The 143,512-nt window shown below is 45.2% G+C and overlaps 2 protein-coding genes and 1 long non-coding RNA gene across 4 annotated transcripts in view; all 3 read right to left on the reverse strand.

Annotated features, from left to right (window-relative positions):
• Positions 1-9,490: 9,490 nt before the first annotated feature.
• Ryk (receptor like tyrosine kinase) lies at positions 9,491-78,781 on the reverse strand. The gene is made up of 15 exons (XM_070005443.1): positions 78,639-78,781; positions 54,751-54,872; positions 47,988-48,087; positions 43,727-43,861; positions 41,082-41,135; positions 37,860-38,004; positions 33,596-33,696; positions 32,467-32,592; positions 28,723-28,809; positions 24,964-25,033; positions 20,153-20,285; positions 18,944-19,053; positions 18,643-18,802; positions 11,668-11,804; positions 9,491-10,590 (listed from the first exon to the last, which is right to left on the reverse strand). The coding sequence occupies exons 3-15, from the start codon at positions 48,043-48,045 to the stop codon at positions 10,479-10,481; spliced, it is 1,428 nt and encodes a 475-aa protein (XP_069861544.1). The 5' UTR covers positions 48,046-48,087; positions 54,751-54,872; positions 78,639-78,781; the 3' UTR covers positions 9,491-10,478.
• A 46,413-nt stretch (positions 78,782-125,194) lies between these two features.
• On the reverse strand, positions 125,195-130,667 carry LOC138815897 (uncharacterized). Its single transcript, XR_011368521.1, has 3 exons — positions 130,504-130,667; positions 130,237-130,346; positions 125,195-125,454 (listed from the first exon to the last, which is right to left on the reverse strand). It is a non-coding gene; the product is annotated as an uncharacterized lncRNA (long non-coding RNA).
• Positions 130,668-134,761: 4,094 nt separating this feature from the next.
• Positions 134,762-143,512, reverse strand: part of Amotl2 (angiomotin like 2) — a 16,592-nt gene continuing 7,841 nt past the window's right edge. For both annotated transcript variants that reach the window (XM_070005444.1, XM_070005445.1), the window contains 7 exons: positions 143,441-143,512; positions 143,107-143,199; positions 140,580-140,875; positions 139,149-139,483; positions 138,676-138,893; positions 137,970-138,152; positions 134,762-136,828 (listed from right to left, as the gene is read on the reverse strand). The exon at positions 143,441-143,512 is cut by the window's right edge and continues 73 nt beyond it. In XM_070005444.1, coding sequence (XP_069861545.1) covers positions 136,770-136,828; positions 137,970-138,152; positions 138,676-138,893; positions 139,149-139,483; positions 140,580-140,875; positions 143,107-143,199; positions 143,441-143,512 — 1,256 coding nt within the window. In that variant the 3' untranslated portion in view covers positions 134,762-136,769. The remainder of the gene's footprint in view (positions 136,829-137,969; positions 138,153-138,675; positions 138,894-139,148; positions 139,484-140,579; positions 140,876-143,106; positions 143,200-143,440) is intronic.

The following is a 143,512-nucleotide window of genomic DNA, read 5'->3' on the forward strand; positions in this document are numbered from 1 at the left end:
AACATTTGAGAACATTTTGTTTCATGATCATACCTAAGTAGATTGTCTGCTTTTAATTTATTTTTTGAAAATTATTAGCATGACAGAGAGGGTAAAAATACTATGGCTGACAATCACATGAAAGGCATCAAATGTGAGCATGTGTGTTTTTTCTTGGTTATACTGGTACAGATATGGTATTGATGTCAGCTTTCCCAATCACCAGAGGATACATGAAGTTTTCTTTTTTTTTTTTTTTTGCCAGTCCTGGGGCTTGAACTCTGGGCCTGGGCGCTGTCCCTCAGCAATTCAGGTCAAGGAGCATGTTCTACCACTTGAGCCACAGTGCCACTTCTGACTTTTTCTGCTTATGTGGTACTGAGGAATCCAATTCAGGGCCTTGTGCATGCAAGGCAAGCACTCTACCACTGAGCCACCTTCCCAGACCTCCTTTTTTCTTTTACCTTCTAAGAATCTGTTCAAAAAATTTCATCTCTTCTCAAGAATTCCTCAACGTGTAAGATTCTGTCAAATTTACAGCACCCATGGATTTGTCAGTCTACTTTCAAGTGTTCACATACCACTTCACATATAGTGAGAACTTCATAATCATGTTTATCTTTCTTTTCCCTCCAGGCAACTGTTATTTATTATTTTTGCCAGTCCTGGGGCTTAAACTCAGGGCCTGGACATACTATACTGTCGCTGAATTTCTTTTTGCTCAAGGCTAGCACTCTACCACTTGAGCCACAGCACCACTTCTGGCTTTTTCTGTGTATGTAGGTATTGAGGAATTGAACCCAGGGCTTCATGTATGCTAGGCAAGCACTCTACCACTGAGCCACATTCCCAGCCCTGTGATTCTCTTGTTGTGCATTTTTCCATGCTATAAACTCCATGCCATATTGTATTATGTTCTAGAAATTTGCTTTTGAACATGAAAGTACAAGGAGGTATGAAGAGATGGAGGAAGAGACAAGTGAGGTAGGGTAAATATGATCAAAGTACATTATATACATGTATGAAATTTTAACAGTGTGATTATTATTTTTTGGCCAGGCATTGGGCTTGAACTCTGGGCCTGTATGCTGTCCCTCAGCTCTTCAACTCAAGGCTAGTGCTCTACTACTTGAACCACAGCGCCACTTCTGGCTTTTTTTTATGTGGTGCTGAGTAATCGAGCCCAGGGCCTCATGCATGCAAGCCAAACGGCTCTACTACTGAGCCACCTTCCCAGCCCCTGCAATCATTTTTGTACAATATTTTGTACAGTATTTGTCATCCTAGCTACTCAGGAGGCTGAGATCTGAGGACTGCAGTTCAAAGCCAGCACAGGCAAAAAAAGTCTGTGAAACTCTTCCTCTCCAACAAACTACTAAAAAAAAGCCAGAAGTGGCACTGTCGCTCAAGTGGTAGAGTGCTAGCCTTGAGCAAAAGCAGCTCAGGCATAGTACCTAGGCCCAGAGTTCAAATCCCAGATCTGGCAAAAACAAAACAAAAATGAACAAAAATATCTTTTAAAGAGATTAATGCAAAAAAATGGTATTTTAAAAGTTGACCATTATTCATGCTTCTTTTATGAAAATCCAGACTTCTAGTTGGAATTGTTCTGATTCTGCTGCAAAGGTTTCTTTCTCTTAGTCTTTCATATAGTATAATTCTATATTTGATGATGAACTTTTTTTTTTTTTCATTCCTGGGGCTTGAACTCTGGGCCTGGGCGCTGTCCCTCAGCTCTTCAGCTCAAGGCAAGTGCTCTACCACTTGAGCCACAGCGCCACTTCTGGTTTTCTGGTGGTTTTGTCAGAGATGCCTTTGACTCTTTTTGTCTCTACCCAGTCATGAAAGAGTTCCCAGGCTTTTTTTTTTTTTTTAATCATTTCAAAGGAAAAAAAAGAAAAGTTCCTCCTAGATCTCCTCATTTGTAACTTAACATTGAAACGAAGGCAAGAAAGAAGAGCTTATTTGCTTTTCCAGTTTACTTCCTGGTTTCAACTTGATTCTGGCTCTTTCAATATCTGTGAAAATGTAATTTCCTTGTATCTTCATTTATTCTATTTCATTTCTCCTCCTGAAGAGTGGTCCCATTGTATTGTAAAACAGACACAGAGGGTTGATGGTGCATCTTCTGTAACTGCTTCATGTTGACTCCTTCACTAGGTTAAGTCTTTAAAAAGAGCTGATTACTTCTGGCTTCTGTTGATTTCAACAAGAAATCTGTCATTTTCTCCAGTTCAGGGTTTCTCTTCATCTCTATCTATGAATGATAAATTATTAAGTACTTGGTATGCCGGGTGCCAGTGGCTCACACCTGTAATCCTAGCTACTCGAGGCTGAGATCTGAGGATCATGGTTCAAAATCCAGCCTGGAAAGTCCACGAGACTCTTATCTTCAATGAACCACCAGAAAATTGGAAGTGGTGCTGTGGCTCAAGTGGTAGAGTGCTCGCCTTGAGCTGAAGAGCTGAGGGACAGCACCCAGGCCCAGAGGTCAAGCCCTAAGACCAACCAAAAAAAAAAAAAAAAAAAAGTATTTGATATGGTTTTCCTCTGTTTCTTACACAGAGTTCACTGGGTTCCTTGGGTATCGGTGTTGACTTTTTCTAGGTTTAGAAATTGTAGATATTAGTCTATTAGAATTGTCTCTTCTTCGGGGACTCTTACATGGATACTGGGGGCAAGAAGTCGTCCACAACTCATTCTCTCCCTAACATTAGGTTTTGGAGTGTTTCCCCTTTTTGTGGTTCATTCTGAATAGCTTTTACCACTCTGTCATCAGATCCACTAATATTCTCTCCGCAATACAACCTGCCATTTCTAACATTGAATGTATCTCAGACATGGTTAAGTTTCATGTCTTTAAGTTCAATTTGGGTTTTTATAGATTTCCTTCTCTTAATCATCCTTCTGTCCTCCTCAAGATAAGGATTATTGTTCTGATAATGGTGTGAAGGTTCTGCCTTCTGTACTTTTTTTTTTGACAGTTGTGGAGCTTGAACTCTGGGCCTAGGCACTGTCCCTCAGCTCTTCAGCTCAAGGTAAGTGCTCTACCACTTGAGCCACAGTGCCACTTCTGGATTTCTGGTCATTTATTGGAGATGAGAGGCTCATGGTCTTTCCTGCCAAGCTGGCTTTGAGCCAGATCCTCAGATCTCAGCCTCACGAGTAGCTAGGATTACAAGTGTAATCCTAGCTGGCACCCAGCAGATTCTATCAGAAGGCTCTGGGCCATCAGTTCCTATGGATTTTTCCCTTCATTATGGATTTCTTTCTCCTGCTCTTCTCACATAATCATCTTTTTTTAAAAAAAATTTTATTGTAAAGATACTATACAAAGGGTTACAGTTACATGAGTAAGGTAATGAGTACACTTCCTATTGAGCATTGTTACCCCCTCCATTGTTTTCCCTCTACCATCCCTTCCCTCCCTCCCTTCCCTGAGGTTTTTTTTTTTTTTAATTGTGATTGATTACATAATTTCCCTAATTTCACAGTGTTGTGGAATAATGATGCTCATTTAAAGTCACAAGTTCATTCTAACTTTCCTGGAGCAAATTGTCTATCACAGTCTATTTAACGGTGTACACATATACACCATACATCACATAATCATCTTTAAATTTAAATTTTACCTTGTTAGGTGGTAGTATTTTTGCATTCTTCTAAGTATTCATGAGCCTTCCTTGCAAGACATAATTAAGTTACATACAGCCACTTAATCTTTTAAGATTTGCTCCTAAGCTTTGTTATATGGAACCAGAGTAGCATTTAGTCTGGGAACAATTTTTCTCTGTGGTGGTGGCAAACACACCTGTATATTCCTGATAATGAAATTTTCCATTCAAGATGAAAAATTCTGGGGCTGGGAAGGTGGCTCAGTGGTAGAGTGCTTGCCTTGCATGCATGAAGCCCTGGGTTCGATTCCTCAGCACCACATAAGCAGAAAGAAGCCGGAAGTGGGGCTTAGGCTCAAGTGGTAGAGCGCTAGCCTTGAGCTGAAGAGCTGAGGGGCAGTGCCCAGGCCCAGAGTTCAGGCCCTACGACCTGGAAAATTCCATCCCTGTGGGCACTACAAGGATTTTCCCTCTGGCAATTTTGGTTGATACTTTCTCCTGCCTTTTGAAATTTTTTCTTACATGTGGATCAGTGCTCTCAGCTGGATGCTTGAGTGACCTTCAGCAAACTTCTGGAATTTTCTTTGTGCCACTTCTTTCTGATGTTTCTGGTGCAAACACAGACCTCTTTGGCATCCCAACTTCATCTTATTAATTCCGATTTTGTTGATGGTGGTGGTGGTGGTTTTTCTCTGTGGTGGTGGCAAACATGCCTGTATATTCCTACCTGATAATGAAATTTTCTATTCAAGATGAAAAATTCCGGGGCTGGGAAGGTGGCTCAGTGGTAGAGCGCCCAGAGTTCAGGCCCCAAGACCGGACCAAAAAAAAATTTTTTTTTTAAAAACTCCTCCGAACACATGCTAGGTTGGCAATCTATTTACTTTCAGTTTCAGGTATAAAGCTATTTACTGGGCTTAGTTCTTAAAATCTCCTAATTTGCTTTTTCATCCCCATCCCATGCCTATGTAGCTTGAACAAAAAGGCCAAATCTAAACATTTTTTGCCATGAGCCTTTATTCAGTTGATAAGTGTCCAGTCTTTGTTGCTGAAAAGCTTTTAAAGATTCTGTTGTTATCTAATTTAGTCCTTCAAAATACTTTTTTGTGCCAGTCCTGGGGCTTGAACTCAGAGCCTGGGCACCCTGAGTTTGCACTCCAGGCTAGCACTCTACCACGTGAGCCACAACTCTACTTTTGGCTTTCTTTTTTGATAGTTATCTGGAGGTAACTTTCCTGCCTGGGATGGCTTTGAACCAAGACCCTCAGATCTCAGCCTCCTAAGTAGCTAGGATGACAGGCGTGAGCCATTGGTGCCCAGCTCAAAACAATTTCCTGATTCTTCAAGGCCCCAAATATTTTGGAATGTCTCTAATTTCACTTCTACTTTTACACTGGATGGATCTCTCCAGAATGCTTATCATCCATGTAGTATCTTGCCAGCAGAGCCAACAATCAAGGGTTGGTGGTGCTGGCTGTGGTGTGTAGTGGTGGTGGTGATAAAGTCTTTATATCTGGTAAAGAGAATGCAACTGGGTCAATGCAGGCCACAAAAGCTGGGTCAGAGGGCTTGAGAGAACTAGAGCCAAGGGACTGAGAACAGAGTAATAAACTTCGTTCCCAGTAAAGGAGCAAGCTGTTCATTGCAAAGCTAAGGTCTTGGAAGAACATTAAAGTGGGATCCGATCTGCAATTATGTCAAAGTCACTAAGAAAACTCTCTAGGCAAGTGAGGATCCAAGGAAAGGTTTTTCCATGCTATCTTCTCCCCTCCTTCATCCAATCAACCCCACTGTCCTCCTGACACTCCTCCCCCCTCTGGCCGCTCTGCCTGGCTCCCTTCCTTGGCACCTATCTCTTAAGTTGCCTCTACCTGCTCGATCCATAGCTATCCAATCTGCAGGTCCTCAGGCCAGGAAGTCAACTATCTCAGCCAGGTGTGCACAAAATTCCAGAAGCCTTTGCACTGGGTTCTCAGGCACTTGCCTGGGGAAAGAAACAAGAATATCAGCTTCCTTTTAAGTGTCCCACTAAGAGGCACAGATTTCATAGCCCACAGGGATAGAGAAGCAGCCAGGGTCTTCCTGGGACAGCTGTGGTTGTAGGGAACAGCAGGGCTTTGGTCCCTGGGGATGAGGGGCTGGCAGTTCGATGACATTTTTATCAGGCTGCCCTGTGGGGGAGCCACTCTGCCCATGGACACTTTACCGGGGTACCGGCTTCACCTCTTAGGCAAGACCTACTTCTCACTCACACACCTCTTCTAGGTTGTAGCAGTGAAACAGTCAGGTAACATGCCTGTGGTTGTTTTATGGTTTACCAAGGCACCTCCCATCCCTCTGTTCCCCCGACTGGGCCAGGGACCTGCCCCCCAAGCAATGTCAGAGCGCTTATTTTGGCATTGGATTTGGTTCGGATTTTGGAGGCAGACTACATCAAGAAATACAAATTGTATTATGCTGGGTCAACTTTCTGGAGTCTAGATGAGTGAGGAAGGCCTTGGGAATGCTACCTTCGTGACTGGAGGCACTAGGCTCCTGGGTTACTTTCAGGGATCATCCTTGAATAACAGTGGTTATTGTTGACCTGTCAATCACTTCCAGCCTCAAGAATCTCATAATGAACCCTCCCTCCTTTGGACTGCACTGTGAGAAAGCAGCAAATATTCATTTAATCTACTCTTTGTCAGAGCTGATACCACTACAACCAATGTTGTGGAGAAAAACATAACCAACCAGGGCAGTACCTTGTGGCCAGCCACAGTCAGTTCTACTTTTCCTTATTCTGGTCAACCTCAAGTTTCCCTTGGTATAGGCTTCCAACTCTTTATAATGCTTATAAGCTCCTAATTAACCTCTCACTCCCACCCAAAAGTACCATCTCTTGCATCATCAGAGATACTTGAGAGTTGATTATTAAATAGAGTTGATCAAATAGAAGTGACTGAAATAACCTGGCCTGTTCTTGCAAGCCTTTCCTCTCATCCCAATGGTATAAGTAGGTATTCAGACCAGGGAATTATGATCACGCTTCCACTGTGTATTACTTGTGCATGCTCTCTAAACAGGATAGAAATGGGAAGCTAACTCCACAATAGTGTCACGATCACGTGAGATAGCTCACAGTATAGTGCCTGATGTCCTGTGAGCAACAGTAACTTACCATTATCATTACTGAAACATCCCCACCCAAAGGAAGCCTTTTACTTACCTCCACAATAGAGTCTAAACTTCTAAACATGGGGTCCTCATTGTTAGGTTTTTAAAAAGAGGTAGCCGAGTAAGAACTGCACCATGCACGCACGTGGTATTCAGGTAAGGGGTAGGTTTATTCAGTAGACCTGCTGGGACCAGGCAAGGTTGGCACTCCACGTGGCTGGGAAAGGCCTGGGAATGAGAGAGAGCTGGGAAGAGAGGAAAGAGAGAGAAAAGAGCCAGAAAAGAGCAGAGAGAGGGGTAAGAACAGTAGCACTCACGTGGTATTCAGGTAAGGGGTAGACCTGCTGGGACCAGGCAAGGTTGGCACTCCACGTGGCTGGGAAAGAGAGAGGGCAAGAAAAGAACAGAGAGAGAGCTAGAATAGAACAGAGAGAGCAAGAAAAAGCAGCCAGAGAGCGTCTGGGCCTGGGCTAGGCCTTATGTAGGGTATGGGCGGGGAAAGGTGTGGCCACATCAAATTCAGATGTGACCTCAGCAGATGCGGATATGACCTCTTCCAGGTGTCCCAGTTGCCTAGGTAACGCAGGTACTGGGCGAGGTCTGTTCGCCGTCCAGGAATGGACCTTACACTCATGACACATGTGCTGTCTGCCTCTGCAACCTTACCTCCTGCCACTGCCTAGAATACTATGCTCCAATAATAGTAAACTGTCGGGCTGGGAAGGTGGCTTAGTGGTAGAGTGCTTGCCTCACATGCATGAGGCCCTGGGTTCGATTCCTCAGCACCACATAAGGAGAAAAAAAGCCGGAAGTAGGGCTGAGGCTCAAGTGGTAGAGCGCTAGCCTTGAGCTGAAGAGCTGAGGGACAGCACCCAGGCCCAGAGTTCAGGCCCCACGACTGACAAAAAAAAAAAAAAAAGTAAGTAGGGGTCTTGACTACAGAAAAGTACCAGTTAATATCTGTAAAAAAGTTCTTCTAGCCCCAACTTGTATCTAGCCAAAACGGCTTTGATCTGACTATAATGTCATCTTCAGGACATACAACACTCGGTATGTTGTGTTTTGAGTTCTGTATTGGAATTTCTAGGCTGTGTTCCTCTGCCCCGTTCCTATCCCACAAGCCCCCAAGTGACTTCACTGAAAGGTGAGGTGCAGCTTTACTTCACTTGACAGGAACTCAGGGTCAGCCTGGCAGAAATGTCTTGTGGTAAATGTTCCCTATGGGCTTCTCACTGCTTCTGGGAAAGCAGGAAAAGGAAGAGAAGAGCCTGGTCTGCCAGACACCGTGGAAACCTGGATTGGCGTCACTCCAAGAGGCTTTCCCCACTCCACCTTTGCCGGCCACTTCAGACCTCTCTGAGTTCCTCAGCTTGCTTCGTTGCCAGCCCTGGCCTCCCGCCCGTGTGTCCTATTACCCTTTGGAAGGAACTTTAGCTCCTGTCCCATGGGATGTGACTCCGCCAGTGTATTTAAACAATGTTAAGATTCAGAAGCAGATATAAATATTAGTTTTTCCATAGCTCCCTTGCATAGCATTGTGTTTTAGAGATGAAGAGATTGCAACCTAACTCTCACAAGTTTAGGAAATGGGATTCAGTACCACTTCCCACACAAAGGGAAAATAAGGTCTTTCTCTAGTTTATTTTATTTTTTGGTCGGTTGTGGGGGCTGAACTCTGGGTCTGGGCACTGTCCCTCAGTTCTTCAGCTCAAGGCGAGTGTTCTACCACTTGAGCCACAGTGCTACTTCTGGCTTTTTCTGCTTATGTGGTGCTGAGGAATCGAACCCAGGGCCTCCCTCATGCACTGTACCACTAAGCTACCTTCTTAGACCCTTCCTTTTTTTGTTGTCGGTCATGGAGCTTGAACTCTGGGCCTGGGCGCTGTCCCTCAGCTCTTCAGCTCAAGGTGAGCACCCTACCACCTGAACCACAGCGTCACTTCTGGTTTTCTGGTGGTTTGTTGGAGATAGGAGTCTCACGGACTTTCTTGTCCCAGGCTGGCTTTGAACTGTGATCCTCAGCTCTTGGCCTCCCGAGCAGCTAGGATGACAGGTGTGAGCCGCCGCCACCTGGCTTCTACTTTCTTCATGAGCCCATCATGGTCTCTAGCACAGTATCTTGTTCTCAAGTTAATCAGTATTCTTTAGATGTATACTATGTAAATTTGTATCAGTACAAATGTTAACCTCCCATGAGTACAAATATTGTCTAAATGAAAACATGAAATAAAGTCTAATAACTTCATATGACATATTACTAAGTAAATGTTTAACTTTTTTTTTTTTTAAATAAAAACCTTTCCACGGCCCTGCTGATAAGACTGGTGTCCTGCTGGTGCAGGTACCTGGGCTCTCTGGATGGGCCTGTGCATAGCTTGTGTTCAGTGGCCCGTTGGGACTCCTCAGGCAAGCCTGCTTTCGGGTCGCCTAGATGCCCTCAGCACTTGGGACACTAAACGTCCACCACCCGCTCCCCAGCTCCGGCGACTCCGTGGCAGCTCCGGCCTGGTCAAACCAGTGACTTTCCTCAGGCACTGGTTCAACCACATCCGTTCAAATAGCCTGAATCCCTTCGGGTTTATGCTGTGTTGAGTGTCCTCCCTTACTCCTCGGGTGCCATTCAGAGATTCCTTATGTCCTGTAGTCACTCTTTTGCACTAAGCAGTAATTCTTTATTATAGAACGTCACCTGTTTAACCTACAAAGGAAAAAAAACACCAAAAATATTTTCAACACCGCCGTACTATAAAACAAATCCTTTAATTTTTAAAAATGTTTTATAAAACAATTTTACACTTAAGCCAGCCTTGAAGATAAGCACAAAATTTACCAGTTTACAAAATAAAAACAAAAAACAACCAAACAAAAACAAAAACCCACAACAAACTCAGGCACCCACACTGTGCATAGCACGATTCTAGGTGCAATAAATGGGAATCTTAGCCTTAGAAACGTGATTTCACTTTCTGGAACTGCACCGTCTCCTTTCCCAGAGAGTAAAAATAAATAAAGTCCCCGCTGCTTCCTCCTCATCTGACCCTCTTCTGGCTCACAGGAAAGCTAATTTCTAAGAACAATTTTAAGATGCGATGAACTCAGTACCTGCTCCTCTTAGAAAGCAGAACTCCATTTTCTCTAACACAAAAGAAATAATTTCCACATAAGGTTGGTCTGTTCCTCACAAGCATTTTTAAAAATGCCATTTCTCTCTAGATTTTCTTCCTGATAACTTTTTTTTTGCAAAAAGCAAATCAAATCATCACTTTAAGCTGGTTTTTTTTCTTTCCTGAGAAAAGTTCTGCATCTTTGAAGACAAACCATTCCCGAGAGTAGTGATAAAAATATTCAACTTTAAAGGTGAGTCACCTACGTTACCTCAATGAAGTAAAGACATACAAAGCGGTTGGCACTAAGATAGCTATTCCAAATATCTGTGTCTAAACAATTTAAAAAACTGTTTATTTTGTAAGAATGCACCTCTAGTCCAAAGTAATTATGCTTTAAAAAATTTTTGGCCAAAAAATTTACAAAACCCCTTTCAGTACAACCTAATAAAAGTGATATTTAGAAAATACCCCACATTATTAAGTTTCTCTTTAAAAAGTTCCGACTCTAGATTATCGGTAAGGCACGGTGTTCTGGAAGACAGACGTGCTTCTGCTGGCACTGCGTGACGTTCCAAGCCTCCACGGTGGCCATCTTCTTCTGATGAGATGGGACCCTGCAAAGTCAGACGTAGGCTCCCAGGGCGGCGTGGAACTCTGTGAGACACTGGACCAGCTGTTGAAACTTGGGCCTCTCCTCCGGATCTAAGGCCCAGCAACAGGCCATGACAGCAAATCTACAGTAACAACAATAGCAAAACCGGCTCATGATCACACGGCACTTCCTACCTTTCGGTTGATCTGATGTCAGTTATGCTCGATATCCACAGCAGATACGGAGAAGATAACGTTAAAAATAGATCAATTTGCTGGGCGCCGGTGGCTCACACCTGTAATCCTAGCTACTCAGGAGGCTGAGATCTGAGGATCTTGGTTCAAAGCCAGCAGGAAAAGACCGTGAGACTCCTATCTCCAATAAAAACCACTAGAAAGCTGGAAGTGGCGCTGTAGCTCAAGTGGTAGAGCGCTCGCCTTGAGCTGAGGGACAGCGCCCAGGCCCAGAGTTCAAGCCCCATGACAAAAAAAAAAAAAAAAGATCAATTTTACCACACGTTCACAGTTCAAGAGTGGAAAAAGAAGCTAAAAGGAATGATCTGGCTAATACATGTGGATTTCAATTCTTCACAGTATCATAACCAAAAGACTTCAGCAGACACATGTACACATGAACATATGAGACAGCTGAAGTAACAACTCGTGTTGTCCTGTAAGTTCTGAGAGGAAGAAGCTGGAAGTGCTATCCAGGAAGCCTGGATATAGCTGCTGCCCTGCTCTGCTCAGCCCCTGCCACCCATACCTATGATATGTGAGGTTAGTCATCTGATGAACACAGGAGGCTGAAGCAACTATGTCCTCACTAGCCCAGAGCATCGCCCCTAGGCGTCCACTGCCAGGTGTCAACGTGACAAGGCAGGGTGCCGATGAGAAAGGCTCTGACGGCACTCGTTCTTAAGTCTGTTAAGCAAGTCAGGATGAAACTCTTGTCATTTTTCTCTCCGTTACATTCCACTCTCAGACTGCTCTGTAGCACGCATATCACATGCCACAAATGCAACAGGTCAGGTCAGGTGCATGAAAAGAGTAAGAGAATGTGAGTGTGGATTGTACAAGTGCCTAATTCAAGTCTAAAGTGTCAATATTCTCAAAGGGTAGGCTTCCATATCCTGTACAAACATGGAAGCCTGCTCTTTTTCTTTTATGACAATGAAGTAGATGGAATAAAACTCAAGTCTTCGAGATCAAGAACAACTCACAGTTCGTCAGGACAGTTGATGGGCTGGGCTATCCGGTAGCCATCTTTCAAGTACGCGGCCATCTCAAAGGGGTCGATGTCCACGTAGGGGGTCTGGCCCAGGGTCATGAGCTCCCACAGTGTCACTCCGAAGGCCCACTGAAAAGAAGAGCAGTGGCACAAAGAAGTGACATATAAAACGGTTGCCTACAGACAGCTATAGGCCCCAAAGAGCAGTTCAACTTAACTCTCAAGAAAGCAGAATATTCGTGTTTATAAAAGTCTATAGCTGGGGCTGGGAAGGTGGCTCAGTGGTAGAGCGCTTGCTTTTCATATATGAGGCCCTGGGTTCGATTCCCCAGCACCACATAAGCAAAAAGAAAAAAAGCCAGAAGTGGCGCTGTGGCTCAAGAGGTAGAGTGCTAGCCTTGAGCTGAAGAGCTGAGGGACAGCGCCCAGGCCCAGAGTTCAGGCCCCACGACTGGACCAAAAAAAAAAAAAAAAAAAAAAAAAAAAAAAAAAAAAAAGTCTATAGCTGAGTGTGGTGGCGCAGACCATCACCGCAGATAGTTATGAAGTGGAAGCAGAAGCTGAAGTCTGGGGCCATGGCTAAGCTACCAAGACCATAACTAAAAAACAAAAGCAAATGAGTTGGGGTCATATAGCTCAAGTGGTGGAATGCTTCCCAGCAAGCAAGCAGTCTCAGGTCCAGCATCTCAGGACCTAGAATCGTTTTCGCTGACAGTCATTATCAGTAGAGCAATGCCCAGTTCATACTCTGGGAGGAAGGGGGAGAGAGGGAATAGTTAGATGGACATATAATTTTAACATCCCCAGTGACTTGGCACCTACTACAATTTCCTTTAAATTTACTGGGGTATTCTATTCCCTTTAAAACGCTAAGATGATTTCAAGCCTCATGCTTTGTTTTGACACCACCAACACAAAAGAATCAACACTATTTCAAATTAATAAAAGCTAAATGGCAGTGTGTACTTACATCCAATTATTTTCCTATTTTAAAATCTTACTCTGAAAGCCGGGCGCTGGTGGCTCACGCCTGTAATCCTAGCTACTCAGGAGGCTGAGATCCGAGGATCGCGGTTCAAAGCCAGCCCGGGCAGGAGAGATCGTGAGACTCCTATCTCCAATAAACCACCAGAAAACCGGAAGTGGCGCTGTAACTCAAGTGGTAGAGTGCTCGCCTTGAGCTGAAGAGCTGAGGGACAGCGCCCAGGCCTAGATTCAAGCCCCACGGCCGACCAAAAAAATTAAAAAAAAAAAAAAAATCTTACTCTGAGTTGGGCACTGGTGGCTCACGCCTGTCATCCTAAGCTACTCAGGAGGCTGAGATCTGAGGACAGTGGTTCAAAGCCAGCCTAGGCAGGAAAAGCTGTGAGATTCTTATCTCCAAATAACTACCCCCAAACTGGGAGTGGAGCTGTGGTTCAAAGTGGTAGAGCACTAGCCTTGAGCAAAAAAAAAAAAAAAAAAAAGAAAAGAAAAGAAAAGAAAAGAAAAGAAAAAAAAAAAAGAAAAAAGAAAACAAAACAAAAAATAACATCACAAAAATTTACTCTGTGATATCTTACAACTGATAGTGCACAGTAAGGATAAAACTTATCTTCTAAATAGTATCTAAGTTCTAGAGTGGATAATTCACTACACAGATAAACTGAGAAGGCTGACTGAAAAAAGATGTTTCCATTCCTTCTTCATGAGACAGGGTGGGCTGGTTCTTGTCCACTGACCATGGCAGAACTAAAGGAAGAAACAATTTATATTTTGGAGGAAGAAACAACGGGAAATGGTGACAAGGAAATACTGGTACTGGGAAATATTGGCAGTGGACAATGGAGATAGAGCATAACATCTTTTGACTAGGACGGACTCTGACAGTCCTGCTGGGTAATGCTGACCTGGAGCTATCCACAGGTAATATAACAATACAATGTGACAGGCTGACTAGTAACCTCACTTTTCTTGAGCTGTGACTATAGCATAGCATTTGCCCGGTATACTCAAAGCCTGGCACTTGGGGGGGGGGGGGAGAGATTACCTCTTTCACCATATTTGGATATTATTACTGCTAGTCCCCTAAGATTGTCTTGTACAGGCTGCAGCATTTAAAAATACTATGAAAAAGAGAACAATCAAGCTAAAAGCTACACTGCACGTTCATTCCTTTAAAAACCAACAAAAGTGATTCATTACATGATGTCTAATCAATCATTAAAAATGAAAACTCATGACCAATGAGACAAGGATGATTTGTGGAAAATTTGTTCTCTCAAGTCTTCTGATAACTAAACCATTTAAAATCTAGACAGACCTATTCTATAATTTCCTTCTGTTTGACGTAGTTAGAAAGTAAGCAGTAAGAAGGTCAAGCTAATTTTTCCCGAATTTTGTGAGAGATTTTGGCTATATCTATCGAGAGGGCATTTATAGACTAACAATGTTTTTGCTGTTGTTGTTTTTGGTGCCAGATCTAGGGCTTAAACTCAGGATCTGGGCACTGTCCCTGAGGTTTTTTTGCTCAAGGCTAGTGCTCTACCAGTTGAGCTACAGCTCCACTTTCAGTACTTTTGATGCTTAATTGGAGATAAAGAGTCTCACGGGCACTTTTCTGCCCAGGCTAGCTTCAAACCATGATCCTCCATATCAGCCTCCTCCTGAGTAGCTGGGATGACAGGTGTGAGTCACCAGCGCCTAGCTGGTATACTGACTAAAGTTGAGGTCACTGAATTAAGAGATTTCCAGTCAAATTAAAATGCCAGGCTGGCTTCAGTACATGATTCAGTCACACACACACAACCCTCCCCCAGCAATATCCAGTTCTGCTTTCCACCTCTTCAGTTACTCTCACTCAGCTATAGAAAAGTTAACTCTGCCCCGTCTGGAAGGGGCTCCCACCTCAAGGAACCTGCCTAACTGGCTGTGGTGCTGCCAGTGGCCGAGAAGGCAGAATACCCAACTAGAGAATTATTCTCGACTCTTCAAAGTTTAATGTCATTCGCTTCTTAGAGTTTGGACTTACAATCGTGTTTTCTTTTCTAGTTCTGCCTTTGGGGACAGATATGACTACCTAAATTTGTCCCTTCACTGTAATTCATAGCTTACCTAGTTGCCCAGGTTCAGAGCAAGAGAAGAATTTTGCTGGAGACAAACCATATCTTGAGGCTCACTAACACCAGACAGAAAACATTTAGATGAGCTTTTAGCTTTTACATTTTAGACTCAGAAGCTAGTGGTCGAATGAGTTCAGACTTTCAAGTCTAACAGTCGAAGGAACGAACATTGTACAGGTGAAGAGGATGTGAATTTGGCAGACCACCAGTGAAATGTTACAGACCAAATGCCTTTGAGGAATGATTAATTAATTAGGTCACAATGGTGGAGATCTTACTCAAGAGAGTAAGATTGGTGCCTTCATAAAAGACTCCAAAACTGGGCACCAGTGGCTCACGACTATAATTCTAGCCACTCAGGAGGTTGAGATCTGAGCATCGTGGTAGAAGCCAGCCCCAGCAGAAGTTTGTGAGACTCATCCCCAATTAACTAACAAAAAAGCCAGAAGTGAGGTTGTGGCTCAAGTGTTAAAAGGGCCAACCTTGAGCAAAAAAGCTACGGGATGGCATCTGGGCCCTAAGTTCAAAAACTACCCTAGAAAGCTCCCTTATTCTTTATGCCATGTAAAGACAAAAAGATGAATAAGACCAAGAATAACATCCTGAAGGTGAATGAGCTACAGAAAATATACTAAGGACAGCTATTTAATCAATGAACAACCGTTTGGCTCTGAAGACAGATTAACTATTCCTAACATAAACTATGGGAAGTGGCACTGTAGCTCAAGTGGTAGAGCGCTAGCCTTGAGCTGAAGAACTGAGGAACAGCGCTCAGGCCCCGAGTTCAAGCCCCACGACCGACCAAAAAAAAAAAAAACAAAAAACAAAAAACATAAAACTATGCTCTTCATTCCATGGAAGTATCAGGTCAATTAAAATGATAGCACTTAATAAAGCAAAATAGTATCTTGATATTATTAATATCATATCTTAAAATTTTTTGTGTCAGTCTGGGGTTTGAACTCAGGGCCCGGGTGCTGTCCCAGAGTTTTTTTTGTTGTTGTTCACTTGAGCCACAGTTCCTCTTCCATCTTTCTTGGTGCTTAAGTGGAGATAACAGTCTCACAGACTTAGCTGCCCTCAGCTGGCTTTGTACCACAATCCTCAGATCTCAGCCTCGTGATGGTGAGGGCTACAAGCGAGAGCCACCAGTGCTCCTTCTTATATTTTAAATACTAAGGCCTGAAAAGATCCTTTACCTCTAAATTTTTCTTAAAGTCTGTCATTTCCTCTTAATTTAGTACTTAAATAGGAATCTAAGATTTCTGATGTATAAATTCTTTCACCATGAAGGAAATAACTACTAGAAACCTAAGCATCGCTCTAAAAACAACAAGAAAAGTTTTCTGCACTTTGGTACCTCTAGCTTTCTCTGTGATACCACAGTAGTTCAACCACTACTCCTTGTGGTGTTTTATAAATCTGAAGGTTTCTTCAATTGTGCTAAGGAAATAGGGATGACCGTGGTACTGAGCAAATAAGAATAAGAAGTAATATTTGACAGACGCAAGCTTGGGATCCCTTCACAAATTCTCTTCCTTCTGGGTGGTCATTAACATCCACAAAAAAATAAAGGCTCAAAGGGACACATTTTTATATCCTAAAAATCATTCAAGGCTTTAAAGTATCTCTTCATTTCATTGCCATACGCCCATACCGATAAGAATTTGCAGGAAAGGTGTTTCTTTGACTTGTTTTTCCCAAGAAAAGCTTTATAATACTACATAATAAGATAAGAAAACCAACAACTGTGCTGTTCTGATTGCATTTAGTCTGTTAATAGGAGATAGATATCTTAATAGCAGTATTACACAAATTGGTATGATTAGCCAAAGGGTTCAAAGAAGACATAAATCAAATTCTCAAATAAGGGAAAAGAAAGTCACACACACATACAAAAAAAACAAAACAAAACAAAAGCCCAACGATTGTACCCGAATCTGTTGAAAACAATAAAAACAATCCAGACATCAAGAATGTCTTGATGAGGTCACATCTTAGAATAATATCAGAAAGACATTTATAACCAGTCAAATCAGTTATACATATATTTCCTAAACCCGAAAGTTAAAAGTCAATGTTCCCATTATGAGAATCTTGACATATTGAAATATTGAGATCTTTCAAGTAATAATTATTAAAGCAAAGCCTAGAGATGTAACGTATTATTTTTAAGACAGAGTACGTCAATCAACCTCTGTTCTTTTAATCCACTAAGGCTGTAGAAATCTGTTATAGCGGTCCATGGAAACTAATGTACGGGAAAGACCGCACACCAGTGAATATAACTAATGGAGTAGCAGAATTACTGTTTAGTATAACATACCATTAAAAGAGAAATCCTTAAAGTGCACAAACTTTCAGTATTAAATAATAAATAAAATACACTGAGACACCAGATACATTTTAAGCCTAAATTGGCATTTTGGACCAAATTATTCTAGAAGATTTTACATATGGAATTTTTTTAATTTTGTCAGTCATGGGGATTGAACCCTGGGCCTGGGCACTGTTCAGCTCAAGGCTAGCGCTCTACTACTTGAACCACAGCGCCACTTCCGGCTTTATCTGCTTATGTGGTGCTAAGGAATTGAACCCAGAGCCTCACACATGCAAGGCAAGCACTCTACTACTGAGCCACCTTCCCAGCCCTGTTAGAGGACTTTATAAGCAAACGTTTTACCTCATCTTTAAATATACAGATATACTGTACAGCAGCCATGAGAATGGAAAATCCGTCATTGTCCCCCAAGGATCAAACCCAAGGCCTCATGCTCACTGGCTGGACAAGCGGCTCAGTCGCTTGACCTCTGTCCCAGTCCTATTTTACTTTGTTTCTGAGATAAGGTCTCACTGATTGTCCAAGTTAGTTTCAATCTCGATATCCTCCTTTCTCTGCCTCTAGAGCCGCTGGGAAAACAGGCATGCCCAACCATGTTGCACAGCCCATTTAGAATAATCTTCTAAACTAGACTAAGAAGTAACAGTAATTAAAAAAATAAAATGAGGGCTGGGAAGGTGGCTCAGTGGTAGAGCGCTTGCCTTGCATGCATGAGGCCCTGGGTTCGATTCCTCAGCACTACATAAACAAAAAGAAAAAAGCCGGAAGTGGCGCTGTGGCAAGTGGTAGAGCGCTAGCCTTGAGCTGAAGAGCTGAGGGACAGTGCCCAGGCCCAGAGTTCAGGCCCCACGACCGGACCCAAAAAACATAAAAATAAATAAATAAATAAATAAATAAATAAATAAGAAGAAGAAAAAATAAAATAAAATGACTAAGTAAATGTGGCTTCTTAAACAATACAACACCAAGTATAAAGAATTTATATAGCCAAGCGATGGTTGCTCACACCTGTAATCCTATCTACTCATGAGGCTGAGCTCTGAGGATTGTGGTTCAAAGCCAGCCCAGTCAGGAAAAGTGTGAGACTTTATCTCCAATTAGCCACCAGAAAAAAATAAATAAATAAAAAGAAGTGGTGCGTGGCTCAAAGTGGTAGAGCATTAGCCTTGAGCAAAACAAAGGTTAGGGACAGTGCGCAGGCTGTGAGTCAAGCCCTACAACTGACCAAAAAAGAAAAAAAAAAAGGAGAAAATATCACTTACTGTATCCTGTCTAACCCTCCATAGCCTCACCTTTAAACTGGGAGGACAGTGCCTACCAAGGTTAGCAGCGCCCTCCCGTGGTAGATGAGAGGATAAAATGATATCGATCACATACTGCTGGGTCAACTTAGCAACTAATTACACTTGCTTCTCAATGAAAAATTTTAGGGAATTATTAGATTTCAACATAAAAGTACAACAACGGCAAAGCATTATAAAATAGGATATTCGTTCTGTTACTCTCTAGGGGTCCTCGCACTTACCACATCGCTAGCACTGGAGAACTCATTATTAACCAGACTTTCGAGAGCCATCCATCGAACTGGCCTGTTCTCATTGTCCCCCAGACAGTGGTAGTCCATGGGGAACAAGTCTCTGGAGAGGGCATTGTCTGTGATCTTAACTTGAAGGGTGTCATCAATGCTGAAAGGTAAAAAAATGACCATCAGAGGCAATCCAGCTATTGCGGTTAAGACTCGAACATAACCCGAGACCTACTGTGACCTCTGGACCTCAAAATCCAAGGAGGACTGCCCAAGATGATGACAAACTCATGGCACCTACACGCAGTTCCTGGCAGCCAGGTCCTTGTGGATCACTTCCCTTCTGGCCAGGTAACTCATTCCGCAAGCAATCTGAATAGCCATGTGTACCAGGTCTTGTTGAGAGATTGCCTGTGGTGAGAGAAAGATGACAAAGTCTGTAGATGGTACAAAGCTTGTGCTAGTGGCTACTGATTTTATTCCACAAGCCTATTCTACCCCAAAATACTTTTTTTTCTTTTTTTTGGTGGTCATGGGGCTTGAACTCTGGGCTTGGGCGCTGTCCCGGCACTCTTCAGCTCAAGGCAAGCGCTCTACCGCTTGAGCCACAGTACCACTTCCGGTTTTCTAGTGGTTTATTGGAGATAAGAATCTCATGGACTTTCCTGCCGGGCTGGCTTTGAATTGTGATCCACAGATCTCAGCCTCCTGAGTAGTCAGAATTACAGGCGTGAGCCACCAGTGCCCAGCTTCCAAAATACTTTTTATCTATACACTGAGTATTAATTAATTACTTTGGATTTTACATGTCAGTACTAGAGCTTGAACTCAGGGCCTGGGTGCTGTGTCCCTCAGCTTTTTCACTCAAGGGTGGTACTCTACCCCTTGAGCCATGGCTCTATTTCTGCTTGTTGATGGTTAACTGGAGATAAGAGGCTCACAGTCTTTCCTGCTCAGGCTGGCTTCCAACTGTGATCCTCAATCTTAGCCTCTTGAGTAACTAAGATTATGGGCATGAGGCATGAGCCACTAGAGCCTGACTGTGAGGCTTGAACAGCCTAGGCACTGTCCTTGATCTCCAGTCATCACAATATAAGCCAAATACCTCTGAAAAGTCTGTTCCCATACCTAGAAAGGAGGCCTAGGACAACAAGCGTCTTTGGAGAGTTCTCAGGAGAATGACTGGGATGGTGTTACAGTCTGAGGTGGCTATGAATAAACATACAGTGAAATTACAAGGAAAAAACCTTAGCATCAGCCTAGTGTAAGGTAAGAGGTCCTTAGCTGGTCGAATGGGGTTTAGAATTAGACCTGTAAAAATACGGAAGCATACACCATCTTCGTTTTCCTTTAAATCAGCAGGCTATAAACATCGTCTGGCTCCGTTTCAGTTTCTTTTTGAAGATCTTTAAGCAGTGTATATCTAAGACTGTTAATATCTGATTATACTTTCAAAAACTATTATCATAAATACTAGCAAATAATTAGTATTTGGGCAAATATGTCTCACCTGAGGATTGTTGGCCTCCACTAATTTGCACTGCCGTAAAAACAACTTAAGATTCCCCCAATTCATGTAAGGCAGTACCACCATGGGCTTTTCTCCTTCTTCTATACACACGTGAGTGATAGGAAGAAGGTTTCTGTAAAATAGTAAGAAATTGGGAGAAAGACAGATGAAATCTAAAATATTTATTAGGGGCTTATTTTAAATAAACAATTTAAAACAAACAAAATCCTGAACATACTCAACAACATATTCATGATGAAGAAGTTTTCATTATAAATGTTCTGGTTTGTTTACAGCTGATTTACAAGTGTGCCCATAAATGTGCTTTCTTGATAGGTAAATCTTTACCCCAAACTGTGTTTAACATGGGGGGGAGGGGGAGCCACTTCAGACACTTAGAAATGACTTGGCCCTAAGAATAATAACGCTATTACCACACTTTTTGTGTGTGAGTGTGTATACGTGTGTGTCAGTACTGAGACTTGAGCTCAGGGTCTCCTGTTCTTGCTTGGCCTGACACTCTGGGCTGGGCTCTCTTCCACTTGGGCCATATCACCAGTCAAGCATTTTGTTAGTTGGAGATGGAGTCTTGCAGACTTTCCTGACTGGACTTGTTTCAAACTGTGATTCTCCTAGTCTCAGCTTTCTGAGTAGCTAGGATTACAGAGGTGAGCTACTTAGCTATAATCAACTTTTTTAAAATGTCCACACCATGGACAATTTTTTAAAAAATGTCTTGAAAAATCCTTAGTCATACAAGATCTAGAATTAATGTACCTGAAAACTCTACCATTTAATATCTAGATGACTTAAGCTTAGCTTTCATACTTGTAACATGAGGATCACACCAACTGAAAGAGGTTGTTATCATGTGTGAAATAACACTAAGCATGTAGATGATCTTATTCCTATATTTTAATTTTTATGGAGCACATATAAACATTTCAACCTATTTCATAATAATATTCCTTCCACTAATGTCTGGAAATAACTGCTAATTTTTTCCAAAGTTCTGTAAGGTTTTTTTTTTTGGTCAGTTGTGGGTCTTGAACTCTGGGTTTGGGTGCTGTCCCTCAGCGCTTCAGCTCAAGGCCAGCGCTCTACCACTTGAACCACAGCACCACTTCTGGTTTTCTAGTGATTTATTGGAGATAAGAGTCTCATGGACTTTCCTGCCCAGGCTGGCTTTGAACCGCGATCCTCAGATCTCAGCCTCCTGAGTAGTTAGGAATACAAGAGTTAAGCCACTGGCGCCCAGCTTTTTATTTTGCCAGACCTGGGGCTTGAACTCTGGGCCTGGGTGCTGTCCTTGAGCTTCTTTTGCTCAAGGCAAGCCCTCTACCACTTTGGCCACAACGCCACTTCCAGCTTTTTTCTGTGTATGTGGTACTGAGGAATCAAACCCAGGGCTTCAAGAATGCTAGGCTAGCACTCTACCACTGAGCCACATTCCCAGCCCGGTTCTGTAACTTCGTCCTAGTTACTGTTTCTTTTTTCATTAAGCTAGTAAACAGAAACTAACATAGTTTCCAAATATTTATATTCAATACTTTCTATCTTTTGCCATGAAGATAAACATTTAATAAATATTTGGAACATATAATAAGTCTTTGAAACATTCATACTTGAGTAAATTCTAAAAATGTTTAACAAAGAAGTAATATCAAATGTAAAAAGCTACTTGAACAAGGCTACTGTAGTATTAGTAGTAAAATGCCAATGCCACAAGTGCCCAGGAGTAGTAAAAGAATGACAGCATATAACAATTCAGTGGTCACAAAGAGAAGTTTTTGAGTAAAACAAAAGGAAAGCAATATGGAAAATTCATGTTTACAGGACAACTTTAAGTACAGAAAGGAAAAAAACCTGCAGCAATATACCAAAAGTAAGTAAGGCATCAGTAGTTCACTACTAAGAAGGCTGAGATCTAAGGACTGCACTTCAAAGCCAGCCTGGACGGAAAAGCCCACGAGACTCATATCTCCAATGAATCACCAAAAAGCCAGAAGTAGGGCTGTGGCTCAAGTGGTAGAGCACTAGCCTTGAGCAAAAAAGCTCAGGGATAGTGCCTAGGCCCTGAGTTCAAGCCCATGGACCAGCACACACAAAAAAGTACCTATGTATATGTGTGTATGTATATAAAGAGAGGGTTGTTGTCTTTGACTTTATATATTGTCTTTCTGTATTTCCTAAAATTTCTCTCAGTTGAGTATATATTCCTTTTGTAAAACAGTCACTAAATTCTGGTGAGATGAACTGCAATGGTAAATGAGAAGCATGATATACTTTCTACATATTAATAATTCATTTTTTCAGATTAACTACACAAGGTATTACACATAGCCAAGATAAACAATTAACCATAACCAGCTACAACCTTTAGAAGACATATACTTTCCTCTGCCAGTGTTCATTATCAAATATTCCAATTCAGTACGTCACCCCACTTTGTTCCCTGAGGGTATCTTGGAACTGCCAGAAAGCCACACACCCTTAATCAGCCTAGAGGATGTTGCAAATGCTCACTTGAAACATTTTTCAGCCAAGGCACATTTAGGGCTACAAGTGAATATAAAATTGTTTCTTGGGAAAACCCTTGCTTTGTCTACATTTATCCCTGTCACGTACTTCTTGGCTGATGGAGTGCAGACTTTTCATCAGGGTAAGAATACTGGCTAGGTGCAAAAGTGCTGGGTAGGATATGCTAGTGTAAAAAACACTTCTGGCACTTTCCCCCACCATCAACATAACAGAACATCACGCACTCTCAACACTGCCAAAAAGGGCGCTTCCAACTGATCATTTCCCAGTTCTTGTCAAAAGCCAAGAGGAGATAAAATGTGTTTGTTAGAAAATACAGCCTAAGGGATGATATGTCCATCGACTCGTCTGCAAATGGTAACTTCTAGTCTTGGAATGTCAGTGGAAGGCCATGTTGTTGAGCCATATAACTAACTCTTCAAAGGAGCACCTCACTGTTCATCAATACTGGTAAAAACTTCTTTTTGAAGGCCCTTGGTTCCTTTTTTTTTTCAATGATATTAGGAAATATGAATGTTGGTTATATTCATCGTTGTCTGGAGTATATGATAAACCTGTTGAGACATCTGCTTTGGAATCTGAAACTAAAGGAACTTCCTCCCTCTTCCCCCATCCCACGTTTTGTTTTCTTCTGCAGCTGTGGTAGATCAACTGCTCATGTTTGCTGAAGCTGAGCTGTAAGGATTTTATATCCTATCAGAAACAGTTGCCTCCTAATTACCACAATGTCAAAAAATGGTTTCATTTTCAATGCCAGTTGATTGATTTCTTATTGTGCCATCTTTTTAGGCCTTCAAAAGCCAAAGAAAAATGCCGGGCACTGGTGGCTCACAGCTGTCATTCCTAGCAACTCAGAAAGCTGAGATCTGAGAATCATGGTTCACAATCAGCCCGGGCAGGATATACAGAGCTTTAAAAAGTCTGTGTTGACACTGACACTGCTACACATGCTGCATTTATGTCTCTCCTGCCTCAGAAGGTAAGACATTTTCACTACTTAGGCATAGAACCACTAGTATTTTTTTTTAATTCATACAATGACTAAATGACACATATCCATTCAGTAAACCATTATGTGTTTTTTTTCCATTATGTGTTTTTTAAATGGAGACAGATTTAGTTACTGACATGAAAAGCTAGGCAAATTATTTTATCAAGAAGCATGCTTGCTTTGTTAATAAATGAAACTAGGTGTTACTCAAGTGGTATAGCACCAATGGTGAATGAAAATGCTAAGAGAATAAGGCTCTGAGTGCAAGCCCCAGTACTGCTCACACATGTATGTGCGCACACATGCGCATGCACACAACTCACCTACACACACATAGAGCAAGCGAGGGAAAAGGGAAAAGATAATATTGTCATTAATGTAGGAAATGCTCATTTTTAAAAATGTATACTGAAAACATTGAGATGTCTAATTTACTAAAATATACAGACAGATTGACATCTAAACCTAGGTATCTTTTTTTTGAGGGGGGGGAAGGAAGGGGGGAGTCTGACACTGGACTGAACTTGGTACCGGATGATTCTGTTCATTGGCTAGTGCTCTACCAACTGAGCCATGCTTCAACCCCTAGACCTAGATTATAGACCTAGACAGACATTTATTTATTTCACATAAATGTGAAATAAATATGGCAAAAATGTTAACCATCACTGCATCTAGTGTTCATTTTGGTTTTCGTGCTCTAAAGTTTAGTAGCACATATCTTTTAACCATTCTACTTTTAACCCTACCATTCTACTCTGTAAAAAACAAATATGCCAGAAATATGTATCAGCTATCTCATTAAACCTTAGCTGGAATTATCGAAGTGGAGTGTTACATGCTACTTTTTATCCCTTCACTTGTAAACGGTACAATGAGAATGCATTTTAGGGCTGGGAAGGTGGCTCAGAGGTAGAGCACTTGCCTTGCATGCCTGAGGCCCTGGGTTCGATTCCTCAGCACCACATAAGCAAAAAGAAAAAAGCCAGAAGTGGCGCTGTGGCTCAAGTGGTAGAGCGCTAGCCTTGAGCTGAAGAGCTGAGGGACAGCGCCCAGGCCCAGAGTTCAGGTCCCACGACTGGACCCCCCCCCCAAAAAAAAAAAAGAGAATGCATTTTACATTTATGTTCAGAAAAACAATATTAAAAACTTAAAAAAAAGAAATGAGCCATCCTGAAAAGCTTCCATCTAGAACCTGTCACAGCACAGCGTTCTTTAAGGAAACAGCTCAGAGGAACGCGGCGCCCAGCATCCAGACGCCGGCGGCCTCTGCTCTCACCTGTGATGAAGACCTCGCAGCTTACAGCTCTCCGTGAGCATCATGGTCACCTGAATTTCAGAAGCCTGATCTACATAAAAAAGGAAATGGGTAGAGTGATAATACTATATACAAAGGACCATATTTTCTACTGTTAGGACATAATTATCTTGGACTGTAAGCTAAATTCCCATTGAACGTTACAAGTAAATCTACATAGATCCAGCCTAAAGCTGGAGTCTCATTGAAAATTAGAAATGGAGAAAGCTTCATAGGCAAAGGAGAAAAAAAGCAGTGATGGACCAGGAAATTATCTGTAACACTTAAACCATATAAAGGACTAATTTCCGTTTATCTCCTTGTTTAAAAAGAGCTAACACAAATCGGTATGGGGGGAAAAATGACATAGGTAGAGAGTGAAATCATATGGTTTACTGAGAAATGAAAATGCAAGAAACCAATACATTTGTAAAATCACTTCCAGCCTCACTCCTAAGTACAGGTATCCAAGTTACACCAGGAGGGCGCAAATTTAGCTGCCTGCCAGCCTGATTGAGAATGTGGAAATAGGCCCATCAGCGGCGGCATGTTGGGGAGGTGGAAGAAGCAACATGCAACTAAAGCACACTCACATTCCCACCGGAATACTCTTAAAAAAAAGTATCCAACAACGGAGAACTACACTGGTTTAGCACACACCTGCATTTCCGGCACTCTAGAGGCTGAGGCAAGAGGATGCTAGTCTGGACTACATTGTGAGACTCTGTCTGAGCTAAGAAATATCAAACTTCATTTGTTTCCGAGTCTCTCAGAATTTCTTTTGGTGCTTCATCCCCTCTCTTCCATTAATCATCAGTATCCTCTCCCCAAAACTTCTCTTAAAAAAATCTGTAGGAAAGCCGGGGCCCTGGTGGCTCACGCCTGTCATCCTAGTTACTCAGGAGGCTGAGATCTGAGGTTCGCAGTTCAAAGCCAGTCTGGGCAGGAGAGGCCGTTAAGACTTTTATCTCCAATAAACCACTAGAAAACCACTAGAAGTGGCGCTGTGGCTCAGGTGGTAGAGTGTTCACCTTGAGCTGAAGAGCTGAGGGACAGTGCCCAGGCACAGAGTTCAAGCCCCATGACCGGAAAAAAAAAAAACACAAAAAACAAACAAACAAAAAAACTTCCGCAGGAATGCAAAAAGCATGAGTAGAAAGCCAAAGATTTGATCTGCTTGCTACTTTTTAGGAAAAGGAGTGCTCCACAACATCTGCTAAAATAGTAAAAACTGCTTAAGATTTGGGATCTTTTAGTAAATGTCAGAATGCGCCTTTACTGCTCTTTGTATGATCTAAATAATTTTTAATGAAATTATGGCCACACTATTAGGGTTTGGGAGGATCTTCTGGAAGAATGAAAACTAGTTAATTGCTGGAGTTCCTTACCCAGTGACTGAGATCCTTACCTTCCTTTCAGCTGGTAAGGAGATCCAATACATGAGCAGGGATACCATTTTACATGTACTTTTCTTTGTGTTTTTTTAAAATCCTTAACTTTTCTAAGTACGGTCTATTAAAGAATGGACACTTGGCCAGCCACTGGTGGGCTCACGCCTGTAATCCTAGCTACTCAGGAGGCTGAGATCAGAGAATTATGATTCAAAGCCATCCTGGGCAGGAAAGCCTGTGAGACTCTTTATCTCCAATGAACCACCAAAAGGCTAGAAGAAGAGCTGTAGTTCAAGTGGCAGAATGCTAGCCTTGAGCAAAGAAGCTCAGGGACAGTGTCCAGGCCCTGAGTTCAAACCCCAGGACCTCCACAAAAAAAATCTTTTTTAAAAAAGGATCTTTGAATTAAAAATGACTTAAGAAAATTTTCAATGGGAGAAAAAAATAATTTTATTCATTTATTAAGAAAAAAAACTTCCTGGATTTTTTTCTCTCAGTTTACTCCTTTGCCTTTTCTTAAAGTCTACTTTCAAGATATACACAATTGGAAGGAGTAGTATAATTTACATTCTAAAAATTACAGCAAAATGATTTTTTAAATTTTTTCCAAAATTGTAAAGCTTTTGCAACTATTAAAGAAAATAAAAAATTAATGCCAGTAACTTTAAACTGATTCATTTATAATGGATATTTATAATGAATTTTCCATTATCTCCGCACAAAATCTTGACTTTTTTTAAAAAGCCAAACTTAATTTTCTGCATTTAAAAAGATTGATACTCTTCAAATTCTAATTGTGAGGCATGGGACAGAGCATATACAGAATAGTGAAGAAACTTTGTCCGCAATGTGTAGTTTCCATTTGAAAAATACATTCTGAAAGAATGAATCTCAAAGATATTCAATCATATGCAAGTATCTGATGATTCTGAGCCAAGTACCCTGGGTGCACTTCCTCTCTGTCCCATACAGAAACAATGACAATAACGTTGGCTAGGAACCCGCTGTGCTTTCATTTCCTCCCATTCTAATTTCAGTGGCCAGACAGAGAAACAACCAAAGGATTGTGACTCAAGTCTACATGGGAAGAGACATGGCATCTAGTAAAAGAGTCCCAGTATCCACATTGTGTGTTCATATCGCTATTATCTCCTTTTCTCCCCCTATCCAGACTTAACCTAATTCTTCTTTATGAAAATCACTTTGGTTAGTAAGTCAAGACTCACTGCAATTCATAGAATAGTTGCAAACACAGAAGACTTTGGAGAAATGTTTCCTTTAAAAAAAAAAAAGGTAAAACAAAAAAGTTGTTTTATATGTAAACTTATGGTTCAAAGTTTACATTTACAGAGTAATTATAAACTACTGTCCAGAAAACCTACTAGGATTTACCTTAAACATTTAAGAATGTTTTGGGAGCTGGAAAGAATGGGTTAACAAAACAAATACTATGAGCCACCAGTGCCCGGCTCTTTTTTAAGACACATAGTTCTTATAAAATTAATTTGGCATCTAAAATTTTGTCACCTCATAAAATGTAATTTGATCCTTCTCTCATGCTCTACATTTAAAGTGCTAAATTTATTTTTCAGAAATTAGTGTCTTCTTATTTAAATATATATCAGGAACTGACAAGACATTTAGCACCCTATATGTTACCACATTTTCTTATCAAACTAAGCAAAAAGCAAAAACAAAAAACCTAAAGATGCAACTCTGAAGAGAGCATTTGATTAATATGCATGAGGTCTGGAGATGGCTGAAATCCAAACCTGGCACCAATAAGACAGGAAGAAGAATACAAGGAAGGGGACAGGAGGGAAGAAGAGAAGGAGGATGAAGCTTTTATGAATGCCAGTTTTAAGTAACTAAAGTCCTAACATTTTTAAAAGTCTATTTTACCAGAATTAGGTAATAAGCTATACACAAATAATACTGCATAACTGACAGGAAATTGAGTTATTTATGTAAATTAATAAAAACTTAGGTGTCACATTCCAAAATATAATCCAAAAGGAGATTATGTGAAAAAGAATATTCTGCTCATGAAAATTAGATAGTGCTTAGAGAACAATTATACTTAGAGAGCAATATAGTAATATTTATCAAAGTTTCAGATGTACACATCCCTTGGACCAACAAGTTGGACTAATATTGAATAGATATTTAATGTCTTAATTTATAAACCTTCTATTTTCTAAGCCTAGCTTCTCAAAAGCTAGCCTCATGTGAGCTAAATTAGCATGGACTATAAAAGGTCTGGCACATACTAGGAAACTGGGACAGAATTTTGTTGGCATGAGTCAAATTTCAGGAAAGCATTAAATAGTATGGAGGGAAAAGTTCCTACCTTTAACTGTTTTTACAAATGTTTGTTTTTCTTTATTTGGATCTTTTTCATCTACTAAAATCCCATGGAAAATACGGCCAAAAGTACCTAAAAGGAAAGAAGTATTCTATGAGATTACATGAAATCTTCATAGTTATAACTTTCTGGTATAATTAACTTCAACACAGGGCAACACAAGGATATTTATTATCAACAATATTGTTCTAGCCCTAGAGTAAAATGACCCAGATCATTGTTACTAAATGACTGTAAGAGAGGTTCTTTGAAACTATAAAGTATCTTAACTTATTTTTTCACACACCATATCTAAAATAAGTATACGGGAGCACTGGAGCTTGGTGATGGGCTATCGATACGGGTTATTATTTATGAGTTTCTGAGATCAGCCTCAGAGCAACAATGAAAGGAGAAAAGCCAACTCTCTCTGTCGCTGCACAGATTTAAAAGGAGACTCGAAGGGGAGTATCAAAGGGCACAGATTTTTTTTTTCAAATGAATGATTGCTTATTGAGTGAATTCATGTGGTTATTTCTGGTTTATATTCATTTTAAGAAAGATAAATATATTAAAGAGTCATATGTATCTTACTATGTACTATAACATAGTTAAATATTTTGCTGTCATTGTAATAGAGTTCATAGCATAATTTTTTTTTGGGGGGGGTCGGTCGTGGGGCTTGAACTCTGGGTCTGGGTGCTGTCCCTCAGCTCTTCAACTCAAGGCAAGTGCTCTATCTCTTGAGCCACAGCGCCACTTCCAAAGGGCACAGATCTTAGACAAAGCTAATCTGGGCTCCATCCTTCAAACACTCACTATTTAGAAGGTCTTACATAAGTTGTTTAGATGCTCAAGTCATTGGTAAAATGTATTTTTAAAAACTAACAGTACGAAGAAACTTTTGGGATGGGAAGGGGGGTGGCTAAAATGAACTTTGAATGTAATAAGGACACTGTTAGCAAGAAGCATCCTAGCGATAGTTCTAGCACAGGATCACAATAGCTCAATAGCTATGTATATATGACCTTATAAAATGATGCTAACTGAGGGCTGGGAAGTTGGCTCAGTGGTAGAGCGCTTGCCTTGCATGCCTGAGGCCCTGGGTTCGATTCCTCAGCACCACATAAGCAAAAAGAAAAAAGCTGGAAGTGGCGCTGTGGCTCAAGTGGTAGAGCACTAGCCTTGAGCTGAAGAGCTGAGGGACAGTGCTCAGGCCCAGAGTTCAGGCCCCACAACCGGACCAAAAAAAAAAAAAAAAAGATGCTAACTGAAATGAACTACAAAATATGGAAACAAGTTTTGTTTCTTTTTCTTAGTGTACTGCATGCAGTTATTTTCTTTTGTTTTTCCCCTTTGGGCTTACTCCCTGATATCACTATTGTTGTTAATTTCAGTACCCGAATGGGAAGGGGAAATCACATAACTGGTGAAACAAAGGACAAAGGGTGAACCACTGCAACAGTGATACTCACAAAACACTGTGTTGGAAATGAACTTTACCATGTGCAGGACAGGGGAGTTGGGGGGGAGGGGTAACAGGAGAAAACGAGGGAGGGGGTAACAGTACAAGAATTGCACTCATTTCCTTACCTATGTAACTGTAACCCGTCTGTACATTACCTTTACCATAAAAAAGTTACACCTTGTAGAAAGTAATAAATAAAAAACACATTTTGCATTTAAAAAAAGAAAAAGCTAGCCGGGCGCTGGTGGCTCACGCCTGTAATCCTAGCTACTCAGGAGGCTGAGATCTGAGGATCGCGGTTCAAAGCCAGCCCGGGCAGGAGAGACCGTGAGACTCCTATCTCCAATAAAACCACCAGAAAACCGGAAGTGGCGCTGTAGCTCAAGTGGTAGAGCGCTCGCCTTGAGCTGAAGAGCTAAGGGACAACGCCCAGGCCCAGAGTTCAAGCCCCACGACCGACAAAAAAAAAAAAAAAAAAAAGAAAGAAAGAAAGAAAAAGCTAGTGAGAGCACAAGGCCCTTATTAGTTCAAGGCCCATTTAAAAAAAAAAAAAAAAAAAAAAGAAGCATCCTAGCCAAGTGCTGTGATCCACACTTGTGATCCTACATACTCAGGAGGCTGAGGAGTGAGGACTGAGGTTCAAAACCAGGCAGGAAAGGCTGTGAGACTCTATATTTCCAATTAACCACCTAAAAACTGGAAGTGAAGCTGTGGCTCAAAGGGGTAGAGCGCTCACCTTGAGCAAAAAAACAGGGACAGTACACAGGCCCTGAGTTCAAGCTCTGGGACCAAAAAAGAAGTTAATTAGTCATGTTGTCTTCTCTCAAGAGGTTTAAAACAAACTATGACACCTCTGAGACATGAAGGAAAACTCCACGTGATTTCCAACTTCCTCTTTTCCTTAAATGATACCACCACAACTGATTACTTATTCTATACTGTTTATAGAGACAAAGAGAAACTGCAAGCATGCATCATTGGGCTCTCAATCTTTTAACTCATTAGGAGATGTTAACACGTCTACTTACTCTCTTGAGGGCAGGTCTATAAACTAGTTGTTAATAAAGTTTTATGTTAATAAAGCCTATAAAATATAGTATTCATAGCTGAAAAACAAACAAGGAAAAAAATCTGCTTCCATTATTTACTACTTGCCATTGAGAGTAGTTTAATTTCCTTACTACCTGTGATTGACCTAACCAATAGATGAATACAGGAAAAATATGTATCTACAACATTCCAAAATAAAAAAGTGTAAAAAAGTTATTCTTGCCCAGCGCCAGTGGCGCACGCCTGTCATCCTAGCTACTCAGGAGGCTGAGATCAAAGCCAGCCCAGACAGAGTAGTCCATGAGACTCTTTTCTCCAATAAACCACTAGAAAACCAGAGGTGGAGCAGTGGCTCAAGTTGTAGAGTGCTAGGCTTGAGCTGAAGAGCACAGGGATAGCACCCAAGCCCAGAGTTCAAGCCCCATGACTGACAAAAAAAAAGTAATTCTCAAATCTCCCTCATCAATATCCTAAAACTGAAAAAAGAAGTGAGGACCAGCAAGAGGGAAAGGACAGGCTAGTGCTCTCTACCTGATACTATTAGCTGTTAATTCATGTCATGAACATCATTTCATCTAATCTTTTTTTTTTTTTTGGGGGGGGAGGTAGGGGGGTGTCCGGTTGTGGGGCCTGAACTCTGGGTCTGGGTGCTGTCCCTCAGCTCTTCAGCTCAAGGCTCGTGCTCTACCACTTGAGCCACAGCGCCACTTCCGGCTTTTTTCTTTTTGCTTATGTGGTGCTGAGGAATCGAACCCTGGGCCTCATGCATGCAATGCAAGCACTCTACCACTGAGCCACCTTCCCAGCCCCTTGTCTAATCTTTATAACTAGTCTTAAGAATCAAAAACACTACTACTTAACCACAACACTCTACATTTTCAGAACAGGAAACCGAAGCTCTTAGATGTCACATGATTTCTCAAAGGTCATACAGAGTAATAAGTCCTGGGAGTAGAATTTGAATCTTAACTTCATTCTACTCCATTTGCTGCAATCCATATTCTTTCAAAAAGAAAAGACTTGGAGTACAGTATTTCAAAGCGGCCTGCTAGGAAATGATGACTTTAGTTAGACTGAAACACAAAATCTACCTTAAAGTTAACAAACACTTACGGATTCTGTGTACACTTGAAAATTAAGAATTGCACCAAAGCTGTATAAAGCACATTAAAATCTAAAAAAGGGGAAACCAAAAGTAATTTTTTCAAAACCAACATTCAGACAATAAATACCTTCTTGGAGTACGTCTTTTAGAGTTATCCTCTCCCTAGATATTGCTATATCCTTCACCTTGGCTTTGGCCTCCAACAGAGTGACACTTCTCAAGTCGTTCTTCTCTATCCGCAAGGTAGGATAACCTGAGGAGCCAACAAAGCCAGACCAAGCAATATAAATACCCTTATTATGGTATTGGGGTCAAGTAGTTCAGTTATTTTCCTTCAAACATCTCATATTAAAGCATGTGAAAACACACATCAAAAATCTGTTCATAAAAAGGAAATTGAGCCAGGTACTGGTGGCTCACACCTATAAACCTAGCTATTCAGGAGGCTAAGATCTGAGATTGTGGCTAAAAGCCAGCCTGGGCAGAAAAGTCCCCGTGAGACTCATCTCCAATTAACCACTCAAAAACTGGAAGTGGTGCTATGGCTTGAAGTGGTAGAGTACTTGCCTTAAGCAAAAAGATCTCAGGGAAAGTGCCTAGGCCCTGATTTCAAGCCCTACAAGTTACAAAAAAAAGTAGGGGGGAGTGAGGAATAGTGGCTTGAGATATACTTGGTGGTAAAATGACTAACCAGCATGCCATGAGGTCCTGGGTTTGATCTCCAGTATTGCTGGGGAAAGGGGTAGAATTAGACCCCTAGCAAGCATTCTATTATAATTAGAAAACAGTTTAAAAGTCTGGGGGTATGGCTCATAGTACAGTGCATGCTTATCATATGTTCATATGACCATATGTTCAATCCCCAGCACCATACAAAAATGGTGTAAATAATGTATATAAAATCTTTACATACCCATAAGACCATCAAACAATTCATAAAAATTCAAACTGTTTTGGTAGCTCAAACGCATACTAAAAATCTTTAGCATACATCTCTAGAGAAGTGACTTAGTAGCTATTTAATATAATTAATTAATGAAATTGCCCCAAAGCAAAACTAGTTCTGGCAACTCATCTCAAATTTTACTTTCAAGACCCGAATTTCATTCAATGCTCTAGAAACAAAGGCCAAAGATCAGATCTCATTTGGCACAAATCATGTTAGTGGCATGGTGTACGTGTTTCACTAGTACAATAACCATAGGGGACCACCGACAGACCACGGAAAACGGCATTAGAATTAAATTAACTCTTACTGGTGATAGGAGTTGCGTTGTTGGGTGTGTCGGCCCTCAGATATTGAGTCGTCTGGGTGGAAGGCTGAGAAAGCCCTTGGGAACTACTGCTGGCACTGATGCTGAAAAAATTTTTAGGAGACAAATATGTGACAGGTGAGTTTCACAAGAAATTTCTTGTCCTAAAAACGCAAGTAGCTTTATAGCCTGCCTAAAACCCTAAAGGAGATCACAGTAATGCACAAAAATCACAGATTCCTTATTGAAAATTTCATTCACATTGTAAGATAGAGCTCTATTTCTACCTTTAAAAATCAACATGCATTCCCTTATTTGCAATAACTAGTATATGTCTGAGTCAAGCAGAAAAGGTCAGATAAGTTGATATTAGGGAAATGAACCCTAAGAGATGTATTCAAATGTTGATTGTTTCTAACACATTTATACATGCAGGTTCACCTGTGCAGTTATTCAGAAACGCAAGTACCAGTTCTCAGGCCTCACAATAAGGATATGCTATCCCTGAACCTCACATAGGGTATGTTGAATGAAGAAATATGGCCCACCATTCAAGGAAAGAGCCACTTAATTAGATTGTTTATGTTCATAAAAGGAGCAAAACGAAGGGCTTTTAATGATGGCTGTGACTCAAATGGCCTACAGATGAGAAAATAAACCAAATCAATGTGCCAACATGCTCAAAGCTTGGGAAGAAGTATCCTATCCAGTTCAAGCTTGTTTAATCACAATTCCCAATTCCCCAATGGCACTTTTTTAAAAGAATTACAGATGTTCCCAGAAGTCTCTGGTATGGAACAGTAAATAATGTTATATACTCTAAGCTAAGAGATCCAGAAAATGGGAGACACATGTAATTGTTAATCCTGTGTTTGAGTGTTACAAATGTTCCCAATCATTTCCCCCCACACACACACACAAACACATGCACACACATTGGGTAACAAACTTGACCTACAGAGATCACCCTTGGGCACATTCCAGTCTCATGTCTTAGCCCTTCCTATTTCGCAGAAGTACAGAAGTTAACCTTACGAGGTGAGCCTGAAGAGTGAGAACAGATGGCAGGATAGCCTTCCATGCCTTTTAGGTATACAATTAGTGAAGTCCAATCAGAGGGTCCAACTTTCCTAAGTATGCAGAATTGTTTAACCTACTTGTCTACACCTATCTCTGTATTTTCAAAGACTGGTGACTTTAAAACATATAATGACTATGTATTTTGCAACAATTCTCCACGAAGTTTTATTTTTTTTCATTTCAGAAGTCCATACATGTATTTAAAAATGTAAATAGGTAACATGAAGGCAATAAGCACTGTAAACCCCTATGTTTTTTTTGATCACTAATAAAAAAAACCTACTATTATTTGCTGTAACTAAAACACTTCTGAAAAGTTAAGGATGCCCACCAATAAAAACCGCTTTCCTACCTACTTTGCTAAAGATATTTTGCATCTCAAGGATTCAGCATGCCACCGTGTGGTCAGTCCTGGAAGAATTTTTAAGGGTGGAGGTTATTCAAGAACTGATCTACATGAGTCTACAGGTGTAGTTGGTATGATAAAGAGATAGCATAGGTGTTGAAATCATGAGCTAGGCAAAACTATTCAGTCCTTCTGGAGTCCCAAACTCCTCATAAATAAGATACTACTACCTCATGACCAAACTGCTAACAGGTATACAAGAAAGACGAATAAGTAAAGCATGCTCACACTGCCTGGCCCTCATACTACTAGTTGCTTTTATTATTATGAACATGATGCACCCTGATCCTTAGAATAAGGAACTACAGGGCTACAGAAAGTGCAGATCTGAGTACTACTCAAGCATCTGACTAGAAATTATTGACTTGCATCATAAAATGGGATTAAAAAAATCTACCTCACAACATTCTGTGAGGCTTAAATTTATAATGTATGCGAACGCACAACTTAGGTACTACTACCTGCAAACATCACCAATTGCTAAATAAACATGGACTCCCATTTCTCCCTTCAACTAAACAGCAGGTGGCACTCTTCAGAAGTTCTGAGAGGTTGTGGAACTGAAGTGTTACTGGCTATCTGTGTCAGTTGTTCACTTGCTTACCAGGTCACTGAGTGGAGGGAAAAGCTCGAAAGCAGTAAGTGAAGCAGGACGCTAGGTACAAAGAACCTGTGTTGACTATGACAGGCAGCAGGGGGAGATGGGGGACCTGCCTGATTTTCATAGCTGAGCCACTGTAGGATCAATGTATCTGCCAACTATGGTATGAAACCCTACATTTGTTTTTTGGCAGGAAGAAAAATTCATTATGTAGATATTAACTCTGCTGTAGAATGAAGTTACGGCTTTAGGACATTATAACCTTATATGCCTGCTAGGTATGCTTTGCAAATGAGAACTGAGACAAAGAAAGGCTACATAACTCACTCAAGGAGGTAACACAAAGAAGTTTTACAGACATACTTCAGAATGGCTTAGCTTCAGAGGCTTTCCTGTTAACTACTGGGCTGTGCTCTGAAAATATTGTTGCTCTTACTCAAATAACATCTAAAAAACATAGAGAGAAATGGAATACTGACTTAGGAGTGGGAACTATTTCACTGTATGCCCAAAAGGATCTAAAAGTATGGCACAAACCTGGTCTATGTGGGTTCACAGCCCTAACACACACACACACACACACACACACACACACAAACATTCAAGGAAAATATGACTCTGTATATCGAGACTTGAATGCTGGAAGTGGTGCTGTGGCTGTAAGTGGCAGAGTCCTAGCCTTGAACAAAAGAGCTCAGGGACAGCACCCATGACTGATCAAAACAAACAAACAAACAGACTTGAATGCCACATCCTTAGGTAACCCCCGTAGCACTACTTATAATCCTATACAAAGTATTATTTACTGCTTTTATTCTTTTGAATGCTTCCAAATGCCATTTCTTTCTCTGTAAAGTCTTACTCCAAGACTACCATGTACATAAATCAAATTCTGAATCTTATCGTCAATATGCTTCTAATCTTATTCACATCTTCTGTCTACTCAAGAAAAGGAAAGGAATATAATGGAGAAAGAAAATATTTAAAGGTAGGAACTGAGTCAGACTAACTCTGGCTTTTTGGGTTCCTGTTTATGTCCCCTATCCAAACTATCTCCACAGTGTATTAAGATTGGGAGATTTAGCCATGAATAATCCTGATTGTAAAAAAGTGCATTCTAGTGGAGGGTGGGTGAGGAGAAGGCACATAAGTACAATGAACAACTGTAGAAGGAAGAAGTAAAATAATCCCACTGAGATGGACATATAGACACAGAAAGAAGAGAAAGGGATAGTAGGGAGGCTTAGAAAAGACTTCATTAATAAGATAGCAATGGAGTTCAAGTATGAAGAACAGGCAGATTGGGGGGGGGGGGCGCGGGGATTTAGAGAGACAATAAGAAGGTGAGAAAAGGTTCAAAGGGTTAAAGCCAAATCATGAAGCTAGGAATATGTCAGTCAGAATATGTCTCAGTTGAGAATCACTGGGTGTCATTAGGAATGGGAAAGAGAACTGTGGGTTTGTGAAAAAAAAGTCTACAATTCCATCTTACATGCTGGTCTCCTCGTCAGCTCGGCCCTACCCAGGCTGGGTCAATCACCTTTTGTGTTCCCAGGCTACAGTACTACAATCATCAATTTTATATACTTTTATAATTATGAGCCAGTGTCAAAGATTAACTACTTGACACTGTTAACAGTATATCATTATCTTCTCAATCCAGCATAATATCTAACCCAGGGTTTCTCACACTGAAGGTACATCAGAACCATTCAGGAAGCTTTAAGAAAACCACTCAGATACAACCCTATACCAATGAACATCAGAATCTCTGGAAGGTGAAGCCTATGTACTGGTAAGTTTCAAAAGGTTCTCTCTGATATACACAGCAGACACTCAATCAAGTGTTTCATTTGTGGATGGGTGGATAGGAAATGATGGAAGGAGGAACTAGAAGGAAGAAACAGGGCAATTTTAAAGGCAATGGGAATCTGGAGAAGTCATGGCAATGGGGATAGAAAACCACTTGGATTTCTACGAGAATTGTTCTCAATAAGTAATAAGCTATAATTGACGACTACCCAAATTTTAAGAGGTGCAAGACAGTGATCAGGATAAATTATTTTTCTGTTAGCTAGGGCTAACAAACCCTTGTACCATTGTGACTGGATACATGTGGACCTTCACACATATGTATATATCTACTTTTATTTTTTTCCTTTCCAAAAAAGGTACAGTACCTGTCATCCAGTTCAATCCTTTTCATACTATGAAGGTGCAAAACGGCTAAAATTATTGCTACAAGAAATATTACTGCACAACAAACCCCTACACTAATGTAAAACACACGTGTAGAAGTGGTTGGAGCTGCATGTACAGGATCATCTGAAAAAAAAAAAGTAATTTAAGCTTTTTAAACAAAGGACTGTTTAGTGATCTAATATACACAGTGAGTAACATGTTCTTTGTAAAATTCCACTTCATGCATCCTTTCTTTGATTTCTATCAGTTACCGTTTGTGTGCTGGTATATGCTCACACATTTTTTGATGTTTTGTTATAGTCATAAAAAAGATTTTAAATGAAACTTCTGGTTAATAACAGATACACACAAGTGGTGTACCTAAAATATACCTGGGCATAAAACCATACTGCGGCACTGCTGTCTTAAGAGTTTTCTGAGTCCAAGGAATGTTCTACAGTGTACTGACTGTAGAACATGTGGCTTCTGGCCATGCTGGCAATATATAACTAAAATGTGAATCACCAGAAGGAGGATTTAATTTTATTTCACTTAAAAGTATAAAATCATATATGATTTATAGTCACCCTGCTAGTAAGCATGGCAATATTTTGCTGATCTATTTTTTTAAATACTGATTATCTTTATTTTTTTTATTGTAAAGATACTATACAGAGGGTTACAGTTACATGAGTGAGGTAATGAGTACACTTCCTCTTGAACATTGTTACCCCCTCCATTGTTGCTGATCTATTTTTAAAGACCTTACTGATTCAAAAAAATTATATTATTTTAAAAGAGACCAGGAAAATGATTACGTTTAAGGCCAGCCTGAGCTACACAGCAAGATACCGTCTCAAGAAACCCGAAAGGCAAACTGAAAACCAACACACGGAGACCAACAGACGGAGACCAAGCTACATTCTGACAAAGGAGTAAAGATGTGTGACAAAGCAGAACTAGAGTGACCAGAGAGATTTGTGTAAATTACATTAATGGATGCTCACATAATTCCACTGAATAAAACCTGAGGAATTTGGAGTCTATCCTAAGTGAGATGAGGAAGCACTGCAAAGTGTCAAGCAAAGGAATGACACATTGGTCACTTACAAAAGTGATACCTGCATGCTGGGTGAAGAATGCTGTATAGAGGAGCAAGAGAAGAAAACAGGGAAAAGTTAGCGGGCTACTAGGATAGCCCAAGAAAGGGACGGCAGTGGCTCAGCTGAGTGCACAGAAAATGAATGGGCTTGGAAGCAGAGTTGACAGACCTTGCTAGCAGACTTTACTGGTGGGAAAAAAGAGGCATCAAAGTTTTAGATTAGGAGCTGGGAAGGTGGCTCAGTGGTAGAGTGCTTGCCTTACATGCTTGAGGCCCTGGGTTCAATTCCTCAGCACCACATAAGCAGAAAACACTGGAAGTGGCACTATGGCTCAAGTGGTAGAGTACTAGCCTTAAGCAAAAAGGAGGTCAGGGACAATGTCCGGGCCCTGAGTTCAAGCCTCAGGAATGGGGGGGGGTGAGAAATGATATCCTACTAGCATTAAAAAAAAAAGTAAGAGCCGGGCGCTGGTGGCTCACGCCTGTAATCCTAGCTACTCAGGAGGCTGAGATCTGAGGATCGCGGTTCAAAGCCAGCCCAGGCAGGAGAGACCGTGAGACTCCTATCTCCAATAAAAACCACCAGAAAACCGGAAGTGGCGCTGTAGCTCAAGTGGTAGAGCGCTCGCCTTGAGCTGAAGAGCTGAGGGACAGCGCCCAGGCCCGGAGTTCAAGCCCCATGACCGACAAAAAAAAAAAAAAAAAAAAAAGTAAGACTGTCAGAATTTTAAAATGCTACTGGACATACTGACATTGTAAAGAAGTTTTCTCTTCCTTTTCAGAGATATTCTATACCAAGTTGTCGATTTCTCATATTATTTTACCTTCAACAAAGATCTACTTTGGGACATTCAGATGCTTTGTGCTCCTTGGGAGATAAAGGGATAAAACAGAAAGCACACAGCTGGGCGCTGGTGGCTCACGCCTGTAATCCTAGCTACTCAGGAGGCTGAGATCTGAGGATTGTGGTTCAAAGCCAGCCCGGGCAGGAGAGACCGTGAGACTCCTATCTCCAATAAACCACCAGAAAACCGGAAGTGGCGCTGTAGCTCAAGTGCTAGAGCGTTCGCCTTGAGCTGAAGAGCTGAGGGACAGCACCCAGGCCCAGAGTTCAAGCCCCACGACCGACCAAAAAAAAAAAAAAAAAACAGAAAGCACACAGAATCACCCAAGAATTATTCTTGCCAAAAGAGTTGGCCCTGAGTCTAATCAAATGCAAACTCTAAGATCAGTTACCAGAAAGAGAAAAGCAGGTTAAACAACCCTAGCAGGATGCAGAAGGTGGGAAATGACATAATTTTATCGATTATAAAGGGGAGAGGTTTTTTTTTAAAATCAATATACATCAAGCAAATACAGTGAGTACAGGCTTCCACTGGATCCCAACTTGTACAAGAAATTATAAAAAGATGTTTTCTACACAATCAGGTTATTATGAACATGAACAGCTATCAGATGATACTAAGGAATTACTGTTAATTCTGCTATCTGCGATAAATCAAAAATGAGTATATGTTGGATAACTGTAGGATGTGAGTGATTTCTTAAGGTACTTTAAAAGAGATTAACATTGAGCTGGGTGCCAGTGGCTCATACATACCTATAATAATCCTAGCTACTCAAGAAGCAGAGATCTGATGATCAAGGTTCAAAGCCAGTCAAGACAGGAAAGTCCACAAGACTCTTATCTCCTACTAACTACCCAACAAGCTGGGAGTGGAGTTGTGGCTCAAGTGGTAGAGTGCTAGACTTGAGCAAAAAAAACTTAGGAACGGTATCTAAGCCCTGAGTTCAAGCCCAAAGCCCAGCACACAAAGGAATAATAATAATAATAATAATAATAAACCTGTATGAAACTGGCTAAGGATTTAGGTCCAAAGCTTCTAAAAGGTTTCAGCTTATTATAAAACATATGAATTTACTTCTAAAAATATTCAAAACTCAAAATTTCACCTAACCTATACTAAATTGTAATATAGCAGTGAAATAAACAATAAGGTGCTATAATCATTTGACCAAGTAGAAAACCTAAGGCTTCCAAGCTCAATGTAATCATGCTCACAGGCAATCAACCATTTTTCACCCCTAATAATGGAGAAAGATAATACAGTAAACTTACAAATAGTTCTGCTAGTGTTTTTGTCCAATGCTGAAGTTTTTACTTCTTCAAGTTCTGTATTAAAAGGGGGAGGGAAAAAAAATTAGAAATTCTTTTGCATTGAAATCTTTAAGTACTATAATATTTTTTCAATTTTGTCTAACGTTGTTTTGAGTGCTATAAGAACACTTCCTGGGCTGGGAAGGTGGCTCAGTGGTAGAGCGCTTGCCTAGCATGCATGAGGCCCTGGGTTTGATTCCTCAGCACCACATAAGCAAAAAGAAAAAAGCCAGAAGTGGCGCTATGGCTCAAATGGTACAGCGCTAGCCTTGGGCTGAAGAGCTGAGGGACAGCGCCCAGGCCCAGGGTTCAGGCCCCACAACCGGACCAAAAAAAAAAAAAAAAAGATTGTAAAAAGAACACTTCCTGAACTAAGTAACAAGTTATTTGTTGCAGGACCATGAAAACTATTATTCTAATACTCATCAGTACAATCAATAAGCAGTCTAAACCAGTGTTAGACAAAGGGTGTTATTTAAATGCTCAATGAAAAGGGGTTTCTGTGGTGAAGAAGTATGGGAAAGTCCACACACTACGTTGTCTTTATAGAGGTTCACGAGGCACATTAGCAGAATGCAAGGTTCAACAGAGTCCTAGAGTAACAAAACTTGCCTAACCCACAATTCCCTCCCCATACAACAACAGCCTATAATGGCACAAATACGTTTCCTATTGCAGACAGCTCTTTAAATGTAGTAGGCCGTAGGGGAAAAACAAAGGAGTGGGTAACAATGCTCGACAGGAAATCGACTCAGTACCTTGCTCATGTAACTGTAACCCCTCTGTAGAATATCTTTACAATAAAAACATCTATGTTAAAAAATAAAAAAATAAAAATAGAAAAATGAATGTAGTAGGCTAGTAAAGAAATAGTTAGGATCACATATAACAAACTAGATGATTAGAGTAACCAATTACATGAGTACCCAAAGAGAGAGTTAATACTAATATTAAATTTAAATGAAGCCAGGAGCTGGTGGCTCATGCCTGTAATCCTAACTACTCAGAAGGCTGAGATCTAAGGATCATGGTTTAAAGTCAGCCAGGGAAGGAAAGTCTGGAAGACTCTCATCTCCAATTAACCACCAGAAAACTGGGTAGTGGTACTGTGGTTCAAAATAGTACAGAACTAGTCTTGAGTGAAAATGCTCAGGGACAATACCCAGGCCCTGAGCTCAAGCCCCACAATCAATATAACATAACAGAATAAAAACTTTAAATGAACTGGGTACTGGCAGCTCACATCTGTAATCCTAGCTACTCAGAAGGCTGAGATCTGAGGATGGTGGCTTGAAGCCAGCCTGGGCAGAAAAGTCCAAAAGCACCAGCCTTGAGCAAAGAGATAGCAGCCCAGGTCCTGAGTTCAACTCCCCCAATCGACAAAAAAAAAAAAAAAAGAAAAAGAAAAAAAGTAATATAAAAAATTATACCAGGGGCTGGGAAGGTGGCTCAGTGGTAGAGCACTTACCTTGCATGCATGAGGCCCTGGGTTCAATTCCTCAGCACCACATAAGCAGAAAAAGCCAGAAGTGGCATTGAGGCTCAAGTGGTAGAGCACTAGCCTTGAGCTGAAGAGTTGAGGGACAGCGTCCAGGCCCAGAGTTTGAGCCCCACAACCAACAAAAAATTAAAAATAATAATAACAGGGGCTGAGGAGGTGACTCAATGGTAGAGTGCTTGCTTGCATGCATGAGGCCCTGGGTTCAATTCCTCAGCACCACATAAGCAGAAAAAGCCAGAAGTGGCTCTATGGCTCAAGTGGTAGAGAGGGATAGAGCCCAAGCCCAGAGTTCAGGCTCCCCGACCAGACCCAAAAAAATAAATAAATAAATAAAAATTATACCAAAAAAAATTATACCAGCTGGGCGCTGGTGGCTCATGCCTGTAATCCTAGCTACTCAGGAGGCTGAGATCTTAGGATCACGGTTCAAAGCCAGCCCGGGCAAGTATGTACATGAGCCTTTTTTTTTTTTTTTTTTTTTTTGCAGGTCCTGGAGCCTGAACTCTGGGCCTGGGTGCTGTCCTTCAGCTCTTCAGTTCAAGGCTAGTACCCTACCACTTGAGCCACAGCACCACTTCTGGCTTTTTCTGCTTATGTGGTGCTGAGGAATTGAACCCAGGGCCTCATGCATGCAAGGCAAGCACTCTACCACCGAGCCACCTTCCTAGCCCCTGTCCGTGAGACTCTTATCTCCAATAAACCACTCAGAAAACCGGAAGTGGCACTGTGGCTCAAGTGGCACAGCACTAGCCTTGAGCTGAGGGAAAGCGCCAAGGGGAAAAAAAATACACACACACACACACACACCACATACACACACACACATGCACGCACGCACGCACGGGGGGGGGGGGGGGGGATACACACTCACACACCCAGAGATTTTTAATGTTAGTTTTCATGTACATATTGAAGCAAATTGAGAAGGTATGCATCATTCTACTTATCATCATGTTAACTTTAGCAGACAGCAGCAGTGGGAAATCCACAGAATATAGGCCACATTTTGGCCAGCACTCTGCTGTTAAGAGCAGCAGAACATCACAGTGTCATCTACTATCCACTCCCATCTACATAAAATATTTTGTTAAAACAGGTTCCTTACTTTTATAGCACATTTTCCTCCGTTTAAAGTTTAAGACTGTAAAATTTTTTGAAGAATTTACTGTCAAGTTGAGCTGCATTAGTATCATAACTTCAGAATCTACTTTGCCAGTACAGGAAAGCTCGACCCGAAACACTGTTTAAAAGAGAGAAAAAAATATTTTAATTTTCTAAAAATCAACATTAATGCTCCCAAATATCAATAAAAGACAGTTTAAAACTATTTCCAATAAGAAATACATTTAAATAAATTAAAAAGAAGCTATCAGAGAATATACTTTCAGACCACCATAGCTCTAAATGTTAAGTATTTTCGTCTTTTTTTTTTTTGTCAGTCGTGAAGCCTGAACTCTGGGCCTGGGCGCTGTCCCTCAGCTCTTCAGCTCAAGGCTAGCGCTCTATCACTTGGGCCATGGCGCCACTTCTGGCCTTTTCTGCTTATGTGGTGCCTCGTGCATGCAAGGCAAGCCTCCACTGAGCCACCTTCCCAGCCCAGTATTTTATTCTTTACAAAGCTGGGTACAGTGGCTCATGCCTGTAATTCTAACTACTCAAAGGTATAAATTGGGAGATTACACAAAACCTTGGTCTTAACCAATAAAAGCTGGGTGTGATGGCATACATGTCATTCCCCATGGGAAGCATAAATAAGAAGGATGATAGCCCAGCTGACTAGGGAATAGAATATGAGACCTTATCCCAAAAATAACCAATATATGGGGCTGGGAAAATGGCTTAGTGGTAGAATGCTTGTCTACCATGCATGAAGCTTCCTCAGTACCACATACACAGAAAAGGCCAGAAGTAGTGCTGTATGGAAGAGTGTTAGTCTTGAGCAAAAGAAGTTCAGGAACAGCCGGGCGCTGGTGGCTCACGCCTGTAATCCTAGCTACTCAGGAGGCTGAGATCTGAGGATCACGGTTCAAAGCCAGCCCGGGCAGGAGAGACCGTGAGACTCCTATCTCCAATAAAACCACCAGAAAACCGGAAGTGGCGCTGTAGCTCAAGTGGTAGAGTGCTCGCCTTGAGCTGAAGAGCTAAGGGACAGCGCCCAGGCCCAGAGTTCAAGCCCCACGACCGACAAAAAAAAAAAAAAAAGAAGTTCAGGAACAGTGTCCAGGCCCTGAGTTCAAGCCCCAGGACTGGCAAAAAAAAAAAAAAAAAAAAAAAGAGCTGGGGGTATGGCTCAAGTAGTTGAGTACCTGCCTAGCAAGTAAAAGGCACCCCCCCCAAAAAAAGTGAAAGAAACAAAAAATTCATTCATATAGGAACAAAAGAGCACTGAAGAACAGACATAAATGAACAATTATCTTCAACTTTTGCTCATGAGTTTTACTCTATCCCTTTTTCTTATAAATCCTGTTATTCCAATGTACTAAAGCTACAGAATAAGGCTGAACCTACTGACTTTACCAGCCACAATTTCAACAATAACAAAAATCACATGATATAAAAGGAAAGACAACTCAGTATCAAAAGGCAATTATTAATTGTTATTAAGTCTTCTAGTTAATTCATTTAAAAATGTAAATACTGAGCTGGGCCCTGGTGGCTCATACCTGCAATTCTAGCTACCCAAGAGGGCTAAAATATAAGGATCATGGTTTAAAGTTAGTCTTGGCAGCAAAGTCCATGAGACTTTTATCTCCAATTAACCACCAAAAAGTGAAGCTGTGGTCTAAGTGGTAAAGCATTAAACCCTTGAACAAAAAAGCTCAGGAGTAGTGCCCAGGCCCTGAGTTTAAGCCCCAGAACCAGCACATTTTAAAAAAAAATGTAAATGCTATAAAAAAAAAAGCATTAATAGCATCATTATCATGTACTGTGTTATGTGGGGTAAACGTGGGACATCAAGAACAAAATATACCACCATTCTTAAGTAGGGATACTCTTTCCAGGTCAAACTTGGCTTCAGAAAAGAAGAGAACTGGGCTGGGAAGGTAGCTCAGTGATAGAGCGCTTGCCTTGCATGCCTGAAGCCCTGGGTTCGATTCTTCAGCACCACATAAACAAAAAGAAAAAAGCCGGAAGTGGCACTGTGACTCAAGTGGTAAAGTGCTAGCCTTGAGCTGAAGAGCTGAGGGACAGCGCCCAGTCTCAGAGTTCAGGCCCCATGACCAGACTCCCCCCAAAAAAAAGAAAAGAAAAGAAAAGAAGAGAACTTAAGAAAATCAGAGAAATACTGAAACTGGAAAACATGGAGCTGCTGCTGTGAGGCTTAGACTATGACCTTCAAAGTTGGGCATATATGTAAGTTAAATATTAAACACAGCTTAAAAAAAAAAAAAGAAAACCACTTATATCCATGTTGGGAACAGTTTAGACTATGAACTTCAAAGTTGGACATATGTGTAAGTTAAATATTAAACACAGCTTAAAAAAAAAAAAAGAAAACCACTTATATCCATGTTGGGAACAGATAGTTATGTAATACGTTTGGAAGCACTATCCTGACAGAACAGGAAGCAAGACCCCATGTCAAAAATAGCCAGTGCAAAAAGTGCTGGAGGGACAGCTCAGATTTGGTGAAATTAAGGCAAGTGCTCTACCACTGAGCCACCTTCCCAGCCAAGATTTGGTGAAATTAAGAAAACCGTAATAATAGCTGGCTTTAGTGCATCTCATTTTTTCAATGTTTCAGTTCAGGATTCTTTTCACACAAGTGTATATTTTAAATACACACATATATATATACATATATATATACATTATTTCTATTTTATATTTAGAATATGCTTCTCCTCTCTTATATAGATCTATATACATATAATCAGAGATTTAGGCATTTCTGAATCTCTTTCACTGACTAGCTTTCTTGCACTGTTAAAGCTTAGACTAACACATGTCATAGTTTTGGGGATTTTTGGTCTTGAACTTGGTACCTGACACTTTCACTCACTGGGTAGCACTCTACCAACTGAGCTACACCTCCAACCCCACAAAGTCACAATTAACACTGTCAGAAAGTGGTTCCCACCACTGTGCCTTCCACTTTCAAGTTTTCCATTTTTCCATTTTTTTTAAGGTCTTACACATTCAGAAGCCATTCTAAAAAGTAAATTAAAGCCGGGCGCCGGTGGCTCACGCCTGTAATCCTAGCTACTCAGGAGGCTGAGATCTGAGGATCGCGGTTCAAAGCCAGCCCGGGCAGGAGAGACTGTGAGACTCCTATCTCCAATAAACCACCAGAAAAAAACCGGAAGTGGCGCTGTAGCTCAAGTGGTAGAGCGCTCGCCTTGAGCTGAAGAGCTGAGGGACAGCGTCCAGGCCCAGAGTTCAAGCCCCACGACCGCCAAAAAAAAAAAAAAAAAAAAAAAAAAAAAAAAGTAAATTAAAAAAATAGTTAAATTGGGGCTGGGAAGGTAGCTCAGTGGATAGAGCGCTTGCTTTGCATGCATGAGGCCCTGGGTTCGATTCCCCAGCACCACATAAGCAAAAAGAAAAAAGCCGGAAGTGGTGTTGTGGCTCAAGTGGTAGAGCGCTAGCCTTGAGCTGAAGAGCTGAGGGATAGCGCCCAGGTCCAGAGTTCAGGCCCCATGACCGGACAAAAAAAAAAAAAAAAGTTAAATTGGTATAAGATGTTTATTTCCTTTATTCATTTATTTGTCATTTAGGCTAGGGAAGTTCTAGATGATGTAATCAGTTCAAACTAGTTACAGGTATCTATGGGGCAAGAAGAACTATAGGGTTAAGAGAAAGGGAGGGACAGTACAGACTTTGAGGATGAACAGAGTCAGGAAACAGCAAAAGGAAAAGGTGGTTCCAATAGAGACCGGCATGTGCAGAGGCCTGAACATCAAAGCTGTGTGTTATCTTGAAGTGCTGGAATGATAGGGCAAGTACAGCAGGCAGGGGCAGAGAACACGGGACCCAATATATACGGCTGCAAGGCAGCTTGCTGGAGAGGGATGCTGATGAACTGAATGCCATGTGGTCAGATGTAAATGGGCAATACCCAGGCAGGCCACACTGGAAATTAACCCAAGTGAAGTAAAACCAGAGACAAACTCATGTGCAGGCCAGAGTCAGCAATGCAGGCAAGAATAAAAGGAAAAGCTGAGCACAAACAGTCCCAGAAAGACAGGAGCAGGGAACAGTTTAGGAACACAGTGCAAACAATTAGCATTTATAAAAACTGCTTTGCAAAGAATTTACATATCTTATACCCATCTAGTAAGAGACACTACACATCAATAAACTGTCCTTCTGGGGATATGGCCCAAGACCATATGCTACATCTGTCTGCAAGGACTCTCACTCACCTGATAAAGTGCGTGGAACTTCCCCCTGAACAGAAATGTTGACCTGGGGCATGTCCATAGCCACAAAATTGTCTACCTGGAATCCTAGTTTATATTCAACCTGTAAAATGAAGAGAAATAATACACATCAGATTTGTGATAACTGAAAGGACATTAGTAGCTTAACTTCATTAATTAGCCTACTAATCAGTATAAATAATGAACCTTTCATGAATACAAATAAACCAGCTATCAAATCTACATTGCTAGAAACAGTCCTAGAAATTTTCAATGCGATAGGTTCACAATCTGCCCTCTCTCTGGTATCTAGAATACTACCACCACTCTACCCTGAAGTCTACCTAGGAGGACTTAATAAATCCTTCTGAGGTCTACACAGCCACTGACAGAGAAGCCTGGGGAGTCAGATAAACAACTAGAGAGTTGAGATACATACTTTTCAGGGTGTAACTATTTATCAATGCATTCTCACACTGATTTAAGAAAAAAAAAAACAAAAAAAACAAGTTCTGGGGCTTGGAAGATGGCTCAGTGGTAGAATGCTTGCCTAGCATGCATGAAGCCCTGGGTTTGATTCTTCAGTACCACATACACAGAAAAGGCTGGAAGTGGTGCTGTGGCTCAAGTGGTAGAGTGTTAGCCTTGAGCAAAAGCAGCTCAGGGACAGTGCTCAGGCCATGAGTTCAAGTTCAAGCCCCAGGACCAGCCGGAGAGAAAAAAAAAAAGGAAAAGAAAAAAAGAAAGAAAACTGCTTGGCCGGGCGCCAGTGGCTCAGGCCTGTAATCCTAGCTATTCAGGTGGCTGAGATCTGAAGATCGAGGTTCAAAGCCAGCCTAGGCAGGGAAGTCCATGAGACTCTTATGTCCAATAAACCACCTGAAAACCGGAAGTGGCCCTGTGGCTCAAGCGGTAGAGCACTCGCCTTGAGCTGAAGAGCTGAGGGACAGCACCCAAGCCCAGAGTTCAAGCCCCATGACTGACAAAAAAAAAAAAAAAGTTCTGAGAGCATCTATGTGGCTAATAAAGATTCCAACATAAACCATATATTCTCCAGTCCAGCATTTATCCACTGCTATAGTTTGAATGTTGACTGTCACCTAAAGATTCAAGGGTTAAAGGTTTGGTCTCCATTGGAAGCCAGTGGAACCTTTGGGAGGTAGACCTTAGTAAGGGGGTCTTGGGCACTATCACTTTTTGTTTTTATAAACTGATTACCCTTTTTTTGTGTGTGAGTAACAAAGTTAATACAACTACTATGAAATTTCATGTTTGGGTTTCTAATCTCTGGATCTATTTCTCAAGTGCTTCAGAATCTAGAAGAAACCAGTAAGTTGTTCTATATTATCACCAATATTTCTTTGTCAACACCTCACCCTCTCAGTGTGGCATAATCAAACCAACTACCATTAACCATTATAAATAGCTCTATTGCTACAGAGAGTTCATGGGGAAGCTGCTCAAACTGCAAAGCAATAGCTGAAATTCAGTAGAGCTCCATCTTTAAGAGCTTCAATGAGGCCTTATATTTCATAAGACTCTTTGTCCTGCCCGTGAGATTAGCAAAAGAACCAAACCTGGGCTGGGAAGGTGGCTCAGTGGTAGAGTGCTTGCCTTGCATGCCTGAGGCCCTGGGTTCGATTCCTCAGCACCACATAAGCAAAAAGAAAAAAGCCGGAAGTGGCACTAGGGCTCAAGTGGTAGAGCGCTAGCCTTGAGCTGAAGAGCTGAGGGACAGTGCCAAGGCCCAGAGTTCAGGCCCCACAACCAGACCCAAAAAAAAAAAGAACCGAACCTTTCCCCATTCTGGGGTCACACAGGTGTCTTTGGTGAAGGGCTAGGATTGGCAGAACCATCAGGCAGTAAGATGGAAAGAAAGAGGAAGGAAAGAGGAGCAATCAGTCTTTAAGAATCGTAGAAACCAGGGCTGGGAAGGTGGCTCAGTAGTAGAGTGCTTGCCTTGCATGCCTGAGGCCCTGGGTTCAATTCCTCAGCACCACATAAGCAAAAAGAAAAAAGCCGGAAGTGGCGCTGTGGCTCAAGAGGTAGAGCACTAGCCTTGAGCTGAAGAGCTGAGGGACAGCGCCCAGGCCCAGAGTTCAGGCCCCATGACCGGACCCCCCCCCCCCCAAAAAAAAAAGAAACATAGAAACCAGCCGGGCGCCGGTGGCTCACGCCTGTAATCCTAGCTACTCAGGAGCTGAGATCTGAGAATCGCGGTTCAAAGCCAGCCCGGGCAGTAAAGTCCATGAGACTCTTATCTCCAAAAAACCACTAGAAAACCGGAAGTGGCACTGTGGCTCAAGTGGTAGAGTGCTTGCCTTGAGCTGAAGAGCGCAGGGACAGCGCCCAAGGCCAGAGTTCAAGCCTCACGACCGACAAAAAAAAAAAAAAAGAAACGTAGAAAGAGGCACCCACATATTCCCATATTAATTGAAGCACTATTCACAAAAGGCAAAAAATTAACAACTTGAATGTCCATCAAGTAATGAATGGAGTGTGGCATACACACACACAAATGGAATTCTATTTATCCATAAAAAGGATAAAATCTTCTCATTTGTGACAGCATGAATGAACTGGAAAACATTATATTAATTGAAATAAGGCAAGCACAGTATTACACGATCTCACATTCAGAATCTAAAAAAGCTGAAGCAGAGAGAAGAAAGGCAGTTGCCAGGGTCGGGGAAGGGGCTGAGGGGAGAGGACGTAGTAGCTGCTAAATTATAGCCAGACAGAAATTCTGGTGTGGTACTACACAGCAGTGTTATTATCAGTAACAATAATGTGATTGATATATTATTCAAAGTATTTTCTTCTAGCTTTCTGAGCTATATAATTTCAAATGTTTTCATCAGAAACAAGTGTTTGAGAAAATATTTACCCTTATTTAAATTTCACAATGTATACATACACTGAAACACATGGCAGCTCATAAATATATTATCTTATATACTTATGAATAAATTAACAATAAATGTAAAAAAAAATTTAAAAAGAAACTAGGAAGAATAGGATACAAGTGTGTGGGAGGGGGGCGACGGATAAAGCTTTCCTTCCTTGTTTTTTAATGGGAAATATTCAAGTATGTTTAAATGTTAGCATGAAAGGGAAAGATGTCTGGTGGTAGAGGTGAAGGGGAAGAGGGGAAAGGTATCACCCACACTGTAGGGAAGGGGCAGCCCCCGGCATCAGGTCAGGGAGTCGATGCTGTTACCCATGAAGAAGAAGGAAGGACTCACCCAGTTCAGTTTGGTTCTCCGTTGACACGCTACCTGAAAGTGTCTGAGCTAAACACTGCAGAGGTGTGTGAATACTAAACCTTTCTTCCCAGTTAAGATGGGTGCGTGAATATCATCTATCAGAAGCTGTACTTTGTGCCATATCCTGCTGCAGTACATGAATGGCTTGCTATTTCAGCAAGGAAACCTTACTAGCCTTAGCACATGGCAGTACCATGGCTACCACCAGGGGATGCTAGAGAGCTAGCTAAGCACCTAAGGGTTGGGAAAGCAGAGGCTATGCTCCTATACGGGGGGACATGGGGATCAATTAATCTACCTTTTCTAGAGCCCAGCCAGGACTACTCAGTTACATGTTCCCACAGCCTGTGCCCCAGAGGGGTATTACTGACAGAGACATACTGACACCTTCAGCTGGTTCTCTCCCATCTTCTACCGCCTTGGAAGATGGCCCTAGCAATCTCCCAGTCCCTTCCTCCACTCGAGCTGCTATCCAGCTGAGGGAATCACATCCTGAGGACAGGCACTTGTCCTGAGCTGTGATCAGCAGTCCTTCCTTCACTGACGCTTGTCCAGTTTCTTTTGGATTTCACAAACTGACCACCCGCTGTCCTTCTTGCTCCCCCCTCAACTATCACAGAGGAACCCACTTTCTGACCTCTCCCTAGCACCAGGCAGATCTGTGAGAACACCTCTTCTTTGAACTCCACTTCTAAGGAAAAGTCTAATCTCTTCAAATGATAAATCCTCCTTTAAGTATACTAGGTTCTGGCCATCTTGCCATTAATGAGTTCCAATACCATCAGCTTGTTTCTCTTGCTCTCCTTTATTATTATCAATCTCCCTTATATGCATCATCACCTTCTAGGCAGACCTATCTACCTAATGACCCTACAGCTTTCACATTTAACAGACTCAACTTGAACTCAATACATTTCTCCAAATTCATTCTGTCTCCTTTACTGTAGGTCCGGTGTTATAAGCAGAAGAACAGCTGAACCCCAAGAGAGCAGGGAGGGAGTAGAGCACAGGACTCAAGGGACCAGTCTAGCCCTAGTCTCTCAATGGAGCAGGGGGACAGGCAGGGAGAAGTAATGATGATGAGGTTGAGTGGAGCTGGGGAGAAGTGGTAAAATAGGGGAGAAGGGAGGCTTAGGAGAACATACAGTATGGAAGCGTGAAAACATAGGAGCCTGCCCTTTGTGAGGGACTATCTGAATGCACGAGTCCTTGGGACTTTTAAACTGCAATTTCTGGAAATCAAAGAAAATGCCCATTATTGAAATCCAGTTTTCTCCACATTCTCCACATGTACTGACCTCTAAAGAATTTTATTTGCTAATCACTCTATGAAGAAACCAATCTATTCAAAGGCTAAATGTATAATCTACTGAAACCAAGAAATTTGAACAGCAGTTATTAGGAGGAAAAAAAAAAAAGACTGTGCCAAAATATTTTAGTAACCAGAGAAAATATAAAAATTTGAATATGCTACAAGATAAACATTTTTGGTAAGTCATTCTTCACTTGAAACAAATACAAATGGCAATTGCAAACAGGCAGCTGATGAATAAATCCACCTGCTTCTGGAACACAGACAATACAAGTTTAAAGTGGATACATTTGCCTACACTGAACTTACCAGTGAACCTCACTGTGGAGGGGACACAGCGGGTTGATCCCAAGGGGCTGCTGGTAGAACACTATCAAGCATCTCTAGACTTTCCTGGACAATGATGAAGGAATCCAGAAAGCAGCTATAGAGAGAGGGGGTCGTGGGAGATCACGCTATATCTTAGTGTATTTTTGTAACTCTGGGCCAGTTAATGTATGCCACCTAAAGAGAGTATAACTGCATGTTTTTTCTTGGACACTGGAGGAATGTTCTGGAATACTGAAGAACCGAGGTGCCTGTTAAAACAACCCTGTAGTTTTCTCTCTTTATATATATCTCCCCATCCTTATGAGAGAATCTACTCCTATCTCAAAACATAATTAGCCCTCGCTGAGGCACATATTACATATATGTCAAGACAGACACAACAAAGGCCTCCGAGGGAACCACAATCTTTGGCAAGACAGAATAGTCACGTAAACACTAGAAAGCAACACTATTAGCAAAACTTTTGATATGTGAAAACTCATGTTAAAATATCTAGTATTGAAATAATATATTAGGGAGCCTGAAGATCTTTGAAGGTATTTAATTTTTTTCAAAAGCAAGCATTGAGCATCTCTGATAAAGTGTTAGAGCTTAGGAACCATTGCTGTCCTTCTGAAAGTCCATGACTTTTGTCTCAGAGCCAAATGACCAAGCTAAGAACCTGTCGCCCTATTTCCTTTGCCCTCTTGTGGTGTCTTACCCATTTCAGGTCATGTCCACATCTTGCTCTTACCCCCCTACTAGATTAGGTAAGACCCTTTCCAAATCTGGGTCTTTGTTTACTCTTTAAGACCTGATAAAAGCACAATTACATAGGAAATATGATATAGCTACTGAAGAAGGATGAAAGTGCAGCTCTATATGAAGGAGCAGAGACTGTTTCTGCTTAAGATTTACTTACACATACCTACACACACATGCTCAATACAGCCAATATCAAAACAGATAAACTCTCTGTAATAATTAAAAAATAGCTACAATAGGTATTCTTATTTTGAGTTGTGGAACTATTTTTTTTCCCCTCAAGTAAGATTCTACTTGAGGGGATAAAACTTGATAAAAGAATCCTGGATGGGGGAGGGTAGAAGCTCAACATACAGCCTCCCTGGGGGTGGAAAAACCGAGGAACCTGGGCAGTTAGAGGAGATCTGAAGAATTCAGCAACAAGTAAGGTTCTGGGCAAGTGGTTCTGAAGTGCAAGCTGGATACTGATGGGTCAGGAGTCTGAGATCTAAAGATCCAGGTTCAGAGCCAATTCAAGTACGTAAAAGCTTATCTCCAATTATGCAGCAAGAAGCCAGAAATGGAGGCATAGCTCAAGTGATAGAATGCTAACCATGAGTGCAGAGGAAGCCAAGCAAGAGCATGAGGCCCTGAGTTCAAGCCATGGTATGAGGAGGGGGAAAAAAAGTGTTAAGTTCTGGGAGTTAGACCCTTAGGTCTAACACAACACAACACATACACACACACACCTGTAGCACCCTGCTTTCACCTTGAATGTGACAACTGTAAAACATGTGTGGGAGATCTTACCGGTTACTCCAAATCCCCTCACAGGTGGGTTCACCAGAACAACAGGGTCATTACCAGGTCGACTCTCCTTTCCCCAGCCTAGACCCAAATTCCATTTGAAAACCCTCAAAGGATCAAGTGTCTGTATGTCCCAATCACCTATATGCTGGCCACTACCTCACTGCAAAGGACCTGAGAAACTTTAGAGGCTCCAAGATTGAAAGTATAAATCTGAAGACCCAGTACTGTTATGGCACACCACCCATGGACCCTTCTTTCAGATACAGCCCCTGCCTCTGGGGCCTGTGCAGCCCCGTCAGGGCAGCTGCCAACCACTCACTCTTACCTTGGACTTCGCATGCCAAGTGAAGTGCAGGAAATTTGTCTCACTGGGTACTAGCAGGTTAAAAGATAGAGCGTAGTGACTAATAAGGTCGTTTCTCACATAATAAAGTTCTGCATCAAGACCTAGAACAAAATAAGGAAAAATAATTAAGCACCTAAATATCTTCAAACTGAAGCTCATCAATATTTCAAAGCCAGTGACTACTGGTGTACCACATGTACATCACAAACAGCTCACCTATGTGCTGTGCTACCTTATAAAGCAGGACATTGTATTTTATTACTACCCACAAAGATGAAGAAACTGGGACTCAAAAAGGAGCTCTCCCTATAAGAACTGGTGTGCAGGACCAGAACTTGGATAGCCAGTTTGTCTTCTGAGGGACCATGACACTCTGTATTCTGGAAAGTGCTTGTGGTATCTACAGAGAAACACCCTTTCTCTCAAAGTTGATGCAGACTTTACATGAGAGATTCAAAATGGAAGGGAGACTGCTACCTGATTGAAGCTTAAGTGTGAGCAAGCCTTCAGCTTCCAGCATGGGGGGGAAAAAAAATCTCTGCCTCCTCCATAAAAACCTCAGACTAGAAGGTACAGAATGCCGTATTTCTTTTTTTTTTTTTTTTTGGTCCGGTTGTGGGGCCTGAACTCTGGGCCTGAGCACTGTCCCTCAGCTCTTCAGCTCAAGGCCAGTGCTCTACCACTTGAGCCACAGCGCCACTTCCGGCTTTTTTCTTTTTGCTTATGTGGTGCTGAGGAATCGAACCCAGGGCCTCAGGCATGCAAGGCAAGCGCTCTACCACTGAGCCAACTTCCCAGCCCCAGAATGCCGTATTTCTCATACACTCAGACATACTTCTTTTCACAAAGTACATATCAGGAGATGAGAGAAAGTAGGAAGAAACTTGAACAAGAAAACTGGATAAAAGGAAATACAAAATCCAATCACAGTAGCATATAGTTTAAACTTATTTTTTTTTAAAGTCAACGTGTATTCTATTGTAGAGTTACTGTCCACAAGAAACACATATCTGGGGCTGGGAAGGTGGCTCAGTGGTAGAGCGCTTGCCTTGCATGCATGAGGCCCTGGATTCGATTCCCCAGCACCACATAAGCAAAAAGACAAAAGCCAGAAGTGGCGCTATGGCTCAAGTGGTAGAGTGCTAGCCTTGAGCTGAGGGACAGAGCCCAGGCCCAGAGTTCAGGCCCCAAGACGGCAGCCAAAAAAAAAAAAAAAAAGAAACACACATCTAAAAGAAATAAATATATGGTAGGTAAATCGAAGAAAGTTAAGTGAAGATATTTCATACTAGAAAATTCATCAGTTAGTAAAAAACTTGTAAGCAGGATTTCATAATAGTAAGTACAAATAGTGCAACTAACAGAGATGCAAGATAGAAAGCATAAGTCAACAGGAAAAGCAGCAAGAAACAGGCAAACCCACAAGAATAGTTGCAAACTACCTCTGAAATCCGAAGATGAAAACAGATAAAGCAGGTGAACTCATATTTTCAACAACAAAATTATAGAATATCAAAGACAGAGATTAATCATGGGTTATATTATGCATATTTTTAAATTATTTTAAACCAAAAATCATACAGCTTACTTCCTCTGCTTAAATATAACCAAAAACTACAACCTAATGAAGCCAAGTTAATCTATTTGAAAAAAGATAACTATACTCTTTAAAGATTTAAAAAAATAAACCCCAAACACATACTTCCACTGTTAAAAATAGTGATAACATAACCACAAATCTTTTTAACAATATTAACAACTGTATTACAATAAATTTAACAACTTAAACAATCTTTGAACACCACTAACTAAAACACTGAAAAAAGAAATAAAAATTCTGACCAATTAAAAATCCATCATAGAGAAAGCTCCAAATGCAGATGGCTTTACCTGCTATTTCACTCGAACATTTAAGGAAGAAGAAATACCAATTTTATATAAATTCTATCAAGAAGTAATCTGTGGCTTAGTGGTACAGTGCTTGCCTAGCATGCATGGAGCCCTGGGTTTGATTCCTCAGTACCACATAAGCAGAAAAAGCTGGTAGTGGCACTATGGCACAAGTGGTAGAGTGCTAGTCTTCAGCCAAAAAAAGCACAGGGGCAGCCTGTGCCCAGACCAAGTTCAAGCTCCAGGACTGGAAAAAAAAAAAAAAAGTAAACCATAATTCACAGTAGAGACCGGCATCACAGTGATAATGTTAGCCAGATGGATGCTGTTGAGCAGGAAGGAAGAAATTACCTGCCCACATCTTGGCCCTACATCCTCCTTCCTGGGCCCACTCCCTTTCAAATCAGGGCAGCACAGGAGTCTACACAGGGTATAATGACCTCTATACAACCTTAAATCCAGAATGTCAAAGAGAAAGCCCTCACTTTCTCAAAAGCTCAGGTGTAGGACTTCCCAAATCCAAGCACCACCACCTGGGTAATAAAACCTCAGGCCCCCAGAACTTCAAGATGGTCAGAACTTATCCAAACTGTCCCCATCAGGAATGGCTCCTCACTACCTGACCTGCATTTTAGCTTTCCGAATAACTCAAGCCTTGCTACCTTGCTACCTTTGTATGTCTTTTGTTACACCTGGAGCAGTATCCCAATCTTACACATTGTAGCCAAAAGAAAAAAAAAACCTATAGAACATTTGGAACACTCATTCACAAATAACTATACTGACATCTAAATGAAACATGAAAACAGAAAATTATAACCAACATTCCTCATTAATGTAGACCCAAACATCTCCACAAAAAGACAAATTAAAGGGCTGGGAAGGTGGCTCAGTGGTAGAGCACTTGCCTTGCATGCCTCAGGCCCTGGGTTCCATTCCTCAGCACCACATAAGCAAAAAGAAAAAAGCCAGAAGCGGCACTATGGCTCAAGTGGTAGAGCACTAGCCTTGAACTGAAGAGCTGAGGGACAGCGCCCAGGCCGAGTTCAAGCCTCACGACCGGACCCAAAAAAAAAAAAAAAAAAAAAAAGGACACCCCTCCCAAAAAAAAGACAAATTAAATACAGTCGTGTGTGGGGTTTTTTGTTTGTTTTTTGTGGGAGGGGGGGCTTGAACTTTGGGCCTGGGTGCTGACTCTGAGCTCTTCAGCTCAAGGCTAATGCTCCACCACTTGAGCCACAGAGCCACTCCTAGTAGTATGGTAAAAGGAATAGCATATGATGGCCACATTGAAAGGTTAACCTTTCAAAAAAATTAATTTACCATGTTAACAAAAACTACATAATCTCAGGAGAGTTTAAATTCAAAGCCCATACAGAGAATAAAAAACTGTTGGTAAATAGGGAATAGACAGAAACATCCTGTCTCATAGAGCATTTACAAAATTCTACAGCAATCACCCTCAAAGAATGGGGAATTATTACTTATTCTCACAATACTGTAGTGGAGGTCCCTGTCAGTGACAAAATTTATGTATGTAGAATGTACTATGAAGTCTACTACACACTATTGTAACCAAGTAATGTAAGTTGCCTGGCACTTTTAAGGCTTGCTTGCACCTTTAAATGCATACTACAAGTTGTTCTTTTGTCTTAGATAAGATTCTCAAGAGAAAAAAAAAAGCCCACAGGAACTAGTTTAAACCAGCCAAAGCAGCCCTCTTCTCTATCCTAATTGTAGTATGATCATGTTAATATGTTAAATTTTCGACTTAGAGGCCATTCTTCAGGCTACTTTGCAACTTATTGGTTCAACTCTGAAAAGAGAAAAATCAATAAACCATCTTCACCACAACTTAAAACTTTCTGCTCCTCAAAAGACATTCTAGTCACACAGTCACACAGGAGGCTGAGGTCTAGGACCAAAATGTGGAGCCAGCCTGGGCAGCAAAGCGCATTCCAAAAAGCGGGAAGTGGAGCTGTGGCTCAAGTGGTAGAGTGCCAGCCTTGAGTGAAAATGCCAAGGGACAGTGCCCAGGCCCTGCACTCAAACCACAGTAGAACTAAGGGGGAGGGGGCCAGGATACTAAAAATAATCATCAAAGCAGGGGTCCCTCCATGGAAGATCACAGCTTGCCTTTACATGGTTCCTGGACCAGCAAGCAATACCTTCCTCCTACTCATCTTTACGGCAGTCCCACTAGCTCAAAGTTACTTTCATCTACTCAGTCTAAAACCATGCAGCCTGAGATTTCCACCCACTTACATTCTGACAGCTTTACCTCTCCTTGGAGGCAGCCTCAGCCATGCTAAGTGGTTTGTGCTACCCAAGTTATCTCATAAGGTACCAGTTATGTTTTTTGTTAGTACTCTGATTTGAAAATTGCAGGGGTCTTGAGTGGTTTGCCCTTAACCTTATTTTTTCCCATAAACCCTGTTATTTTTAGTGAATAAGCAAATTTTGAAAGTTTTTTTAGGTGAGCATTTGACATTAACAAAAATGCTTATGTTCTTTAAATGTGACACTGAATATGGGAGAGGGTGTAGCAAGCAATTTGTGACTATATATAAAGTTTCATAAATATTTGTACTCCTTGACATAGTAATTCCAATACTAAATATCTATCTTAGGAAAATCAAAGATTTATTTTTTTCTGCACAAAGACATTAACCAAAATAACTTAAACTGAAGAAAATAATACAAATTACCAGCAGTGATTAATAAACCATAATACAGCAATATTATTACTCTATAATTCAGTAAGTTTCAATATTCTCTTTCTTTGGAGAAGGTGGTATGAAGCAAATATACACCTTTTAATCATGACTTGTTCATGGAACCCCTTTTGAAGAGGGGTTTCAGTGACCAAAAAAAAAAAAAAGGGAGGGAGGGACTGAAAAACACTAGAGAAGACTATCAAAAGCTGAGCATCCACAAGAAGCGGCCCAGAGCTGCGCAGACAAGGCCAATGGCTGCAGTGGCTCACAGTCACCGTCCATCAGGGTCCCTGCCTTGTTAGCCTTCATCCTTGCTAGTTTATCTTGCCTCCCAACACCCCTGCTGATGAGTGTGGGGCCCCAAGAGCCCGCAGGTACCCAGCCTCAGCACTTAGCAACCATTGCCCGTAGCCACCTCCAGGAGGAGACCCCCAGGCAGCACATCTCCCTTCTTCCAGTAAACCTCACCCTAGGCTCCGGGGCCTGGTTACCATGACAGCAGTCAAGTGGTCCCTCCTGTGAGTGTTTCCCTTCTCCCAAACAGAAGACCCACAGAGCAGTCTTAAAGACCCATGGCTCCTTGTGCCTACTGCCCTACACCCTCACCCCTTGCTGAAGATGGATGGCCAAGGCTGTTCCCACCATCGCTGGCCATGACTTGTTGGCCTTCTCACACCCTAAAAGCTACCTCTGCTGCTCATCCTCTCCGTCCCTAGCTCTACAATGGCCTCCTGGCCACAGCCTATAGAGATGAAGAACTAGTGTTCCTTCCGGATGGCCTGCTCTACCTGTAGGAGTGGGGATGAGTCCTCTAGCTGACAGCCACCCTGAGGTTATAGGCCACAACCTGATCACAGGGCAATCAAAGGAGACAGGAAAAATGTATTATGTAGACAATGTATTATGTAGACAATCTGCCTCAAAGAATTACATACTCTTAATCCTCAAAGAAAAAAATGGCTACAGAGAAAACAAGAACATAGGGAAAACAAGACTCGAAAAACTACTCAAAAATTAGCAATGCATGATCAAGTAATCCGTGGTATTTTTGTCTGTGGTCGTATATTATTATTGAAATAGTCTATAATTGAGTGTTTTACCTTGGTAATTAGGAAATAAGATTAATAAAAAGAATCTTAAATTTATTTTCTGAAAAAGACATGATCTATAAAAATGGCATAATTTGTATTTCTGAGTTTAATCTTTTTCTCTACTTCCTCATCACTCAGAAACCTTTAAAAAGTAATACACAAATCCTAGGACTAAGAGGATAGATTGAGCCCAGGAATTCAAGGCTACACTGGAAAACAGTGAGATGGCCTGAAATTAACCACAAAGAGTAAGGGAATGAACCACAAAGAGTAAGGGAGCCTCATAAATGGCTTTCAGTGACTAGGAAGGATTCTAAAAAAACTATCTCAAGAGACTATCAGATTTCAATGAAACTAAAGAGATAAGAAAGCACTCTTGAAGCCGGGTGCCGGTGGCTCACGCCTGTAATCCTAGCTACTCAGGAGGCTGAGATCTGAGGATCGCGGTTCAAAGCCAGCCCGGGCAGGAGAGACCATGAGACTCCTATCTCCAATAAACCACCAGAAAACCGGAAGTGGCGCTGTAGCTCAAGTGGTAGAGCGCTCGCCTTGAGCTGAAGAGCTGAGGGACAGCACCCAGGCCCAGAGTTCAAGCCCCACAACCGCCAAAAAAAAAAAAAAGAAAGCACTTTTGAGTCAGGCATCGGTGGCTCATGCCTGTAATCCTAGCTACTCAGGAGGCCGAGATCTGAGGATCGCAGTTCAAAGCCAGCCGGGGCAGGAAAGTCCGTGAAACTCTTAGCTCCAATAAACTACCAGAAAAACAGAAGTGGAGCTGTAGCCCAAGTGGTAGAGCACTCACCTTGAGCTAAAGAGCTCATGGACAGCACCCAAGCCCAGAGTTCAAGCCCCATGACCGACCAAAAAAAAAAAAAAAAAAGCACTCTTAAGAGAGTCAAAGGAAAGCTCAAACAGAACTGAACTCCACAAGACAACAAAACAGCCAGGGAATGGAGGGTGGAGAGGGGTCTGCTGGAAGGCAAACAAGAAGGCAAGCAGACAAGTCCTGAGGAGGTGGTAGCATTTTGTCATTACAATGAATAGAATATTTTTTACTTTGATTGAAAAAAACCTCAGTTCAATTACATCAACCAGCTTCAAATATTTCAATGCCAAGTTGAAATGTTGCTCAAAAGCCTGACAATTTGTTCATAATTTTATTTTTAAACACCACAAATTTGATACTGAAAAACTAATTATTCCTGCAAACCTCTTAGGATCCATCAAGAAAAATCCTTTTTTCCTAGATAGACTTAAAGCCATATTTAACTCAAAGCTGGTGTTCTCTATCATCTAGTCTATTTATACCTCCGATTCTAGTAACTCCCTAGTTTGAAATTCTTTTTCCTAGAGACTTTACAAGTTAACTATTGGTTTGCCAATGCTGCAACTGTAGTCAATCAAACCATCAAACCATCTCCCTTTATAAAAAGAGTTAGCTTTACAGCATCTTACAAACATATTTCAAGGAGTTGTCCACCTGTCTTCCCACTGGTCTGCACACCTCACTCACAGGGCTAAGGCCTCAGTGTATTTCTAGCTACTCAAATTCATATATCAATCAGTAAAAACTGACTACATCAAAGATGGGGTTAAAGGAAAGGCTACGTTAAAAAAAAAAGTCAGGATGGGCTCGGAAGGTGGCTCAGTGGTAGAGCACTTGCCTTGCATGCCTGAGGCCCTGGGTTCCATTCCTCAGCACCACATAAGCAAAAAGAAAAAAAGCCAGAAGTGGCACTGTGGCTCAAGCGGTAGAGTGCTAGCCTTGAGCTGAAGAGCTGAGGGACAGTGCCCAGGCCCAGAGTTCAGGTCCCACGACTGGACAAAAAAAAAGTCAGGAATTGGTTAAGAAAACAAAAGTGAATAGTGCAGAGAGAGCACTAAAGCAAGAGTTCAAGGTTTTTGGCTTTGCTATTAAGTAGCTGAGTGACCTGTGACAATCAATTAGTTAACTGCCTTCTCTAGACATCAATTTTCTCAACTTTAAGGCAAAAGATTTAGGCCAGATGGTGTTAATGTCCCTCCTCAAGCGTAAAATTCCATTATTCTATGATATCATCCGTGGTTTGCAAATGTCAGCCAACATACAATTATTCTATGATATCATCCATAATTCCCATCTACCAGTCAAAACTAAAATTGCATTTAGTCAAGGCAATCATATGAGCCCTTAATCAGAAGAGGGGAAAAAAATCACTGAATATGCATTAAATCACTAAATATACTTCAATCAATGCTAAATAAAAATAAACAGATCATATCTCAAATATTTCTAATGCACAGAAAAAAGTAAGCTGAAACAAGATAGCTCATTAAAGTCCACTAAATCTAACTCTAATCAGATTATTCCTAGAAAGTTTGCTGATAGGCAAAGAATTATAAATGTTAAAACTACAGGAAAGCAATATCCTTTGTTCACAATCAAAAAAAATTACATGAGCTAGATGCTGGTGGCTCACACCTGTAATCCTAGGAGGCTGAGAACTGAGGATCATAGTTCAAGACCAGCCCAGGAGGAAAGTCTCTGAGACTCTTATCTCCAATTAACCACCAGAAGACTGTAAGTGGCGCTGTGGCTCAAGTGGTAGAGCCCTAGCCTTGAGCCTAAGAACTCAGGGACAGCAACCAGGTCCTGAGTTCAAGGCCCCACAACCAACAACAAAAATGTCATAAGTCCTCAAGCCATCAATGTTCAAGTAATAACACCAATTAAATAAGATTTTTCACAAAAAGTGAAGCAGCTGCCTGGCTTAGTTAAGGCTAGTCTGAGTCAAAAAGGAGGCTGCCAAAATATTCTGGATATTGGTTTTCAATCCAAAAACATGCATATGCCAACCAATGACTACAATATTTTGAAAAGTATGCAACATCTTCATTTACATCATAGTTTCTGTTGGACTGGTGAGCATCCCATTTCACTATTCTCCCATACAATATTATCTACTATATACCCACAAAGTGCATGCACATCCATACATAAACCTTAATTAAGCACTGCTTCTCTAAACTGGACTAAGTTCTCTCTTTAGCAAACAGTTTAAGGAATTAAAACAATTTAGGGAAGATGTATAAACAATATACACAGTTCTTGGCCATTCTGACTTCTGTACAAGACAGCCTAGTGACCAGATTAACCCTCTCATCTGAAATAACCAAAAAACAAAAATATATGAAACAATAGTTTTAAAAACCACTGAGTATTAGGTAACAGTGACTACTGAAAGTAGCTCTATGACTACAGTACAGAGAAGAAAACAAAGGTTGAGGGGCTGGGAATGTGGCTTAGTGGTAGAGTGCTTGCCTAGCATGCATGAAGCCTTGGGTTTGATTCCTCAGTACACACACACAGAAAAAGCCAGAAGTGGCACAGTGGCTCAAGTGGTAGAGCGCTTGCCTTGAGCACAGAGAGGCTCAAGGACAGTGCGCCCAAGCCTGGGTTCAAGCCCCAGGATGGTCCAAAACAAAAAGAAAAAAGGTTAAAATCCAGGAGGAGTATGCAGAATGAATTACCAGAAATGATAGTTTTATAGAGAGACATTCAAGAACTGCAGATGGCTGCCCTCCAGTATTCAGCTGAGGACTAATCAGAAATATAAGAAAATGACTCATGGACAGAGAAAAGATAAAAGCTCACAGGGCCTAGCATTTAGAACTTGGAGCAATTCCCAACAGCCAGACTTCACAGTTCATCTGGGAAAGTACACAAAAGAGTCTTGACTCAGTAATGGGGAATAATTAGCCCTACACTGAGCCCTGTTCCTGTCCCATCCAACAAGTCTCAAAATAAAGATCTCAGGGCTGGGAATATGGCTTAGTGGTACAGTGCTTGCCTAGCATGCCTGAAGCCCTAGGTTCGATTCCTCAGTACCACATAAACAGAAAAGCTGGAAGTGGTACTGTGGCTCAAGTGGTAGAGTGCTAGCCAAGTAGTAGAGTGCTAGCCTTGAGCAAAAAGCAGCTCAAGGGGAGTGTCCCAAGCCCCAGGAATGAGAAGAGAAAGAGAGAGAAAAAAAAAGCAAGACCTGAAATAATCAAATTGTTTTTGTTGTTATTACTGTTTTGTCAGTCGTGGGGCCTGAACTCTGGGCCTGGGCACTGTCCCTCAGCTCCTCAGCTCAAGGCCAGGGCTCTACCACTTGAGCCACAGCGCCACTTCCAGCTTTTTCTACTTATGTGGTGCTGAGGAATGGAACCCAGTGCCTCATGCATGCGAGGCAAGCACTCTACCACTGAGCCACCTTCCCAGCCCCAATCAAATTGTTTTTAAATTATTTAACTGCCTCTAAAGCAACAATTAAGAATATTTATAAGAATACAAAAATACTCAGCACCAGTAGAATGCTATTCATAATGCTGTCATCCAGACAAAAAGTTTTTTTTACCACTGGGTGCTAGTGATTTAAGCCTATAATCCTACCTACTCAGCAGCTGAGATTTAAAGATTTCAGTTCAAAGCCAGCTTGGGAAGAAAAATCCATGACACTCTATCTCCAATTAAGTAGCAAAACTGCTAGTCAAGAGCAAGGAAGCTGACTGCTACCTCAAAGCATTGAGTTAAAGGTCTGGAATTAGAAAAAAAATTTAATTTTTATTGTTATTATAAAGGTGATGTTGTACATAGTTATGTGAGTCAGATAAAGAGCACATTTCTTTTTAACAGTCACACCCCCCCTTCCCTAGCTCTCTCTCAAAAAAAAAAATTTTTTTTTGATTGGTTGTGGGGCCTGCACTCTGGGCCTGGGCGCTGTCCCTTGGCTCTTCAGCTCAAGCCAAGTGCTCTACCACTTGAGCCACAGTGCCACTTCCAGCTTTTTCTGCTTATGTGGTGCTGAGGAATCAAACCCGGGGGCCTCATGCATGCAAGGCAAGCCCTGTACCACTGAGCCAGCTTTCCAACCCTCAAAAAAATTCTTTTAACAAATGAACAAAGGATAACACTCAAAGAGATTAAGACTGAAACCAACCCACAGATGTTAGAATTAACAAGAACATTTTAAAACTAATGTAACTGTATTCCACATGGTCACCTAAGCAGGAACAACTACAATATAAGAAACAAAAAATATGTACTGTGGGCTGGGAAGTTGGCTCAGTGGTAGAAGCGCTTGCCTTGCAAGCCTGAAGCCCTGGGTTCCATTCCTCAGCACCACATAAGCAAAAGGAAAAAAGCCAGAAGTGGTGCTGTGGCTCAAGTGGTAGAGCACTAGCCTTGAGCTGAAGAGCTGAGGGACAGCGCCCAGGCCCAGAGTTCAGGCCCCACGACTGGACCCAAAAAAAAAAAAAAAAATATGTACTGTATAAGATTAACAGCAAGCTAGTCATTTCAGAAAAAAAAAAATTTTTCTTTCCCAGCTTTTAGTTAATTATTGGATAGGCTCATTCTAGAATCAAATCTGAATACTTCTCATTCTTTGGTGTCGTGTAGAACAGTCTACTAAGAGACTGCTGTGTCAAGCCATGAGGCAGCCTCGGTGTAGTAGGGGAAAGACAGATTTTTATGGATGCAATTCACACGATGCAGACTGACCTGTGGAAGATAACCTGGGATCCAGTTTACCCCCAAAAGGTAGAGGGTTACAAAAAAAACAGTGATTGGAGAAAATGAAGCAACTTCACAGAAAATAAGTTATCAGAACCTAATATTTGTAAACTGCTAAGCTATCAGAACCTAATTCATGTAAACTAAAGTGTTAAGTTCAGTCCCATTTCCCTTTTAGATAACTTAAAAAGCAAAGGGAAGCTGGGCACCAATGGCTTATGCCTGTTATCCTAGCTACTCAGGAGGCTGAGATCTGAGGATCATTGTTCTAAGCCAGCCCAGCAGAAAGTCTGTAAGATTGATATCCAATGAATCAGCAGAAAACCAGAAGTGTTGTTGTGGCTCAAGTGGTAGAGTACTCACCTTGAGCTGAAGAGCTGAGGGACAGCACCCAGGCCCAGAGAAAGAAAGAACGAACGAACAAAAGAAAGAAAGAGAGAGAAAGCAAAGGGAAATGATCAAGAATGTGAGCCCAATAAAAGGTACACCGTAGTGAATCAAAATAAAAAGTATCATTCATTCATGTATTAATTCTCTGAACTACTGAACAGCTATTTTATGCCAGGTACTGTTTTAAGTGGCTAAAGATACAGAGTGTAGCTGGGAAGGTGGCTCAGTGGTAGAGTGCTTGCTTTGCATGCATGAGGCTCTGGGTTCGATTCCTCAGCACCACATAAGCAGAAAAAGCCAGAGGTGTCGCTTAACTCAAGTGGTAGAGCACAAGCCTTGAGTTCAGGCCCCATGACTGGCAAAAAAAAAAAAGAATCTTGTGTAAAGATACAGAGTGCAGTAACATAGAGGGAAGACACCAACAACCAATAAAATGTTGGATGCTTAACAGTATGGTCACAGCGACAATAGAGTTAATCAAGACACAGATCTTTGAGAAGTCACATTTTAGGTTGAGATCTAAAGTGGGAAAAGTAAAAAAAAAAAATAAAGTGGGAAAAATATGTGAGGCAGAGGAGGGATCTCTCCTAGAATGAGAGTTTAGCACCAAACTAAACAGGCAGATCACTAAGAGGCAGGGATTAAAAAAGGGTCTAAGTGGCAAGTTAGAGTCTCCAAATACATACTTTTAAATTGGGATAATCTCAGTACCTTATATTTATGAAGTAATGCTCATTTTTAGGTATAACAGTTTTTATAATTTTCACAAATCTCTATATGCATACTACTTTTTATGAAATTACATGTGTGTGCTCTAAGTAATCTAAGCAAGAGATGGGAGAAGGGCAGAAAAGCACAGCAGGGTGAGGTAGTGCAGATAGAACAGACCGGCCTTGAGCTGGTAACTGTTAACACTGAATGATGGACACACAGGGATTCATTATAGTACTCTGTCTACTTGTCCATGTCTGAAATTTTTCTTTTCTTTTTTTTTTAATTTTAATTTTTATTTTTTGTGAACACACTGTACAGAGGGGTTACAATTACATGGGCAGGTTAATGCGTACATTTCTTAGCAAGCATTGCAGCCTCCTCCTTTGTTTACCATGTCTGAAATGTTTCATAAGAAATCTATTTTGCTGGGTGGCGGTGGCTCACGCCTATCATCCTAGCTACTCAGAAGGCTGAGATCTGAGGATCACGGTTCAAAGCCAGCCCACACAGCAAAGTCTGTGAGACTCATCTCCAAAGAGCCACCAGAAAAGTGGAAGTGGCGCTGTGGCTGAAGTGGTAAAGCACTAGCCTTGAGCTGAAGAGCTCAGGGACAGCACCCAGGCCCAGAGTTCAAGCCCCACGACCAAAAAAAAAATTTTTTTAATAAAAATGGAGCATTTATAAATATAATGTTCCCTTCACAGGACTCGTCAGAGATGTAAGAGGTCACAACACAAAATGTGACAGATTCCAGCCTCTGTGGAACTCAGTTACACACAGAAACTTTTTCACCAGGGGTCTTTGTAAAGCCTCCCAGGATAAGTCAGTGTACGAAACTTCATAGATGAAAAGTAAATCGCTATTGCTATTCTAATGACAATATTTCACGCATTGTACAAAAACATTACTATACAGCCATTATCACCAGAAATAATAAATACCACCAGTGAGTTTTACAAGTCTTAAACTCTCAAAGACAGCTGTGTGGTCACAGACAGATGGCAACATACAAAAAGATGGCAATTTATTTCTAAGCTTGTTTCAATGTTATATTTTGATGACACTCAATTTTTTCTAAAGTATATCATTTTTTGTGTGACAAAGGAAAAAGAACTGGTCAATTAATTGGTGAATCACCACTGACTGTAAGACTTCAGAGATGTTTAAAGTGGAAAAACTGTACATCTTATAATCAATTACACATGGCATTCGCTCATTCACTGAGCATCATTTCAGATCAATTAATTTCTCATGTACATCTAGGAACCTTGCTTCACTCATGCTCCTCAGATAATTTTGGTTAAATATTAAAAATTCTGCTAATTTTCAGAGACTGAATAATAAAGAGAGCAAGCACTATGGAAACACGGAGCCCAAAGAGACAAACAGAATCTAAGACCCCATCAAATTCTGTCATTTTTAATCTGTCATTTTTATCTTTTTTTTTTTTTAAATGTCAAGGGCTGGGAAGGTGGTTTAGTGGTAGAGTGCTTGCTTAGCACGCATGAAGCCCTGGGTTCGATTCCTCAGTATCATGTAAACAGAAAAAGCCAGAAGTGGTGCTGTGGCTCAGGTGGTAGAGTGCTAGCCCTGAGAAAAGAAAGTCAATGCCACCTAAAAAAAGTCACTCCCACAGTTGGTGAGAGAGAACACATAGAAATACCTGGAATATAGCAAGATATGTTAGTCGTTCTCTGTAAATTACAGATGATTCCTAATTAGACTTCTGTGCTATTTTTTCTTTTTTTTTAATTGGTAATCAGTCGTACAAAGGGGAACTTCATTATGGTTTTCCACACATGCATACAATGGATCTGGATCAAACTTACCCCTCTATCACACTTCCTTGATTTGTGTGCTTTCCATTCTAGCTTTAAACTTATATAAGCACTAGGGCAAATTTTATTTAGCATTGTCAATGGTGGGGACAGCAAACCTAATCACTCACCATTTAGTATGTTAGCAATACACAAGATATTTGTTTTGGCATATAACATTTTCAGAAGTCCTACACAAATGGAAGTTAATAACATACAAATGAAAGTTGCTTAATGACATTTTGATTAGAAGATATTACAAGCTGGGTGCTCATGGTTTATGCTACTCAGGATGGTGAGAGCTAAGAATTGAGGTTTGTTTTTCTTTTTTTCTTTTCTTTTTCTTTTCTTTCTTTTTTTTTTTTTTTTGTCAGTCATGGGGTCTGAACTCTAGGCCTGGGCGCTGTCCCTCAGCTTGTCAGCCCAAGGCTAGCGCTCTACCACTTGAGCCACAGCACCACTTCCGGCTTTTTCTGCTTATGTGGTGCTGAGGAATCAAACCTAGGGCTTTATGCATGCAAGGCAAGCACTCTACCACTGAGCCACCTTCCCATCCCTAAGAAGTATGAAGCTAGCCTGGACAGAAAAATTTGTAAGATTCTTCAATTAACTACCAGAAAACCAGAAGTAGAACTGTGGCTCAAAGCAAAGTGGGAGAAACTAGCCTTGAGCAGAAAAGCTCAGGGACAGTGCCTAGGCCCTGAGTTCAAGCACCATGACCAACCAAAAGAAGGAAGAGGAGGAGGAAGAAACAGCAGCAGCAGCTGCTACGTACAGCAAGAATAACACAAAAAGTATACTTCTAATATAATTTCAGAATGGCTAATGGCTTTGTTTCATGTACAACTTCTTGTTATGTTTTCAGATGCACAGCTTGTAAGTTTTCAGAATACTGACATAACTTCATCAAAACCCCAAAAGTAATGTTGTGAAACTTCTCAATTTAGAGTGCTTGAATAAATATACACATTTCATTTGTACTTAAAGTGATCCAAGCAGCATTTTAAGCAGCACCTCCAGAACTAACTGGTTAACTCAGGATATGACTCACAGGGGACAGGTTTAGCCATAATTGGATAGAACTTTCTCCCATATGTGTAGGAAAAAAAAAGAAAGAAAGCCTCAAACCCACAATTGCACAATGTCTCAGCTCTGCTCTCCCAATGAAGAACACATGGGACTCAAATTAATGCTGCGTGGATAGCACCAACCCAACCCAAGATGCCTAACGTAAAGGAGGGAAGCGGCTGCAGGGCCTAGCCCCCTTCCACCAACACCTTCCCGACTCTCAAACCCTACAGCCCAGGGTCTGGTCCCAGGGCAGGTTGTGTTTGTCCTATCAACAAAGGGAACACCTTCACCCCAGCCCATCCCCCACCCCTCCTCACCCAGCATTTGGCCTGAGACTTAAGAGGAAACAGAGGGGCTGAAAGGGGAGGAACACATGGCTCATCTCATTTTTCTTTCCCTCAAGCACTTCTTCTAAAAGAAAAAGGTCCTCTGAGCACAGAAGCCCCAATCTGAAATCTTGAATTTCCGGGACTCCTGCCCTCCGTTCTGTCCATTAAGTCTTCTCCAAATGCTGCAAATTCCTCAAAAATCCATCCCACTCCTTCAACTGCCCCAGTTGACCCCACATATCTATCATCTCAAGTCTGACTACCCCACTTCCCAGACCCGGCTTTTCTGTCTCCAAGATACCTTTTCACTGGGTCCAAAGTTATCTGTTCTCTACCCAGTCCTGACAGTGTGTGCTCTTGTTCTAAATTCTTCAACAGCCTTTCATGTCCTGTGAGATAAAGTTCAAACTCCTAATCCAATCTCAACCGACTTCCCAGCTTTCTATTTTAGCACTCCCTAGTTTTACTAATGTTCCCCAACTTGACCAGATTTTCTTCCTCCTCAGCTTTATGCACATCTGCTTCTATGCCTTTGTTCACGCCATTGTGCCTCAAGATGGGACGCAAATATTTTCCTTCCTAGGATCTATACCTTCCCTAAATTCACACTCCTTCAAAAATACTTCACAGCAAAAAACATCACTCCTATAATAACTTACTTCTACTGAGTATAATCAGAAGTAACCAATCCTACAATATAACTTATTTCAGTGTTACTACTGCAAATACAACAGACCCACCTCGAAATTCTCTTCCCCTCACAGAAAAGGGCCTTTTTGTTTTTCTGGTACCAGAGTTTGAACTCAGGACCTCACTCAGCCTCTATCACATTTTGAGGGCTTCTTTTTTTGGGGGTAGGAGAGGGTACCAGAGTCTGAACTCAGGTCCTCTTGCATCCTTGGCTGCACTCTATCATTTAAGCCACACCCCTTGTCCAGCTTTTTGTTGATCATTTTGGAGAGGAGTCTCTCTTGACTTTTCGGCCTGGAATAGCTTTGAACTCTGATTCTCCCTATCTCAGCCTTCTGAATAGCTAGGATGATAGCCAAGAGTCACTGGCACCCAGCTGGAATCTAATCATTTTTAATCACCATTTTCTATTATAATGTGTTACTTAGTTAAGACTGCAAATTATTTTTTCTTGACTGTTTGGGGGAGCAACAATGTAAACCAGTATGAACTGATTTTAAGTAAGATGTGAATAAGCGTAACTCTTCTGGAAGGTATTTCAATCGAAAGAAAATGCAAGTTATCCAAAGTGATTTTTAACAATTTTCCACTTTTAATATTTGGTTAAACAAAATACATCTTTTGTAAACAAACCCAGCACAAGGCCTACAGAAAAAAGGGGAGAAAAACAAAGACTAGAATGGTCCTTAGGAGCATCAGAGTCAAACCTACCCCATAAAGGAAATGAGGCCTCAGCATGGGTCCTTGCTCCTAAACTCCAGAACTGGAGATGCCCTGGAATGCTAAGGCATCTTGGCTTATCCTACTGGCTGATGGACTCCTCGGAAACGCCACTTGCACAGGCTCAAACGGATTTGAGGAGCAGAGCATCCTCCTCTTCCCAGGAGACAGCTTACTATCACTGGCAGTGCCAACGGACCCAGAGTACTGCTTGTGGAAATCAGCATGGCTGGCTGTAACTTCGGGGAACAGGTTGGAATGTCATTGTGTAGGGGTAGAGCTCCCTGAGTTGTCAAAACAGGGCTTGGGTAAAAACTGGTGCTGAAAGAGACCACGGCCAGCTGCTAAGAGAACATAAACGGCAACCACTGAGGGTCTCTTGTTATTCCCTATTAAAAAACAGCCTGAATGGATTGAAGATACATGTGCAGAAAAAGTGAACAGTAGGGAAAAGGCACATTTCTACCTCCTCCCCACCCCGCCCACACACACAAACTACACTGGCTCAGGATCAATGTGCACACTCAAGGCTGGCTCTGCTGCTGGAGAAATGTCTGGCTAATGGGACAGCTTCCACACCTGTCAAACCGGGAATGTGTAAGGGATGGCCAGCTCACCCCTGTTGTGTCCACCTGCCTTGAAGCAACCACAGACACTAGCATACTTATTTCCTCTCATTTTCCAAAGTTACAGCAGAGTGGCTTGCAACTTTTGAGAGGTAGGGTGTGGGGCCAACCATGAGTTGGCAAGCAAGGAAACTACATGACCAATCCAAGTCCTCCCATATGATGTGCATAACCTCCCAACCTAAGAGCTCCAATTCTTGTCAAAGAGTCAAGATCTCTGAGCCCAGGGCTTCCACCTATTCTAGCTGCTCTTAAACTTGGAAGTTTATTTATTTATTTATTTTTGGTTTGGTCGTGGAGCCTGAACTCTGGGCCTGGGCGCTGTCCCTCAGCTCTTCAGCTCAAGGCTAGCGCTCTACCACTTGAGCTACAACGCCACTTCCGGCTTTTTTTCTTTTTGCTTATGTGGTGCTGAGGAATCAAACCCAGGGCCTCAGGCATGCAAGGCAAGTGCTCTACCACTGAGTCACCTTCCCAGCCCCAAACTTGGAAGTTTAAGTTCATTCACATCACTTTCCTTACCTGACTCTGACCCATACAAGTAGACTTTTTCTGATTTTGCCAGAATGGGCCAACTGGAAACATGGCCCCCCTAGAGCCTTCCAATAAATGTAGTAAAATGGTAGGAACAAACTGGAGTGGGAAAAAAAAAGGACATAAAGAGGTAAAAGATGAGGGAGAACAATGGATGACACTGATCAAGATGCACTGTATTCATAAACTGACATGTTGAACTGAAACCCCTTTTTTTTTAGCCAGGCACCAGTGGCTTAACACCTATAATCCTAGCTACTGAGAAGGCTGAGATTTGAGGATCACAGTTTGACCAGCCTGGGCAGGAAAATCCGTGAGACTCTTATCTCTAATAAACTACTCAGAAAAAGTCAGAAATGGCACTGTGGTTCAAGTGGTAGAACTCTAGCTTTGAGCAAAAGAAGCTCAGGGACCGCACCTAGTCCCTGAGTTCAAGCCCCAGGACTAGCAATAATAATTTTTTAAGCAAAAAATAAATAAGCTAGGTTTTAAAAAGAGTAAAGTCAGACCTGGTGGCTCATGCCTATAATCCTAGCTACTTGGGAGGCTGAGATCTGAGGATCATAAGTTGAAGCCAGCCAGGGCTAATTTCTAAGAAACTACTCAGAAAAAGCCAAAACTGGCAATGTGGCTCAAGTGGTAGAGTGCTGGCCTTGAACAAAAGCAGCTCAGTGACAGTGCTCAGACCCTGAGTTCCAGCCCCAGGACAGGAAGGAAGGAAGAATGGAAGGAAGTAAGGGAATAATTGAGATAGCAGCAATCCCTGGAAAGCAGAGCCTGAAGGATGTAGAAGCCAAAGTTGTCTTAGAAATATAAAGTGATGGTTAATTTTTGTTCCAGCTTTCAGAAAGCATTTAACCTTAAGGAATAAAAAATACTGTGCAAGAGTATTATTTCAAGTAGTCTTAAACACTATAATAGCTCCCAAGGAAAAGCATATTATGAGAACTCAGGGAGACTCTCGAGTACTCAAGAAGCAATACATGGGCTGGGAATGTGGCTTAGTGGTAGAATGCTGGCCTAGCATGCATGAAGCCCTGGCTTCAATTCCTCAGTGCCACATACACAGAAAAAGCCAGAAGTGGTGCTGTGGCTCAAGTGGTAGAGTGCTAGCCTTGAGTGAAAAGCTCAGGGACAGTGCCCAGGCCCTGAGTTCAAGCCTCAGGACTAGCCCCCTCAAAAAAGAAAAAAAGAAGCACCACTTGCTTTTCCCCACCCAGTGGGATCCTGGAAGTCCTTTAAAGGTAGACTGAAGGAGAGAGAAGATGGTTAGAAAGAGAGGAACTGATCTGGCCGTGTGGAGACTCTAGATGCCCATGGTAACAGATGGCCTCAACTGTGTATTACAGAAAATACTTCTAGGATCCCTTATTCCAGCGGTGGTCGCAGGAGCTCAGGGAGGCAATTATCCCGCCTCCAGTCTCTGTATTTCTGGACAAACAGTGGATTTTCAGCAGTCAAGGAGCTTCCTCTGCTACGAACACTAGTAGACAATCAGTTGCTGGTTTACAAGGATCATTTTAAGTACTAATTAGAAATGATGCCTTCCCCACCATGCCATAATCAAACTTCTCTATGCACACTATCTTCATTGCATCAACAGCCTTATTAAACTCAGCGACCTTTGTCAACAGTTTCACACATACATGCATGTGTGCTTCATAGACAGATATAGATAGATAGATAGATAGATATAATGAACTATGTGACCTTGAACAAGTGAGAGCATCACTTCCCTTATCACTAAAATGAGAATGGACCTATCCTACTGGGTCACTAGAAAGCACAGGGGAGCAGATATTTACCAGAAGTCAGTCAATCAATGTCAGCCTCTAGATGTCTTCCGTTCTGCCCTTGGCTGAGGAAAAAAGCCTATGTAAACATCACAAATTATAGGACTTCTTTTCACCCAAAAATCTTGATAGCATGCATAATACATTGTTATTTCTAATTAACATGATATGATTTACACAGATGTTATTTTTCTTGAGTTTTTAGTCTTCTGTTCCAGAACTAACCCAATTTGCTAGATTAAATTCAGCTAATTCAGCTACACTAAAAAGAGGATTAAGAAGGGCAAATTACAAAAACACTTGAATTCTTTGGTTAAGAATTACAAACCCAGGGCTGGGAAAGTGGCTCAGTGGTAGAGCGCTTGCCTTGCATGCCTGAGGCCCTGGGTTCGATCCCTCAGCACCACATAAGCAAAAAGCCGGAAGTGGCGCTGTGGCTCAAGTGGTAGAGCACTAGCCTTGAGCTGAAGAGCTGAGGGACAGCGCCCAGGCCCAGAGTTCAGGCCCCATGACTGGACCAAAAAAAAAAAAGAATTACAAACCCATACGTATATATATATATATATATATATATATATAGGTCTAAACAGTCTCTAAAAGCAATTTCATTTCAACAGAGCTGATCTCAGACCTTAAAGAAAAAAGAGCTATAAAAGCATAACCCACAGGTAATGGAATGCTTAAGAGAATAACTTTTCCCCTCAAAACTCAAGTATTATACCCTTAGATGAGATGAAATGAAAGAACTGCCATAGCACACAAAAGAAATCAAATGTCCAGGTATGACATTCACCTGGGGGGGAGGGACGTGTCATGCCTTTCCCCAAGTCTATCATTTCTCAAATTATTTCCCCAAACAACAAAGGTAAAGAGAACCAACAACTCACCCAAAGCCAAGTTCTCCTTTCCCAAGCCAAGAAAAGTAGAATTAGTTCAAACTCCAAAGAATCCATGACAAATGCCAAAAAAAGATACTATAGATGAAAGACTTGCTACTTTGAGATTTGTTTGCTATTTAAAAATATTCTTATAGCTGGGCACCGGTGGCTCATGCCTGCAATCCTAGCTATTCAGGAGACTGAGATCTGAGGATCATGGTTCAAAGCCAGCCTGGGCAGTCCGTGAGATTTTTTTTTTTTATTGTGAACATACTGTACAGAGGGGTTACAATTACATGGGCAAGATAATGAGTACATTTCTTATAAGCACTGCAGCCTCCTCCTTTGTTTACCCTTCATATCCCTTCCCAGTCTCCCTTCCGCCCCCCCCCCCCATCCATGAGACTTTTATCTCCAATAAACTACTCAGAAAACCGGAAGTGGTGCTGTGGTTCAAGTGGTAGGGCACTAGTCTTGAGCTGAAGAGCTGAGAGACAGCACCCAGGCTCAGAGTTCAAGCCCTACAACTGACAAAATAAATATAAAAATATGCTTAAAAATTCAATGCACACCCTACAAAATTAAGGAAATTCAGGAAAGGGGTGGGGTTGGGGGAAATAGGGGAGAATGATGAAAGGGGTGACACTAATCAAGACACACTGTATTCATAAACTACTTTGTTCGATGTCAATTCCTTTGTACAACTACTTACTGATAATAAAAATATATGTTTAAAAAAACTAAGCTGGGGGCTGGGAATGTGGCTTAGTGGTGAAGTACTTGCCTAGCATGCATGAAGTCCTGGGTTCAATTCCTCAGTACCACATACAGAAGCAGAGCTGTACCTCAAGTGGTAGAGTGCTAGCCTTGAGCACAGAGAGGATCAGGTACAGTGCCCAGGCCCTGAGTTCAAGCCCCAGGACTGGCCAAAAAGAAAAAAAAACTAAGTTGGGCATCAGTGCCTCATGCCATAATTCTCACTACTAAGGAGGCTGAAATCTGGGGATTGAGGTTCAAAGCCAGTCCAGGCAAGGTAATCCAAGAGACTCTCATCTCCAGTTAACCACCAAAATGCTGGAAGTGAAGTTATGGCTTAAGTGGTAGAGCCAAAAAAAGCTAACAGACAGTGCCCAGTCCCCTGAGTTCAAGCCTCAAGACCAGCACAATAAATAAATAAATAATAAATATGCATATGAGTTCCAAGATATGGAGGCTACAATAACGTTTAATGCCCTTCCAACCTTTCTCCTTTGTTTTTATGAGTGTATGTAACCACACCCATCAACAAGATGCACGCCCACATAAAACTGACCTGTTGAACTGCAACCCTTTTGTACACCTATTTAAAAAACAATTAAAGTGAGCAAAAATAAATGTATAAAAGATGTAACACAGGCTGGGAAGGTGGCTCAGTGGTAGAGTGCTTGTCTAGCATGCATGAAGCCCTGGCTTCAATTCCTCAGTATACCACATAAACAGAAAAAGCTGGAAATGGTGCTGTGGCTCAAGTGGTAGAGCGCTAGCCTTGAGCACAGAGAGGCTCAGGGACAGTGCCTAGGCTCTGAGTTCAAGCCCCAGGGCTGGCAAAAAAAATAAAGCAAAATAAAATATGTAGCACTATTTAAAGATAATACCTTCATAGTTAAAATTTTTAAAGTACGTAAGCGGAGTCATCTTAGGAATGAGCACTTGAAGCATGGCTTCCTGGGGTTATCCAAAAAAACCCACAAAAACACAAAACAAACAAACAAACAACAAACCCACAGAATTAAGAGTTTGCCAAAATAAATCCAACGCACAAAACTTCTTTAAAAAGTTAATCCAAACTGACTGGGGGGGGGGGGCGAGAGAAAGTTCAGGAAGAAAAATTGGGACTCAGGGTGGGGGGTAGGAGGAGGAGAGAGGAGAAGGGGGAGAAAAAAAGAACACTACTTCGGAAGAAAAGTTGTCTGCGAGTTGGGATTCGAGGGAGGGGGAGAGGAGAAGGAGGAGAGGAGGAAGAAGCACTACTTTAGGAAGAAAAGTCTGTGTGTTGGGATTTGAGGGAGAGGAGGAGGAGAAAACAACTTAGGTAGAAAAGTTGTCTGCGAGTTGGGACTAGAGGCATGGGGGGGAGGTGGAGAAGGGAAGGAGGGAAGAGGAAGAGGAGGAGGAGAAGCAGAAACAGCAGCAGCACTACTTCAGAAATGTCTGCGAGTTGCGAGGCATGGGGGGGAGGAGGAGGAGGAGGAGGAGAAGGAGCAGAAGGAGAAGAAGCAGAAGCAGTAGCAGCAGCAGCACTACTTCAGGAAAAAATATCTGCGAGTTGGGACACGAGGCATGGGGGGGAGGAGGAGGAGGAGGAGGAGGAGGAGGAGGAGGAGGAGGAGGAGGAGGAGGAGGAGGAGGAGGAGGAGGAGGAGGAGGAGGAGGAGGAGGAGGGCTGATGTGGATGGAGCAGGGGAATGGAAGGAGGGGGGAGGAGGAGGGGAAGAAGTGGAAGAAGAAAGAAGGAGGAAGAAGAAGAAGAAGAGGAGGAGGAGGAGGAGGAGGAGGAGGAGGAGGAGGAGGAGGAGGAGGAGGAGGAGCAGCAGCAGCAGCAGCAGCAGCAGCAGCAGCAGCACTACTTCAGGAAGAAATGTCCCCAGAGTTGGGACCCGAGGCATGGGGGGGGAGGGGGGGAAGGAGGAGGAGGGCTGATGTGGATGGAGAGGGTGAATGGAAGGAGGGGGGTAGGAGGAGGGGAAGAAGTGGAAGAAGGAAGAAGAGGAGGAGGAGGAGGAGGAGGAGGAGGAGGAGCAGCAGCACTACTTCAGGAAGAAATGTCTGCGAGTTGGGACTCGAGGCATGGGGGGGAGGAGGAGAGGGAGCAGGGGGAGGGGGAGGAGGGCTGATGTGGATGGAGCAGGGGAAGGAGGAGGAGGAGGACGGAGGGTTCAAAGGGAGGTGGGGGGGCGGGCAAGCGGACGGAGGTCGAGGCCCGACGCGCCCTCCCCCCGGCCCTGAGAGGAGAAAGGTGTGCGGGCCGGGAGGCGGTGAGGTGGGATGGGGGGGCGGAAGTAGCGCGGCCCCGGCCCCGGCCCACTCACCGATGAGCCGGCGCACCTCGTCCTCGCTCAGGTAGAGGCTGACGCTGGGCCCCGCGGAGCCGGGCGGCGGCACCGGAGGCCGCGCAGCCTGGGCGGCGGCGGCGGCGGCGGCGGCGGGGAGCAGCGTGAGGAGCAGCAGCAGCAGCGGCGGCGGCGGCGAGGGCGGCGAGGGCGGCGGAGGCGGCGGCGGCGGCGGCCGCGGGGTCCTCAGGCCGCGGGCCCGCGGGAGGAGGCGACTCCGAGCCGGCCGCGGCTCCTCACGCATGGCGGCCGCCGCCGCCGCTGCCCTGACGAAAAGCCGCCGACCTCTTCCACTACCGTTGCCCACCCCCGGCTCCGAGACCCTCACAGCCCCGAGCCGGGGGCGGCCGCCCAACTCATCGCGCCGCCGGCCCGTGGCAGCCAACCACCCCGGCTACGGACCCCGTCAGAGCGCGCCGCCGCCGCCGCCGCCTCCGTCTCCTCCTCCTTCTCCTCCTCCCCTTCGGCGGCGGCATCGTCCACTGGGGGGCGCGCGCACGTGCGCGTGCCCGATGGCGCGCCTCCCCTACCTCCTGGAGGGTGACGGGAGGAGTTGGGGGAGGTCGAGGACGCGCACGCACGTACGTACGTGCGGGCCTTAGCCGCTCAGGAGCGCGCGCGCATGCGCCCCACACCCTTCAGCGCCCCCGCGCGCGCGCGCGCCGCGCGCATGCGCCACACACCTACACTTCAGAACGGGGCCGGGGGTTCTTGGTTGGCGTCCGAGCGCGACCGGCCGGCGGCGGCGGCGGCGGCGACCTGTGGGAGACGCTGTGGTGGCAGTTTTTCTTTCTAAAAAGGAAAAAAAGCAAAAATGAACCCAAAAAAAGGAGCGCTCTCTCTCCATCCCGGGTAGGCGCCGTGGTCTCGAACCGTGGTCTCTGTAAGCGGAACTTTTAAGTTTTTTCCTGTCAGGGAGGGCCGGGCCTGCGGGGCCTGCGGGGCGTGCGAGGCCCGTGAGGCCTGCGAGGCCATGGGGGGGGGGGGGCCCTCGAGGGTCAGGAAAAGGCCTGGCTGGCTGTACAGATAGATGCCCGGGATGGGAATGGGGTGGGGAGGGGGGACGAAAAATAAAACTTAAAAATGCTTTTCTTCATTATTGGTTTTGTTTTAATTTTTAATTGATTTTATTTTGATCTTTTTAATTGATTTTAATTTTTAATTGAATGAGGACATGAAGATAAAGTAGAAATGACCCTTTCTCTCACTGTGGTAGGGGGGAGGGGGTGCCCAGTGGCCGTATTTCTGTGTCCTCATAGGTTTCTACCATAGACACTTGTAATTTCCAGAAAGATCTTAGCAAACCTTAGTAAATCTTTCTTTTTTTTTTTTTTTTTTGGTCAGTCCTAGGACTTGAATTCGAGGCCTGGGTGCTGTCCCTGAGCTGCTTTTTTTTTTTTTAATTTTATTTTATTTGTGAACATACTGTACAGAGGAGTTACAATTACAGGGGCAGGATAATGCGTACATTTCTTACCAAGCATTGCAGCCTCCTGTGTTTACCCTTCACATCCCTTCCCAGCCTCCCCCCTCCCCCCCCACTGAGCTGCTTTTTGCTCAAGGCTAGCGCTCTACCACTTGAGCCACAGCGCCACTTCTGGCTTTTTCTGTGTAGGTGGTACTGAGGGAATCGGACCCAGGGCTTCATGCATACTAGGCGGGCAGTCTACCACGGAGTCACCTTCCCAGCCCCCCCAAAGGGGTTTTTATTGTACATTTTGTTCAATTTCAAACCCTCTCTTACTCTTTCTTGTCCCCTTTCTATCCCTCCTTTTTAACAAACTTTTATTGGATTTTACTCTTCTGTTTTCTTACAAATATTTAATGTATGCCAGGCACCAGTGATTCATGCCTGTAAATCTTAGCTACTCAAGAGGCTGAGATTTGAGTATGGCTGTTTGACACCATCCTGGGCAAGAGAAGTTGTGAAACTCTTATCTCCAATTAACCAGGGGGGAAAGAGCAAATAGAAGTGGGGGCGTAGCTCAAGTGGTAAAACACCAGCCTTGAGTGGATAAAAAGCGAAGGGTTAGCACTGAGGCTTTGAGTTCAAGCCCCACTTCTGGCACAACCCTTCCATTACCCTCTTTTTTCTTTCCCTACCCAGTCTCCAATTTTTTTCTGCATCACAGTACTCATCCTGAACCTGTTTTCTTAACCTGGGGTCCATGCCAAGAGTCGACAGGCCCCCAATAATATGAAATAGTCTTCAAAAGTGTGTGTGTGTGTCAGGGTATACTTGGGATCGTGTACATAATATGAAATAGTATTCAAAAGTGTGTTTGTGCCAGGTGCTGGTGGCTCACGCCTGTCATCCTAGCTTCTCAGGAGGCTGAGATCTGAGGATTGCAGTTCAAAGACAGCTTGGGTAGAAACGTCCATGAGACTGTTATCTCCAGTGAACCAGCAGAAAACCAGAAGTAGCACTGTAGCTCCAAGTTACCACTTGGTAGAGTGCTAGCCTTGAGCTGAAGAGCTCAGGGACAGCACCCAGGCCCAGACTCCACGTTCCACAAATGATTAAAAACAAACAAAAAGTGTTTTTGTGTCAGTGTGTGCTTAGGTCATCTATTGTGTATATCATGAATATACACAGAAGAAGGTTATGCAACTCATCATTTGTTCTTGGAAGTCCCTGTCTCCCCAGAAGTTAAAAATCACCTTTAGGCATCGATGCTGCTACTGAATTATTTCTGTGAGCCGCCTACCATGTGAGTCAAACTTCCTTCAAGCGCCCCTCCACTAGAGAGGCTCTTAAGTCCCTCCATCCCCAGAGAGGCCCTGGAGATAGTTATTTTTATCCTTCAAAGGATAGGGGAACAGATTGATAAGGAGGAGAGATGGGGATCTGGATTTTCTCTGCAGTGAGAAAGATGAATTCCATTTAGAGGTAAGCAGTCGCCTTTCCTGGGCTGCAGCTCCTGGGCACAGAATACGGTGGTTACCATCCTAACCCAGGAGCTAGAAGGGTGAGGACTAAAGAACAGTGTGCCATCTAAATTGATAAAAGTCAGCCAGAACACTCTGGTACAAGCTGCCACTTCTACCTAGTAGGGAGCCATGCATGAATCTATCCGGAAGGACCTGAAATTGGGAATGTTCTTGGATGTAGCAGGACTTGCCACTGGGACCTGAGGCTTTTTTTTTTTTTTTTTTGTCAGACTTGAACTCTAGGCCTGGGCACTGACCCTGAGCTTTTCAGTTCAAGGCAAGAGTCCTACCACTTGAGCCACAGCGCCACTTCTAGTTTTCTGGTGGGTTATAAGAGTCTCACGGACTTTCCTGCCTGGGCTGGCTTTGAACTGTGATCCTCTGATCTCAGCCTCCTGAGTAACTAGGATGACAGGTGTGACTCACCAGAGCCCAGTTTCCCTGCATTCTTTTTTTGAAACAAAAGTAACAGTCCCAGAGTATGGAGACTCATTTTTCTAGAGAACCTTTAACACTTTTAGATCATATAGAGCTGTCAGGCCATGATAGATTTTGGTATTTCTTAATGGTGTAACCTTGGGGAAATTATTTCAATTCTCCAAACCTTAGTTTTCTCATTCCTAAAGCAGGTGCTTCGGCCTGACTTGCAGAGCTTTTAGAAGGCTTTAAGAGAAGCTGTATCTAAAACATCTGGACAGATACTAGTTTGGTGTCATCGGTTATGATTATTGTCATTACCATAAATCCTTTTTCTTCTAATGACCACTTCTTGTGAATGTTTTGCCACCACTTAACTCCACACAGTTCAAACCAGGGGTCTGGAGAGTTTCATTCACTGACACTGCCTTATCTAGAGCCTGAACTCAATACACATTCCTGTCAGTTAAGGCTTGCTAGCCACTAGGGACACAGGAGTGAGCAAGGAGCTTCCTTGAAGACATGTTTATTTCATCAGTGCTGTGGGAAAAAAAAGTTGGTGGTTCTCAAAGTGTGCTTCCCAGCCAATAGTATGGTATCATTTGGCAATTTTAGAAATGCAAATTCCTGGTCCTCAGTTGAGACTACCAGAGGGACCAACTGGTGCCAGGGGGCAGTCTGCTTTTCCATGCCCTGCAGGTGATTATGATGCTAGCCCCTCAAAAGCTCAGCTCTTATCTCTCCTGTCACTAGATATGGTATAAAAAGGTCTGCTCTACTTCTTGGTTTCCATGCAAAAATCACAGGTATTTGAGACCAACGCTGGAGAAAAGAATTTCAGGGAAGAGTCATAAGGTGAAAGTTTTAGCCAGGATTTATTTCAATATAACTAGGTAAAAGTAGGAAGAAATGAAAAAAAGTGTGTGGGGGGGGGGGCATTTCCTGATCCCCAAGCAGGAGATGGGAATAAAAGAAATAGTAACTTTTATACTTTTAGAGCTGGTCATGTCTAGCAACCCCACATCATTATACAGTGATTCTGAGTGGTTAAGATGGAGGCTGTGTATTATCCTAAAACATTAAAAGCCTGGTGCTATTCTAAAACATTAAAAGCCTCACACCTGTAATCCTAGCTACTCTGGAGGCTGAGATCTGAGGATTACAGTTCAAAGCCAGCCCAGGCAGAAAGGTCCCTGAGACTTATCTCCAATAAACCACTCAGACAACCGGAAGTGGCATTGTGGCTCAAGTGGTAGAGCACTTGCCTTGAGCTGAAGAACTGAATGACAGTCCCCAAGCCCAGAGTTCAAGCCCCACGACTGACAAAAAAAAAAGTGTCTGGCCCTTTTAATATTTATTCATTTAAAATTTCTATCGCCTCATCTTTCTAGCCTGCCTCAGTTGGGTTTTGCCCTTATCCTTCATTCAGTACCTTCCCAACACAACTAGAATTACCTGTGAAGCACCAGACTGATGGTGTCACTGATGGTGTCACTCACTGACCTTGAAGCCACCAGTGCCTCCCCAACTCATCTAGAATGAATGGCAAAGATCTTAACATGTCCAGGCAGTTCTAACTCTCAAACTTCCTGTCATCCCTTGTGTGTTTTTTTTTTTTTTGGGGGGGGGGTTTCCGGTCGTGGGGCCTGAACTCTGGGCCTGGGCACTGTCCCTCAGTTCTTCAGCTCAAGGCTAGTGCTCTACCACTTGAGCCACAGCGCCACTTCCAGCTTTTTTCTTATATGGTGCTGAGGAATCGAACCCAGGGCCTCAAGCATGCAAGGCAAGTGTTCTACCACTGAGCCACCTTCCCAGCCCATCCTTTGTGTCTTATCTCCTACTCTCTGCCTCCTCACTCAGCTCCAGCCACAATGCCTTCCTTGCTTTTCTTCCAACATATTAAAGCTCTACCTCAGAGCCTATACACAGCTGTCCCTTGTGCCTAGAACATTCTCTCTGACATTCACATGGCTTCCCTTATCATCTTCCTCACTCTGTACTCAAATGTTAACTTCTTGAATGAGATATATAACATGATATTGATCAAAATGAGGCTGGGAAGGTGGCTTAATGGTAGAGTGCTCGCCTTGCATGCACAAAGCCCTGGGTTTGATTCCTTAGTACCATAGGCACAGAAAAAACCAGAAGTGACGCTGTGGCTCAAGTGGTAGAGTGCTAGCCTTGAGCAAAAGAAGCTGAAGGATAGCGCCCAGGCCCTGAGTTCAAGCCCCAAGACATCATCATCATCATCATCATCATCATAAATACTTATTGAAAGGAACTCCAGAAAATGGAAACAGGAATTTTTTTTCCTTTGCTGTTTTCTTTTCATCTTGTTTGCTCATTTATGTGTCTTTGAGAGGGTAAATGGGTACAGAAATGGAGAGACAAAGGGTGAAGAAATACAGCATTGATAGTCATTAGACATTGTTGAAAATGGACTCTACAACATGTGGGTGGGGACAAGAGGAAATAAAACTGGGAGGTGACAGTTATCCACAAAGAAATGTTACTTATTGGGCTGGGAAGGTGGCTCAGTGATAGAGCGCTTGCCTTGCATGCATGAGGCCCTAGGTTTGATTCCTCAGCACCACATAAGCAGAAAAAGCTAGAAATGGCACTGTAGCTCAAGTGGTAGAGCGCTGGCCTTGAGCTGAAGAGCTGAGGGACAGCGCCCAGGCCCAGAGTTCAAACCCCATGACCAACCAAAAAATATATATGTATATATAACTCATTACCTGACTTACATAACCCTAACCTCTCTGAAATAATTTTTTTTTAAAGTTTACAAACTTCCATACACTTCCATTAAACTCCCAAGGAAAAGAACCTGCTCTCATCTCAGACTCTCTTTGCTGACATTGCCAGGCACCGGGCCTAAGGCAAAAGTCTTCTGTAAAGAGGACCGCTCTGACCTGCCTAGCAAGCACCAAGTACTGAGTTCAAAACTCCAGTACCACCAAAATAAGTTAAAAATAAGCCACATATATATTATTTGTGAAACAGAAGTTTCGTTACAAAGATTTTCATATTTTGCAGAATAGCTTTTAACTATTAGAAATTATTTAACTATTATAATCTGAGTTAGAGGTAGTAAACAAGTGCATTGAGAAATTGCATAACATAAAATAATTAAATATTTACTGACTGTTAAGATATGCACTGTGTAAGTTAAGCACATACATACCTCCTCATTTCACAACAAACCTGTGAATTGGGAAGTGTAATTATACCTATTTTGCTGAGTAATTTGTTGTTACTTAGATAATGGCAAAAGCAAAAAATAAAAAAATAAAAAATAAAAAAATTAAAAAAAAAAAAAAGAGGACCGCTCTGAAGGCCATCCCTAAAGGAGGGCGTCTCCTCCCTCCCTGCCCACGCTGCTGTGGGTAGCAACTTTTGACATTGCTCACTGGCCTCTGTGTGAAAATGCTGGGAAGTCTTGCCCTCAGCCCCCTGAGGTTTCTTTGCCTAGGGGAAGTGAAGACCGCAGTCCTGACCGCACCCCCCTCTCCGCCCCCACTCTTGGTTGTGGATGACCTCATTCTTCTCCTTATGGAGACATATCTGAGAAGGCCCAGAAAAATAGCATGGTCAGAACTTGTGACCTCACTACTACTAAAAAACAAAAACAAAAAAAAAAGACTAAGCTTAGAGACATGGTGAGAGGACGGTGTATTAGGCAGAACTGGTCAAGGAGTATGAGAGTAAGCTGATACGACAACAGAGCATCACACAGGTGTCCCATGTGTGAACTCTGGCACAGCCTCAGGGTACCTGGCCCAGACTGGGCTGCAGTCCTCCTATGTGTGTTTCTCTGTGTTGCTGGAGATGACATGTACGCAACACCAGATCCAGCCATTAGCACAATAATGGCCTATAACTGGGACCACAGTGCACAACCATTACTTGAGTTGAGGTCTCTCAGACTTTTATACTTGCGGTTGGTCTTGAACCACAACCCCAGGATCTCTACTTCCACATAGCTATTATTATGAGCCTGAGCCACTTGCCCCAACTCTTGTGTTCTTTTTTTTTTTTTTAGTCAGTCTTGAGGCTTGAACTCTGGGCCTGGGCACTGTCCCTCAGCTCTTCAGCTCAAGGCTAGCGCTCTACCACTTGAGCTACAGTGCCATTTCTGGTTTTCTGGTGGCTTATTGGAGATAAGAGATTCACAGACTTGGGCTGGGAAGGTGGCTCAGTGGTAGAGTGCTTGCCTTGCATGCATGAGGCCCTGGGTTCAATTCCTCAGCACCACCTAAGCAAAAAAAAAAAAACAAAAAAAAACAGAAGTGGCGCTGTGTCTCAAGTGGTAGAATGCTAGCCTTGAACTGAAGAGCTGAGGGACAGCACCCAGGCCCAGAGTTCAGGCCCCACGATCGACAAAAAGAAAATATGTTAGAGATATCTCAGTTGTTTACCTGATACCCCCCACAGGCGCCCCCCCCCATCCCTTACAGCCTGCCACTGAAACGGTGAGACCGTATGTATGTCTTCCTCTAAGACTTACTTCAGTCCTCTTTCCTTCGTAGTTGCCTTCCTACCCCCCCCCCAATTCCTATCTACTTCCTATGCAGAAAAGTTTAATTATCTCTGTTTTATATTCCCAACTGTTCACCTTCTGTGTCCTCCCCAGGTGTTCAGCCAAACAAAGAGCCTTGTGCTTAGGAGGAATGTCTGCCTCAGGGAAAGGCGCAGCTGTAATCTGTTATGATTTCAAGTATTAGCTTCCCCCCCCCTCCCCACTCCACAGAAATTATAATTACTGCTGAAACATGCCTGGGAGAAATAGGACGGCGTCAAGACAAGCATGTCAGAGGGATTGGTGAGGATCTGGAGGATGCACAGAGGGGAAGAGGGGAGACAAGGCAGTCTGGCTTTTGCAATAGACCAGAGGAGCAAGGATTGACCCTGAACAGGGAAGGCACTGAAGATGGAAATGGGGGCATTTACTGGAATAAGATCAATAAGCTCGATGATAAATCAAATAATATTGGGATGGGGGAACCAGCGTGAAGCAAGGGAAAAGATAAACACTGAGTGTCAGGGCTGGGAATAGGTGATGGTGGTTCCATTCTGGTGGATAGAGAATAGTAGCAATATCAATTCTAACCCCAACTCTCTTCTCTCCCTCTGACTGCTACTACTATGCACTGGGGCTATTTGTTGGCCACGGGCAGTATGTCACACACTTTGCTGAGTGCTTGGTGCTTGGCTTAGCCCACGCTTCGCTGCCATAACAGAATACCACGGGCTGGGAAGTTTATGATGAAGAGAAATGTACGGATTCATCTTCTAGAGGCCGCTAAGTTCATGAGCTAGCATCTGGATGACATCTGCTTGCTGCTGCTGTTGCATAGAAGGGAAACGAGGGAGGGAAGAAGCTTCCAAACTCACCCTTTCGTGAGGATCTCACTCCCACAATAACATTTACCCATTAACAAGATTAACACTGAGCTTCTGCTTTCCAATACCGCCACATTGAGGATCAAGTTCCAAAACCAAGAGTTTGGGGGATACATTTAAGCCACAGGTTTAAATTGAGGCACAGCTTCAATGTCCTTGGCTGGAGCTGAGCTGCATTCCTCCTATTTGTGCTTTCTTACTTTGCTGGGGATGACAAGTACACACCAATGTGCCCAGTCATTGTGCTTCTCCTATCGCTGGGAATATAGGCATGTTACCATGGTGCACAGCCAGTACTTGAGATGAAGTTTCTCCAACTTGTTTTTTTTGTTGGTCGTGGGGCTTGAACTCTGGGTGTGGGCTGTATCCCTCAGCTCTTCAGCTCAAGGCCAGCGCTCTACTGCTTGAGCCACAACGCCACTTCTGGTTTTCTAGTGCTTTATTGGAGATGAGAGTCTCACGGACTTTCCTGCCCGGGCTGGCTTTGAACCACGATCCTCAGATCTCAGCCTCCTCAGTAGCTAGGATGATAGGCGTGAGCCACTAGCACCCAGCTCTGCAACTTTTTTAAAAATATAATTTATTATTATTATTATTAAGGTGTGGTACAGAGAGGTTGTCATTTCATAAGTCAGGTAATGAGTACATTTTCTTTGGACAATGTTACCCCTTCCTTCATTTCTGCCCCCCCAGTTTAAACTTGTATGCTTGTCCTTGAGCCACAATCCCAGCATCTGTACCTTCCAAGTAGCTCTGATGATAAGCCTGAGCCACCCAACCTAGCTTTTCCATTCTATTTTTGTCTTCCTGTCTTAAGACTTAATAGTGATTTTAATGTGTTTTTAAAAGAAAATATGGATCAACCCCTAGCCTTGGTCTTCCTTGTAATTAGACATCTCTGTATTTGCTTTCTGTATGTGTCAGTACAGGCTGCCATAATGGAGCAACACAGACTAGGTGACTTATTTTACTTTCTGGCAGTTCTGAAGTCCAGAAGTTGGAGATCAAGGTGGTGTGAGGTGGGTTATCTGGTGAGACCTGTCTTTCTGGCTTGTAGATAACATCCTTTTTATGTTCTCACACAGCCTATTTGTTTGTTTGGCTGGTTGGTTGGCTTTTGTTGTTTGTTTCTTTTCCCAAGTCCCAGGGCTGGAACTCAGTGTGGGTGCTATCCCAAAGCTTCTTTTGCTCAAGGCTAGCACTCTTACCACTTCAGCCACAGCACCACTTCTGGCTTTTTCTGTGATTAATTGGAGATAAGAGTCTCATGGACTTTCCTATCTGTGCTGGCTTCAAACTGTAATCCTCATCTCAGCCTCCTGAGTAGCTAGGATTACAGGAGTGAGCACCGGCACCCTGCACCCAGCTATCACATGCCCAAAGAGAAAGACGTGTTTCTGGTATCTCTTCTTTTTCTTGTTTTTTTTTTTTTTTTGGGGGGGGGTCTGGTCCTGGGGCCTGAACTCTGGGCCTGGGCACTATCTTCAGCTCAAGGCTAGCACTCTACCGCTTGAGCCACAGCGCCACTTACGGCTTTTTTCTTTTCGCTTATATGGTGCTGAGAAATCGAACCCAGGGCCTCATGCATGCAAGGCAAGCGCACTACCACTGAGCCACCTTCCCAGCCTTCTCTTCTTTTTCTTATAAGGACAGAGGTTCTGTTAGGTGCAGTCCACCCTGTTGTCACATTTAACCTTAAATAACTCCATCTGTCTCCAAATAGAATGATATTAAGAGCTAGAAGTTCAGTACATGAATTTTTAGGGGTGCTAATTGCTAGATCTGAAGTGCCCCCTCAGTAGCTCATTTGTTAAAGGCTTGATCTGAGAAGAAAATACCTAAAGATAACATTTGATGTCTCCTACCTTTTTTTTGTTGTATTTGGTTGGGGGGCTTGAGCTCTGGGCCTGGGCGCTATCCCTCAGCTCTTCAGCTCAAGGCTAGCGCTCTACCACTTGAGCCACAGCGCCACTTCCAGCTTTTTCTGCTTATGTGGTACTGAGGAATTGAACCCAGGGCCTCATGCATGCAAGGGAAGCGTTCTACCACTGAGCCACCTTCCCAGCCCTCCTTTACCCTTATCACATGATATAAAAGGCACCAGTCACGCATCAGATTTTTAGCACTGTACCCCTAAAAATGAAAGGGAAGCTGACAACCACCAAACACTTAAGATAATGCTTCAGTGAGAAAGTAAGAGACAAAAATGAATAGAAAAACAAAAATAATGTTTTAAAGACAAGGTAGAAAGTGGAAGAAAATACTTAAAATATTCCTAGAGAAACTAGAGATAGTACAGAATGTACAGAACAAGAACAAGTTGCTGAAGGACAAAAAGCAAAGAGCATCCAGAAAAAATAAAGTATGATGTAAAAATTAATATCAAGTAAAACTATAAAGTTTAAGAATTCTCTCAGAAAGTAAAGAGAAATGGAAGAATAGAGATTAGAGAATAAATATAGGACGAATTAAAGAATGTATCATTCAAATAAGAAGAGCTTCTGGAAAGAGAAAAAGGAAGAAATAAGGGAAATTTTTCCAAAGAAACTATTCAAGAGAATTTCCCCAGACGGAAAGACATGATTTTGCAGATTAAAATGGCTTGTCATTTTGCTTGACAAAATAGATAACTTGTAAGAGCCTGTCTACATATATCATGAAACTTCAAAACAGTGGGTTGCAGAGACAAAAAGAAAAGGAAAAGGTTCAAGGTTCAGTCTGATGCTGATAGTTCATGCCTGTAATCCTGGCTACTTAGGAGGCTGAGATCTGAGGTTTGAGATTTGAAGCCAGCCAGGGCAGACAAACCTGGAAGACTCATATCTCCAGTGAACCATCAAAAAAAAAAAAAGCTGGAAGTAGAGATATTGCCCACGTGGTGGAGTATCAGCCTAGAGTAAAAAGCTAAGGGAGAGTTCAAGGCCCTGAGTTCAAGCTTCAGGACTGGCACAAAATAAAAGGTTCATTTTCAACAATAATACTGGGAATTATAATACAACAAAGCAATGCCTTTAAAACCTTAAGAAAAAAAAATAATTTCCAACTTAGAATTTTCTCCCCAGCCAGTTCTGTACTCATATCTCTGTATGTGAAAACAAATCAAAATTATTTCAGTGAAGATCTCAAAATATGTCATACCATTACACAACTCTTCAAAAATATTATCTTACTGGGCGCTGGTGGCTCACACCTATAATCATCGCTTATCAGGAGGCTGAAATTTGAAGATCATGGTTCAAGGCCAGCTCAGGCAGGAATATCCATGATACTCTTATCTACAATTAACCACCAGAAAGCCAGAAATTGGGGCTGTGGCTCAAGTGGCAGAGCACTAGCCTTGAGCAAAAACAAAAACAAAAAACCTCAAGGACAGTACCCAAGCCCTGAGTTCAAGCCCCAGGACTGGCACCCCCTTCCCCTCATTTAACAGTATTTCTATTTTGCATACTTAAATAACTGTACCCCTTCTTCCTGCTGTAGTTAATATCCTTTGACTTAAGAGCCATAGAGTTCTGCAAACCTGTTTGTTTTAATGCTCTGATCTGTTCGTTCATCATGAACGGTTTGCTAGGGCCAAGTGTTTTATGCCCAGAACCTCACTTAATTACCCACACAGTAACTGGCATCGGCCCAATCAAGTCCCTCCACTTTGCAGACCAATGAGCTGAGGTTTAAACAGGTGAAATAACTTGACCAAAGAAGGTAGTAAGTACCGAGCCAGAATCGAGACTCCTGCACTGCTCCCAAAACTTGTGATCACTTTTGAGGAATAGCATGCCCAACCCCAGCTCTACCACAAAGCCTGGTTTGCCTGAAAGCAGCTGATGTCAGCCACCAGTGGGTGTTGTTGGAGCCACAAAGGCCTGGCAGCTGGTAAGAGCCCCAACATGTGCTGAAGGGCTCCAGCCTGCCCTCAGTGGCTTAGATGCGCCTGGAACCTGAGACCTAGAAAAGCCTTTCAGCTTTAGGCCATTTTTTTTTTCCTAACGTGATTTTAAAACCGTTGAGGAATTTCTTCACTTTGGAATGGGTTCAATAAATTTCTGTGAAGTGAGGTATTCAGTCCAAGTTCTTTCAACTTGTGCCAAAGAGCTGTCAACTGAGATCATAACATTAGCAGCTCTGTGTTCTGGCAAGATTCATCAGGCCCTCTGTTTTCCCTATTAAATTCTTCCACAGATGCCTTTTCCTCTCTCTCAGCTCAGGTCTCCACACACTCGCTAATACCTTTATTGCATCCAGTCTAGACCATAGCAGCGACCTGATCCTTTAGCAGCTATGAGTTGAAGACTGTCCTGGCCTTTAGCAAGCAGAATGAGTGCTGGAGACCGAAAAACTTGTGGTTCCTTCCTCAAGAAGCTTCCAATCTTCATTCTTCAGATTCTACTCCAGAGACTCCTGAAAAGAACACTTATGTAGACCTTGCTTCAGCTCAGGAAGATTCATTCTGGATCCCTGACTTGCAGGAACACTGAGACTCTGCTTTTATGCTGTTTTAAAAATGTTCAATTTGGGCTGGGAAGGTGGCTCAGTGGTAGAATGCTTGCCTAGCATGCATGAAGCCCTGGGTTCCATTCCTTAGTACCACATACACAGAAAAAAGCCAGAAGTGGAGCTGTGGCTCAAGTGGTGGAGTACTAGCCTTGAGCACAGAGAAGCTTAGGGACAGAGCCCAGACCCTGAGTTCAAGCCCCCAGGACTGGCAATAAATAACTAAATAAATAATAGAAGTGTCTTCTCACTGGACATGAGGAGCTCCACACATCTCTTTTGATGCTAACATTCAAGAGCAGGCAACTGTTTGTTGTTGTTGTTGTTGTTGTTGGTTGTGGGGCTTGAACTCTGGGCCTGGGCGTTGTCCCTCAGCTCTTCAGCTCAAGGCAAGCCCTCTTCTGAGCCACAGCACCACTTCTGGTTTTCTGAGTGGTTTATTGGAGATAAGAGTCTCAAGGCCTTTCCTGCCCAGGCTGGCTTTGAACCAGGATCCTCACATCTCAGCCTCCTGAGTAGCTAGGATGACAGGCGTGAGCCACCAGCACCCGGCTTAGGCAACTTCTTGAGATGACCTGCCTGGGCTGTGGGGATGTGAGATGGAGAGGACAGCAGAAGTCCATCGCAGGCCGGGCAGCTCTCCTGAGAACGCATGGAAGTATAGAGAAAGGAGGACAGGGAAAGGCGGTGGCAGAGGAGAGACCAGAGGGAGAAACTGCTCAGCCAGAGGGCATACATTCCTCTTTATTCCACCTCAGTAAAAGCTGTCTCAACTCTACAAGCTTTTGAGCTGGACTTGTGTTTATGTTGGATGCATTGCTGGGCCAAGTGTGGTATCCAAGCAGCCCAAATTGCTGATTAAATGAATGTCTCATTTCCTTGTCTAAAAACAGAAACCAAGGCTTGTCTGAGCCCTTCCTGCCCAAAGTCCAAGGAGGAATTTTCAAAAGCCAGAAGTACAGGACAACAGGTAGACAAAGCAGAATCGGAGAAATATCCAGTGTGTTGTTCAGTTTGCCTGAAAAATAAAGAAGAAAAAAAGGACCCTGTTATCCCTAATCCTTCAAACCAATAATTAATCAAGAATTTAATACTTGGCCCCTTGGGCTTATAGTTCAAAACCCCAACTAAGTTTCCTTAATTCTCTGAACAGTTAAGACTAAATAAAAATAAATGGAGGGGCTGGGAAGGTGGCTCAGTGGTTAGAGCGCTTACCTAGCCTGCATGAAGCCCGGGGTTCGATTCCTCAGTACCAAGTACACAGAAAAAGCCGGAAGTGGTGCTGTGGCTCAAGTGGTAGAGTGCTAGCCTTGAGCAAAAGAAGCTCAGGGACAGTGTCCACGCCCTGCATTGAAGCCCCGAGAGTAGTAATAAATAAGTAAATAAAGGAGAATGGGGTAGATGCACTGACTCACATCTATAATACCAACTATTCAGGAGACAAAGCTTGGGAAACTGTTCCATCTTAGCCCAGCCCTTAGAGAAGGCTATAGTCAGTGAGGGCATTCACCCCACAGAGGAGAGTGAACTCCTAGACTCCAATGTCAGGTGCTCTGCTCAGGATGAGGCTCCCATTTACTCATTCTCTCTCTGGGGTCCTGCCTTAAAGATGATTTTTTTTTTTTTTTGTCGGTCATGGGGCTTGAACTCTGGGCCTGGGCGCTGTCCCTCGGCTCTTCAGCTCAAGGCTAGCACTCTACCACTTGAGCCACAGCGCCACTTCCAGCTTTTTTCTGCTTATGTGGTGCTGAGGAATCAAACCCAGGGCCTCATGCATGCAAGGCAAGCACTCTACCGCTGAGCCACCTTCCCAGCCCCTTAAAAGATGATTCTAACTTAAAAAAAAAAAAATTAAAAACCCCAGGTTCCCATTCCCATATGTTAATGTCCCCTCACCAAGTTGATGTTATACTCAAAAGAGAAAAGGAAAATGGGAGAGGAATAGGAAGAGGCAGAGGAGAAGGAGGAAAAAGAGAAGGAAGAAAAAGGAAGAAGGAGGAGGAAGGAGAAGGACAAAAAGAAGAGGAGGAAGAGAAAAGAGGAGGAGCAAGAGTATGAGTAGAATTTGAAATGCAACAGTTGAGATTTATTCTGTGTCACCTAAAAGGGATCTCATTAAAAAGGAGTTGACCAAGGGCGGAAGGCATTGCTCAGAGGTTAGGCCAGACCAATCCCATTCATCCATCAGAAGCACTTGGAGTAGGGGAAACTAAAGGAAGATTTGGATTCTAAACCTGTCCCAGGTCCTCACATAATCCCAGGATGCTTTTGTCAAACTTCACATTTATTTATTTATTTGGCTTAAGGAAGTGCACAAAGTTCTTGTAGTTGCTACATTTTTATTTATTACTTTTATTTTTGGTCGGGCATGGGGCTTGAACTCTGGGCCTGGGCGCTGTCCCTCAGCTCTTCAGTTCAAGGTGAGTGCTCTACCACCTGAGCCACAGGGCCACTTCCAGTTTTCTGAGTGGTTTATTGGAGATAAGAGTCTCACCGCCTTTCCTGCCTGGGCTGGCTTTGAACCGTGATCCTCAGATCTCAGCCTCCTGAGTAGCTAGGATGATAAGCATGAGCCACCAGTGCCCGGCTTACATTTTTATTTTTTTGAAAATGAAATGGCATCATTCTAAAGTCTAAAGTTAGGTTAAAGATGTAACTATAAAAAAAAAAGTCTCAAAAGACAATGAAAACAGAGTCAAATATTGGTCAGATTTATTGACAGCAACAATGGCTAAGCTTTCAAGTAAAAACAAAGAAAGCATGTGTGTGTGTGTGTGTGTGTGTGTGTGTGTGTGTGTGTGTGTGTGTGTGTGTGTGGCCACAAAAGAAAAGCCCGACAAAACGGAGTGTATACAGAATTTAAAACTAATGCAAGACAATAAAACAATGAAAAGAAATTCACCCAAACACAAAGGCAAAAGGAGACCAGAACGGGGGTGGTGAGAGGAAAGCTCAAAGATATAATTCTTACAGACAGAAAACACAACATCTTTGTTAAGATGTTGGTTTAAGAAATTAAGGCTTGAATAAGTTAAAAAAAAAAAAAAAACACCAAAAAGCCAACATCTGTGCTCACAAATCACCCAAGTGGAAACCCTGTTAGAAAGATGAAGGGCTGTGGTTGTCCCAGAAAGGCAAACTAAAACAGAGGAGACTGTGATCTCTATCCATCACAATGGCAACATTTCAAACAAGAATAGCTGGCGAGGAATCCTGGTAACTGCGGGAGAAACAGGTACTACAGGCAGCGTTTATCTACCATGTGAATCTAAGAGAGCAACTTGCCCTAAGAGCCAGCAACCATGTTTGTAGGCTTGGAACCATCATCCCACATCTGGAAATGCGTCCTGGGTATTCATTAAATGAAGGAAATTCTGCTCAGGAGCATGGAATATGAGTGATGTCTCAGAGGGTTCGAGATGCTCTGGGTGCACAGTACCTGTAGTAAGTAGTGTTGGGAGACTTTCCCCTCCCCAAGTAGAAGTGTTTGCACCCACAGCTATGTGCATGGTAGCTCAGGCATTTAGGCTGTAGAATGAGAAGCCTACGGAAAAGATGAGGACAAAGGGGATAATGGTGTGCCATCTCAAAACATGCCATCTTACTACTTTGTTGAAGTTCCTACAGTGAAGCTCTCTGTAGGAACTAGAACTTCAGGAAGGGCAAATAACTTCTCTCTCTACCTGCAGCAGGACATAAAGATTGTCTGGTTGCACACCAGTGGCACATGTCTATAATCTCAGCTACTCCTGTTTCAAGGCTAGCTAGTCCAGGCATAAAGTGAGAAGCTGTTGTCAAAAATAACCAGAGCAGCCAGGCGTTGGTGGCTCACACCTGTCATCCTAACTCAGGAGACTGAGATCTGAGGATCATGATTCAAAGTCAGCTCGGGGAGGAACGTCCGTGAGACTCTTATCTCCAATGAACCACCAGAAAAAAACTGGAAGTGGTGCTGTGGCTCAAGTGATAGAGCGCTCGCCTTGAAATGAAGAGCTGAGGGACAGCACCGAGGCCCAGAGTTCAAGCCACAGGACTGACAAAATAAATAGCCAGAGCAAAAGGAGATAGAGGTATGGCTCAGTAGTACAGTATCAACCTAGCGGGCACAAGACCCTGAGTTCAAACCTCAGTACCATTTAGAAAAAAAAAAAAAAAGACCTATGCTCACATGGAATGCCATAGGTTTAAGTTCAAACTGCAGTCACCAACCTTGAATATGGCTGGACAGCAGTCTCTTAGATCTATACAAGATGCTACGTCAATAAGAAATAAGCCTTTACTGTATCAAGCCTCTGAGAATTAGGATATTTTAGTGCTGAAACACGATCTATATTTTCCCATAGAGCAACTTAGGAAACATCTCAAGACACAATATTGAGAGAATGAAAACTAACTCATAAATATGGACAAAGTGAGATGTTTTGGTTACCATAGTGACATGGTCCGTGTTTATTTCTTATTTTCTTTTTTCTCCTGAATTGTTTCATTGTGTTAGTACATTAAAAAAAATTTCTTAATGAGAAGGAAGGAGGAAGAAAAGAAGACAGCATTGGGAAGGTCCTGCTCCTTTTTCTTCCTCCTCCTCCTCCTCCTCCTCCTCCTCCTCCTCTTTCTTCCTCTCTTTCTTCCTCTTCCTCCTTCTCTTCCTCCTTTTCTCAGTCTGCATTTAAGTTTGAACTCAGGACCTTGTTCTTGCTAGGCAAGCAAACTCTGCCACTGGAGCTACGTCCCAGCTTGCTTTAGTTTAGTTTGTTTGTTTTTGTTCTTTTTTCTTCTTCCTCCAGATAGGGTCTTATGTTTTTGCCCAAGGTCAGCCCCCTGGGAAAATGGACTCTGGGAAAAGGCACTGGGAGATATTTAGTGACATTTGGTTCTTGGGTGTTAGACCTCCCAAATCACTGCCCTTCAGTCTCCACAGAAGAAAAGAAAGTATGTTTCTAGAAAGATGACTCACTTCAATGCTAGCAGGAAGAGAGATAGGGAGGGAGAGAAGGAAAGAGTTGGTTAGAGAAAGAGGATACATGGAGTTAAGCCAATCAGATTATTCCAGTCTTGATAGCACCCCTGAAAAACCCTAAGGAGACCTGGGACTTTAGCCAAGAGGAGAGGGGCAGGGCTGGAGCAAAATGAGTAAGTGCAGAAAGATTAGAGCAAGCCTGTGGAGGAGGACAAACCAAACAACCCCTCTTGCCCCTGTTCCTGGGCTTTCTGGCTGTACTTCCTGCCCTTGGGTTTCAGCATCAGTTCAGTAAATATTTATTGAATGTCTGCTATGTTCTGGAAGTTCAGCTAGGACAAAACGTAGTACCTGTCCTCACGGTCCGAGAAATGTAGTGAGAAGATAGATAGCAAACCAACACACACAAATAATGTAGCGTGTTAGAAGGCGATATGTGACGCTAAAAGTGCAGAGAAGGGTAAAAAGTACAGTGACTGCTGGTTTTAGAGGATGTCAGAAGCTGGGCACTGGTGGCTCCTGCCTATAACCTTTGCTGCTCAGGAGGCTGAGATCTGAAGATCATTGTTCAAAACTAACCCAGACAGGAAAATCTGTGAGACTCTTATCTCCAAAGAACCAGAAAAAAAAGTCAGAATGGCTCAAGTGGTAGAGAGTTAGCCTTCAGCAAAAAAAAAAAAAAAAAAAATTGAAGGACAGTGCCCAGGCCTTGGGTTCAGGATTCTCTCTCTGTCTCTCTCTCTCTCTGTCTCTGTCTCTCTGTCTCCGTCTCTCTCCGTCTCTCTCCGTCTCTCTCTCTCTCTCTCTCTCTCTCTCTCTCTCTCTCTCTCTCTCTCTCTCTCTCTCTCTCTCTCTCTTTCTCTGTCTCTTTCTCTCTGTCTCTCTCTCACACACACACATATTAGGAAAAACAATGACAAACTCCCATGGTGTTAGTCTAGACAATCATTATTTTTTGTATATGAACCCAAAAGCACAAGCAACAAAAGCAAAAATAGATGAATGGGATTACATCAAGCAACAAAGCTACTATATATTCTAGATAGCCAATGAATCAGCCAACAGAATGAAGAGATTTCCTGTACAATGGAAGAAAATACTTGAAAACCCTACAGAGAGAGGGATGGTATCTGACATACATAAGGAACTCAAACAAATAGTAGTAAGAAAACAAGTAGTCAAAGCAGGGAACCAATGGCTCACACCTGTCATCCTAGCTACTCAGGAGACTGAGATCTGAGCATCATGGTTCAAAACCAGCCCCGGCAGGAAAGTCCATGAGACTTTTGTCTCCAATAATCCACCAGAAAACCAGAAGTGACACTGTGGCTCAAGTGGTAGAACTCTAGCCTTGAGCAAAAGAGTTGAGGGACAGCACCCAGGCCCAGAGTTCAAGCCCCATGACCCACAAAAGAAAGAAAGAGAAAGAAAGAAGGAGGGAAGGAGTTATTCCCCCAACATACATAACTTGACAAAATAGAATAGCCCTCATTTTTGTTGTGTTTTTTTTCTAATTCTTCCTTGTAGTTAGATTTGAATTGTGCATTTTCCCCTGGGATACCACATAGGCAAGGGCATAAAATCTACTTGCTTTAAAACACATGGGCATCTGTGAAAGAAAGCTAGAGAAGCTGGGAACAGCTAGTCTTTGGGGAAGACACTGGGAGCTGGATGAGGAAAGAAGGAAGTTTGTTTGTTGTCTTGTTAATAGACATCTGTTGAATTATGGACTGGGGGAATGAAGTCCTATTTAAAAAATAAATGTTACAGGGCTGGGAAGGTGGCTCAGTGGTAGAGCACTTGCCTTGCATGCTCGAGGCCCTGGGTTCGATTCCTCAGCACCACATAAGAAAAAAAAGCCAGAAGTGGTGCTGTGGCTCAAGTGGTAGAGTGCTAGCCTTGAGCTGAAGAGCTGAGGGACAGCGCCCAGGCCCAGAGTTCAGGCCCCACAACCGGACCCAAAAAGAGAAAAAGAAAAAAAAAAAATGTTAGGGCTGGGATGTAGCTCAGTGGTAAAGCACTTGCCTAGAAAGTGTAGAATCCTGGGTTGGACCCCAGTTCTATATATATATGCACACACACATACACATACATATATATACACACCTATGCATATATATTTTATGTACTGATAATATAATAATTATAATTATACATATACATATACACATACACAGTTTAAAACTGGTTTTACAAAATTTTGTAAGGCAGGTGGGAATGCAGTATTGTTTCCCCCATTTTCCACAGGTAGTGGCAAGACTCGAGGGCCAGGTGGGTACAGGAAGACTGGACTCCCGTCCCATGATTCCTGACACCTGCTGTCACACCGCTCCTCTAAAACCAGGGGGTGTGGACACGGCAAGGGGTGCTTGTGGTGAGGTCGAGCAAGGAAGAGAGTCCGGAAGGCCGCCTGGAGGAGGAGAAGCCTACACTTGAGTGTAGAAAGGTGAGACGTGGCCTACAGGACCGGGGTAGCGGTGGAGCACAGGCATGGAAGCGGGAAGCAGCGTATTTCTGACAGAAAATGCTAGGGATGGCAGGGCAGCAGGCTAGGGAACACACATCCCAGGTTCAGCCTGCAGAGATAAGGATTATTCTCGGGGCCCCACCCTGTGCGGTAGGGAAGCCTCAGCTTGCCTTTGAACAGTAGACCCCTCTCTTCTCCAACTCTTCTCCCTTCCAGTTGAATATGGGGGGCTGGCGCCTCCCTCCTGTGGTTGCCTTTCATACCCTCTGTTGGAAAAATTCAAGATCTCTCAATTCTCCATCCATCCTTCCCCCTCATCTGTGTATTAGGAGTCAATGAGGGTCCTAACTGCATCCATCCTAACTGAAGCTGGGCTGGGGACCTTTAGCTTCTATTGAGAGTGGCGAGGAGAGACTGTCTGCTCCTGGCAAGGGGCGGGGGGGATGAGGGGGAGATCTGGAGGTGAGCTCACCCCCTGTGGCATCCTGGTGGGGTACCATGCTTCCCAAGGCTGCCTCTGTAATTTGTGGAGCCGTGTACAAAGGTGAAAATACAAGGCTGGGAAGGTGGCCCAGTGGTAAGAGTGATTGCCTCACATGCATGAGGTCCTGGGTTCTATTCCTCAGCACCACATAAGCAGAAAAAGCTACAAGTGGTACTGTGGCTCAAGTGGTAGAGCGCCAGCCTTGAGCTGAAGAGCTGAGGGACAGCGCCCAGGCCCAGAGTTCAGGCCCCATGACCAACAAAAAAAGGAAAAAGAAAGAAAGAAAATACAGGGACACCCTGCCCCCCACCTCTGCCTTTTGTTCTACTTTCCGTAGAAGCAGAGATCCTAAAATATAACTGTGGTTTTTTTTTTTCCTTTCTTTCTTCATATTTTCCCTCTTGATTTATTGTGGCCTTTTACTTGCTATGTCATGTCATTCTCAGGAGAAATGAATTTTTTTTATATCACTAGCAATGACTAACAATTCCTCTTTATATTGTGCGCTGCCAATTTTAAGAGAGGGAAAAGCAGGGCGCCTGTCATCCTAGCTACTCAGGAAGCTGAGATCTGAGGATCGCAGTTCAAAGCCAGCCCGGGCAGGAAAATCCATGAGACCCTTATATCCAACGAACCACCAAAAACCTAGAAGTGGTGCTGTGGCTCAAGTGGTAGAGCGCTCGCCTTGAGCCGAAGAGCTGAGGGACAGCGCCCAGGCCCAGAGTTCAAGCCCCATGATCAACAAGAGAGGTGCAGGGGGGAAGTCGGGGAAGGTGGAGGAAAAGCTGAGCAGGTGAGGTGGTGGATATGGCCGAAGTGCACAATCATATGCCTCCTTCCTTCACACCTGTGAGTGGTAAGCAGGCTGTCCGTGCCTCTGCTTAGTCTCGGCACAGCATGGCTACCTCGGTCTTGCTTTGAGCCTGGCTAAAATCCTATATGCATCCTGGGTCCATGGAAATTCTGTGTCCCCTGGGATACTGCAAACCCTGCTGGGGTATTACATATGCAAATGGGGTGGCGAGAAACCGAGCACACTTGTATCCCCGATTGTCTACTACGCTGCACGTACAAAGCACACACCCAGAGAGAAAACCATGGGAAATTCACAGCAGCGATGGCAAACATGGCCCCTGAGGAGTCTTTCTGTTTAACCAGGCCTCCATCCTCCTCTAGCTGTGTGGCTCCCAGCACTGCCACATCACCACCACCAGGGGCCGCTGCTTACCCACACTCAGGCAAGCAACCCAGTTAACTGTCCCCACAGATTTTCCCTGCAAGGCAGACTGAGCTTGGCTTTGCAAGCAACCCCACCAATGGTGCCCCCCTCCACTTTCCCTTAGCACAATCTTGAGCCCACCTCTCCTCCTACTGGACACGGGAGCCTAGAGAAAGTGGCAGTCGCCGAGGCCCAGCCAGCAGTCTCAACTGGACCAGGGTTTTTCAGCTAGGACAGAATTTATTTGAGTGGTAGGGGCCTGCTCACTTGGTTTTCAGGGATAAGGCTAACTTCTGGGTGTACCCCCCCACCCCCCACCCCCCCAGTTTCCTGAGAGAGAAAGGCCGGCTTTCAGAATTGGGGGTAGGAAAGATGGTTAAGTCAGTAATCTCCAAAACGAACCCTAAAGTGATCTGTTAGGGGTGCAGGAGGAGATTTCTGCAACATTTACTTATGTACTGACTCACTCCATTTAAAAATAAGCACGTGAGGGCTGGGAAGGTGGCTCAGTGGTAGAGCGCTTGCCTTGCAGGCATGAGGCCCTGGGTTCAATTCCTCAGCACCCCATAAGCAGAAAAAAGCCAGAAGTGGCATTGTGGCTCAAGCAGTAGAGCGCTCACCTTGAGCTGAAGAGCTGAGGGACAGCGCCCAGGCCCACAACCACCAAAAACAAAAACAAACAAACAAACAAAAAACCAAGTATCTACCATCATGGACAGGGAGATAGTGAAGCAAGCTATCCTGCTACTGCTACTTGTAGTAGAACAAATTCAAGCTACACTATTACTACGACTACTCCACTGTACTGCACTAGCTGCTGCTAGTGACAGGTTAGACACACAGCCGTGCACACCACAGGTGTGAGTAAAAGCATGTCTGGGGCTGAAGCAGAGTGTGTCAGGTCAAATTTCTGTCTCAACTCTGAGTTTGTTTGGGGCCAAGGCCTGCAAGGCTGGACTTTGTGGAGATAGTTGCTGACAAGGCTTAAGTAGCAGACAACTGGACCTATGACCCCCAAGGTCCTTTGGTGCAGATACTGGCTGCAGCCTAAAATCAAGGGGGTTGCTGTTTGGTTTTAGTCTGCAGTGTGAGTGTAATTCCTGTAACAGAAAGAAAGAGAGAGGCTGGGAAGGTGACTCAGGGGTAGAGTGCTTGCCTAGCATGCATGAAGCCCTGGGTTTGATTCCTCAGTACCACAGACACAGAAAAAGCCCGAAGTGGTGCTGAGGCTCAAGTGGTAGAGTGCTAGCCTTGAGCAAAAGAAGCTTAGGGACAGTGCCCAGGCCCTGAGTTCAAACCCCAGGACTGGCATAAACAAAAAGAAAAGAACGGAGGAGGAAGAGGAGGGATGGGCAGAGGGGCCAATGTTGGTGTTCTATTGTATGTTGTTTAGAGGTGTCCCTGGGAGTTGGTTGGCTTCATGGGACATTCTCAGGGTCCACCTCCATTTACAATGTGTTTCCTCATTTGGGCCACAATGGAGACCCTCCCTCTAGACTGCATTCCATACCTGCTTCCTCTCAGGGGTAGAAAATGCAACAATAATCTCGTGGCATCCGTCCAGATCTAAGAGAGAGTTCATTCCACATGGACTTACTGAGCCTGACTCTATCTATTCTCACCAAAGCCCAGGACAGTCTAACAGCAGCAGCAGCAGCAAGGATTCCTTCGGAAGAGTCCTGACCCTTGCTCAGAATGTATTTGTTTATTGTCAGTCGTAGGGCTTGAACTCTGGGCCTGGGCGCTGTCCCTGAGCTCTTCAGCTCAAGAGGAGCCCTCTACCACTTGAGCCACAGCGCCACTTCGGCTTTTTTCTGCTTATGTGGAGCTGAGGAATTGAACCCAGGGCCTTGTGCATGCAAGGCAAGGTGGCATGAGCCACCTTCCCAGCCCCAAACTCTGATTTCTTATGCTGGGCACCATTGGTGGCTCACACCTGTCATCCTACTACTACTCAGGAGACTGAGATGTGAGGATCACGATTGTGGTTGGAAAGGGAGTTACAGCGAGAAAGCTCATGAGTTTCTCATCTCCCACTAACCACCAAAAAGATGGAAGTGGAGCTGTGTCTTAAACGGTAGAGCCCTAACCTTGAGCAAAAATAATCTCAGGCACAGCGCCCCATGTCCTGAGTCTCAACCCCAGGATTGGCACACACAGACACCCCCCAAAATAACTTTTTTCCCCCTCACACATTTCAGAGGGTTTATTGTCCTTACCCACATGACCAGCAAAGACCATGGAATTCTCTAGCAAACCCTCAGCACAGTAGCACGCTGGCCCTCAGTGTACTAAAGAAAACAACCAGCATTGAGAAAAGGAAGTTCCTCTTCTGTCCCTGTGTCCCCCGGCTGGTTCCAGCTGCCTGGAGACTCTGCTATCCATCATCCATTTTCCAGAAGCCCATCTTGCTGTGGCTGTGCTCCAGGTTGGTTTGACATAACCTCTCTGGGCCCTTCCTGTATCTGGGCCCTGCCTTGATCTGGTTACATATCACACTGTAGATATGAGGATCAGGTGGCTGCCTTTTCCCAGGTTGGGGGGTGGTGGTGGTAAACTGAGTCTCTAGAGGATAAAGCCTGGTTTGGGAAATGTGTATGAAATCACCCGCTCATCTTGGGCCTGACCTCTTGATCATCATGGTCATGAGGTAGAGGAGACAGTGTCCCGATGTGGCCATTCGATGGGCAGCATGGCCACATGGCACCCTGTCAGCCTGGGCCTACCCCCCCCACCACATCACCCCCCACCCCAGACACAGTAGCCAACACCTAGGCCTGAGACACCATGCCAACAGGGTGAGCTGGCCTTTGTCCACCCTGACCTTTGAACCCAGCCCTCCCCACCCCTTTCTCCCAAGACCAGGGGTTACCACCTTCCCTGGCAAATGGCCTTCCAGAACCAGGGAGCCATCCACATTCCCAACGTGCCTCTCTTCCCCACCCACCGCCTTTCTGGGTTTCACTTTACCCATGGGGCTATGGACCCAGAACCAGGCAGATCCTCCATGCAAATGGGGTTGGGCCCTAGCTCCTTGCCCACAAAGACACAAGTCCACTGGGCTGTGGGGTGGGCACGGGTGCCAGTCCAGGCTTTGACCACACCACCGCCGTCCACCATCCTGGCCCACCAGGAAGGTGAGCCGGGGAAGAAGGGAAACCTTACCCTCTCTCCTCCCCTCCCTCAAGCTTCTGGAGGAGAGCTGTGGCTTCAACAGGTACTGCTCAGCCCTGGTGTGTAGGTCAAAATCACACACACCTGTGTGTGTGTGTGTGTGTGATGGTGGCAAAGGCGTGTTGAATGTCAGCAGCTTTTGTGTGTTTGCTTGGTGGGTTGCCTGGGGTTTGAACTCAGGGCCTGGGCAACTGTCCCTGAGCTTTTTCTTTTTTTGGCGCTCTACCACTTGAGCCACAGCACCACTTCCGGCTTTTTGGTGGTTCATCGGAGAAAGGGTTTTCCTGGGTTCCAGCCCCCAGGACCCACTATATAAAGAAGCCTGACAATCAATGGGCTTTGGGAGGTCGGGGCCGCCGCCAGGGGGCGCCCGCCGCCGCCCGGGCTGCGGTGAGAGGGGGCGTGGTCAGGGCAAGGCGGGGCCTGCACGGGGGCGTGGCCTGGGCGATGGGGTGTGGTCTGAAGGGGCGTGGTCTCGATTGGGGCTGCGGGCCGGAGGGGCGGGGCCGGGCGGGGGCGGGGCGGGGCCCGGATGGGGCGGGGCCGCCGGCGCAGGAATGCGGCCCTTGGCTCGGCCTTGGTCCCGCATTCCGATCGGGCGCTGGAATGTGAACAGGGTGTTCACCGCGGGCCCCGGATGTCCGCGCTCCTCTCACCACCCCCCCTCCCCGTCCCATGTTGCCATCCCAGGGGGCTTGGTCGGTCCATTCTGCCCCCCCCCTCCCCCCCGCCACTGCCCAAGGCAGCCGGGGATCAGCCTTAGACTTTGAACCAGGGGACCCCCCCCCCTCCCCAAAGTCATCTCAGCACTGAACAAGCCAGCTGCAAGAGCTGCCAGGCCAGGGATAGGGTTTACTTGTTTGGGGGGATGGAGGGCCCACCAGCTTCAAGGAGCCACAGGGCCCAGGGTCCCAGTGTTGCCCATCTTGGACCTAGGGTGTGTCAAGGCCTAAGAGAGGAAGGCGGAGGGACGATCCAGTTCCCAGGAGAGGGCATTGATTGAAGCACCAAAAGTCACTTGGCTTAGTTTCTTTTTTGGGGGGGAGGGGGTGGGAGATCACAGAAGTAAAGTCATTGTGGTGGTGGGGGGTAAGGGTCCTTCAGAGACTGGAGGCCATTCTAATACCCAGCAAGAAAAAGAGAGCCCTAGAAAACACACCATGGGGGTGAAGGAATGTAGAGCAATCAATACCTGCTCCCAGGAAGAAGCTAGTGGCCAAGTAAGTAATTTGAAAATCTAAGAGTTAAAAAAAAAAAGGAGAATCCTAGAATGCACGGGAGCTAGAGGATGGAGGGGGAAAAAAAAAAACAGGTGGCTTGAATGGGACCCCCAACAAGAACATTGCTAAAAAGCCTCCCCACCCCCAGTTAGATCCAGGATCAGGTCAAACTCCCCAGTTAGCCCTAGCTACCTATTGATGGGGGGGGGCGGGTAAGAGGATTACAATTCAGCTTGCTGCTTTGGGAGTATTGTGAGGATTAAGGTAACACCCACTGGGGCTGGCTTGGTGCCTAGCTGCAATAAGTACTCAGTAAACATTACCTGGTCTTCCAGCACCTAGCCTGGTTGACCAATTCCTTCTGCTTTCCCTTCCCCACCCCCTTTTTGTCCTAGGGCTTGAACTCAGGGCTGTGGGCACTGTCCCCTGGACACTTGAGCCACAGCACCACTTACCGCTTTTTCTGTGGATGTGGTACTGAGGAATCGAACCCAGGGCTTCATGCATGCAAGGCGAGCACTCTACCACTAAGCCACAGTCCCAGCCCTCCTGTTTCCCCTTTGAGCTGGTAGTTTCTGAGCCTGAAGAAGCAGCTATCCAGCCCCTCTAGGCCTGGACCCATGCCTAGCCTGATCATGATCTCTCTGATTCGGATCCTTTTCTACACTCAGGGCCCCTGGTGCTGCAGATAAAGAGGATTTTGGAGCAGAGAAGGACCCTGTTGGGAGGTACAATGTGTCAGATGGGCCATGGGCTGATACAGACACTCCAGTGAGGTCCCAGAAGGCACATGAAAACCAGCAGTCCAGGCAAGAAGTCACACAAAGGGCGGAGACCATTGCTGATTGGGTGCAGCATGTGGATGGGAGCATGGGGGACCTCTGGGAATCAAAAACCCCCATGCACCCTGATTGTCACTTGAGTTGATGGAGCAGGAATGTTTACATCCAGAAATTCTTTGTCAGCCTATTTCCCCGGCTCAGGAATCCATGGGACTGAAATTCTTGTATCCAGAGGGGGAGAAAAAAAAAAAATGCAGGCCTTGGAATGGCTTCCACAGCATTGTTCCTTGGCAAACACAGGAAGATGGGTTTCCTTTAGCTTTGTGGTGCTGACATCTGAATCCGGACCCTTCCCCCAGCTTTCTGCAGGCTCTGGGGGGAGGGGGGTGGGCGGAGGGGAGGAGGGGAGAGGGAGGGAGAATAAGGACCAAGCAGGGATGGAAAATAAACACCCCCCCCCTGCCCTGCTGACTTATTTCATGTTCTTAGAATTTCCTCTCTTGGAGCCTGGCTTTGTTATTTTTACAATTCCACATGTTGGTGGGTTGGAGCTGGGAAAATCCCTGATCAGGATTGCTGATGAGGTGGAGAGAGCTGAGCCCAGTCTCCTACAAGTCAGCTCCTGAGTCAGTCCTTGCCGGGGTGCAGGGGGGGAGTTGGGGGGGGCCTGTGTCCCATCGTGGAGACTGTGGCAGTGTTTTGTGTTTTGGTTCTAACTGTCTAGGTTGGGGCCTGGCTAGAATAGTTATGACTGTAGGCTGTATTGGGTAATGGTAGCCACACCCCCCAGGGGGGGAGGGAGGAGGGAAGGGGGGATTCTAGGGTGGTCCTGGACAAAGTGTCCAGTTGCAAGGGCAGCCACTGACCTGCCAGGGAGCTGTGTCTGTTCATTCCCACATGACTCAGGCTGCCATCTCTCCTGGTATCTGTTGCTGGAGACACGTGGAGGTGCTTTTTCCTATCCATTGTGGCTTCTGTTTCCCAATCTTCTAGAACTCTCCTGATCTCCATCCCCATTCTTCATGGTGGGGGGGGCAGCGGGGAATGCAAAGATGTACCCATAGAATGATCCCTGTAAAATTTCCTTCCTAAACTAATTCATTCATTCACTCATTCATTCCATTCCTGCATACATTCACCCAATAAATGTTGGTGGGGTAGCTACCAGGTGCCAGGTGCTAGAAACACAGAGACAAATGAACTGGAAAGATGGCAAGCAAACTGAGTAACCCAAGAATTAGTGACACAAAGTCTGGTAAGCACACTGACATACAGCCAAGAGGACAGGAAGCAGGTGAAAAAGTAGAATCAAGACCAATTAATTAATCAATTAACCTTTTTATTATTGTGGTACTCTGAGCCTTGAGCTTGCTCAGGTAGATGTTCTACCACTTGAGCTACTACCTGTCCTCCTCAGCCCTTGAAGATAAACATTTTAATGTGAGATGGCTAAAAAACAAACAAAAAAAAAAACAGGCTGGGATGTAGCTCAGGGGCAAAGCACCCCATCCTGAATTGGATCCCTGGTACCAAAAAGGAAATCATTAAAGAAACAAACAAACCCCAAACAGCTGGGTGCTGGTGGCTCAAGCCTGTCATCCTAGCTACTCAGGACCTGGCTGAGATCTGAGGATTGCAGTTCAAAGCCAGCCTGGGCAGGAAAGTCTGTGAGGCTCTTATCTCCAATGAACCACCAAAAAAAAAACCCCAGAAGTGGCGCTGTGGCTCAAAGTGGTAGAGCGCTAGCCTTGAGCAAAAATGCTCAGGGACAGCACCCAAGCCCTGAGTTCAAGCTGCACGACCAAAAAATAAATAAAATGAACTCGTGGTAACCAAAATACCAAAAACTTCAATAAGCACAAGATCTGCAATGATTCTATGCCACGCCACACTGGGTCCTGAGGGGAAGAGAAGCCAGCAACACCTGATCTTGAACTCTGGATGCAATATGTAGTATGGACAGTCTATCATGCAAGCATAAAGTAGGTTATGCAAGTCTTCCCTGCCACATAAGAAGAAACTCATGACCTACAGTTGAGGGAGAAAAGATGTGGTCCTATTAAAACCATATCCTGGCTGGGAAGGTGGCTCAGTGATAGAGTGCTTGCCTAGCATGCATGAAGCCCCGGGATTCAGTTCCTTAGTACTACACACACAGAAAATGCTGGAAGTGGCGCTGTGGCTCAAATGGTAGAGTGCTAGCCTTGAGCAAAAAGAAGCTCAGGGACAGTGCCCAGGCCCTGAGTTCAAATCCCAGGACTGGCAAAAAAAAAAGAAGTAAAATAATATACCAGGCTCTCTGGTGGCTCATGCCTGTAATCCCCTAGCTCACAGGAGGCTGAGATTCTAGGATTGCAGTTTGAAGCTGCTCTGGGCAGGAAAGTCCAATTAAACAGCCAAAAGCAAAAAGTGGAAATGTGGCTCAAGTGGCAGAGTGCTCACCTTGAGCTGAAGAGCTGAGGGACAGCGCCTGGGCCCAGAGTTCAAGCCCCACACCCAACAAAAAAAAAGAAAGAAAGTCAAGTGAAAGTGTAAGGCCCTAAGTTCAACCCCTGATATTGGTAGCAGTGAGAGAGACAGACAGACAGAGGGGGGGGGGAGAGAGAGAGAGAGAGAGAGAGAGAGAGAGAGAGAGAGAGAGAGAGAGAGAGAGAGAGAGAGAGAGAGAGAGGGAAAACTAGATCCCATGGCTATACTATAGGAATGCATATCCAGAATACATATCCTTTCTCTGAAATGAATGGTCATCTTGTAAGTGGATAGTAGTTGTATCATTTTCTTCATGACGTGTTTAAAAAAAAAAAAAACAAGATTGTAGCTGTGTGTTGCTGATGTTTGGAGCAGGGCTAAAGTCAGGGATGTTTAGACCCAAGCAAGACTGACAGCTGGAATGTGGAGACAGAGGCGGGACCACACTGCCCCTCCTACTTTATAACCAGACCACAGCTGCTCCTGGGAGAGGCCCCTGGTGCTCCCAGGGGCCTCTCCCAGGAGCACCAGGCCTTTGAATGCCTGCTGGCCTTGTCTCTGGTGCCCTAGGCAAATGACAAGCAGGCTGGTGGGTGAGTGACTGAGGGAGGGAGGGTGGGATTCCCGTTAGAGAGTATTTCCAGTGTGTTTTTCTGTCTGGCCCAGACACACCCACAGACTGGCGTGAATCATAGTAATTCCCTAAAGCCCCCTTGTGCCTGGAAATGCCCAGTGGTATTTCCCATAGTGCTTCAGCCCTGCATGCCAATGAGCTTAGCTATTCCCCACCACCACCACCACCACCACCCCTTAGCAGTTCCTGTGGATTGAACACCAAGAGCATAGAGTGTCCTTGGTTCTGAATGCGGGTGTGGTAGATGGTTGTATTTCCCACCATGGCTGGGACAGTAATTGCAGCTAAGGAGGGCTGTGGAACTAAGTTACACAAAATGACACATAAGTAGAATTCCTAGGTGGAGACTTCTGGAGAGAGGCCTAGAATTGATTTATGGTAAATAAAGATCACATGGAAGTGGCTGGAGGTGTGTGGCTCAGGTACCAGCCTGTAAACAAAACCTCCAGGTCCTGAGTTCAAGTTCTGGTCCTGAAAAAGAAAATATAAAGGAAGAAAGAAAATGAAAATGGAAGGGACTGGGAAGGTGGCTCAGTGGTAGAGTGCTTGTCTTGCATGCATGAGGCCCTGGGTTAGATTCCTCAGCATGATATAAGCAGAAGAAGCCAGAAGTGGCGCTGTGGCTCAAGTAGCAGAGCTCTAGCCTTGAGCCAAAGCCACTCCGGGATAGTGCCCAAGACCCTGACTGGCAGAGGAGGAGGAGGAGGAGGAGGGGGAGGGGGAGGAGGAGGAGGAGGGGGAGGGGGAGGAGGGGGAGGAGGAGGAGGAGGGGGAGGGGGAGGAGGAGGAGGAGGAGGAGGGAAAATGAAAGTGAAAAAAATGTTATTAAGGAAAAATATATAATTGGGTGTCTAAAAACTGTACAAGAAACAGGGTGTTGGCGGCTCAGGCCTGCAATCCTAGCTACTCAGAAGGCTGAGATCTAAGGATCACAGTTTGAAACCAGCCCTGGCAGGAAATTCTGTGGGACTCTTATCTCCAGTTAACCACCAGAAAACCCCTGCTGTGGCTCAAAGTGGTAGAGTGCTATCCTGGAACAGAAAAAGGTCAGGGACAATGACCAGGCCCTGAGTTCAAGCCCATGACCTACAAAGAAACAACAACAACAAACTGTAAAAGAATTTGACTCAGAAATTCTGGCAGTTTACAAAGAGCTCTTTCAAAGAGCCATAAAACATAAAAAAAAAAAAATCACTAGTGGTTACCAATATAATTAGGTCAGCTCAAAAATAAAATAAAAAGGTTGGCAGGAGCTGCTTGGCGCAAATGCATCTGCAGAAAAAGGAATACAAGGTTAATTAATAGGAATGTGCATTTTTATGCCTTTTCAAAAAAAACTATTTTAAGGTTGGGAAGGTGGCTCAGTGGTAGAGCGCTTGCCTTGCATGCATGAGGCCCTGGGTTCAATTCCTCAGCACCACATAAGCAAAAAGAAAAAAGCCGGAAGTGGTGCTGTGGCTCAAGTGGTAGAGCGCTGGCCTTGAGCTGAAGAGCTGAGGGACAGTGCCCAGCCCAGAGTTCAGGCCCCAGGACTGACAAAGAAAAAAGAGAAAGAAAGAAAGAAAAAACTTTTATTAAAATTACATATAAAAGTAAGCATTTTATATCACATGTAGATTACATGTGCACCAGCACATTTCCTATGAATAAATCTTTTTTTTAATCATCTGTCCTTGAATATCTGTACAAGATAGTAATTACTAGCTAGCACCAGTGGTTCATGCCTGCCATCCTAGCTCTTGAGGAGGTTGAGACCTGAAGATCAGGGTTCAAAGCCAGCCCAGGCAGGAAAGTCCATGAGACTCTTTTCTCCAGCTAAGCAGCAAAAAGCCAGAACTAGCCGGGCGCTGGTGGCTCACGCCTGTAATCCTAGCTACTCAGGAGGCTGAGATCTGAGGATCGCGGTTCAAAGCCAGCCCGGGCAGGAGAGACCATGAGACTCCTATCTCCAATAAACCACCAGAAAACCGGAAGTGGCGCTGTAGCTCAAGTGGTAGAGCGCTCGCCTTGAGCTGAAGAGCTGAGGGACAGGGCCCAGGCCCAGAGTTCAAGCCCCACGGCCGACAAAAAAAAAAAAAAAAAGCCAGAACTAGAGGCATGGCTCCAGTGGTAGAACTTCAGCATTTAAGCCCTGGTACTGGTACAACAACAATAAAAAGAATGCTTAGTCTCCTGTAGTGATACATGCCTGTAACTAACGCACCTTCTTAGTATCCCTGGAACCCAGTAGATTGAGACTGGCATGAGTAACAACAAGACTCCCCCCCACTCTTTGGTGCCAGTCCTAGGTCTTGAACTCAGGGCCTGGGCATTGTCCCTGAGCTTTTTGTTCAAGGCTAGTATTCTGCTAATGAAGTCATACTTCTACTTCTGGCTTTTTTGGTGATTAATTGCAGATAAAAGTCTCGTGGAAGCCGGGTGCCGATGACTCACCTGTCATCCTAGCTACTCAGGAGGCTGAGATCTGAGGATCAGAGTTCAAAGCCAGCCTCGGGCAGAAAAGGTTGTGAGACTCTTATGTCCAATTGAACCACTCAGAAAACCAGAAGTGGTGCTGTGGCTCAAGTGGTAGAGCACTAGCCTTGAGCAAAAGGAGCCCAGGGACAGCACCCAGACTCAAGCCCCATGACCGACAAAAAAAGAAAGAAAGACAGAAAGAGCTTCTTTTCTGCTAGGAATCTGGGATCTCAGTGCTGCTGGTCTTGGCTGCCTCACCCAATGTATTGCATTGGGTATTTGATAGGCATTTCTAACATGTCTTTGGATTCTGGGATCTGATTTCCCTAATTCTCTGCTGGGGAGGCAGGTGAGGAGGTGTATGGGGTATGTGTTTTGGATTCTGGGATCTGATTTCCCTAATTCTCTGCTGGGGAGGCAGGTGAGGAGGTGTATGGGGTATGTGTGGAGGGGTGCTTTAACCCCTGCTGGGGACAAGGTATCCGGAAGGAAGCTGATGATTGGCTCCCTTACCAATCATCCCTCAGAGAACTTTTCCCTGAGTCACTTGCTTTATCTTCACTTCCTTAGGGAGGACACTTGGCCACTGTGCCAGGGGCTGTGCAGTGACTCAGAGATGAAGCTCCAGGCTCACCTGGCCCCCACCCCAGCTGGCCCCCATCCCGACTTCCCAACCCCAAGTTCCCAGGCCAGCCTGCCGTGCTACTTTTTGTATGTACTTCAAAAAGGAGGAGGAGGAGGTGGAGGAGTGGGGGAGGGGAGGAGGAGGGGGAGGGGGAGGAAGAAGAAGAAGAAGGAGAAGGAGAAGGAGAAGGAGAAGGAGGAGGAGGAGGAGGAGGAGGAGGAGGAGGAGGAGGAGGAGGAGGAGGAGGAGGAGGAGAAGGAGAAGGAGAAGGAGAAGGAGAAGGAGAAGAAGAAGAAGAAGAAGAAGAAGAAGAAGAAGAAGAAGAAGAAATAATAATAATAATAATAATAATAATAGTTTAAGTGCTGGTGGCTCATGACTGTCATCCTAGCTACTCAGGAGGCTGAGATCTGAGGGTAGAAGTTCAAAGCCAGACCAGAGAAGAAAGTCTATTTGACTCTTATCTCCAGTTAACAAGCAAAAAGCTGCAAGTAGAGCTGTTGTTCAACTGGTAGAGTGCTAGCCCGAAGTAAAAAGGCTAAGAGAGGGGCTGGGAAGGTGGCTTAGTGGTAGAGCACTTGCCTTGCATGCATGAAGCCCTGGGTTCGATTCCTTAGTACCCCATAAGCAGAAAAAGCTGGAAGTGGCGCTGTGGCTCAAGTGGTAGAGCGCTAGCCTTGAGCTGAAGAGCTGAGGGACAGCGCCCAGGCCGAGTTCAGGCCCCACGACCAACCAAAAAGAAAGCTAAGGGACAGTGCCCAGGCCCTGAGTTTAAGCTCCATTACAGGTATTTTTTTTTTTTAAAAGGAAATAATCATAAACGTTCAAAATCCTGTATCTGAAACCCTCAGGGACATTAGAGATTTGGAATTCTAGGAGAGTAGGTATTTTTATTCGTTTGTTTTGTTTTAGAGTGGGTCCTGGGGCTTGAACTCAGGGACTGAGTGCTGTCCTTGAGCTTTTCTTTGCCAAGGGTGACACTCTACCACTTGAGCCACAGCTTTACTTCCAACTTTTTGGTATTTAATTGGAGGAAAGAGTCTCACAGAATTTCCTACCCAGGGCTGGCTTTGAACCGTGATCCTCAGATCTCAGCTTCCTGAGTAGCTAGGATGACAGGTGTGAGCCACCAGCGCCCAGCTAGGAGTTTAGTTAGGAGATTGTACTAGTATACCGTAAATCTATGGTAAAACATATGAATATTTCTGTGCCAAGTATGTTAACTGAAACCATAAGCAGTCTTGATTGGTTCAGTTCATATGTTTGTACCATTAATTATTTATTTATTTTTTATTGTTTGCTGGTAGTGAGGCCTGAACTCTGGGCCTGGGTGCTGTCCCTCAGCTCTTCAGCTCAAGGCTAGTAGTGCTCTACCACTTGAGCCACAGCACCATTTCTGGCTTTTTCTGCTTATGTGGTGCTGAGGAATCAAACCCAGGGCCTCATGCATGCAAGGCAAGCACTCTACCACTGAGCCACCTTCCCAGCCCCCCATAATGAAGAATTCTGTAGACACTAAATCAGAACCACAGAACTTCTCTCCATTGTTTCTTTTGTTCCCACCTAGGTGAACACTACAATGAAACCCAAACCTGCTGCTTAATAGACATGTGGACTATTTTCCAGTCTCTTCAGTTGCATCAATGGACAACACCACATACACTCAGCCCGTGTGCAAGAATGTCTGCAGGGTAAATTCCTTCACAGTGGAATTGCTGGGTCAATTGATAATAATCATAGTGAGCGTTGGCATGGCAGTTAATAAGAAATGGAGTCTCTCATAAATGCTCTGCAATCGTTAATGCAGTTTTGATCTCTGAAATGGTCAGGGCCGGGTATGATTGTCATCTCATTTCGTAGGTGAGAAAAAAATGGGGAAGGTGAGTAACTTGGAGAGCTGGATCGCAAGCCAAAGCGTTCTACTTCCTGTCCGTGCCCTGTGCCGGTGACATTCTTCTGCCTCTTGAGGATCGTGGGAATTGGAGACTTAGATGTCACCAGATTGCCCTCCAGGCAGCATTATCATTTCACAGACTCATCAGCAGCCTGTGAAGCAGCCAGTTTTCCCTCCCAACACTGGGCTGAATCAAACTTTCTGATCTCTGCCAATCTGATAGGCAAAGATTGGTGGTGTCATTTTGGCGTGAATCTTTCCCTCTGAGTCAGGTTGAAGTGGAGCCTCTCTTTTTGGTGAAGGGTCATCTTCCTTTTCTAGAAAAATGCATCTCAGGTTGCTGGGAAGGTGGCTCAGTGGTAGAGTAGCTTGCCTTGCATGCATGAGGCCCTCGGTTTGATTCCTCAGTACTAAGCAGAAAAACCAGAAGTGGTGCTGTGGCTCAAGTGGTAGAGTGCCAGCCTTGAGCTGAAGAGCTGAGGGACAGCGCCCAGGCCCAGAGTTCAGGCCCCACGACCGACAAATAATAATAATAATAATAATAATAATAATAATAATAATACAATCATGGAAGAGTTTTTGTGCTGAGACTTGAGCACACAAGTGTTAGGTTCTGTGGGTCACGGGTATGACCCCTGGACAGCCCAAAAGGCATTTCTTAGACATTCTTCTTACAGCTATCTACTGCACACTCCCATTTCCCAGCAGACCTGCCTCCTTGACCATAATCCTCTGTCAACAATAAAACCACTCATCTGTATCAGGCGTTCCACAACCCCCCATCAAGGTCGCTTGATAAGTTGAAATGTGCTTCTGTGTCAGCTGGGCAGAAACCACTGAGTAGATGCCATTGTGTGGTGGGTGGAGATGGGTCAGCCGGTTACCACCAGACAATAGGAGACCTACAGGAAGCAGGTTACCCTCATTTGGGAGGCAAACACTGGCCAGATGATGGTGGTTCATAGTCATTGGCCCAGGGAGACCGGGGCAGAAAGTCCTTGTTGTGGCTTGGCACTGCCCACCAAGGTTTCCATCAAGATGTGAGGTCGAAGCCAGGTGCCGGGGGCTCAGGCCTGTCATCCTAGCTACTCAGGCGGCTGAGATCTGAGGATCATGGTTCAAAGCCAGCCTGAGCAGGAAAGTCCTTGAGACTCTTATCTCCCATGAACCACCAGAAAACCGAAAGTGATGCTGTGGTAGTGCGCTCACCTTGAGCTGAGGAGCTGAGGACAGTGTCCAGGCCCAGAGTTCAAGCCCCACGATTGATCAAAAACAAAAAGATGTGAGGTCGAGACAGGTTTCAAAGGATGGCAGGGAATTAGAAAGACTAGAAAAGCCAGGGGTCCTCCGGTGAGAAGGTGTGTTGACGAATAGCTCAGGAGGAAGGAACCCCCTTTGTTCTGTCTGATAGCTCTTGGGGGCAGTGAAATCTCCAAAAGCATTCCTGATGTGCACAGCTGGGCTGGGCCCTGGAGCACACATACCTGCTTGGCTCTGAGCATCTGTCTGAGGGGCTGAGGGGCCGGGGGGGGGGGGTCATCTCTCCATCTCCCTTCCCATGTCCCAGGCTGTGATCACCCTAGGGAGCTGCCTCACTTAATCCCCCCAGGCGGGGTGGGGGGGAACCATTTCTCTGCCTGTTTAACGTTCAGGCAGGCATCGATCTGTACACATCCATTATTTCCTTGTCCCTTCTGTCATCAGTAACTCCCTTCTGGAACTTTTCCTGAGGTTCAAGGAAGCAGTAGACAAGGCCGCTCTTCCCCATCTGTAACCATCACCATCAGATACTCCTAAGCTAAGCTTCCTGAGGACACAGCCATACCGATCAGCCCATCAGGGAAGTCGTGCCAGAAAATGATTCTCTCTCCCTGCATTTCCGGGCATTGAATGGGGCCAGAATGAAGTCCAACCTGCCTTTTGAAGCCTTCTAGACTGAGAGGTATCAGGAATGTTCTTACTTCACTTCAGGGAATTTCTAGGCGGGGCTTTTGGTCTCTAGCCAATGTTGCCCATAGAGAACCTGGACCATTCACAGGTTTGACCTTGCCTTTCCCTTCAGCAGGGCAGCAGGTCATGGAATCCACTGCAGGAAAGAGTACATCGGGTGGACATTCTGCTTTTCTGACAAGGAAGTTCTAGCTAGCTCTACCCTGGGGTCTTCTGTCAAGGTAGGAGATGAGCCGTCTGAACTGCAGGCCCTTTTGCTTGGTTACTTATTTTTAAAAGAAGTGTTTCTTCAGATGTACCTAATACACATTCTCCAGCCAGGCCCTGGTGGCTCACACCTGTCATCCCAGCTACTCAGGAGACTGAGAGCCAAAGGATCCCGGTTCAAATCCAGCCTGGGTAGAAAAGTCTGAGAGACTCCATCTCTGACTAGCAAAGAGCTGGTCTGAAGGCCTGGTCAACTGGTGGAGCACCAGCCAAACAAGTACAGGACCCTGAGTTCAAACTTCAACACTAGCAATAATAATCATAATAACAATATACACATTCTTTATTAAAATGGGGAAGAAATGTAAATGGCCATGTACCCAGAATGACTTGAAATCCTACCAATCTCATTATGGTTTAGTGAGCATCTGCTATATCCATTTTTTTTTTCTTTTTTTGTCAGTCCTGGGGCTTGAACTCAGGGCCTGAGTGCTGTCCCTAGGCTTCTTTTGCTCGAGGTTAGTGCTCTACCACTGGAGCCACTTCTGGGTTTTTCTGAATGATTTATTGGAGATAAGAGTCTCAAGGACGGGCTGGGAAGGTGGCTCAGTGGTAGAGCACTTGCCTTGCATGCCTGAGGCCCTGGGTTCGATTCCCCAGCACCGCATAAGCAAAAAGAAAAAAAGCCAGAAGTGGCGCTGTGGCTCAAGTGGTAGAGCACTCGCCTTGAGCTGAAGAGCTGAGGGACAGCACTCAGGCCCAGAGTTCAGGCCCCACGACTGGACCCCCCCCAAAAAAAAAAAAAAAAAAAAAGAGTCTCAAGGACTTTCCTGCCCAGGCTGGCTTTGATCCTCAGATCTCAGTCTCCCGAGTAGCTAGGAGGACAGGCACAAGCCAGCAGCACCTGGCTGCTACACCCATTTCTGTTGGCATAGGTGGTATGCATCTCTGGTCAGGGTCCGGGGAAAAGTTGACCTTGGAAAGTACCCCAAGGCCTGGAATTGCATAAGCCACTCAATGATGCTTACAAACTGCCCTTCTAGAGACTTCTCGCCGCCCCGGCCTTCTTGGAAAGAATAGAATGTCCAGTTTGTCCCATCCTGGAATCCATCCAAGGAGGGGTGCTGGGGCAATGGCTCATCTTCTTAGGCCCAGAGGCTGCACACAGCACATGTGCACAGGCCACTGCTTCACAGCCTTCCAACTATGCTAAGAATGTGAATCATTTCCCATGGGCCTGGCCACCGTGAAGCAATCCTGAGCCCAACCTCCCCAAATAATCTGCTTTTGCAAACACACAAAGCACAGAAGCATCTGGAAAATGTGGTCTCCTGGAGGGTCACTTTGGGCAGTTGGGTCTGCCGGGAGTGTTTGTGCATTCAGTGTGTCCATCTTGGAACGGTTTGGGGGTGGAGGTGGGGAGGGGGAGTGATCAGCAGTTTAGGGCGTAACCAGCCTCCCAACAAGGGCAAGAAATACATAAATAAATGAATGATCGGCTCAGTTGATCCTAGCACTTGCCTTCGCAAGCCAAAGGCCCTGAGTTCAAATCCCAGTACCAGTACCAGCATGAAGCATAGCTCAGTGGCAGTTTGCTTGCTTAACTAGCACATAGAGGGTCCTGGGTTCAATCTCCAGCACCATCCATCCATCCATCCATCAATAAAGTAGAGGCTGTGTCACAATGATCTGATTAGGGACTATATTCTTTTTTTCTTTTTCTTTTTTTTTTTAAATAAGTCAGCCAGATCTGGAATAGCAGCTTAGTTCTCTTTCTTTGTGAAAATGACCTGGACAGGAAGCTTCCGGCGTCGGGTTCCTCTGTCTATACAATGGGTTTAGTCAGGGCTGCTTTACAAGATTCTTGGACTCTAAATCAGATGGCGAGCTTCCTCTCCTCACCTTCCTTTTCTTCCTCCTCCTCCTCCTCCTCCTCCTCCTCCTCCTCCTCCTCCTCCTCCTCCTCCTCCTCCTCTCCCTTCTACCCCTGGGGTAAAAATTTTCACTAATGGAACACAATCTAGCTACCCACAAAAGGCTCTACAACTGAGCCTTTGAGTCTGCTCAAAGCTCTTTTCCCTCTGGCGCGGAGGTGCATTGACCTGGCACAATCCAGGCAGAGCTGGATCCCAAATGCTGTGGAAGATGAAGGGTTCTGAGGGTCCAAGGCCAAGGAACACAGGCAGGCCAAGTTCCCCTCGCTCTTGCTCACAGGTATCAGCCATGGGTCTGACCTACAGCCACTAGCAAAGCCACAAAGGACTTTGCAGTTGACAGTGCAGGTAGAATTTGGGAACCAGCCTGGCAGACCTCCCAAGACCTTGCTGTAACCTGGGCTCAGGCCTTCTTACTTGTGTGTGTTTGTGATGGTACTGGAGTTTGAACGCAAGGCCTTGTGCTTACTAGGCAAGCACTCTACAACTTGAGCCATACCTCCTCAGCCTTTTCTATTCTAGTTATTATTTTTTTTTTCAGATAGAGTCTCTCACTTTTGTCCAGGACTAGCCTTGGACCTAGATCCTCTTCCCTCTAATTCCTGCATCACTGGGATTACAGAACTATCTTGTTCTTTGACATGGGGGTCATATTAACTTTCTTGCTTAGGCTGTACTCAAACCTTGATCCTCCTATCTCTGCCTCTCAGGTAACCAGGATTATGGGCATGAGCCACTGTACCCAGCCTAAGTTTTAATTTTTAAATTAACAAAAAAAAAAAACCAATCATGTGCATTACTGGTATACAACATATTTGGGAATATGTACACATTGTGATTAAGCTACTTAACAAATGTATTGCCTCATCTACTTAAAGATTATTTTGCGGCATCCTGGCCATTTTCAAGTATAAAAAAAGTGACTAATTGTAATCACTGTAGTGTACAATGATGTATCCCTTAGTCCTCCAATCTGAAAGTTTATATCCTTTGGTCTACCTCTTCTCCATCAGCTCCCTTTTATCCCAGTAGGATGGGTGGTCCCCCAGCTCTTTTTTTTTTTTTTTTTTTGGTGGGTCATGGGGCTTGAACTCTAGGCCAGAGCGCTGTCCCTCAGATCTTCAGCTCAAGGTGAGAGCTCTACCACTTGAGTCACAGCGCCACTTCTGGTTTTCTGAGTGGTTCATTGGAGACAGGAGTCTCCCAGATGTTCCTGCTTGGGCTGGCTTTGAACTGTGATCCTCAGATCTCAGCCTCCTAGTAGCTAGGATGACAGGCATGAGCCTGTCTTAGGCCTTCACTCACTGCTAATGCTCGTTCTGGAATGTTCTTCCCCAGATTGGCTCTGTTGACTGCGACAAAGAGCCCCCACCCCCAGCTGCACTTTACCTTGCTTTTCTGTCTGCTTTCCCCAGCCCTTAAGACCTTCTAACATTTTCTGTCATTTTCTTACAGTGATGGTCCTGCTTGTGTGAAATGCAGACCTTTGAGAGGGGAGGGACTTCACGCTGTTCGCAGATGCACCCAGCCTATGGGTGTTTGGTAAATATTTGTTGAATGAATGGAGCAAATAATAACACAGGTAAGTGCAAAATGACTCAGGTGCTGACCCAGGGAGAATGAGTAAAATGAGCTCCTCCCGCCTGGTCCAACTCTCTCATTTTCCTTTTTGTTTTTCTTTGAAACATTCCCTCAAGGCTGGACAATTATCCCGTGTGTAGCAGGGGTCATGTGTTTCCTATCTGTTATTCCCAGCACTGGGGATGCGGAGGCAGGAAAGGGAGGCTGAGGTAGGAGGACATAGAATTCGAGGCCAGCCCAGGTTATATGGTGAGATTGACGCTGAAAACAAGTAAGTAAGACACACGTCATTAATCCTGTGTAGTGAAGGCCGTTGGTCTCTATTTTGCTTGTTTATTTTTTTGTTTTTGTGGGTCGGTCCTGGGGCTTGAACTCAGGGCCTGGGCGTTATCCCTCAGCTCTTCAGCTCAAGGTGAGCGCTCTACCACTTGAGCCACAGCACCACTTGCGGCCTTTTCTAAAGTTTATGTGGTGCTGAGAAATCAAAACCCAGGGTCTTAGAAGCCGGACGCTGGTGGCTCACGCCTATAATCCTAGCTACTCAGGAGGCTGAGATCTGAGGATCGCGGTTCAAAGCCAAGCCCGGGCAGGAGAGACTGTGAGACTCCTATCTCCAATAAACCACCAGAAAACCGGAAGTGGTGCTGTATCTCAAGTGGTAGAGCGCTCGCCTTGAGCTGAAGAGCTGAGGGACAGCGCCCAGGCCCAGAGTTCAAGCCCCACGACCGGCAAAAAAAACACAAAAAACAAAAAACACAAAACCCAGGGTCTTATGCATGCAAGGCAAACACTCTACCACTGCGCCACCTTCCCAGTCCTGGCCTCTATTTTGCCATCCTTGTGCTTTTCTCGTGGCTGGGGGAGGGGGAGGTCGGGGCATGAGGGGAGAGGAGGAGGTGTTGTAGGGGCAGGGGGACCCTGGGCCCTTTCCCTAGCATTGCCTGGAGGGAAACCAGCAGGGACTGGTTGGTGACCACTGCTCAGTTCAGAAGGCTGAGATAATAGGATTGGAGAACAATGGTAAAAATACCTAACATGCCAGTAGGCAAGTGGGCATTCAGACAGCAGATTCACGAGGTCCTGAGCCATTGCCCCCCCCTCCCCCCCGCCCCACCTTCCTGGATGCCAGAGGGGAGAGAATTCCCAGGAGTGTTACAGCATGCCAGGTATTTGGAACAGGGAGGGGCTTGCGTAGGAAGAAAGGGGGTGCAGGGGGTGGTGCTAGTAACCTTGGATCATTGACCGAGATGCTCCAAAGGAAGTTCACTTCAAAGGAAGAACTCATCAAAGAAAAGATGTGTCAGTCAGAGGCCCTGGAGGCAGTTAGCCCTGTCCCAGCCTCCCCGAGAGGGTTGCAGAGTCAGGAACCTTAGTCCTAGCTACCTGGACCCATACTGGGACTTTGTGGTCTAGTGTCTTTGTTGTAAGGTGAATCATCCCAGAAGCCACATTTTGGGATATGGAATATTGTAGTTTTTATTATACAGCTAGCAGGCTGTAGGTAACCAGTTGTTACAAAGGCCTGCAGCCCCCCCCCCCCCAAATACACATAACACAGCTAGGAAACAGGCTAGAGAGGAAAGACAGAACAAACACAATACTAGCAATCCAGTTTCGCTCCAATGGAGAGCTGAACTGGGAAGCCATGATGGCTGGAGGCCAGCCAGGAGACACACACGTGGCATGGTGGCGTAATGGCGGCTGGTCCAGGCCTTTATAGGTGGGCACAGGAAATTCCCAGGTCCTGGGCACTGGACTGACAGATTCAGTAACCTATCAGCCAAAGGCCCAGCCCTGTCTCCAGGGTTCCAGGCACGCCCATCACCTGGGAGGTGGGTGATGGACAGGGGGCATTTCCCTCCCCCAGCATGAAGCCTACCATTCCAATCACGTGGCCAATATGGGCCTTGACCTCCTCACTTTCACCTTGTTGGACCCTCCCTTCTGATTCCACCCCTCTCCCCATGCAGCCCTTGGCACCCATCCACTGGGGAGTTCAGTCTCTGGCCAAGGGAGAGCCTGGGGTGGGGGCGTGGCATGGAGGAGGACAGTCTTTGGCTTGTTGACCTATGTATGTCTTTCTGAGATTAGAGATGGACCAGGCTGAGAGTTGGGACAAGAGTTATCTGCCTGCATTGTCCTTAATTACCCGGGGGGGGGGGGGGCGTACAGTCCCCCGTGAGCAGGGCAGTGGGTGCAGATAGCTCAGCAGAGGAGACCCCGCAATGACAGGACTCTGCACCCTAGCCTGGGACAAGCTTCTGAGCTGAGGAAGCATGGGGCCCTCTTTAGGGAGCCCGGAGGAGGGGAGCAGCAGGAATGGAGACACCAACCAGATCAAGAAAGCCTGCAGAGAGGGGAGGGGGAGGATCAGAGCGGGCACAGGGCACAGGAATGAGCTAGGAGGCTGCCCCAGGCCCCAGTGACCTCGGAGAGGGTGGGGGCCGGGTCCTGACAGCTCGGGAGAGGAAGGAATGCTGGGAATCTGTTTGGTGGAGAACCTACTCCAGGCTGGAAATGTTTGTGAGGTTGATCAAATGACACCTACCCCTACCCTCCCCCCCCACCCGCCCCATTAGACATGCTCTTAGGGCCCGGAATGGCTCTTGCATCTGTGAGGGTCCCTTCTCGAACCATGGACAAGGCACCGCCACAGTTGACGTACAGGTCAAGAAGTGTACGCAATTGGAGGAGAGCTCAGTTCCCATACTCTTCTACCCAAGCCTCCAGTTAGAACACAGGCCTTCCTGATACAAAAGGGAAAGCAAGGTAGGAAAGCACTTGAAAAGACCATGCAAACACCAGAAGGCAGGAGAACCTCCAAACCTGCGTCTCTGACCCTACGAATCACAAAGTCTGAGGGGGCACCTCAGATAAAGCTACTCTAGTAAGGGACCAAAGGAGTCCAGGGCCCTGTGAACCTCTCCATTCTATAAATTCCTCTTATTTATTAGCATGTTAAAGGCTCTGACAAATCCTATAAGGAAAATGCATAAATAAGTCCAAACATTCCAAGCCAAGTGCCAGTGTCTCACGCCTGTCATCCTAGCTACTCAGGAGGCTGAGATCTGAGGATAGTGGTTCAAAGCCAGCCCGGGCAACAAAGGCCGTGAGACTCTTTTCTCCAATAAACCATTCAGAAACAAGTGGTAGAGCGCTAGTCTTGAGCTGAAGAGCTACGAGATAGCGCCCAGGCCCAGAGTTCAAGCCCCACGACCAACAAAAACAAAACAGAACAAAAAAAAAACCCCAACACATCCCAAGTTTATATGATGTGGGAAATCTGTCTGGTATGTAATATATTCTATCCTGTATATGTGTGTAATATAGCTTTGACATCGGGCCAGGCTTGGATCTCCTCTGTGCCTAAATTGTTGTTTGACTTCTATCAAATTCTTTGGCCACTCTGAACTTCAGATACCGATTTGTATAATAAATTCTCCTCGTGTGGTCAAGCAAGTGCTAAAGTTGGTCACTTCTGACCTGGGAGGCCAGAGGACCTCATCTATAGCACACTCCTTTGCTTCTAAAAGCGTAGCATTTGGGGGCTGGGAAGGTGGCTCAGTGGTACAGTGCTTACCCTGGGTTCAATTCCTCAGCACCACATAAGAGAAGAAGGCAGAAGTGGCACTGCAGCTTAAGTGGTAGAGCAGTTGCTTTGAGCTGAAGAGATGAGGGACAGAGCCCAGGCCCCGATAGAGCTCACGACCGACAATAAACAAACAAACAAACAAACAAATAAATAAGTGCAGTGTTTGCAGGGGTCATGGGACAGAAGCAAGGGTCACCATTATCCTGGGAACATGACTAGGGGTACTGGAAAGAGTCATATCTATTCCTCATAACTGATGGCCATCGGACCCTTCCAGGCTGTGGGCATTTCCTTTCCCAGAAAACCCTCTCTAACCATAGAGTTTCTCTTAGGCCCCCACCCCATTTCTCCGGTCCATGTTCTTTTTTTTTTTTTTTGGTCGGTCGTGGGACTTGAACTGTGGGCCTGGGCGCTGTCCCTCAGCTCTTCAGCTCAAGGCGAGCGCTCTACCACTTGAGTTACAGCGCCACTTCTGGTTTTCTAGTGGTTTATTGGAGGTAGGAGTCTCACGGTCTCTCCTGCCCGGGCTGGCTTTGAACCGCGATCCTCAGATCTCAGCCTCCTGAGTAGCTAGGATTACAGGCGTGAGCTACCAGCGCCTGGCTCTCCGGTCCATCTTCTATCACTTCCCTTCTTTACCTGGGCAACTGAACATGCAGGCCTCATGGATGAATGCTCTTCTGCTGTGAGATTTTCTAGTTTCCTTCACCCCGTCCCTGGTCCCTGTGAAACCTCTGCTTCCTACGTCACAAACACCTATTTGGTCTTTTTGTTTGTTTTGTCGGTCATGGGGCTTGAACTCAGGGCCTGGGCATTGTCCCTGAGTTCTTTTGCTCAAGGCTAGTACTCTCCCATTTGGAGCCATAGCTCAAGTGGTGGTTAATTAGAGATCAGAGTCTCACAGGCTTTCTTTCCTGCCTGGGCTGGCTTTGAACCACGGTCCTCAGATCTCAGCAATCCCGAGAAGCTACAATGACACAGGCATGAGCCACCTGTGCCCAGCGATATTGTCCGTTTTTATCCTCTACTCCCCAGCTAGCTGGAGCTCCTCCAAGGCGAGCTGCAGCACCGCCTGTGCTTAGTGTGATATCAAAGGAGGCGCTGAAAGGAACACTTGGGCATACAATTTGCCTGCTCTCTTTTGCAGCTCTGGATCTGATCTGCCATCCGCCCTTCGTCCCTCCTCCTACAGGGGCCTATGTCATCCCTTGGCCGCTGAAAGTGATCATTGCCTGTCCTCAAATCCCTGCATCATCAAAAGCTCCCTCCCTAAGTGTGTCATAGGCTGGCAGGACATTGGCACCCAGAGTACTTGTTCGACAAGGTGGCAAGGGGCTGGAGCCACCTTCCTTCCTTGTGCATCCTTGTGCTCAAGTTGTTCAGGGAGGCGAAGGGAGGGGGGGGGGAGCGATGATATAATCTGGGCAGGTGGTGACAAGGATGAGACAGGACACACCTCAGAAGCCCAGCCTAGCGCAGACTGCCCGACAGCCAACGGGGACTGGGGTGCCTGGGATAGCTGATGAGGAGCCAGGCTTGGGGCAAGATGGACAGAAGTGTTGACGGAGGTACGGGAGAGGGCAGGGCCTCCTTGCTTGGCTGGACTAGCCCAACGGGAAGCCAGAGCTGGGAGGACCAGGCAGGGTGGAGAAGATGTCCAAGCATCTTGGGAAACAAATGTGCTTCTAAAGCGGATTCCATTCTGGGAGCGGCTCAAGGCTGAGTGATGGTGTGTCCTCCCATGCCTGTGATTTTTGGGGTTTGGGCAAGCCTGGGCAGGGGTCCCTCTCATGGCCAGGGCATCTGCTGTTCTAAAGCTGGAGCTGCCAAGCACCACTTGATCATTCCTGTCCCCGATGACTCTTGGTTCTCCTGTGGGTCACGGTGGAGAAGGAAGGTCAGACCTGCCAAAGAAATAGCTCAGTGTGTAGCCTTGTGAACCTCAAAGAGTATCTTTTTCTTTGTCAATCGTGGGGCTTGAACTCAGGGCCAGCGTGCTGTCCCTCAGCTCTTCAGTTCAAGACCAGCTCTCTACTCCTTGAGCCACAGCGCCACTTGCGGTTTTCTGGTGCTTCACTGGAGAGAAGAGTCTCACTAACTTTCCTTCCCCGGGGGTTGGCTTTGAACTGTGATCCTCAGATCTCAGCCTCCTGAATAGCTAGGATGACAGGCGTGAGCCACGGGCGCCCAGTCCTTCATTGGTTCTTACAAAAGCCCCATTTCACAGATAAGGAATTTTGGCTAACAGGGTTGATTTGTTCAGGGTTTATGAAGCAATCTCAAGGCCATTACTCTCAGTGAATGAGGCGGCCAGGATTTCATTCAATCTCCTGTGGTATGAGATACCTCCCTTGGGAGTGGTGTTCCTCCCCTGTAAATGTGGGCAGCTAGACAAGTCCTGAGTAGTCACTAGAGAAAAGGGCAAGTACTTGGCTGTGGGGAGGGAATAGAGACTGTGCTAAGGGTTAACTCCCATTTCTGCACCCGCTCTTGGAAAACGTGCTTGCCTCCACCCTTACTGCAGACAAAATCTAGCTGCTTGTTTGGAGAGCCTGAGATTAAACCATCCTTGCTTTGGGAACAAACGATGATTATATTAGCCTGTAATGACCATCTTAGCCTGAAACATGGAAGAATCTGGAAGTCATGATCCAGAAAAGAGAAATCCCTTTTTACAATTTTTATTTTAATTTTGACTAGTATTATCTTTTTTTGTCAGTCGTGTGGCTTGAACTCTGGGCCTGGGCGCTGTCCCTCAGCCCTTCAGCTCAAGGCAAGCACTCTACCACTTGAGCCACAGCACCACTTCTGGCTTTTTCTACTTATAGGGTGCTGAGGAATTGAACTCAGGGCCTCATGCATGCAAGGCAAAGCCACTCTACCACTGAGCCACCTTCCGAGTCCCAGAGAAAGCCTTTGACCTGGACAAATGGCCTTCCTTCTTCTGCTAGCTCCCAGGGAACTCCCGATTTCTTCTGCAGCTTTGCTTTAAACTCCCAATGCTTCCTAGTTGGCTTTCAAGGAGCTGCTCATCTTCCTCTCCCAGAACTTGAACTCTATGGTAGATGGTTTGAGAGGATATTTCTAGTATCTCCTCCCATCCCTATCCACTTGCCCCCTTTGCAACCTGACTCTGAGGGGCTTCTCCCACAAAGATCTGGGCTTGTCTATAACTTGCTTTGAGCCACTAGTATGCACTGGCTCAGTCCTTAGCAGGCCTTGTATGCAGCTTTTTCTCTTACCCTCTTTGGATCTCCTGAGCTACGTGTACCCATGTCAGCCCTGGTCTTCTAGAGCCAGAGAATCTGTGTGGTGCTATATGTGGCATCCCAGCCAAGATTGGCTGGAATACTGACTGTACACAGCTCCAAGAAATCAGACATATAATCAGGCCATCATGGATCTTCAAGTAAAGCTGCCAGTAGACTGCAGTCCAACTCTAATGCTCGATCCATGGAATTGGGAGCAAATACATTGGCTGTCGTAGGCCGCCACGTTTTGAAGTGGTGTGTCACACAGTAGTAGTAAATGGATACAGGATGGTTCCTAATTGTTGTAGACTGGATTGTCTCTCTCACAAGCAGATGGTTAGCTGGGAGCTGGTGGCTCATGCCTGTAAATCCTAGCTTCTCAGAAAGCTGAGATCTGAGGATCAAGATTCGGAGCCAGCTTGGTCAGGAAAGTTCCTTTAAGACTCTTATCTCCAGCCGGGCACCAGCGGCTCACACCTGTCATCCGAGCTACTCAGGAGGCTGAGATCTAAGGATCACAGTTCAAAGTCAGCCTGGGCAAGAAAGTCCATGAGACTCTTATTTATAATAAACCACTAGAAAACTGGCAGTGGCTCTGTGGCTTAAGTGGTAGAGCGCTCCCCTTGAGCTGAAGAGCTGAGGGACAGCATCCAGGCCAAGTTCAAGACCCATAACTGGCAATGCTCAAGCCCTGAGTTCAAGCCCCAAGACTGGCACACACACACAGAAGATAATAGTTATTCAAGTCCAAATTCTTCTTTGGATGGTGGTCATATGACCTTAGTTTCCTCCAATCTATGACAAGCCCTTAATCTTTCTTTGTCTCAAAGAATCTTAAGACTCATGGGCTGGGAAAGTAGCTCAGTGGTAGAGTGCTTGCCTTGCATGCATGAGGCCTTGGGTTCAATTCCTCATACCACATAAGCAGAAAAAGCCAGAAGTGACACTGTGGCTCAAGTGGTAGAGTGCTCGAGCTGAAGAGCTGAGGGACAGCGCCCAGGCCCAGAGTTCAAGCCCCATGATAAAAACAAACAAACAAACACCCCTTTAGACTTTTTAAGAGTGTTGGTTAGTTATTTTATAGAATGTCCCTCCACATTTTGGGGTTTATCTGAGGTTTGGTCATGATTAGATTGAGGTCATGCTTCAATCTAATGGGAGAAGGATACCACACAAATGGCGTAAGCTCTTCCAGTGTGTCACATACCGTATCCATGATGACCTTTTGTTTTTCCCTTCCTCCTCCTCCTCCTCTCCTCCTCCTCCTCCTCCTCCTCCTTCTCCTTCTTCCTGTGCTAATCCTGCTGTTCCAACTCAGGGCCTAGATGCTTTTGTGCTCAAAGCTAGCACTAGTCTGCTTGAGTCACAGCTCCACTTCTGGCTTTATCTGGGGGGATGGATGGGGAGGGTATTTATCGGAGATAACTGTCTCTCAGACTTTTCTTGCCCAGACTGGCTTTGAACCTCCACCCTCAGATCTCAGTCTCCTGAGTAGGATTATGGGGCAGGAGCTACAGGCACACGGGGCTTGTCATTCTGTTTTTATTACCGGCGCTATGAATTTTGGTCATTCGGTGAAGAAGTAGCTGGATTTCTCCCACAAAAATTGATTTAGGGAGAGTGTGTTCGAGACTTCGCGCCTGTTTCTTAAACTTTTACCCAGTAAGTTTAAGATCTGTGGGTGGATTTGGCCTTCAGAGAGCCCTAGCAGTTCTATTGTGACTTTGTTATTTCCTCATTCCTTCTGCATTCATGAAGTGACATTCCTCAGTAAGGGAGAGTCATTGCAAATACTTCTCTAGTGACCACAGCAGAGAGTTTTACCAAGATGCAATAAGATCGTAAAACAGGGTTGGCCTCCCTCAATCTGGGGTAGTCAGAGAACTCTTCTCTTAGAGGTGTCATTTATGTTTGCTCTGGAGGGGCCCAAAGAACCTGTCATGACCAAGGGGCTGGAGAGAGAAGGGGAGAGAATATTCCAGACAAAGGGAGTCGTGTACACAAAAGCTGACGGTATACAACAAGAACTGACCAAGGTGGCCTTGGTGGGGCTTGAAAGCCTGACCCACCCGGAGAAGCTTCATTATTGGAAGGGTGGCAGCTGTTCCAGAGAAAGCCACACCAAGTGGAAAGGAACGTGAAGCATGCTGGGAACTCCGAGGCTATGATTCCTGGGAGGGAAAAGCCAAGGCTAGCTCTTTAGGCTTGGCTAGCAGGGCAACAAATGCACTCTTGATAGACTCACTGCCTTGCTGTGATAAGGCTGGTGTGGAGGAGATTAGGAGGAATTCCTGCTGCATTCTAAGAGCTGGCAGGCAGGACCTTTGTCCTGACAGCTCCTCTGGGAAGCCATGCCCACTTTCCCTCTGCAGGTGTCTCTGTCCCATGGCCTTTGTGTTAGGACTGCACAGTTCTTACTGGCAGAGTCAAAGCCAGCGTGAGCCGGGCACCAGTGGCTCACGCCTGTCACCCTAGCTACTCAGGAGACTGAGATCTGAGGATCGTGGTTCAAAGCCAGCCCAGGCAGGAAACGCCATGAGACTCTGATCTCCAATAACCCACTCCGAAAAGCGGAAGTGGCACTGTTCAAGTGGTAGAGCACCCGCCTTGAGCTGAAGAGCTGAGGGACAGCACCCAGGCCCAGAGTTCAAGCCCCACAGCCGACTCAAAGATTGCATGTAGTTCAGGCCAGCACAGTCATAAAAAGCGAGGTGCTATCCCACAAATGACCTACACACAGAAAAGGATTGATGAAGTGACCTGCTTAGCAAATGCTTCCTTCCCCCTTCTTCCCCCTTCTTCCCTCTGTGTATTTCCCACTCCTCCCCTTTAGACTGGGACTTTTTTGAGTTTCCACTCATTGCCTGTTGCTCACCCAACGCTCACTCCCTGGACACAGGGACCAGGTTGCCTGACCCGAGCAATGTGGGCAGGTGCCTAGGCCAGAGTCTTTCTCACGGGGCTGCAAGGTTGTAGAAAGACAAACCACCCCGTTTCCTGGAGAAATAGCCTCAGCTTCCTCCCACTTCCTCCCATTGCGGGGTTTCTCCTTCTAAGAGAGGAAAAAAAGGGAGAATGGCTCCCGAAAATAACACGGCTGTGTCTCTGTCTGGCTCTGATCCTTGAGCTCTCTCTTGACTGAGCCCCTGTAACTGGTCCTTCAGACCCAAGTACCATCCAGGATGGCTGGGAACTCATGCCCTCATCAATTCTTCTGCCCTGCCCCTTCTCTGGCCTACTCCCAGAGGGAGCCTGAGGTTGGCACAGCCAGACAGGAGCGGCTCTCTTGCTGCGGGTAGAGGGAGTTCTGGTTCCACCTGCTATTCCCACAGCTGGGGCTGGTGGGAACCCATGGCCGCCATCAGTGTCTAGGCCCTGACTCAGGGGCCTGCCATGCAATGCAGCAGGGCTGGTTCTGGGCTTTTGCACACTCACCGCACCTGTTCATCCACCGCTCTTGGCTTGGCTTAGGCCCTCGGGCTCAGCTTCTCCTGCTCTGACTAGAAGACTCTGTCCATTGAGTCCCTTTCTTCCCCTCCCGTTTCCTGGAAAAAAAAAAAAAAAAGCAATACTGGGGATTGGCCAAGAAGGAGGGAATTGCAGGGGGCTGGGGGGGGGTCACTCATAAAAAAGTAACCCCAGTGGCTACTGTTCAGGCCTTGTTCAGGGCCATGTGTGGAGAGAGAGGGAAAGGGAACTAACCTCTAGGATAAATGAAGAAGGTCATGATGTCTGTGGCTTCCTTTATTTTATTTTTGGTCAGTCGTGGGGCTTGAACTCTGAGTCTGGGCGCTGTCAAGGTGAGTGCTCTACCACTTGAGCCACAGCACCACTTCCAGCCTTTTCTGTTTCTATGGTGCTGAGGAATGGAACCCAGGGCCTCAGGCATGCAAGGCAAGCACTCTACCACTGAGCCACCTTCCCCGCCGCCATGTTCCCTCTCTTTTTAAGCTAAAAGGGTTCCTGTAGTCTTCAGCCACTATCTTGGCTGAGGCTTGTAGCAGTTAGTCACTCTGCAAGCACGGAGTATTCGGGTATTTTGGCTGCAGAGGCAATGTGTTTCCACAGCGCACGGGTTGAGCAAGCAGCTGGGGCAGAGGAGAAGCTGGGCGGGGCTTCTAGAAGCTGGAAAAGAAGGCCAGACTGATGCAAGACACAAATCCGAACAGGGAAATGAGCCAGGTGCTTGCCCAACACCTTTGGAATGCGTCCCAGGTAGGAGCCTTTGCACTCGTCAAAGCCATTTATCTGAGGACAGATTGCCACACGGTTCAAAAGCCGATAGGTTCTGAGAGTGTGCAGAGGAAATGTGTGTCCCTATTACAATCGCGTGGCCCCTGTTACATTACGGTGGAGTGGCTACTCTGGTGGCTGGAGGCCAGAGGTCAGGGTGCAAAAAAAGGGCCAACCACAGGTCTGAATCCTGGCCCCATTGGACAGCTCTACTGTCCAAGCTCCTGTGGGGACATCCTCTTTTGTGGTATTTCTCCAAGATGAAACACTTCGTTGTCCTCCATCTCCCTCCAGCTCCAGGGCCTCACCTGGAAGAGACAAGAATAAATCCAAAGGCTGGGAAGGTGGCTCAGTGGTAGAATGCTCACCTCACATGCATGAGGCCCTGGGTTCGATTCCTCAGCACCACATAAGCCGGAAGTGGCGCTGTGGCTCCAGTGGTAGAGCACTAGCTTTGAGCTGAGGGACAGCACCCAGGCCCTGAGTTGAGGCCCCACAACTGACCAAAAAAAAAAAAAAAAAAAACAAATTATGGGCTCCTCCTAGAGCACCATCCCTGACGGGACACAGCACCCAGTGCCCCATGCAGATTTACTTGTCAAGATCCTGAAGCCATGTGCCCGGATATGCACTGGGACAAGGCTTTTCCAAAGCTCTAGATCATACTGCACTCTTTGTCTTACAAAGACTTCCCCCCGATTATATGAGGTCCAGGCCTCCCCAAACGGGACATACACCTGCCAATCCTGCTGTGCTCTGGAATAGTTTGAAGCAGACACTGTGAGCTTAGGGTGGGTGGAAAGCGAAGTTCATCGTATTGGCCTGTTGAATCCTCTGAGGGAGATGATTGAAGCAGATCAGGTGGTAGGGCCTTTGGTGAGGACATGTGGATGTGACTGCTAGCTTTGTGAAATACCACTGGCTTGCACATGCCCAAAGGCTGAATCATATGGAATGTGAATACCTCGGACGGGGAGCTCGGTTGTGACACTTAGTATCTCTGTTACACCCAGGCCTGTCGAGTCTAGGAGGCATTGATCTGGGACTTTGCCTTCTAACCAAGTTCCTCACCTGTATTGGAGTCAAGACAATGACCCTGCAAACAGCTGGGGTTTTGCGGGGGGTAGCGGAGTGGCTTTGGTTATCTCTGGGTGGTTTTAGGCCCCAATTAACTGACCCTGTCTTGGCAACATTTTACAAGCTCACCGACCTTGTAACCTGTCATGGGAGGTAAGTTAGCAATGATTAACTAGGAGGTGAAGACAGGAGAGGATCTAGGGCAGTTGCTCATAGCTCCTGAGCCAAGCTCCATGGATGGTGGGGAGGGGGGGTAAGGGGGGAGGGGGGAGGGCAGTGTGTCACACCTTCGAGCCACATCCCCAGCCCTGTTGGTGATGGTAGCGCTGGGGTAGGGCAGAGCAGGCGGGTGAGGCTTGACTCCTCAGAGAGGAACTTGGCCTCCAAAGAGTCCAGCCTGGGCCTTACCCCTCTACAGGTGCTGATGCACCTGGGACAGGAACACCTCCCTCGCCGGGACCTGCCCAACCTTTCCCAGCTTGCATTTGTACCATTTTCAGAAGCTGCACTTCAAAGTGCACAAGGAGTGGCCCATTCTACCCCTTCTCTGAGATCACCTCACTGGGAGGCATGGGGGCGGGGAGGTTGGCTAAAGAATCCCACAGGAGCTGGGAAGGTGGCTCAGTGGTAGAGCGCTTGCCTTGCTTGCATGCATGGGGCCCTGGGTTCCATTCCTCAGCACCACATAAGCAGAAAAAGTTGGAAGTGGCGCTGTGTGGCTCAAGTGGTAGAGCGCTCACCTTGAGCCGAAGAGCTGAGGGACAGCGCCCAGGCCCAGAGTTCAAGCCCCACAAGACACACACACCTACACCCTGTGCCCCACACAAAATAATTCCACGGGTGCACCAGGAAAAATGTGGTTGCTCCTGCTATCTTTCTCTGGTACACCTGCAGACTCATACACGTGCTGGATACATTGGGGTCAATTTCTTGATTCCACTGCCCCACCCCCCCATCTGTGCCAAAGGCATATACAAACATAAACTTGACATATTTACTACATCCACAGAATGTTTTCATTAAACAGTCCTTGGTCTAGGTTCTGGGGAGAGAGAGGGTCTTGTGGGACATAGTGTGGGGGGTGGGTAGCAGGGGACAGGCAGAGCTGAATGGGAATCTCTCTCTTTTTTTGTCGGTCATGGGTCTTGAACCCAGGGCCTGGGCGCTGTCCCTTAGCTCTTCAAACTCAAAGCAAGCGTTCTACCACTTGAGCCACAGCGCCACTTCCGGTTTTCTGAGTGGTTCATTTGAGACCAGAGTCTGACGGACTTCCCTCCCCGGGCTGGCTTTGAACCGTGATCCTCAGATCTCAGCCTCTTGAGTAGCTAGGATGACAGCTGTGAGCCATGGGCGCCCAGCTTTGGGAATCTCTTTGTAAGCCATTCTTTAGAACTCTCTGCCGGTCACTGTCGTTTGTTTTGGACACCAGGTGGGAGAAGGGAGCAGGTGTCCCATTATTCAGACTGCCTCCAGGCTTGGGGTCTCTGGTGAGGGACTCATCCATGCAGCTGAAACCTCAGTTGAGGGCTTGGTGGGGGTGGCCAGAGGCAAGACTGGAGGGTGGGTGAGCTCCCTGTCTCCTGCAAAGTTGCTGGAAAAAGTCCTTGAATGTTCTGAATTCCTGCACCTGCTCCACTCCATTCTTACGGGCATGCAGTCTGGCCAGAGGACTCCAGAATCTCAGCTTGGTTATGCATCAACACGGCTGTCCGGTACCCACCCCTGCCCGGAGGACAATTCTGGGGAGAGTAGCTTGCTGTCACACGTTCCATAACCTGTTTGTCCACATCCCCGCTGGGAATGCCAAAGCAAAGACGGAGGATGGCATTCTTGTTTTATTTGTTTGGAGCAATATACTTTTCCTGAGCTTCAGGAAAGGAAGGAGGTCAAAGAATGGGATCCACTGGGCTGGGAAGGTGGCTTACTGGTAGAGCGTTCACCTAGCATGCATGAAGCCCTGGGTTTGATTCCTCAGTACCATATGTATAACAAAAACCAGAAGTGGTGCTGTGGCTTAAAGTGGTAGAGCTCCAGCCTTGAGCAAAAGCAGCTCAGGACAGTGCCTGGGGCCTGAGTTCAAGCCCCAGGATGGACAAGAAAAAAAAAAAAGAATGGCATCCAAGCCAGGCACCAGTGGCTCACACCTGTAATCCTAGCTACTCAGGAGGCTGAGATCAGAAGATCACTGTTCAGAGCCAGCCTAGACAGGAACAGTTTTGTTTTTTTTTTCTTGTCAGTCATGAGGCCTAAGATCTGGGCCTGGGCGCTGTGCCTCAGCTCTTCAGCTCAAAGCGAGCACTCTACCACTAGAGCCACAGTGCCACTTCTGGCCTTTTCTGTTTACATGGTGCTGAGGAATCGAACCCAGGACCTCATGCATGCAAGCACTCTACCACTGAGCCACCTTCCCAGCCTCTTTCCTTTCCTCAGGACAAACTATTCCACTACCCACACGAAGACAATAGTGTCACATTGATTGGTGATTACAAGTAATGGTGGGTGTAGTCGGGCTTGGTGGTTTAGATGTTTGCAATCCCAGCATTTTGGGAGGCCAAGAATATTGGAAGGTTTGAGGACACCCTGTATATCTATCTATCTATCTATCTATCTATAGATAGATATATCTGCTCTTAAATAAAAAAAAAAGAGACACCATTTGTAATTTTTTTTTAATTAAAATACTGTTATACCCAGTGGACTGCAGCAGCAGTCCTGGTTCAGGGTAGCATTAACAAAAACGGCCATGTTTACATTTTAAATATTCATGATAACTTAAAAACATACAGACACACATCATGATCTTTGGCAGAAAATGTTCACAGCACACACACACACACACACACACACACACAAATACTTTAAAAGAAATACCAAATATTAATCCAAAATATATTAAGTTGCTTTTTTTTTCCTTTCACAATATTTTTGCCTTTTTTTTCCCTCCTGTTTTTTCTTCTTCTTTTGGTTTTTGTAAACAATGCACATGAACCAAATGTAGTTGTTTTTTTTTTTCAGCTTCAAACAGGGGTAGAGGAATTTTTTTTTTACAAAAAAAAAAATTATGCAGTTGTCCAGCAAATGCAAATATTTTAAAAAGGAAAACTTAAGAAACCGTCAGAATAGAACAGCACAGACAGAACTTAAAAACAGTAAAAGAGAAAAAATAAACACAAACATGAAAATCCAAAAGAAACAACAGCCACAATTAAGACAAAAACTGGTTAAAAACAACAACAAAACCCGCCGATTGCTCTTGGGACTGAAGTGGGGGATTTTATGATGTGAAGTAAAAAGTCACTGCTGCTGAAAATGAGAGGCTGTCACGTGGATACCACCTTCCTCATTCCCAGTGTTTACGTCTCTGCATCAGCCTGGGCTAGGGTAGCTTGAGGAGCCAGCCTCGTGGGTGCCATTTTTTTGGTCAGCCGTGGGGCTTGAACTCTGGGCCTGGGCGCTGTCCCTCAGCTCTTCAGCATTCTACCACTTGATCCACAGTGCCACTTCCGGTTTTCTGAGTGGTTGATTGGAGATCAGAGTCTCTCCGAGTTTCCTGCTCCGGCTGGCTTTGAACCGTGATCCTCAGATCTCAGGCTCCTGAGTTGCTAGGATGACAGGTGTGAGCCACTGGTGCCCGGTGAGGTTCCACTCTTAGAAAGACTATTTTGGACCACGTCTTGTAAGCTCACTGACAAATAATTTTCAACAGCACAAAAACCACAAAGTCCCGTTTCTTCAGAACTGGTGCTGGGTAAGGAACCCCCCAGGCTCCCAGATGGCCCGTTGTATGGTGGCTCATTTCATCTGGCTCAGTGTATCACCCAATCAACAGGATGTCCCAGAAGACAGGACCTGTGGAGTCACATGGAGAGAGGCTGGTGATGCCAAGTCACCTCGTTAACTAGGGCTCCACATGGAGGAGAAAAGCAGCTCCTATCTCAAGAATTAGCCAGCATCAAAATTCATGGGCCAAACATTCGAGGAAGAGGAGGAGGAGAAGTTGACTGGGAATCCAGTGAGAAAGAAAGTTTCCAGAACTGTGACAGCAGGGCTGGGCCACACAGCCCAGGGACATGAATCTGAACCAGCATGCTTCAATCTTCTGTTCCCGGAGAAAAGGGAACTATATACAAACTACGACTACACACGGTCCCCCGTACACCACACCAAGTGAAGGGCAGTGATGTCTGCAACACTCACGCCTTCGAAACAGTCTTCAAAATAGATTCAAGTCCCAGCGATCCCAAGAAAGCCACAAGGAACTGAACAGTGGGTGAGGTTGGCTGGTGCCAGTCTTGGGAATTGGCTTTCCAGACGAACACATTCCCCTCGTTCTCTCTCTATTGATGAACCGGCAGGGCAGGAGAGGCCTCAACTCAACTCCTTTCAACCATCCAGCTGGTGAAAGCCACATCTTCCTTCTTCCTAGGCGCCGGGAGAAGATGGCCTAACGGAGAGGAGTCTTCCAGAGTGCTGAGCTTGCTCAGCTCCTCTCTGCCCAACAACATTCCTCTCCCTGAGCTCCCAGGATTGGGACAGTCCACGGCCGAGGAAAAGTGGAGGAGAAGCCAGCAGTTGGAGGTGGGGGCGGCTGGAATGGCGGAGAATGGCAGTGATGAGGGCATGATTCGGGGTCCTCAAGAAACCCCTCCTCCTTCCTTTCAGATCAGAATCTCCACCATGTCTGACAGGTCCTGGACTCGGGATGAGGCTACGGAGTCTGGAGAGAGACAAGGACCGAGGTGTTAACAGCATTGCTTGATCTTAGCTCATTTGAACTCTGGACCTGGGCACTCTCCCTCAGCTCAAGGTGAGTGCTCTACCGCTTGAGCCATGGCACCACTTCCAGTTTTCTGAGTGGTTCATTGGAGATCAGAGTCTCACGGACTTTCCTGCCCGGGCTGGCTTTGAACTGTGATCCTCAGATCTCAGGCTCCTGAGTAGCTAGGATGACAGGCTTGAGCCACCGGTGCCTGGCTCCCTCTCGATTCTTGACCCAGACTACTAAGCTCCAGTGTGGAAGATGCATTTGTTCAGGACTCTGAACTGGTTGGAGGGCTTGAAAGAGCTGTATAGAGCTCTCCCAGCCCCACTCCAGCCTTCTCCTCCCCCCGCCCCCCAAGGCTGCAGAATTCCTCTCATGCCTGTGGTTTTCTGAGATCATGAGACACAGGCAAATATGCAAAGGCTAAATGTGAAAGGGAAGCTAAAAAAGAAAGGAAAAAAAAAGAAAGAGGTGGGGAGCCTTCTTCTCAAGTTTCTCCTTCCTGGACTTTTAAAAAACAGTCTCTCAAAATAACAGCATCATCAGGGTAACTTGCATCAGTATCAGATTTTTTTTTCTTCTGTCGGTCGTGGGGCTTGAACTCTGGGCCTGGGCGCTGTCCCTGAGCTCTCCAGCTCCAGGCGGGCGCTCTACCATTTGAGCCACAGCGCCACTTTCGGTTTTCTGAGTGGTTTATTGGAGGTAAGAGTCTCAGGGACTTTCCTGCCTGGGCTGGCTTTGAACTGCGATCCTCAGATCTCAGCCTCCTGAGTAAGCTCGCCTGATAGGCACCCGGCAGCTTTAAATTTTAGGCTGGCAATTGCGTATGTGAGGAAAAACGGTGGAGGAGGAGAGCTGGGGCCTTCCATGTAGCCTGACCTTCACCAAGGGCTTCCGACAACTGTCCTGGTGCTTCACACCGGCCTCGTATTCAGAGGTGTGCATCTTTGTAGCTCTCCCCTATTCAGCACCCCCCACCATAGTAGGTAGACAATGACCACATGAAGGATCCGGGGAGATAGGGTCTTGGTGTTCCTCTTTATACTCCAGTCCCCCCGCTCCCCGGTACACGGGCCGGGGAAAGTGAATGGCTTACCTAGAGAAGCTGTCCTCTGGCTATTGCTGCACCCCGAGAAGCTACTGGGTTCTGGAGCCAGGCAGGTGGGGGGGATGCTGTCCGGCAGGCCGTTGGTCTGGGTGCTGCCGTCTCGGCTCCCATGTTTGGTGTGAGTGGCAGGGGTGGCTGTGGCGACTGGTTCTTCCATGGGTGGTGCTCTGTCTGCGGGAAAGAGAGGAAGTCGGTGGTTACAACATGGCTTACAAGATGCGATTCCCCAATCAAGAGCTCCCCTGGAAAGTGAACCGGGGCCTAATGGACATCATGGGTGGCTCTTGATTTTTCAACTCCAATAAGACACCAAGGCTAACTGATTTCAGGTAGGAGTACCTATCAGGTCGGATTGGTCCCCGAATGTCTCGAATGGCGGGCTCCCTCTTTGTACATAACTCTTAGCTCAGGGGTCCTTGCTTAGGAGGAGACACCAGGGCTGGTCTAGAAGGCATACTTGGCCCAGGGAGTTTCGGATCTGGACGCTGTCCCTCAGCTCTTCAGCTCAAGGCTAGCGCTCTACCACTTGAGCCACAGCGCCACTTCCGGCTTTTTTCTTTTTGCTTACATGGTGCTGAGGAATCGAACCCAGGGCCTCAGGCATGCAAGGCAAGCGCTCTACCACTGAGCCACCTTCCCAGCTCCTAAGACATTGTTCTCTTTATCCCTTCCCCAGCTTCCTTCCTCCTCTTACCTCCCGTCAGCCGGGCTGACAGGTGCTCACTGACGGACTCAGGTCCTTGCCAGCCTTGAGTTCCCGCCGCCGCCGCTGCTGCTGCGAAGATAGATGGCACCGACTTGGCAGGCCGCAGGGACCCTTGTGTGGTCTTGCCGGGGTCTTTCCTGGAGCGCTGCTGGAGGACTTTGATGACGGCGTCCTTCTCCAAGATCTGGGCGTGGAGGACCTTCAACCTGAGGGAGAGAGCCATGCCCATAGGCTCAGCCCTACCCATGGGGCACCGCCCCCCGACACGCAGGTGAGAACCCTCCGCCCTTTCCCAGGATGAGACCAGGGGCCTTGCTGAGACATCACGGCAGCCCTGTCTCAGCTCAGGAAAGGGCAGAGCTCCAGGGAGGAATCACAGCCCTAACCCAGATGGTACCCAATGGCTCCCTAAGCCACAGTCTCCCGAGCTGTTGATCAGGAATGAAGGACGGGCGCCAAACCTGCTTTCCATCTCCTGGTGCCGGTGGCCACCCGAGAGCAGACCCTCGTTGAAGCTGCTGCTGGGTGAGGGCTGAGGGGAGTGGCGGATGAGCGTGGTGTCCCGCTGGGCGGCCGCCGTGGCGGCTGCGTCCATAGCAAACTGCCTCATGGCCCGCTCCTCCAAATACTTCTGCTCCCACTTCGTCATGTCGGCCTCCAGCGCCAGGATCTGCTCCTCCTTCTCCCTCAGTTGTTCGGACAGTCGCAGGGCACTGAGCTCTTGGGATCCACCATGGCTGCCTCCGCCGCCCCCGCTGCCACTGACACCACCAGGGGTGGTAGTGCTTGTCTGTCTCTGCAGAGCAAAGAATACCCTGGTCAAAGGAAGTCCACTGAGCCAGGCACCCGTGGCTCACGCCTGTCACCCTAGCTACTCAGGAGGCTGAGATCTGAGGATCGTGGTTCAAAGCCAGCCTGGGCAGGAAAGTCTGTGAGACTCTTCTCTCCAATAAACCACTTAGTGGTTTGGCGCTGTGGCTCAAGTGGTAAAGCACTCGCCTTGAGCTGAAGAGCTGATGGACAACGCCCAGGCTCAGAATTCAAGCCCCACCACCGACCAAAAAATACAAGGGTGGCCCACTGGTCTTTGATCTCACATAACGACGCTCACTTATACACCATGTTCAGAACACACACACACACACACACACACACACACACACACACACACACACACACAGCAAGAGTGGACAGCATGGATCCTAACAGCCTTCCTTTGAATCCTGTGGGCAGACACAAACACACACAGGGGACCACAAAAATGATTCTCCAAGCTGGGCGCCGGTGGCTCACGCCTGTAATCCTAGCTACTCAGGAGGCTGAGATCTGAGGATCGCGGTTCAAAGCCAGCCCGGGCAGGAGAGACTGTGAGACTCCTATCTCCAATAAACCACCAGAAAACCGGAAGTGGCGCTGTAGCTCAAGTGGTAGAGCGCTCGCCTTGAGCTGAAGAGCTGAGGGACAGCGTCCAGGCCCAGAGTTCAAGCCCCACGACCGACAAAAAAAAAAAAAAAAAAAAAATGATTCTCCAAACTGTGAATGGAGTGCGATCCATCATTATACCTTGTCTGGCACCGGTGGCTCACGCCTATCATCCTAGCTACTCAGGAGGCTGAGATCTAAGGATCACAGTTCAAAGCCAGCCCAGGCAGGAAAGTCCATGAGAGTCTGATCTCCCATATACCACCAGAAAACTGAAAGTGGTGCTGTGGCTCAAGTGGTAGAGCGCTCGCCTTGAGCTGAAGAGCTCAGGGACAGCTCCCAGGCCCAGAGGTCAAGCCCCAAGAGCAGCAGCAACAACAACACTTTAATAATAATAATGATCATTACACCTTGTCTCTGTGGACATCCTCAAAATCTCCCCCCAGCTCTGCCACCTGCCCAGGCCTCACCTGCTGCGCTCGCAGGGCCTTGAGCTCCTGCTCCAGGCGCGTGCGCAGACGCAGCTCCAGCTGCTCCCGCTTCTCGCAGGCAGCCTGCAGCTGCCCCAGGGCCTGCTGCAGCCGCTCCACCTTCTCCACGTAGGCCTGCTTCTTCCGCAGTTCTTCCTCGGCTCGGGCAGCCCGGCCCTGAGCGTTGCCCAGCGCCTGCTCCAGCAGCTCCGCCCGCCGCCGCTGGTCCTCGATGGCGCTGCGCAGCAGGGCCATCTCCCGCTCCAGCTTTTCCTGCTCCTGCTGCTGTTCGTAGCCTGCGGGGGGGAACGCAAGGGGCTCAGTCAGTGATGGCGATCCTGCTTGCTAATCCTATACCTGCTGGACCACCGAACTCCCTTCTCCCAGTTCCTCCAGGTTGGCCTTCATCTTATGTGGGGGGGGGGTGAGGGGGGAGAAGGAAGGGCAGAGGTTTAGGAGGTGAATGGGGCTGCCACATGGACCCACACTACATGGTTCTGCTCTGACGTCCCAGGTCCCAGTCTATGCTTGGTTGTGGTGATGTGAGGCCACTGGCCACCGTGGTGGGTTCCCCCAAAGTGGACTCTGGGGCTCGTTTTGCAGGCCCAAGCCGTATCCTGTTCCTTCTATGGTTTGGGGACCCAGATCTGAATGCCCAGGTTTCTAGAGAAATGCCAACTGCAGCCCAATGGAAGGAAAAAAGAAACACACACACACACACACCAAAAAACCAACCATCTATTGTCCAATGGGGGCAAAGCTGGTGAGCCAGCTTCCCAAGGAAGGTAGGCCTGAGCCAGGGGGTCAGGGTGGGATTTGTGATAGTGCTATCTGACTGCAAGATGAGGAGGAGGAGGGGGGGGAGGAGAAGAGAAAGAGGAGGAAGAGGGAGGAAGAAGAAGTGTGGAAGTAGTAGAGGAGCAGGAGAGGAGGAAGAGGAGAGGGAGAGGAGGAGGAGAGGGAGAGGAGGAGGAATCAGCCTGAGATATCTGGCTTACAGAGCTAGCTGTTATGCAGTTAAGTGTAGCTACTTGGGTTTCTTTAGCTCCTTGGGTGGTAGAGCCAGTGGACCCAGCCTTCTGTTCTAGAAACTTCCTGTAGCCTTGTATCACTTCTAACACCAAGGGGGTGGGGAGGGTTTCCAAGCAACTACGCATTCCTGGAGGGGGGGGGGCTACAAGATGCTTCATAGAAGGAAAGGTGGCGTGGGGGGGGGGATCCTCCACCTCACCTCCAAGTTCCAGCCCCAGGAGGGGCCAGAGGGCAGTGGGGTGTGGTGTGTGTGTGTGTGTGTGTGTGTGTGTGTGTGTGTGTGTGTGTGTGTGTGTGTGTGTGTGTGTGTGTGTGTGTGTGTGTGTGTGTGTGTGTGTGTGTGTGTGTGTGTGTGTGTGTGTGTGCCAGGCCCAGAGCAGAACAGCCTGGCAGCCCTAGAATGTCAGGCACTCAGATCATCCGTGGCTGGAGATTAATGGCTCCAAGGAGAAGCCAAGAACAGCTTGGTGCTAGCTAGCTAGCTAGCTCCCCGGGGAGCGGAAATGCCGACTCCCCTCCCCCCCCCAGCTCCCCTTCCACAGGCATCCAGAAACCAGCCCCCCCCCCCCCCCCCCGTCCCCCAAGACTTCCTTTTTTTCACTGAACTAAGCTCTGCAAACTGACTCAGAGCCAGGCCTCCTCCAGTCGGGTTTCCCCTCCCAGCAGCCTCTTCTTTCCAGACTCTCAAACACATCAACCCTCTTTTCTTCCCTCACTCCCACCCCTCATCCAGAGACCCGTCAGCCACTTGATATCTCAAGCCCACCCCCAATCCCTCAAGTACAGACTAACTTACTTCTCCCCCAATCTACCCGTCTTGTGAAGTGCTTTGACTCCCATTCCTTGCCTGAAGCTTGTGATCAGGACTGAGTTTCTCCTTGGGAAGAAGTTGCTCTCCCACTTCTGGATACCCCTTCACCGGCCACACATTACACCCCCCACCCACAATAGCAGGAGAGAAGCCAGCTCCTGCCTTCGGCTTATTATCCCTCTCTCCTGCTCTCTCCAGGCCACTGCTAGGGTCTGCTCCCACCAGCCCAATGCCCGGTTTGGCTTCAAGAACAAGAAGCCGGTGGCTCACGCCCGTCATCCTAGCTATTCAGGAGGCTGAGATCTGAGGATCACGGTTCAACGCCAGCCCGGGCAAGGCAAGTCCGTGAGACTCTTATCTCCAATGAACCACCAGAAAACCGGAAGTGGCACTGTGGCTCAGGTGGTAGAGTGCTCACCATGACCTGAAGAGCTGAGGAATAGCATCCAGGCCCCGAGTTCAAGCTCCTCAACCAACAACAAAAAAGACTAGTGAATACACTAGTCTTCACCGATGCCAGTACTCCAGTCTTGACAGGAGAGCGTCCCCAACCCTTTCCTTTAGACTGTAACCATTTAGTGTAAACCTGTACCCCCTTTGCAAGGAGAGGGGGGGCAGATCTCCCCATCCAGAGGGGTCACAGTGGTCCCATTTCCGCCCACTGCTGGACTTCTTTCTACTCACTTTGAGCAAGCAGCTTGGCCACCATGTCCTGACTGCCGGCTTGGGCTTCTTGAGTCTTGCTCGCCAAATGGCGGTTTGCAGATTCTAACCTCTCTATTTCCAAATGAAGAAGGAAAAGATGTTTTATTAGTAAAGGGGGGGGGGCGCTGTCTGTGAGCTTAGCACGTTTTGAGCCGGGCTTGGGGAGTCGATCTCACAAAACACAGAGGAGACCAGCACATTCTGGCCTCTGGATCAGTATGTGGCTTACGTTCTGAATCTCCTCTAGCCTGGAGACTCCAAACCTCTCCAGATGATTCCCCAGGCTCCCCGGACCCGCACATGCGGCTCTCACCTCTCAGATCGCGGTTGAAGTCCTGAAGCCTTCTCATTTCACTGTCCATCTTATTCCGCATGGTTTTCTCCA

The sequence above is a fragment of the Dipodomys merriami genome, unplaced genomic scaffold (genome assembly GCF_024711535.1).
Source record: "Dipodomys merriami isolate MVZ:Mamm:240054 unplaced genomic scaffold, mDipMer1.0.p SCAF_68, whole genome shotgun sequence".
In the NCBI taxonomy this organism is placed as follows: Eukaryota; Metazoa; Chordata; class Mammalia; order Rodentia; family Heteromyidae; genus Dipodomys; species Dipodomys merriami.

What these genes read in the sequence shown, in the direction of transcription:
- Ryk (XM_070005443.1), bottom strand. Translation starts at nt 48,045, where the DNA reads ATGGACATGCCCCAGGTCAACATTTCTGTTCAGGGGGAAGTTCCACGC. An exon ending in AGGATTGAACTGGATGACAG is followed by an intron (nt 33,697 to 37,859) that starts GTACTGTACCTT and finishes AAATTTTTTCAG; the next exon opens with CATCAGTGCCAGCAGTAGTT. An exon ending in TGGAGGCCAACAATCCTCAG is followed by an intron (nt 19,054 to 20,152) that starts GTGAGACATATT and finishes CTCTCACCACAG; the next exon opens with GCAATCTCTCAACAAGACCT.